We start from the raw sequence: 144,179 nt of genomic DNA, 5'->3' as shown, positions 1-144,179 counted from the left end.
ACATAAAGACAAACCACGATGTTGTTACAGGAAACGAAGAAGTATTCATGGATTAGCTCAACTTTCCATTCGCTGACTATCTCTTTATAAAGGTCCCATGTGTTGTTTTGTCCATTATTGGCAATGGATATCTTCTTTGGTCGAGAGTGCAAGGTTCATCCCAACCCGAGCGTAATAATTTGCGGAAACGAGATTTTATCTTTGTCAGTAGGTAAGCTTATTAGTATTTTCCATGGCCGCTCGTGTAAGATTGGTTTCTTACCCAAAGAAGATAACAGACGCAGATAACATAAATTGTGTATTGGTCTTAACCATATCAGGCCAGCAGTAACTAGTAGTTTTTGTTTGGTCTCAGATTTTCATGGTACATGTACATACAGATATCGCAATTCAACGCTTGAAATGGTAACTGTTAGTTCTATTAATATATTTTGATTGTCTTTGTAGTTTTTAGTCGGAACACCTCGGTCATTTTCCATCGAAAACATAACCACGATTGCCCCTATGAGAAACAGGCGGAGCGCGGTCAGCATCCTCGCTCACAAGTATAAGAAAACTGTTACATTTGTGGGGCAAGCTTACGGACAAACAACATTAATAGAAATCAACACTTGACTTTCAACCAACGGGTCGCAGGTTTGAAACCACGCACGATTAAAAGACGCATCGAATATCTATGTTTCTTTAAACAGGTTTCCTTCTTGAGTTAATATACCTTAGAAAATTTTTACCAATATAAAATATTTCCCTTAATATAACATAAATTAACACTGGCACCAACACAGATATGGATAGGCTGATGGCGTCTTAAAACATGCCCATACATACACATTTATAGTTGACCCATATAAAACATACATTTGAGCTAAATGTGTGACTAAATGTATTCTTCAAAATTAAACTGCATTTGAAAGGCAGTAAAAAACACCCGAGGGTTGTGAGTTTGATATAAAATTGGTTTACAATAACACATATTATAAATAAATACACTTTTTCAAGCAAACGTAATTCAAAATCATTTAAATAACGCTGTGCACTGTTGTTCTCTGATATGAATAGCAGTAGCATGCAACAAAAAACAGAACCACGTTAAAGACAATAATTTTAAACCATTATCAATTTAAATTCTGAAACCTAATCTCACAAATCTAGTGATCTGGCAGTTAAGTGACAGGTCCATTAAGACATTGCCGATGGGAGCGTCATCTGTTAGTTATCAAAGCGGGGCGTCGGTTCACCATGAAAGACCGTCTATATGTTTCGTAATATCAAAGCATGTTATAGTAACATTCTAGCAGACCGCTTATCGCCTGACCACCAAGATACCTCAGTGATAGAGCGTCCTTTCCAAGAGCCAAAGTTCCCCGTTCGGAACTGCTCTGCCATTTTTCAAAGCAAACAACCTCGGTTGTATATCGACGTTTTACAATCTCAGAAATCTTTATATGTACGCTGCAAGAAGATCGCGTAGTAATTTCAATTTAGCAGTTAAACTTAATGACTTTATTCCTACTGGGATCCTAACTGCTAAGGCAATTATACACACCACTGGCAATCATTTTAAACTTAAATATACAACAATTAATTAATCATATTATTCAAATGTTTACGAACTACTTCTACTGAGTAACCGGCTTACATCCGAGGTTGTTTTCGATGTAAAAAGGCCGAGGTGTTCGAAATGGAGGTTCCCGGGCCTAATCCCAGACACCTTGTCATACCAAAAAACAAATGTCTTTGAATTAAGATACTTGACCTTGGTAAACCAGCGGGCTGACGAGTCTCCGAATGATTTGAACGTTCATCATGTACTAGAGATTGGTTACTGTTTAAGTGTTATTGGGCAATTCCTGAATCAGTGTAGCTTTTTGAAAGGAATATTATAACCATGCACAGTATTACAGAGTATTGCAATGTTTGACTAAACCCGTGTTGTATTTTATATACATATTTGTTCACCCCTACAGATGTAGCGAAACGCCATGTGCGTGCTGTATTACTAGTGCTAGATTTATCGTAGGGTGTCAATTCATACGAACAACAGGAACTGAGTTCGTGAAAACATGCGTTCAGACTATAAGTATTGACCTCGAAGGTAGTAAGCCAGTTTGCTTTTAGCCACCAACTTACACTCTCATAACAAATAGCAACTTGAATAAAATAACATTATAAAAACTGATATTTATCAAACTAATAGTATATAATAAACACATAGAATAACTCCTCATACTACTTTCACTTCACTAGTAAGAATTTCCGTCTTTATCTATATGGCCAGCAATTGGTCAGCAATATTCTATTATTTCTATATCGTCAGAAATTTAGCATGACTGACGTTTTCGATAATAAGGTCTCAACGCATGGAAAGAAACTATCAAGTCTGTAAACAATGTGTATAGCGTTTTTCTCGTTGTGTTTACCCTTAAAAGATGATATGTCTTTTTTTTGGAAAAATCGGTCGCGGGAAATAAAATTCTTTAACCATTGAACAAAAAGAAATTAAAAGAGCGCGTTTCCGATACTCCTTTATTTTATTCGACTATTTTTTAAATGACCAATGGGATTCTAGTTTAAGTTTTTATGACCAATCAAAATCTTAATTTTATTTAGATCATTTCTGTAAAATTTTGCTGGAAATCAGGGTGAATTTAGACTTCTTACATCCGTGTAAAACAATTGGTTCAAATATCTTCCTTTGTTTGGCACTTGGACATAAGGCGTAAACAATTTTGCCACTAATCCGCCACTTCTAATATATGAAAGTGACTGGGAATTGTAGTCACTTCTATCTCATGTCACTTATATCTCACGCACATTAAGTCGTGATGGCATCACAGCGGGCAAGCCATAAATGGGCATAATGCATAACACATTTGTCCCCTGTCTACTCACTTTTTGACGCATTTTACGGCCGCCAATATGAAACGTCTGGTCCAGATCTTTAAACGTCAAAGATGGTTGATAGTTGTCCTTTATCCAAAATGTGTTTGTTCACACATTGCAAGATACCTACTGTACACTATTTGGTTTGTACTGCTATATTTAATACAATAGGACATTTCGCAAGGCAAATCTTGAATAAACAAGCATTTTCAGTGAAAAGATATCCCCCGCCAACGATGGCTTGTTTGTGCTTGATGGCTTGTTTGTGCTTGAAGGTTAAAAAAAATCTCAGAAAGAATAAGATAAGCACATTGGTTTATCCCTTTCTGAGCCAAATTATAAAAGTCGTACTCCGTTGTTGAGAACGTACTCAATAGTTGAGATAAAAATGTAGCCGTTGAAATTCACCGAAGAAGTTCATTGCAGGATGTTGGTTCATATAACATTCAAGTTTCATTAAATTCTAGCAGCTAGTTACTGAGAAACGGCTGCAAACAATGATTTTTTTAATAAATCAAGGGCAATAACTCTAAGGAAAATTGACCAACCCAAAAGAAAAATAGACAGGCATCATCACAGTATGTTGGTTCTTATTTATTCCAAGTGTCATGAAATTCTACCAGCTAGTTGCATAGAAAAGGCTGCAAACATGGATCTTTTAATAAATCAAGGGAAAATAACTCATATAGAAATTACACAATCCAAAATAAACAGGCATCATCACAGTATGTTGGTTCATATTTATTTCAAGTTTCAAGAATTTCTACCAACTAGTTACTGAGAAATGGCTGCAAATGAGAGTTTTTCAAAAAATCAAGGGCAATAACTCCAAGTACAATTGACCAATCCAAAAAAAATGAACAGGCATCATCCCAGTATAGTAATTCATATTTATTTTAATTTTGATGAAATTCTGCCAGCTAGTGACTGAGAAATGGCTGTGAATGTGCATTTTTCAAAAAATCAAGGGCAATAACTCCAAGGACAATTGACCAATCGAATATTATTTGAACGGGCATCATTCCAGTATAGTGGTTCATATTCATTTTAAGTTTCATGAAATTATACCGGCTAGTTATTGAGAAAACCCAGGTGACGGACGGACAGACGGACGGAAGGAAGGAAGGACGGACGGAAGGCAAGACGGACGGACGGACGGACGGACAACGCCATTTCAATATCCCCCTCCCTATTTCATAGGCGGGGGATAATAATGAGGGAGTTTCATTGGTGCCGAATGAGGACTTATGAAATTGCCTCGTGTATTCTTATCTATGTTAAAGACAAGATCCCTGTCATGGTTAACCTTCTAAGTTGAAGATTATGCCATTCTTAAACGTAATGTGACGAAAAGTATTCTCCCTAACTTCGTTAAAAGTCATGTAAACTAGATTGTGTAAGCTAATCATCCTGTGACACTTATGTTGTTTTAAATGTCATGTCCCACCATCTACATTACTTATTTCTTTCTTTTTAACTTCCTATCATCTTTCTACATTCTTTCTTCCTTCCCTTCTGTGAATAGAGACAGCATCATTGCTATGGGCGGATTTAACGGTTTATCCCGCATGAACACAGCCGAGCGATACAACTCACTTACAAACTCTTGGAATGCTCTCCCAGACATGTTCAGCCCTATGAACAACTTTACTATAGAGGTAAGATGATACCAAAATGTAAATAATCACGTGATCGCTCCGGGGTTCACTCACGGGTCATCAGGGATGTATAAAACCTAGTGACGTCATTTCCCGGAACACTCGAAAACCATACCTGGTGATTCGTGTGTAAACCCCGGACTTGTCACATGATCCAACACCTTGGAAACTATAATTACTAGACCCCTGCTTAAGTTGTCCACAGGCAGCCAATTTTATAAAACCGGTCTATTCTTTGGTTTGGTTTAAGTTAGTCGAAAGGTTTATTTATTGGTCAATATTTATCAAATAATGACTGATCTTATTTTTTGTTCGGTAAGTGTAGACAAATCATGTATTACTATGAATTAAGAAACTGCTTATTCAGCGGCACATTATTCCATATGTATAAATGAGTTTTTTTTGTTCTGCAGAAAATGTTGCTAGAATTTCATTACCATCTACCATTCATATATTTTCGTTCTGCAGGTCCTGGATGACATGATATTTGTAATAAGAGGTTTTAACGACATTACGACCATCTTCAACGTGGTGTGCTACGACGGAACAGTCGATGAATGGTAAACTTATACAAATTCATGTAATGTAATGACTGGTTAAGCGTTCACATATCAGTAAGGTCCATTGTGACAGGCATGTAGTTGAGCTTAAAGCTCACTTTAGGGTATGTTTGATGTTGAGCGCTCTCTGTTAAGCGATCGCACATGTCACAAGGGATAAAACATGTTTGCGTAGGCTCAAACATGCATTTAGCATAATGATGGACGTTTTGTTTTGTCCATTTTTACACCAAATGCAGTATTGAGCAATCGCAAACAAGTTTTATCCCAGTGGCATGTGCGTCTGGTTCAGCGTCTACAAACTGTTTTGACCCATTGTGCCAAATGCGACCTTTGTGATTTGCAGACGGACTGAACATCATCTCTACAAGGTCGATAACAATTTGCGCCCAGTACGAGCTTAGTGCTTTGAAAACAGATTTAACCGCAACGTGATAAAAGTGTTAGGTTGAACGCTTGCAAACAGGTTTAACCACTTGTGGCAAGTGTGTCTGGTTTCAGCGTTTGCAACTTTTTTTAAATTTGGACGAAGCATTTTGAAAACGGATTTAACCCCATTTCCAATCCCTTACTCAAGATAATACTAGTTTGTTGATGAGACATCAAACGATCCAAATCGGAATAATATGTTGTCGCTTCACCATTTACAGGCGTTAACCCGGCTATCTGTTGATGTTATGGAACTGTGTTTTCGCTTTCCGTTTGCGGACATGGCGTTTACCCTTACATTTGTTGCTGCTTTGGACTGTGTTATAGCTAAGCGTGCGTAAGCGTTTACCCGTACATCTTTTGCTGCTTTGGATGTGTTATAGCTAAGTGAGCGTAAGCGCTAACACTGACATCTGTCCATGTTTTAGCTTTGTTTTCGCTAACCGTTCCTTAGCGTTTACCCGGACATCTGTTGTGGTTTTTTACTCTGTTTTCACTAACCATTCCATAGCGTAAACACGGATATCTGTTGATGTTTTAGACTCTGTTCATGACGTTCCATGACGTTAGCAATCATCTGCTTATGTCTTTTAGTAGTTCCATGGCGTTAACACGGACATCCGCTGATGTCTTTGACAAGGTTTTCGCTAATGGCGCCATTGCGTTAACTCGGACATGTGTTGATGTTGTAGACCGTGTGGTTCCCTTGTGTTCGTCGTGATTACCGTCTGGTTGGCTTTTTCATACTTGAGGCATCATGAAAATCTTAAGTTAATTCATCCGGTTGTTTCATTATATTACCACTAAAGTAGTACAATTTTAAAGCAGTTTAATATCACTTAAATATTCCCCTAAAATACACAAATGACAAGACAATGCATCTAACTTTGACAAAAGTAAATGATTCTTTTAGTACATGTATTTCTGTTTCCAGGTACGACGCCAGTGATGTGAACCTGTACATAAATGCCCTTAGCGCATGCATGATCACAGGCCTGCCCAATGAGCACGAGTACATTAACTGTAACCAGGAGAGAGAAAGCGGGAGGCGGTCTCGTGCGCGGACATCACACGAGTAACTGGACGCAATAAATAAATAAATTAATTAATAAATAAATAAATAAATAAATAAAACAGATTTTAAAAAATAGATTCTAAATGAAAATCAGAGATATAAATAATCTTAAGGTGAAAATGAAATTTTCTTTTCTTTTGATTCTGTTTTTTTTTTAAATAAAGAAAAATACTCAAACAAGTGTCACAGTTTGTTTATGTTGGCATAAACGTTTGAGTGTATCTATATAAAAATAATGAAGGTGGTAATAAGAAATAAAACTGCCTTTAACTATGAATAATACTGTCACCTGTGGTTGTAATTGAAAAAAAAACCAATATATATTTTTTTGCAATAAAAACAAGTATGCACAACTTGGCTTGGAAGTTATAATTTCTTTGGCGCTTAATTAAATTCCCGCCTGCATCTATTGCTTTGCAAAATTGTGTTGTCTGTAGGTTGTATGTAGGTTGTATGTAGGTTGTATGCTAACAGTACCACGGCGATAACCCAAACATTTGTGGAACAATTTAATGATTTATTTACATTAATGGGAACTACATGTCTTGTCTTGTTTGATTGTTGTTGCGCGTTTTAAATTCATTTCATTAATTACCAACATGTTGTTTTTTTAATGGCATTTCTGGTAACTCGTGCTTCAACTTTAAAGATGATTTTGCAGAATATAATTACTAAACGCCTTTTTCATTGGAGCCTTGATTCTCCTGTAATTGTTTTTGCAGTATATATTCATTATAACATTGTATCGCACACATCTCATCCATAACTAGATACGTCTGCACATGATGTGTAAATCGGAAAGATATAGTGCCAAGTTTGGTAGCAATAATGATGGCATTTGAAACGTGGCGACGGTTTTTGCCAATACATTAACTCTAGCTCGTGTTCATATTATCGCGCATATATGGTAGTTAGGCTTCTCTAGTATTAACCACAGCCTTGGCCATGATAACGCCCATTCGGAACATTCCGGCCTTTTTCCAACAACCTTGGATGTATGTCGGTACATTAGTAGAAGTTATTTTTTTTAAAACTGAATAATAGTTTTAATTAATTGCAGTGTGTGTTCGTGTATTTTGTATTAATAAATTGAAAGTGATTGCCAGTGGATTGCCAGTGGAGTGTATTTTTGCATTAATAATTAAGATTCCCAAGGGTAAAAGGCATTACGTTTAACTGCTAAATTGTTATCCGAGGTGTTCCGAATGGTTGGTCTCAACTTACCCATTGAAAAGCTTGGTAAATGACGGAGAAAGGCGAGTAAAACTAATATAGTTCGTGAGAAGTTTGACAGAAAGGTACCGAAATCTTTTATAATTTAAAGCTGCACTCTAAGAGATTAGCCGTTTCGACAACTTTATTTTTTATTTTGTCTTGAAATGGGCCAATTTTTGCGTAAATGTCTGGGTTCTGTCAGAGTGCAGTTTAATCTCGTTGAATACTATCTAGCATCAATCAGGCGAATTATGTCCTTGTATACGAACTACCCGAAATGTACATTGGTGTATTTTTCTATGATACCTCGTGTGGTTACGGTAGTAAGACTCTAACGGGCATCATTTCAAACTATGATCAACTTGATAATTTCTATTATTTTCTGGATGCAAAAACCAACTTTGAAAACAGTATACCGTCAAATAACAATTCATTCAAACTTGAATTAACCTACCACCATTTTAGACTTTTTGATAAAAACGACTTTACCCGAGAGAAAGGAACTATCCTTTATTTCATTTATTTTTCAACATTTTGATAGCAGAATAAAAAGAAATATATTTGCTTTCAGAAATACATTGTACACACTATAAACTGGGAAACCATTACGCGCTGCCAAATGCTATATTATCAGGAAAGCTCGTATGGACATTATAGCCTTGGTTTGAAGAAATACTGTATTTGCCGAATTGGGGACCAGCTGGGCTAGTATTCAATATTGATCTTACCCTTATCCTTAGACATTCCTCAGTTATTCCATTCAACCAACTGGTCAGCTAAATATACAGTCCAATCAAAACTTAGTCTCTTATCTTTCGTTTAAGTTAAATATAAGTTGCTTATTGAATACGGCACCAGCTCGTGTCAATTTCCTTTAAAATTGAAGAGTGAACATTTTCATTACCCATGAAGCTACCTTAAAGCAAGAAGGTACCAAATTCTTCTACATGTGTATGTCACTTGGGTACTTCTGGCATTAATTAGCCTTTTTAAGAGACATAATGACTCACTGCTATGTAAAAGAATCGTTTCTACTCATTTTTCAAGAAAAATGCACACTTTAATCTACTTTTTTTGGTATAAAACTAACACCAAAAACTTACTTATTTCCAGCAAAAAAAACGCAAAACACACATTTTATAAACAAAATCCAGAAAAAATGCTTTTAAGTTGGTTTAAGCAAGTTTTGGTATAAAGCCCACTTTTAAATAGGGAAAAGTATATAGACACAACGCGGAACGCATATTGGCGTCTTCTGGTAAATGATTTCCCCATTGCCACTAAACAGGGTTTATGTTTAAACTTTTTGCTACTGAACATGTTTCTGTAGCTTTTTGCATATATATTAATCATATTGGAAGAGACTTCCTGGACGCCTCGGGAAGTTTATATCCGAGAAAACGACAAATTACAGAATTTACTTATTCGACCTCGTATTATTTGTAATCATGTATGAACTACACCGACATTTATTGCATTTGTATTTTTGGTTTTCTGGCGCAAGTTTTAAGATTTATACAATTAGGTTTTATTTCATAAAACTGTGAATAAATATTTGACATTATCTTGTTAAAGGCCAGTTTATCGGCAAACAGTGTAAACCTGTTTGTGTCCTATAATGCATATTTTGTCTGACTGAACACTGTCGTTTTAAGGCACATAACTGACTTTCTTCCGCAACGTTTTAATCTCACTGCCACCTCTTTGATGGAGATGCAGACATTAAAGACATCACAAGGACTAGCTATTTCCATTTAATTATACAAGCGCAATATTGATTTTTAAACTCATTTCAATTTCAACTCTAAAACACAAATGTTTCGTGCAAACCTGGCAAATTCATTTTCTCAAGAATCACATTTGCCCTCCTAATATGTCCCCTTGGTATTTTCCTGTGCGCGGCTGCCTTAAGGTTGCTATGGCTTATCGGAGTATTGTCTTGAGAGTCGTTATTAAACGCTTCGAGGGCTTCATCAACGTGTTTATGGTCAATCCCTAGCCCTTTCAACAGGCGGCACATTACTGACACCTTGTTATCTATTAAGTCTTCATACAGAACGGGAATGAAGTCCCCACCGTTGTTTTTAAATCTAATCATTACATCCATGCAAAGAGCCCATGATAATGTGTATATCTCTGTGCTGTTTAATTGGGATGGATTGAACTCCTGGTGATTCTCAACTAGCGCGGCACAAAAACTTTTGCGAAAATACGGGAACCATGCGCTGATTACATCATTGTCCATAATATACGTCGTCAACGTTCTAAAGAAATCCCTACACACTGCCCTGTGACATGATTCGACGTTTTTCAGTCCGTTACGGTAATTGAAAACAAACTTAGTTTTAGGAAAATACTTCCGTATTGCTTCAACGTGACAAACACCAATTGAACGGACTTTAACACCAACCCTAGAAATTCCTGGATTCAAAGTTCGACCTAGTAGTCTAATAGTTGCAACCAAGAGCTGTTCATATTGTTTTTGGTCTAAGACCCCAGACTTCCATAAAGTAGCCAGATTTGTCAATGAGTCCGGTTCAGCGTGCATCAATGTTCCTGGTACGTTTTCCAGCGCTTCCGCAACCAACGTCGAGCCGCATCGTCCGACGTTTGCTATGTAAATAAAGTCAATATCCGGATCACCGATGCTTTTAGCAAGACGATGTATGGACGCATTGGGCATAGCTATCAGTTTCTGTGCATGTTTATACTGTGCAAGGTATTGAAATGGACTTGTCTCCATGTTATAAATGTCAACCTTGCCATTCGTTTCCGTAAAGTAGGCGACGTCCTTCGTTATGCAGTACAGGGATACGTTTTCTTGCAAAACATACCTAGGATGAACGGTCCGTTCGTGAATGGTGAAGAAATCATTCGGTGATGCTTCGCCTAGAAGAAATTGCTTCTTTTTCATCACAATCGTCTCAACCTCACAACTGCTTTCAAATTGTGTTGAATCTGGTAGCACATTTTTCTTCGCTAGAAAATATTTCAGGTACAAAACGAAGAAGAGTATCAAATCTAATATATATCCAAACACGTCTTCCACACTATTATAACAACGGATAAAGAAGCTCATTTTTTGCTTTTGAAATATAATTAGTTCTAGCACTAATATTAATATGTTCACGTGTGCACTATCAACACCAATGCCCCGTAAGTCGTATGTACTACTTTAACTTCGCAAGATAACAACCTACATACGATTGTACATTTACACACTTATTATGATAAGGCAACCTAGACATCGGTTTTCTGTTTAGGGCGATGATATTACTTTTACTAAATATATTGCATTGTAATATAGTTATAAGTCATATTTGTCCTTCTTACAATGTTAAATACAACCAATGAGCAAGTTGGTCAATTTGTCAACATCACGTTGATAAACATTATATTGAGGTTAACTTAGCAAAGTACAATCTGGAAAAGGATTCAATAATGCGGTGTGTTGCACCTTCTAACCATATCATGGCACATGCGATCATATTTAAGTCGGAAGTACATTATTGATTTTACCCATGTTTAGCACTAATTATTGTTAGCATAATGGGTTAAATAAATATACGTTTGATCCCACAATATCCGTACCATAACAGATCCATCGGGAGCTCAATCATTTACATGTAGTAATCAAAGCAGCATGACGGTTCGCCATAAAACACCTATCGACTTTTGATGTAATGTCATTGTAAAATGCACTTTTTGTATGATGAAATAGTGTTTTAAGTGTGGCAAATGATTAGGAGTGTTGAAACTAAGATACAAAAGCTGGAACCCCTCAGCAAGTGTTGATATTTGGTCAAATATTGAATTGGAAGACGACTTCAATACTCCAATTGTATTTTGTAATGCAAATTCGTTATCATCGAGTAAAATAATTATATCATAAGGGTTTTCAGATGCAACACATGGAAAACTAATATTGGTCCAAAAACATGAGCAAGTCCCTTTAACAGCAACCTTGATTGTGATACCGCTAACCTTATATGCTGTATTGTCTTGTTTTTATGTCGTAGAATGAATACAAATAAAACTTACATTTGCGTCAGATTATCTGAAAGCCTCGGGAAGTATATATCCCAGACTACATAATGTAATTATTCGACCTTGTATAAAATCGGTTTAATTATTAGTAATGTCATTCATTTTATAATCACGTGACACGTCCGTTTGGCTGGTTATGAACAAGACCGATCTTTATTTCATTTGTAGCTTTTGTTTCATGATGGCATATTGTTAAGCTTTTTAACTAATTTTGTACAATATAGATAACGAATTTAAGCGCAGTTTAGCAGTTTATCGGCTAAGATTGAATAAGAGTACTCAATTAAATTTACAGACTTCAGTTATATATATTGAATGAATCATGAGTAAGGAACTCTTTCCTTACCAACTGTTGAATCTTTGATTGTACCAACGGTGACTGAAGCTCAGTTACAAGTAAAATAAATATACAATGAAACCTAAATTGAAAACCCATCCTTTGAGTACGTTTAACTTTACATATGTGACACTAAATGCCATCATAATCATTATTTATGTTTCTTTCTTAAAACTGTAATACTTATTTACTTTAACAAGCAAGTGGTGTACGATACCGAAAAAATGCAAACCCCCAGTTTATTCCGGTTGCCAAAACACATTTTTGATGCCCCAGAACACCTAGGCCACCATAATCGTTGCCTGAATTACATCATTAGCTCTTGTTATTTGTCTGTAACGCAGAGTTGCTTTATCCCCCAAGTCTTTGTGATTTTCTTGTTATTAAAGGACATTCTTGTGATTACGTTGTATAATCGATTTGATTCAACTTAATATGCGCTACTCCTATAATTAAAATCTTGCTGCACGCAAAAAGAATTTCTCTGAATCACTGCCACAAATTAAATTTCATACCATGCATTCAATATAATGCTGATTTAACGAAAAGTTGCAATTTTAATAAATCGCTTTACTTAATTAATAGAATGTAGACTCCAAGCCATCTAAAATAAAACCAGTATCAAGTTAGAGTAAAATATTGATTATAAAAAAACGCCCAAAAGTTGAAGCGTTGTCAAAAAAGAATGAAGCGTTTTTAACATGTAGATAGTATATGTTCCTTTTTTCAAATAAGATGGAATGGTCATTAATAGCTCACATGTGTAAAGGTTTTAATATTGCACTTTGATGGAAAATAATAAAACTGCTTTAAAAATGTGTATACTTGTGTTTTCAAATATTTGGCGGTGCATATTATATGTCACCATTTGAACAAAGCGTGGCAGAAAACTTAAGTTGAACGCCTCAAGATAGTTACGCGGTGACCCTATATTTTTCCAAATCGGGACACAATTCTTTATATCGTACGAAAATGGCGTCTATTTCCGATTCCGATGAATAATTGAAACATTTCCCAGATTGTTTTGGCGTCATGATCAATGTCAATAGGTTGTCGACGTGGTATGTACTTTAGGGGCTAATAGGTGATCCGGTATGGAATATACAGGGCAATGGAAGTCACATTCAGGCTTTGGCTTCGGTCTTCGATAGTGTTTCCTTTGCCCCGTATATCCCATCTCGGATCACCTACGTATCCCGTAACGTTTTGATGGGTTGCAAGATTATATTATCTGCGCTTACTGTAATGCAATGTTCCTCCGTAATCAGTGCTCATTTAAGGTAAGAATGTTATTGTGTCTGTGGGGAAGTAAGTTATTTCCTCCTTGACGTCTAACTATGCCATAAATAAATAAGTTGTAATATTCTATCGCTATAGTGCAATCTTTGTCGGCTTCAATTCTCTTTCATAATTATAAGTTTTTGTAAAGGATGACTTAATTGGACACAATATATGATAAGACTTGAAAGATGCACAAAAAGAACTCATTAATTTTAATAACTCATTTGACTTTATTGATACAAAGGAAATGATTTGTGTTCAGTTAAAACTATCAGACTTTGTTAATGGGATTTTCAATTAATAGCAACGTGGCTACACAGTCCTAATTGATTTGTGTTAAGTAACATATTAGCCTTTATATATAGATTAAGTTTATAGCTATGACACAAAAAAAAAACCGAGTTAAGAAAATGACAAAATATCGTTACTATTTTTATCTGTACACAAATCAGGTGCTTTTTCCTTTGATCTTTAAAGTCAAACGAGTTGAAAATGATAATGCCTTCAAATCAAAACGTTTCATTTGTACTTCTATCTATTGTAACCTCTTTATAACCTATAATATGCTTCTTTAACAATTCACTCAAGTGACATTGTATAAAATAAATGGTGACATATTACTGCCGTAATACAGTCAGACGTTTCATTTTATGGGCTTTTCACAGAGTAAATGTTGTTTGAAGGACCAAAACAATCTTATTATTTTTAAATCATTTATTCTATTTAGTTTTGAAGTTCATTATTTAGCAAGTATCATAAATATATCCGTTGCGACATGTGTAACTGTAACAAGGAGTTGAGCATTTTTTTCAAAAAAAGATTTTATCACATTTCCATTCAAAAAGCATTAACATTTTTCCGGGAATGTCTTTATACAAAATGAAAGAAATTTTATTAGTAATTGGGTTTTTGTTCCAAAATCTGATAAAATCAAATTTCGTATATTTTTAGCAACTCCTTACTAACCAAAAACATACCACAAAGATAGTATGATTAACTCCCTAAAATGACCGTTCCTCAAAACTAAATACAACTTTTGAAACGTTTAAATGTGTGGCCTTCCCGACCTACTTTTTGCACCAAGGAAGGGCCTGAACCACTCAATCTTCGCTTCATTATCTAACTGTTTGTGATGTGAACTAATGATAATGGTCATGCAATAAGTGAGTTTGAATTCAAAGATGTCTGGGTTTGTAGTGACGTTTGATACAAGAGCAGCAAGTTGAAAATATGTCCATATTTATAAATTGTGCGAGTCATGGAAAAATATAATTTAATTGTATTGACCGGAGGAAGATGTCGAAAAAGAACTACCGTATAAGTGTCATAGGTTGAATGATTGCCTTTTAAGGACTCGGTACCCACGCCGTTAAAGTTAAGAAATGTTTTGTTGTGTTTTTAACAAACCCTAGATGTTTTAACCTGTAGGCCACAAGGTCTTAAAAAGAAACTATGGATATTTTCAACTTTTAACATTACATTGATAACATCACGTGCAAATTACAAGCTTTCCACTGATTTATAAACATTGCGTGTCAATACGCGTGTCAAATCATCAATACGCTTTATTCTATTCTGCATATCGTATTTAAGAAATATGAGCACTTTTTCTCATATGATTCTTGTGTCATTTGTTAACCGGCACAATTCGAATGAAATGTGTTGACTAGTTTGAAATTGATGAACGGTTGTCTGGCGAGAACCTTTTTCCTGACCTTTGGTATTTATTTTTTGGTCTTAGTTTTTGCAAACCAATGACAGTGCGTTAAATATTGATGCACCGTCATTAAATATCAGCATGCAGCATGGTGAGCTCATTTCTCGGCACGATCAGACAGTACAGACCTAAGAATTGTCAAGTAATTGGTATAATTCTTTGGATGATATACGACCATAATGAGTCTGACATTTTATAGAATAAAACCTTTACGGTGAAAGTATATGAGCTGATGAGCCGGGGTTCTGTACCAAACCGATCTATATCAGGCGATATCACTATGTTATAAAATTTTAAATATTAAATTGTCAAAGTTTAACATGTTAACTCAAAAAATGCACACTTTTAGGACATTACAAACCCCACATTTCGGCAAAAAATGTAAGGCTGGTAGAAAAAATACGGTCCGTCGCGGAATCAAACGCCTTATTAGATACAAACACTTCATTTTAAAGTTGCAAGAAAACTGCAACAGAGCAAAATATATAAATGTCAAACATATTAAAGTTTAAAATGCACTGATAATATGTAATATAATGATTTACAAGAGTTGTACCTCCCTTCCCCAGCCATATATCATATTGCATAGTCTCCCTTTATATATGTGAATAAAAGGATGACAGACCATAACAATTTTTCTTTTAACAAAATAACCAAGATGCAACACAATTTCCAGAATGTTAGACATGATTACAGCAACTGATTGTCATGACAATACAAAAAAGAATGCAACAAAATTTCCAGAATGCTAAACATGATTAGAGGAACTGATTGTCATGACATTAAAAAAAATGAAACACAATTTCGAAATGTTAGACATGATAACAGCAACCGATTGTCATGATATTACAAAAAAGAATGCAACACACTTTCCAGAATGTTAGACATGATTACAGCAACTGATTACCATAACATTACAAAAAGGAATGCAACACAATTTCCAGAATGTAAGACATGATTACAGCAACTGATTACCATAACATTACAAAAAAGAATGCAACACAATTTCCAGAATGCTACACATGATTGCAGCAACTAATTATCATATCATTAAAACAAAGAATGCAGTCCAATTTCTAGAATGCTAGACCTGATTATAGCAACTGATTTCCATTATATGACAAAAAAAGAATGCTAGAAAAATTGTTGTGAAAAGAACTGACATAAAAAGCGTGTTAAGGTTAACAGTCATATCGTAATTCATCCGTAAGCACTTGCTGACTCATTCGTGCATGTATTAAAATTCAGCATTTAGAGAAAAAATACCTCCCCGCAAGTCGCTAAGTATGGATTTTTGTTTATTTGGAGGTGATAATTTGGTATCTTTTTAATGGGGAATTTGTGGCCAAGTAGCTATTAATTGGTCTCTCCGAACTCCTCGGCCATTTTTAATAAAAAAACACCTCGGATTTATATAGACGGTTTACCTTGTCAGAAATCTTCACATTTAACTACAAGTACATCGCGTAGTTTTTATTTAATTTAGCAATTTAACTTTATAATCTTAAAATGATAATCTTTTTCAAAATCAATATATACACATGTATATCAAACATAAATTTTGAGGGATAAACTTTAAACTACTTAATACATAATGCATTTATCGAAAATATTAATTACTGATAGCATGATTGTAAACATCTTTTTAATAGCTGAAAACGCAAAAATTAAATGATTGGTGAATGCTAAAGGATTAACTACGATCTACTATTATCTCATATGGTAGAAATACTACATCTTACTTTCAAATTAACCTCGGTATCCTTAACAAAAGGCATTGTTTTCGACTTTTATTCATCCGTTTTGGCACAAAAACAATTACATTAATCTTGGCAAATTCGTTTCTCCTCTATATGTAGACGGAGTGTGTTTACTGTTAAATTGTACTCCAAATAAAACACGCGCACATATTATCTTTTAAGTCAAAAAAGACATTTTACAAATTCAAATTTACAAAGTAGCATAAAGTCATGACATAGAACCAGAAAACTGGTCAACCGTATTAACACATGTAGAAGATAATGGAAGAATAAAAACAAAGCAAATTCAGCATGCCATTTTCAATCACTGTAAGAAAGTTCATAATAAGGAGTGATGTATAATAGCCGAATGGAATCATTGAACTGGAATTACAACAGTATTTTTGTATGAGATTTATAAAAAAGAACTGTTTTATTTTTCCATTAAGATGAAAATGTGCACATGTTCAGTAAAAATACCCTTTTATATAACCTTGATCCTAGATAGACATCCCTTATTTTTTTGATAAAGTATACATGTGCTTTGTTGTTTGTGGAATTTTATGACAGACAGACAGACAGAAATGTTTATTGCCGTAAACATGTTATGTAACAGTTTCTTGACAAAATATAGAAAATATAAACACACATATAAATATTCTTTTTGGTCACAACGATTCATGGCCTAAATACAAAGAAAAGAGAATACTATAAGTGAGTTAAATTAAAGAGCAAACAAAAATAATAAAAAATAACGTATCGAAAAAGGGAAACAAGATACATATTAAAATCAAACTGTGGAGTATATATTAAATACAGTAATAAAGTATTATGGGAGGCTATTCACAAATGTCATAATACTTGAAAGATCTAAACGGTGTTATTAATTAAGGAATTTCTTAACATAAATGCTTGATTTAAAAATTTACTTAAGCTACTTAGTATGCTTACGTTTTTTGATAACATTAGTTCGATAAACTTGTACATACTTGGGTTTCTAATATAATATTTTTTAATCAATTTTTTTCTGAGGTCATTATATACAGTACATATTATGATGAAATGATATTCATCTTCTAAATCATTAGAGTTACACACAGTACAATAACGCTGGGCTCTATCTGTTCTATTTCGGCCATAACGGCCGGTTTCTATATGCAGTTTATGAGATGACAATCTTAGCTTAGACAAAGACATTCTTAGTTTCTTTGGTAAATACTCTAGGTAAAGTTCAATTTCAAAATGTTCCTTAATTAGTTTATATGTGCATAAAGTACTACTATTGTTTATCCCTTCATACCATGATTGCTTAAACACATCGCGCACTCTATTTTTAAACATATTATGAACGTTTTTCAAATTAACTGAGTTTGGATTTAACCACACATATGAGAAACCATACATATTTAACAAAGATTTTACCTTATTGGCCCAATTGTTACGATAATCAAGGTTCCCTAACATGTCATTATATAATTCTTTTGTGATAATGTTGTCGATAGAAATAGTTTTACACTAAAATTTTATAATCCTAGCATATCTATTGACATATAGAGGGTATCTACCTTTTTCACCGTAAACGGCCATGTTGCATGAACTCGTTTTAACACCTAGAATGTATTTACAAAATTTAAGATGAATTCGCTCGATCTCTTTCGATTTTGAAAATCCCCATATCTCAGACCCATGATTCAACGTGGCCCCAACAAAGGCGTCAAACAATTGACAAAGGACGCTAGGCTTAAAATTGTAATGCTTTGTATTATTCATAAGTACATAAAGAGCCTTAATACCTTTCCCTGCTATGGATTCTTGGTTTAAAACAAAGGACCCGGTGTAGTTAAAAACTGTTCCAAGGTAATTAAAATCATCAACTGTTTCAAGATATTTATTGTCATATGTCCATTTTTCATTTTCACGTAGATTGCCCCTTTTCCGAAATACAATTATCTTTGTCTTTTCTATGTTAACTTCTAGTCCCCATTTCAAACAATAAACATGCAACAAATTTAAGCTATTTTATAATTCATCAACAGTATTGCCAAAAAATACAATATCGTCGGCAAATAACATTAGTAAAACAGTGATATCATCTAAGGTAAGTCCGCTTACAGGATTATCTTCTAAAAATAGCTCAAGATCATCGACGAAAAGTGCAAATAAAATCTGGGACATTATTTCCCCTTTATGCTGTGGTTCCATGCTTCCGGCTGGTGATTTTTTTGTTTGTTTTTGTGTTCTATGACTTTGGCGTTGACCCTGTGCCAGTAAACGGGGTTTATGTTTAAACTTTTGACTTCTGTGCATGTTTCTGTAACTATTCATATAAATATTCAATTGATATGTTAAACGAATTTTGTAACCAACAGAAAATCATAAAGTGTTTTCAGACTATTTCAGACAGATTTATTATATAATGCACAGAATCGTTAATTTCCTCGCTTGTATGATTATGTTTTGTATTCGCTTATACTTTATTGAAGTCTGAGTTCCATTAATCATCTGATCTTTATTCTTTACAGTGTTTAACTTATGGATGTTATTCAGCAGAATATAATACCACTCAAAAGCCGCTTGTATTTTTGTTTTAATATCTAAAATGAAAGCTGCAATAATGCAAGAAAGTACAGCTCGGCCTCTAGGTCGCAGTGTTCTGATGGCGGATTATAAAATCAATACGCATTTGCTGTCGTTTTCTATAGAAGGAATGAATATAGTCTCGCCTTGTTTCCTATTTTAAATCTTTCTTTCTACAAGAGAAATCTTGCAAAAAGGTCAGCTAAATGCCACCAGTTAATGGGTGATATATTTGAAACGGGAAAATTGCAAATGACAATTTTATTATCTAATTGCATATCGATTAGTAAAATGAAACTCGAGCAAATAAACAAACCCACAAAGATTGGGCCTCTTTCAAATTTATTCTCTAGTAATTTCTCCATGAAATCGAGTCCCAAAATGAATACGCTACATTACCTTTTTTGAAATATTGGTCTCCTATGTCTCCAATCCATTCATGTACACTCTATAATATTCTCTATTTTTCATATCATAAATGACGTCCCCATCATGAAATAACTTCATTACATTTATTTGTATAACTTTGTTGGAAATGACGCCATAAATGAATAGCGTTTTAAATTGTTTGAGTTATCCATCGACGTTTAAATAATTTAATATTCAGTGTCTCCATTCCTTTTATAATTTAAATACAAATACAGGTGTGTCTAGAAACTAACGACAACGTCTTTTTATTTGTGTTTCAGCAGTGAAACATGTGGCATTACTCAACAATTATTTTGATTTAGAGTTATGGTCCTTGCTATACATGCTGGTATTGTCTATTGCAACACATGTTCTGCATCTCGATTGAACATTATGAATATTGTGTATTGTTATTGTCTAGGTATACATTTTTGCACGACGACGCAGCGGTGGATGACAAAGACATAAAAAGCATTAAGCAACAGATTTACGGCTCTAGGCTTGTGTAAGCAGTATAATCTCACTAGCTGTTGTCCAGACATATGCACCAAACTTATACGGAAATAATTACTGAACTGGATGATAAGCCTGCAACACGCAGATTACAAAACGCATAAACAGTTTTTTTTAATCTTTAGTGGGCAATATAATTCTTTTTTTCAAATGAGAAGGCGATATTTCCTTAATTTTTCAATACATTTATTATGTTTTTAATTTCAATCAAGTTAAGCGTTAAGCGGTAAAGATAAACAGGGGCTGGACCAGTTTAGTTTTTTATTATAATGTAGACTACTAAAGCAGCTTTAAAAGTGTTTGAATTTACTTGCACAAAATAAATGGTTATGCGATTCCGGGTGTTTAAGCCCATATACATGTAAACCATCAATATTTAACCATTATTTTATGACAATATAATTGTCAAAGTTGGCAAGCTTAGCGTCATTTTGTATTGCCTCGATGTAGGGGCTTTTTGTTTCAGACTATGAATAGTTCATATGTCACTCTTTAAATTGTCATTGGCAACCAGTGTTCATTCCCCTTCATTTCCTGAAATGAGATGTTCACATGTTTAAATCGGATAATCGGTGTGTATACCTTGCTTTCACTGTTAGATGCAAAAGTTTCATGGTCATCATTTTGCGACATACATCTTCAGGCACCAATGATCTTTATTTGCTTTACTTTTGATGATGCACCAGAAAACCCTGGCTATCATAAACTTTGCCTGAATTACATCACTAGGTAGTTGTATTTGTCTGTAGCGAAGTGTTGCTTTTTCCCAATTCCTTGTGAATTTCTTGATAATAAAGGAATTTCTTGTAATCACGTTATCAAATCGATTTGAGTCTACTTAATATTCTCTACTCGTATAATTGAAATCCTGCTGCATGCAAAAAAGAGTTTGTCTGAAGCACTACCACAAATAAACTACCATTCCATGCATTCAATATAATATAATATAATCCTGATTTAACGAAAATTTGCAATATGAAATAAATCGCTTTCCTTCATTTAAAGAATGCAGACTCCAAGCCATGTAATCTAAAATAAAACCAGTATCTAGTTAGAGTAAAATATTGATTATAAAAAACGTCAACTAGTTGAAGCTTTTGACAAAAAAGAACTTACCCTTTTACATTTAGATAATTTCTGTTCATTTGTTTTCAACTAAGATGGAAGGCACAAAATCAAACACTCACACACTAAAAACAATGAACTACAACACGAACTCCACAAACAACACACGATATATAATATATATAATTTGGGTGTTTGATTGTTAGAAACCGCCTTGGAGCGGTCAATAAAATGCAAAAAATGGGGTTAAACTAGTTTGTGTGCACAACCTCACTATTCTCTCAACAATCCCGAATAAAGTAAAAACGTAAATGGCAAATCTTATCAAAGTATACATTGACTTGAAAACACTTCAGAATAAAATAAATAATAACAAACTGATAGATAAATCCCAAGTACTTCTATGATAAGGAATCCCAACTCTATCTGCAGACGAAGGAATACAATTCGGAGTACCTAATGCAAAAACTTTTCAAAGATATGATGCAGTAATTGTTCAACACATACTTTTCAGTTTAAGACGTGTTGCAAGATTATTTTATCTGCGCTTACTGTAATGCAATGTTCCTCCGTAATCAGTGCTCATTTAAGGTAAGAATGTTATGGTGTCTGTGGGGAAGTCAGTTATTTCCTCCTTGACGTCTAACTATTCCATAAATTAATTTTGTTGTGATATACCATCGCTAAAGTGCAATCTTTGTCGGCTTCAATTCTCTTTCATAATATTAAGTTCTGGTAAAGGATGCCTTAAATGGACACAACATAGGATAAGACTTGATATATGCACGAAATAAACTCATTAACTTTAATAACTCATTTGACTTTGTTGATACAAAGCATATGATTTGTGTTCAGATAAAACTATCAGGCTTTATTAATGGGATTTTCAATTAATAGCAACGTGGCTACACAGTCCTAATTGATTTGTGTTAAAATAACATATTAGCCTTTATATATAGATTTAATTTATATCTATGACACGAAAGTTTCCCAAGTTAAGAAAATGACAAAATATCGTTACTATTTGTTATCTGTTCGCGATTCAGGTGCTTTTTTCCTTTGATCATTAAAGTCAAATGAGTTTAAAATGATAATGCCTTCAAATTAAAACATTTCTTGTGTGCATCTATCTATTGTAACCTCTTTTGTTACCTATAATATGCCCCTTTAACAATTCACTCAAGTGACATTGTATAAAATAAATGGTGACATATTACTGCCGTGGTACAACCAGACGTTCCATTTTCAGGGCCTTTCACAGAGCAAATGTTGTTTGAAGGACCAAAACAATCTTATTATTTTTAAATCATTTATTCTATTTAGTTTTGAAGTTCATTATTTAGCAAGTATTATAAATATATCCGTTGCGACATTTGTAACTGTAACAACGAGTTGAGCATTTTTTTCAAAAAAAGATTTAATCACATTTCCATTCAAAAAGCATTAACATTTTTCCGGGAATGTCTTTATACAAAATGAAAGAATTTTTATTAGTAATTGGGTTTTTTGTTCCAAAATCTGATAAAATCAAAATTCGTATATTTTTAGTAACTCCTTACTAACCAAAAACATACCACAAAGATAGTATGATTAACTCCCTAAAAAGACCGTTCCTCAAAACTAAATACAACTTTTGAAACGTTTAAATTTGAGGCCTTCCCGACCCTCTTTTTGCACCAAGGAAGGACCTTTACCACTCAATCCTCGCTTTATTATCTAATTGTTTGTGATGTGAACTAATGATAATGGTTATGCAAAAAGTGAGTTTGAATTCAAAGATGTCTGGGTTTGCAGTGACGTTTGATACAAGAGCAGCAAGTTGAAAATAGGTCCATATTTATAAATTGTGCGAGTCATGGAAAAATATAATTTAATTGTATTGACCGGAGGAAGATGTCGAAAAAGAACTACCGTATAAGTGTGTAAGGTTTGAATGATTGCCTTTTAAGGACTCGTTACCCACGCCGGTAAAGTCAAGAAATGTTGTTTTTTTGTTGTTTTTTTAAAAACAAATGTTTTAAAATAACCTCTAGGCCACAAGGTCTTAGAAATTAATGCTATTTTCATCTTTTTACATTACATTGATAACATCACGTGCAAATTACAAGCGTTCTACTGATTTATAGACATGTGCGTGTGTTGCATCAATACGCTTTATTCTATTCTGCATATCGTATTTAAGAAATATGAGCACTTTTTCGAATAATATTGTTATCATCTCTCATATGATTCTTATGTCATTTGTTAACCGGCACAATTTGAATGAAATGTGTTGACTAGTTTGAAACTGATGAACGGTTTTCTGGCGAGCACCTTTTTCTTGACCTTTGGTATTTATTTTTTTGGTCTTAGTGAGTAGGCCTAACATTAAAAACATGGAATACATTGAATAAGGCCTTAGAAATATTTTTCATTTTTTAAATAATAGTCCATATTTAAGTTTGTGCAAACCAAGTCATGACAATGCGCTGAACATTGATGCACCATCATTAAATATCAGTATGGTACCAAAAAATGGTGTGGCCTACGTAAGGATTTTTATATGATGTAGATTTATTTTTGAAATCTACTTTAATCTAGTTGTGTATTTTCTCTGACACAAATATCACTTACTAGTAATATAATTCAATTATGCAATTCAATTTTAGATATAAACATTCACACTGTAGCATGACTTCACTTGGTATTCTTCATGCACCTAATGTGGAAAGAATTAATGAACTGGAAAATAATTCTGCAACACGCTGATGACAGAACGCATTAACTGTTTTTTTAAATCTTTAGTGGGCAGCATTATTTTTATTTCTCAAATGAGAAGGCGATATCTCTCGGTTTTCCACTACATTTATTTAAATAAATCAGCAGTCAGCCGTATTGGTTTTAATTATTTTAAGTAGGGATAAACACGGACTGGACCAGTTTAGTTTATTCATTATAATGTAGATCACTTAAAAGCATTAAGTGTTTGTAAGTACTTACACAAAATAAATGGTTATGCGATTATGCGTTTTTAAGTACATATACATGTAAACCGACAATATTTAACCATTATTTTATGACAAAATAAATGGCAAAGTTGGCAAGCTTAGCGTCACCTTGTATCGCCTCGCTTATATATCCATGAGAACTTCCTAGTTTACCGTTACAACATCGTTGTTTGTCTTCATGTAATGAGTTTCTAAATGTCATTCTAGCAATATTGCAAAACAAACATTTTAATCAACAAATATCAAGCCAACATCTTCAAGAGCTACGCAATCATAGTCTTTGAAAATAATAGTCTGTCTAGTGCCTACTTGGAAATGTTTGTGGATAATTAAATCTGTAAATGATTGATGAAATTTATAATTGAATTTCCAACCATCAATATTCGTTTTTCTGTTTTTACTGCAAACTTGACCTGGATATTCTTTACATATACAGATAACATTGATTTACAACTAATCGGAACAATAAGGTCGGGCACAAAAAGCCTTACGCGTGCGAAATAAGGACCACTCGGCAAACGGCGCCGCCGCACCCCCCCCCCCCCTTCCTAAAATCATTCAAGTTTATATTTTTTTATTCTAATAAGGCGAAAAAAGTAATAAAATGCGCCTTAAATGCTAAATTTCGAACAAGATATTGTTGACATTTTACGTGTGGGGGATATTATACCTATACCCCCACCCCCGCCAACACTTTATGCGAAATAAATTTTGGTTCTGTGGAAGGGGTGCAGGTCGAAAGGTTACGCCCCTAAATAAAAACCCCTCTAACGTCAAATACTGGAACCGCCCCTGATTATATACTTAAATACTGATCAATAATTAATTATTTAAAAAAATCAAAACACTTAATGGCAATGACGAATTGATAAATTGATAGATCGAAGGGAAAATGTGCATTGAGAAACAGAATTTGCGATGACATGGAACCCTAATTCTTGCCGCGAGTTGCATAAATAATGGCAGATAAACAAGATAAATTTAATGAGTTCAAAAAGGTTTCACTGCTAGGCGTACATTCACTTCGAATATAATAAAGCACCAAAAATGTAATACATTTGTTCAGAGATTTGTACTATTTTTCACATCCAGTTGCCCAAATTTACAAAGATTAACTGTGAAGGATGGGAAAAGTGCATTGAGCAGCATAGTGCATGAAATCAAAGAGTCTGGCTCTACAGCGTCGTAGCGTATAAGAATTTGCATTGAATTTCATCCTGAAGTTTTTTCGGTTTTTTTATTTGCTAACAAAATGTCCCACTTTTGCCAAGATGCCAAGAAGACTCTACTGTGTAGGGGTTCAAAAATTATATTATTTCTGTGTGCCTATGTCAGGTTTTATATGCCAATAGTTTTGTGTGCTACGTGATGAGGACGGTATGCCGAGTATTATACAACCGTCCCTATAAGCTCAACCGTATATATTAAAGCTTAGCTGAGCTTTAAATCATGACAATGAAAAAATCAGCCAAAGTTGCAGTATGCGTACTTGACTACATGATCCTAAAACTGTTCATTTTCCAGTACTTAAATAATGCACCTCAGAACGCCACAAATGCACCAGATAACACCATGGTTTTCAAAATTTTCCGAGGCGACTCCCCCCCCCCCAGCACCAGTATGAATCCACAAGAAAAGAGGGGTAGCTACGCCCCTGCAAGTAGTTGGCGGATCCGTGGTATAGTGGTAACACACTTGACTGTCAACCCAGGGGTCGCAGGTTCGATTCCCCGCCGCACCACTAAGAAACTAATCGTCGTCCGGTAAGGACGTTAAATTGAGGTCCCGTGTGATAGGAACAAAAATATAAAAATCTGCGATCTAAAATTTTGTCAGCTGTCTTATATGACTTACATGCATTTTCGCATAAATTGGCTCGTTCCAAGACAAAAAATAATAATAATAAACGTGTCAAAACGTTCAATCTGTGGCAGTGCAACTTTAAGCTTAGAGTCGTTAATTTGTTGGTTTTATGTTTTTATGTCTTTGTCATCCACAGCTGCGTTGTGTGCAAAAATGTAACTTGATCATAACAATAAAACATATTCATAATGTTCAATGGAGATGCGATACACTAGTTACCAGAAACAATACCAACATGGATAGCAAGGCCCATAACTCTGAATTCAATTCTTATTGAGTTAAGCACCATGTTTCACTTTAGAAACAGAAACAGACAAGCGTTAACGTTCTTGTAATGCACCAGTCAATTGTAACCACGCCCCCCACCCCCTGGAAAATGGGCCGTGTTTTTACTTTTCAGGTGGCCCCGCAGTGCCGGGTGACTGCGGTGGTTTTGTCTTCACGCCAAATTTAGCGGGAATTTGGCCTTATCTAGGGTCCCTTGGGTGCGCGGGCATTTGGCGGGGGGTTTACCAGCAGATTGTCCCCGCAGGGCGAAGACTTTGCCCGGGCTTGGCTGGACCGAAAGTCAAAGTCCCCGCTAATCCCCGGACCTGGGGGGGGGGGGGGGGGCGGGCGTGGTTACAGTTGACTGGTGCATAATAGTAATACAATGTAGTCTTGTAAAAGTTTTAAAAAGGAACGGTGATACGGTGTTACTTACAACGTGGAAATCGCAAAACCTAACTCCATTAACAGTTCCTGCTAGAAGTCAAAAAAGCATTTATAGCGAAGTGGTAATACGAAACTTGTCTAGTTTACCAGTTAATGATACTTATTAAGTGTAATTTGCAAACAATAACATTTAAATGTTATTCAGTCAAAAATAGTAAAAGGTAGAACTTCTGAGCACTTCCAAGCCTGTTTTGGTCTTATGATATTTATCTCACCTCAAATGTTTCGCGAATATAAACTAGATAGATCGATAATTATCGCGAAAAGTGAGTGGTTATAACACGAAACAATTCGCGAACGTTATCAGGTTATCTTGCGGCAGTAATATGCCACAGTACATTTTACTTTTCAAATTCGGATATAAAAAATATTTGAAATTATTGGATAAACATCAACCCCAGAAAAAGTATATTCAGTACAGTAATTTAAGGATCGGTATGTTTTATTTTAATTAATCAATTTGTTCAACATGATTTTCTTCTTTGGTCTCTGGCAAGTAGCATTCGAATATAGACTTATTATATAGCGAATGCTAACATTTCTCCACTACGCCGATGAAGCTGACAAGAACACTGTTTGACGATATTCCATTACGCCGATGAAGCTGACAAGGACAGTGAATCACGTTTTTGCGCTATGCCGATGAAGCTGACAAGGACACTAACTAATGTTTTTGCTGACAAGAACACTGACTGACGTTTTTGCATTAAACCGATGAAGCTGACAAGAGCACGGACTAACGTTTTTGCACTACGCCGATGAAACCCACAAGGACACCGACTAACGTTTTTGCACTACGCCGAGGAAGCTGACAAGGACACCGACTAACCTTTTTGCGCTACGCCTATGAAACCAACAAGGACACCGACTAACGTTTTTGCACTACACCGAGGAAGCTGACAAGGGCACCGACTAACCTTTTTGCGCTACGCCGATGAAACCCACAAGGACACCGACTAACCTTTTTGCACTACACCGAGGAAGCTGACAAGGACACCGACTAACGCTTTTGCGCTACGCCGAGGAAGCTGACAAGGACACCGACTAACCTTTTTACGCTACGCCTATGAAACCCACAAGGGCACCGACTAACGTTTTTGCACTACACCAAGGAAGCTGACAAGGGCACAACTAACCTTTTTGCGCTACGCCGATGAAACCCACAAGGACACCGACTAACGTTTTTGCACTACACCGAGGAAGCTGACAAGGGCACCGACTAACGTTTTTGCACTCCACCGAGGAAGCTGACAAGGACACCGACTAACGTTTTTGCACTACGCCGATGAAACCCACAAGGACACCGACTAACGTTTTTGCACTACGCCGAGGAAGCTGACAAGGACACCGACTAACCTTTTTGCGCTACGCCGATGAAACCCACAAGGACACCGACTAACGCTTTTGCACTGCGCCGAGGAAGCTGACAAGGACACCGACTAACGTTTTTGCACTACGCCGATGAAACCCACAAGGACACCGACTACCCTTTTTGCGCTACGCCGATGAAACCCACAAGGACACTGACTAACTTTTTTGCACTACACCGATGAAACCCACAAGGACACCGACTAACGTTTTTGCACTACGCCGATGAAACCCACAAGGACACCGACTAACGTTTTTGCACTACACCGATGAAACCCACAAGGACACCGACTAACGTTTTTGCACTACACCGATGAAACCCACAAGGACACCGACTAACGTTTTTGCACTACACCGATGAAACCCACAAGGACACCGACTAACGTTTTTGCACTACGCCGATGAAACCCACAAGGACACCGACTAACGTTTTTGCGCTACGCCGATGAAACCCACAAGGACACCGACTAACGTTTTTGCGCTACGCCGATGAAACCCACAAGGACACCGACTAACGTTTTTGCGCTACGCCGATGAAACCCACAAGGACACCGACTAACGTTTTTGCACTACGCCGATGAAACCCACAAGGACACCGACTAACGTTTTTGCACTACGCCGATGAAACCCACAAGGACACCGACTAACGTTTTTGCGCTACGCCGATGAAACCCACAAGGACACCGACTAACGTTTTTGCAATACGCCGATGAAACCCACAAGGACACCGACTAACGTTTTTGCACTACGCCGATGAAACCCACAAGGACACCGACTAACATTTTTGCGCTACGCCGATGAAACCCACAAGGACACCGACTAACGTTTTTGCACTACGCCGATGAAACCCACAAGGACACCGACTAACGCTTTTGCACTGCGCCGAGAAAGCCGACAAGGACACCGACTAACGTTTTTGCACTACGCCGATGAAACCCACAAGGACACCGACTAACCTTTTTGCGCTACGCCGATGAAACCCACAAGGACACCGACTAACGCTTTTGCACTGCACCGAGGAAGCTGACAAGGACACCGACTAACGCTTTTGCACTACACCGAGGAGGCTGACAGGGACACCGACTAACGCCTTTGCACGTCACCGAGGAAGCTGACAGGGACACCGACTAACGCTTTTGCACTGCACCGAGGAAGCTGACAAGGACACCGACTAACGCTTTTGCACAACACCGAGGAAGCTGACAAGGACACCGACTAACGCTTTTGCACTACACCGAGGAAGCTGACAAGGACACCGACTAACGCTTTTGCACTACACCGAGGAAGCTGAAGGAAGCTGACAAGGACACCGACTAACGCTTTTGCACTACACCGAGGAAGCTGACAAGGACACCGACTAACGCTTTTGCACTGCGCCGAGGAAGCTGACAAGGACACCGACTAACGCTTTTGCACTACACCGATGAAACCCACAAGGACACCGACTAACGTTTTTGCGCTACACCGAGGAAGCTGACAAGGACACCGACTAACGTTTTTGCGCTACGCCGAGGAAGCTGACAAGGACACCGACTAACGTTTTTGCACTACGCCGAGGAAACCCACAAGGACACCGACAAACGCTTTTGCACTGCACCGAGGAAGCTGACAAGGACACCGACTAACGCTTTTGCACAACACCGAGGAAGCTGACAAGGACACCGACTAACGCTTTTGCACTACACCGAGGAAGCTGACAAGGACACCGACTAACGCTTTTGCACTACACCGAGGAAGCTGAAGGAAGCTGACAAGGACACCGACTAACGCTTTTGCACTACACCGAGGAAGCTGACAAGGACACCGACTAACGCTTTTGCACTACACCGAGGAGGCTGACAAGGACACCGACTAACGTTTTTGCGCTACACCGAGGAGGCTGACAAGGACACCGACTAACGTTTTTGCGCTACACCGAGGAAGCTGACAAGGACACCGACTAACGCTTTTGCACTACACCGAGGAAGCTGACAAGGACACCGACTAACGCTTTTGCGCTACACCGAGGAGGCTGACAAGGACACCGACTAACGTTTTTGCGCTACACCGAGGAGGCTGACAAGGACACCGACTAACGTTTTTGCGCTACACCGAGGAAGCTGACAAGGACACCGACTAACGCTTTTGCACTACACCGAGGAAGCTGACAAGGACACCGACTAACGCTTTTGCGCTACACCGAGGAGGCTGACAAGGACACCGACTAACGTTTTTGCGCTACACCGAGGAAGCTGACAAGGACACCGACTAACGTTTTTGCGCTACGCCGAGGAAGCTGACAAGGACACCGACTAACGTTTTTGCACTACGCCGAGGAAGCTGACAAGGACACCGACTAACGCTTTTGCACTGCGCCGAGGAAGCTGATACACCGACTAACGTTTTTGCGCTACACCGAGGAAGCTGACAAGGACACCGACTAACGTTTTTGCGCTACGCCGAGGAAGCTGACAAGGACACCGACTAACGTTTTTGCACTACGCCGAGGAAGCTGACAAGGACACCGACTAACGCTTTTGCACTGCGCCGAGGAAGCTGACAAGGACACCGACTAACGCTTTTGCGCTACGCCGAGGAAGCTGAAAAGGACACCGACTAACGCTTTTGCGCTACGCCGAGGAAGCTGACGAGGACACCGACTAACGTTTTTGCGCTACGCCGAGGAAGCTGACAAGGACACCGACTAACGCTTTTGCACTACGCCGAGGAAGCTGACAAGGACACCGACTAACGCTTTTGCACTACACCGAGGAAGCTGACAAGGACACCGACTAACGCTTTTGCACTACACCGAGGAATCTGAAGGAAGCTGACAAGGACACCGACTAACGCTTTTGCACTACACCGAGGAAGCTGACAAGGACACCGACTAACGCTTTTGCACTACACCGAGGAAGCTGAAAAGGACACCGACTACACCGAGGAAGCTGACAAGGACACCGACTAACGTTTTTGCATTGCGCCGAGGAAGATAACAAGGACACCGACTAACGCTTTTGCACTACACCGAGGAAGCTGACAAGGACACCGACTAACGTTTTTGCACTACACCAAGGAAGCTGACAAGGACACTGACTAACGTTTTTGCACCACACCGAGGAAGCTGACAAGGACACTGACTAACGCTTTTGCACTACACCTAGGAAGCTGACAAGGACACCGACTAACGTTTTTGCACTACACCGAGGAAGCTCACAAGGACACCGACTAACCTTTTAGCGCTGTTATCTAAATTTGCCATTTTTCAAAACAAGTTGTAGGGCCAGGGCTACAGGGCCTATAATAAAATTATGTAGCTACGCCACTGAATTCTATCAGCAAAAGTAGAGTATATTATTAAAATGATAGGCTGTCTCAAAAATGGAGCTAACAGACACACTTACAACCCTAGTAGTGTCAGTGTGTCTCACAGCTGAATATTGGAGGCTCAGGTGATTTTAACTAAGTGGGTAACATGACACATGGCGTTGTAGACTGTATAAATTTATACCGTCTTTCATGGAATAATAACTTTTTTCTCTTTTTTCTTATTCGATAAAATACCGTTAGTACGTGTACTGTTATGGTAACATTTAGCTTCGCTATCGGTGGTTATAATGTATCATGGACATATGAAGGGTTTGCGGGACCATTTTGATAGGGCTGTTGTCCCATTACATTTTAATACTACTTGTGTAAACACACAAGCGGCTTTTGAGAAAGGCCCTACCGGTACCCCCCCCCCCCCCCAAAAAAAAAAGAAGAAAAAAAATCGTTCAAGTTTACATTTTATTTCAATACAGGAGACAAAAAAGTAATAAAATACGCCTAAAATGCACCATTTCGGTCTAGAAATTCTTAAAATTTTCTTGACGGAGTACCCCCCAAAACAGAAAATAATGCATATCAAAATATAATTAAATGGATTAATGTGCACTAATGTGCGGCAGAATAACGGAAATAAAATCGTATCTAACAGCATCAAAGGGACAAGACACCAGATGATTCAATTGATAGAATTATTTTTTATGTCAAAAACTTTAATACATTAAATTGACATCGTTGTGTAGACCGCATTGAGTCTTATTTACTGATGTATCACATCGCTTACGAAACATGCATCTTCAATGTTTTTGCGTTTTTCTCTAATTCGAAATTTACTAGGCTTGTCTACCACATAAATCCCAGTCAGTTTAAAAAAGTAGCGTCGGTATATTTATCTGTATTCATTAACACATATGATATAAACTTGGAAACCATTATGTTCCATTTTCAAATGGGGAAAGTCAGATGAGACAGCAACATGATTATTGCGTTTATTCGTTTAATCAAGTAAATTTATGTATTAGCAGCTCGCATTGAAAATTCTACGCCGTGTCTTGCCCCATTAAAGTTGCACTCTCACAGATTGAACGTTTTGACAACTTTTTTTAATTTTTGTCTTGGAACGAGCCAATTTTTGGGAAAATCCATGGAAACCAGTTATATATGACTGCTGACAAAACATCAAATCGTAGGTTTTTATCAAAAAGTCAAAAATAATGTTTAATGCATTTTTCTTTAACCGTTAGTAACGGTTTAAGCCATATAACATTAATTTTCGAACGGAAATATGAATATTTACGCAAAAATTTGCTCCTTCCTAAACAAAAAAATAAAAAAGTTGTAAAAATGAGAAATCTGTGAGAGTGCAGCTTTAAATATTTATGCCAACAGGGTAGGTGTTACCATTTTGAAATGATACGCAAGATTGGTCTCAATATCATGGCACCTAAACGCCAGCTCCACCATTTTTCGATGGTGCTAACAAAATGAGCTGTAAACACTTCCGTCATGCAGCTATGTGTTGTGTTTACTTCTACACTCGCGAGTATGATTTATAATTTATTTGATAACTTTATTTTACGGACATATTTTGAAAATCGGAGAATGTGGTGCCGATTTCGTTTCGGAATGATTCGAACTTCGGTGCCAGGAGCTTTTCTCCCATATTTTAAGATGTGCTAGCATTTCAAGTACACCCCATTGCTAACAAACAACGTAAGAACATCATGGCGCATAGCCGGAACACAACACAACTTATAAGCTCTTCTTAAAAAGGAATTATCCACATATTTTTAAAAGTGGTGGCGCTGTTGCTCTAGTGATGGCGCTGTCGAGTAAAAAAGTTAAAGGCCTCCTCACACATAAGCGAACACCCCCCGACGTCAACATGCGTGTACTGGCGCATAGGACTTGAGTTAATTTCGTTCCCATTAGTATATGCACGTTGTACATCGTTGATGGTGTTCGTATGAATGTGTTTGTGAGCTTCGGCTTCGGTTGCGATAAGTCTTGTTCGTCGGAAAATTTTGAACATGTTGAAAAACTTGTGGCGAATAAAAGTTTCGTCTATTATTCGTTAAAATTCGTTTCAATATGTTAACCATATGGAATGTCTTCGCATAGCGTTCGTCAACTGTCGTTGGAGTTCGCTCGTTGTCAGGTCGTCATCTGCTAATTTGTATATCAAGCGATCGAGGACGATCCCATGACGAGTCTTTGCGATAGTTTGCGAGTTGTACGAACTGTACCGAATAGTTACGCATTGTAGCTCACTAAATCCGAAATTTCATTACAAATTGAAGTGAATTGTAACGATTGGTTGACGTTCAGAAAACGAACGGCATACGCTTGCATACGAATCATTACGATGGGTCACTACGAATCAACGCGAATCATTACGCATCTACATTTCTTGAGTAGTTTTGAGTATTTCAACAGTTTTGTGTATTCCTGAATTTCATATATAAAAGAAGGAGGCTAAATATCAAAATTATTTGTTATTCCTTCGTCAAAAATGGAAGTTCTACAACGCCTGACCCTGCAGTATGTGGCTGCTATGGCCCACCAAGAAGTCTTCAAGCAACAACTTAACATCCACCAATTCATCAGAGGCCGATTTAGGGGGAGAAGAGGAGCCAGAGTACGTCGCATCTGGAGTAGACCATGGCTGCATCCCGAGAGACGGCGCCAATTTGGCATCTACGATCAGCTCATGGTTGAGCTCAGAAGAGAAGATCCTGGAACCTTCAAGAAATTCCTCTGCATGTCGACTGTAATGTATGATGAAATATTCGAGAGGGTCCGCCATCGCCTCTCGAAACAGCACACCTGGTACAGGGAGCCCTTGGATCCAGGCCTCAAGTTAACTGCCACTCTACGCCACCTGGTTTCTGGTGCCAAGTACTCAGACATGCAGTACTCCTGGAGGGTCGCTGAGAATACCCTCTCTAAAGTAGTTAGAGAAGTCTGGTATGCTATATGTGAGGTATATGTTGATAAGGTTATGACAGCCCCCTCCACACCTAAAGAATGGAAACAACTGGCTTATGGGTTCCTCAAGAAGTGGAACTTTCCAAATTGTGTTGTTGTCATTGATGGCAAACACGTAGCCATCAGAAAGCCTGCCAGCTCTGGTTCCTTATATTCTAATTATAAGGGTTTCTACAGCATTATCTTACTGGCCATTGTCGACTCAGACTACAAGTTGGTGTGGTGTGACGTCGGTGGTGAGTATAAGACCACACAAATTTTACTACATTTGTAATTAAATAAATTATATATTGATTATTAATTATATATTATAAATATTGCTATTTTCAATGTATACTGACACGTTCTTATCATTCTGTATTTTCAGGATATAGTTCAAGTGGATATGCCAGGATCTATAATGCATCAGAATTCCTGGAGATGGTGCAGGATGGTTCCATTGGATTTCCAGACCCACAGCCCTTCCCTAATGACACCGTCAACATGCCCTTTTTCTTGGTGGTGGTGGTGAGGGGGGATGCCTTAAGTCTCAGTGAACACATGCAGAAACCCTATGGACAGAGATCCCTTACCGGAGAAGAAATAATTCTAAACTACCGGTTATCCAGGGCTAGGAGGGTATCAGAAAACGCCTTTGGCATTTTGGCAGACCGATTCCAAGTAATTATCTTTTTTTTGCCAAACATACAGTCGAACTGCTTACACAACAAAAACCTTTATGTTTTGATCCATAAATAATTTGTTCGATAAGCATAAATTCGAACTAACCGAAGTTATCCAACCTATCGAAATTCGATTGGAATTTCATTTATAGACAATCTTTTTCACGTTAAATTTTTACGCATGGCAATATTTTTCTCCCACCCCAGATATGTAGATCCAATAATTTAACCATGCTAGATATTCTTATCTTGCCCACGGGCGAAGATAAAATGCCCGTATGGAACTCCTTTTACCACATTGTAATTACCTCCCTTGTTGAAGACTCGTCAGTAGCATCAAGGAAATCTTGTCTTATGGTAATATTTAGAACGCTAATTAATTATTTCTCGCTTCAAATGTCACCATTAAACAGTTTTCAGTCACCATTCAATAAATAATGCTTCATTCTCCTTAGAACTATTTAAAAAGACCGATTTGACTATTAACATTAACTGGATTACTGAGCGTATATCCATGACAACCACGTGCTATCGCATATCCATACGCAATTATTTTCACTAAGCAAAAAAGAGTTCCAGCAAAAAATACATTTTTACTTAATTTAACTGAGGTGGGAGAAAAAGCATCTGCCATAGCCGCTCGTATAAGATAGGTTTATCCCGACCCTCGCGCAGGGTGTTTTGCGGAAACTCGGTAAACCTCGTTTCCGCAAAACACCCTACGCTCGGGTCGGAATGAACCTATCTTACACTCTCGGCCATGGAAGATACTTATAGTCTTCGGTCATTTCAGATACTCATCTCAAAGATGAACCACAGTCCATCCACAGTGAGGCTGATTTTCAAGACATGCTGCATTCTCCACAACTTGATGAGGATGAGGTACCCCACTTTGCAGAATGAAGAGGACAGAAGAGGCGACCTGGTTCTTGGGGGAATGGAGGAGAGATCGCAACTTGGAGGATACCAGGACTGTCAATATCAGGGGCTATAACACAGCAAGCAAAAAAGTGAAAATTGTGAGAAATACTATGAAGCATTGGATCATCTTTTCAGCGGGAAATGTGCCATGGCAAGACAGGAGGGTGCCAAATTAGAGGTTAAAATTGAGTCTTTTCGAAAATATAATTGTGAACTCAAAGTCTAATTAAAAAAAAAATGTATCAAAATATTAATTTCAAACTATTGATAAAGAAAGGAAAATAAATATTTAACTTAAAAATGGTATGGAAGTCAATTGTAAATAACATCAAAACTTTGCAATATTAATTAAATTGGGCCATATCAAGGGGAAATGGGTCTTATGGTGTTGCAAAAGTGTAGACCCAGATCAGCCGCCGCGCCTTCGACAATTCCTAATAAAGTGATTGAGGACACTACGATAGTATACCCGAAGTATTGGGACAAGAGTACAAGAGAAGTAATTATACTAAGACAAGAAATTCTATACACAAAATTTCTTTGATGAAGAAGGACTTCAGATGTAATCAACTTACATACAATGATACAAAAGCAGCAAATACAGTGATCATATACATCACTGACAAAGTCTCTAGGTGCTTCACCGACTACGTGGTGTGATGGCCCGTGAACTGGATGAAGCATTCGGAGCAGACAACAGAACTGGAGCAGATAGGGGACGGGTGGTACCACAAAGACTACTATCCATGCTGTTTCCCCTTGACCCAGGACATCTGACAGGTTGACACGAGGACAACAGCGCCTGAGTAAGAGGGGAGGCCACGTTGGCCACATGTGTCACAGGGATATACTTGTGTACTTACAAAACTTCAAAAAAGTTGAAAATCAAACAGCAGTCAAACAGCAATACGACGTGGTGTCGAGTCGGACAAAGTTAGAAGGCAAATTGACCCCACCTGGTTTTGGCCAGTCGTGTACTGCGTCCGGTAACGGCCGGATACGGAAATACGCTTTCGAGAAGCTTCGGACGGCTTCGGAAGCATGCGCAAAGTTGCGTTTTGATTCGCATGTTTACGTTCGTAATCGCTAACGGTGAAACAAAATTTGTTCTCGCGATTCAACGCATTTTATCGAATAACATTATCCGTTCGTCACACTTCGTAAATCATTCGCAACAAATAGTTCCCCTATGTTTACCTTTCGTTATAGTTCAAATTGTGTAACAAGTTTTCAAACAGTTTCGGTCAAAATTTGACAGAATTGACACAATTACCCAATTCGCCAGGCTGCGTTTGATGGATTCGCCTATGTGTGAGGGGGCCTTAAAGGTGGCTATGTTTATCATACAATGTCATTTTCGTTATGCCCACCAGTTGCACCACGGCAATGTCGTCATCTCATTTTCTTGGAACCAGTGATAAGTGGTGGAGCTGGCGGTAAGTGGGCATGAAGATGTTGGAAGCGAGTGGGGTGCCCCGTCCTGTAGGAATGTTTTGAAGTAGCCAGAAATAACAAGTACAGTATTGGTATTTAAACAAAAATTAATATAATAATAACTGGCAAAGGACGCCTTAAACATGTATGCTCATGTCACAAGTGTTGTGAAGCATGCCTGCTTCCTGTTAACTCTTGCACTGGTACCGGAAAATATATTGACAGTACAAAGTGCTTTTTTTAAAGTCAATAGTTTTTTCCACATTTTTGGCATCGTAATTTTTAGTTTGGAAATGTAATATTATTTTTTATTTTAAAAAAAATGAGTTTGAAACTCCAGTGCAAGTGATCTCGTGTACAAAATGTACATTGTTAAATTGTCATTGCACTTGAAACCATTCCAGATGACAATGTGATGTCCTATGTAGGTTTTGAGCACAATTTATACCTTTAATTGCCTATACCATACCCTTGAAATTTTGTCAAAGCAATTCCAGACGCCAATATGACGTCTAATTCCAACGCAAGTATTATTCCAACGCAGGTATTGTTCCAACGCAGGTATTGTTCCAACGCAGGTATTGTTCCAACGCAGGTATTATTCCAACGCAGGTATTGTTCCAACGCAGGTATTATTCCAACGCAGGTATTGTTCCAACGCAGGTATTATTCCAACGCAGGTATTGTTCCAACGCAAATATTATTCCAACGCAGGTATTGTTCCAACGCAGGAATAAATAAATAAATAAATAAATAAATAAATAAATAAATAAATAAATAAATAAATAAATAAATAAATCAATCAATCAATCAATCAATCAATCAATCAATCAATCAATCAATCAATACATTTATTTATATGAATACATACCCTCCCCCTCCCCATTTTTTTTAATAAATAAATAACTAAAGAAATAAAATTCTGTGGCAAACTCGTTCTCAATAATTTATTTTATTTGGATTTGTTTGTTTTCGGATATTGCAATGCTTAGAATATATTCAATGTACGGGCTCCCGCTGGCGATCGCCATTGTCGCCATTTGCGACAAAATCGCAAAAAGGCGACAACTTTTTAAACTTGGCGAATTTATGGAGACAACGACTTTTTTATAAGTATTTTCTTAAAATGACGTAAGCAGTGCCCATGCGACCTGCATGATAATCGATTCTGTAACTGTCATAAATCAAGCTGGTGCGACAACAAATCCGATAATTAGGGCAAGCAGTCACGGCCCAGTCAACACCTCGCTAAATATTGCGGAATTTTATTGCTTTCACGGATTAACAATGACATCCTTTAACCAGTATGTCTCTTATAAGCAAACACTTTTAATATTTAGCTCAATAGCTTTGTTGTTGCGTAATTAACGTGTTAGTTTTAAAAATGCAAATCATAGAATTTTAGGTTGTCAGAAAGACATACATGTGATATATGCAAATTTTGTTATGACGTTTACGAGCTAAAAATATATTTGCTTTCGGTTTTGTCGCAATTTGTAATTGCTTTAATTAAATGTAGCATTTTAGGGGGTTTAAAAGTGTCAAAAAAGACTAACAGAAGTCATTGGGTATGCTTACAAATAAATAGAACTACATCCTATTTGATAAGGCTTCCAATAAGTTGGCTGGAGTAAAGAGTAGACACTATTTTATTAGGACAGTATGGCCTTAGTTTGACATATATATGTATGTATGTATTTTGAGTTTCCATTTATTTTAAATTTATCTCATAATTTCATAATTGTATTCTTTAATTTAATGACACTTTTGTATGCAGGCATTAGACTGAAATCAACGTATTGATGTACTGCATAGATGTCGCATTTTTGGCAATATTTTCATTTTTATTTTATTTATATACTTGTCCATATATTTTGTAACACTTTGCTAATATCTTGTGCTTCATGTACAACAATATTATATTATGTTCTGCACAACAATGTGCTAATCAAATGCAATTTAAGGCTCTTAAAATGCTTAAACCCCATGAGCTTCAGGGTGCTTTGCCCCCTCTGCACCCCCACAAGGGCGCTGCCCTGGACCCGTAACCCCCCGCGAAAAAGTGGCGACAACTTTTTAGAACCCAGGGGGAACCCTATACATAGATTTTTTATGTATATATGCATGTTACAAGAGAAAAGTAGCCTTTGAATCCATGGTAATGATAATAAAAACATGGTATTTCCTTTCCATCACGGTACGCTGAGGAAATGCACTACATACTCAAATACTGAAACAGACTTAATGAAGTCGGAAAAAATAAATTTTGAAAATACCACTGCTTCACTTGATAGGAATAATAAAATAAGTAAGTATGATACTTTATTCAATTCACAATTCATTACCCTTGCAACTCGTATCAACATAAACCTACCTGAATCTATTCAAGATCAAACAAGACAAACTTAGTACCAGCATTGATTTATTTGAGCAATTTAGTGTGAGAGAAAAATACAAATATCCTAAATAATCATTGTTTAATATTAAACAACAAAATTTTATAATAGTCATTTTTTCAAAGTAAAATAATATCCCTGTCCAACTGTAACAACAGTGTAAACCATTTGTGCTGAGTCAGGAGCAATTGTTTAATACGTATAATAATACATAATTAATTCATATAACCAAGAATGAGTGTGTGTAAAAGAGTATTTACTATTAACTACACCTGGTATATGTATTCAAAACAAATGGGCCAATTGTTCAGAATTTTGTTAACGTAAACAACGTTGTTAACGTCATTGTTGTTAACTTCCAAATCGTTACTGCGAGTTTAATGGGTTCATTTGTGATCTGCAGTATTTCTTACAGGATTTGGGACAACTGTTTAGCTGTGTACTTGCTTTATGTAAAACTATGAGCACATACTATAATTAAAGTTAGCAACGTAGCCGCCAACAACGTTTTCAACATTAACAAAGATCTGAACAATCAGCATGATGTCGAAAGATGCTAATGACACCAACAAATGAAATGAGAGCATTTTATCTCATAACAGCAGATAATGGCAAGCAAGTTGTTCCTATCTAATGAAATTTAACACAGAAACGTGTACAGCATTGTTAACATTCTCATGAGAACACATGACGAACCAAACTTCACAGAATATCCACAATGTTCAATAACTATTGAATTGAATCTCTGGCAAATACCAGGTACATGTACATAAACAATTTTACCAGGTACACATAAAATAATACCAGGTGCACATACATGTTCAATTTTACCAGATACACATACATGTTCAGTTTAACAATATACATGTACAATGTACCAGGTACTGACGTTTTTAAGTTTACCAGGTATATGTACATGTACCAATTTACCAGGTACATATACAAATTCATAATACAAATGAGATATAACAATATGAGGCATGGGGATCTCATGATTAACATTTTACTGTCAATAACATATCATGATCTGGATGATAATAAATATCGTTAACAACTTTGATAATGAATATCGTTAACAACATGTAACTACCAATGTTATCCAAGTAATGATGGGGTAATATCATTTCATGATCTGGGTGATAACAAATATCTTTAACAACATGTAACTGCCAATGTTACCCACGTAATGATGGGGTAATATCATCTCATGATCTGGGTGATAATAAATATCGTTAACAACATGTAACTGCAAATGTCATCCCTAATGATGGGGTTATATCACCTCATGATCACGGTGATAATAAATATCGTTAAAAACATGTTAATGTCATGCCAATGTCACCCATAATGATGGGGTAATATCATCTCATGATGTGGGCAATAATAAATATCGTTAACAACATGTTACTGCAAATGCTACCCGAATAATGATAATCATTACATTTCAACAGAAGTAACATCACAATAATTTATAGACAAATATTCCAAGAAAATATATTAATAACAAGCATTTTCTATGTACAAAATGCACCAACAGTCCATTAAAATAAAAGAAACATAACCTTAACATTGCAGTTCTTCAAAATATCAGACATCAACATACTTTTCAAAACCTGGGATAAGCTATTCCTCATAATGGATAGATGGACATGTATTTAACTAAATTTAACACTTGCTGCAAGTATTTAATTATCAATGCTTTTAAAAAATTAAAATAGTCTCTAATCAAACCATACACTACATATACAGGTGGACTGCGATAAGTATTTTTTTCGGTTTAATTTCTATACCAAAAAAACTCGCCGCCAAATTTTTTTTTTTGTTTTATTAGTCAGTATAACTTTTTGCCAAAGCCATTATAAAACGTATTTAGATGTATTACCGTTTAATTTAAGGTTCTTTGTAACACGGACAAGAATATCAGCCCACTCATTACGAATTCACACTGGAAGGTATGGAAGAAACGCAAGCCCTAGACATGAGAGATTGTGTTTAGTCTGTGGTTCTGGTGACATTGAGGATACTTTTCATTTTATATGTGTATGTCCGTGTTATAACGAACTTAGAATTAAGCATATACCTATAACATTTTATCGTCGTCCTTCCATGTATAAATTCATGAATTTGCTAAGTTCAAGAAATGATAACGTTCTTTTTAGATTATCTTTGTTCATCAAGAATGCTTTAAAAATCAGAATAACAACTATAAATACTGTGTTATGACGAATTTACTGAAAGACAAGCGTAGCTACCAATCTATTAGAGTGGGAGCTATAATGTTTTTTTCAGCAAATTATTATATATTTTTGATATAATTTTATATTCAGAAATTTAAACATTACTTAACTCTCCGTGACAAATGACTATGTGACTTAATGATATTTGGTATATAGGAATTTGAATGTATGACGATGTATGTATGTACAAGTCATTAATAAAATATTGTTCTGTTCTGTTCTGTTCAATATAAATCATAGTGTACAGTTTTAAATGGATAACTTCATGATCATATTCATCAAACACAAACTGTATCAAAGAACTTCTGAAAAAAAAATCAGGAACAAAATTTGCAAAAAAATGAGGTAATCCTAAATATATGGTAGGTAGATACACATTGGAATGCTACAAAGTTGAGTTAAACATAAAATATATAAGCTTCTCGCTTGCTTGATTGAGCTTGAATAGATCTTAAAGGGACTAGACACCAGATGGTCCCAAAATTGGCAAATACAATTTTTCCATAAAACAAGACTAGAATTGTCAATACAAGCTTGTATGAGGCCAATAATAAATAATATTACAAGACTTAAATAATATTTTGTCGCGGTCTTAGCTGAGTTGACTTGTTAAAAATAGTGAATAAAGGTTTCCCAGTTAATAGTGTGTATATTTAGCATGTAAAAGTCACATGATTATAAGTAGAAATACATATTAAATTAAGTGGGATTTATGTGGTTAACAAACCCAGTAAATTTTCGAATTGTAAAAAAAGCAAAAACTTCAGGAGAAACAATTATGTCGTAGGCAATGTGTTACAGTAATTAAGGTGCATTAATGTGTTGTACACAATGGTATCCAATTAATGTTGGGTTAATTGACAATTTTCTTTCTTTTTTTGCAGTTGTATCATCTGGTGTCTTGTCCCTTTGTACAAGATTCTGCTTCCAGTGTTAGCTTCGTTGTTCTATTCATGTTTAAACTAAACAATATTAAATAAAGAACTACAAACACTTTCGAATTAAAACTTGTTCATTTTTTTTTCTGCACGAAAAAGTCCTTGTGTTTATTTATTACTAATTAAAAGGTAAAGAATTAACAACAACAAAACCTTAAAATCAATGAAAATATATTTTAGTATACTTAAACAGACTGAAACAAATGTTACTTACATGTTTGTAAAATAATAAGATTTATGTCCAATTAAATATTGTAGAAAATGTTATTAGTTTCGATTAGACTTCGATGTATACCAGGTAAGCTGTCTTGGGGAAATTTTGGAAAGCATCTTAGATTTAATAAGGGATTTCTATTATCATATTTTTCGCCTGAAGGATTGTAAAATTATTGGCAAAATTACACTCACTAACTGAGGAAAGAATATAATATATTGAACATGGAACCTTGATAAAATAATAGTTGTTTATCCCCGAAGTTTCGTTGTGTACCATGGGTGAGTGGGCTTTGAAAATCTTTAAATTATGAATTATATTAATGAGGCAATTTCATTGGTTTCTTAAGTCAATTCTTAACTTTAGTCAATATCCTAATTTTTTCATAGTAAAATTAAAAGATAAGTATAAGTGTTTTTAAAATAAAAGTATTTATATTATAATTTAAAAATGAATCAGGTTTAAGCTGAGTTTAAAAAGTGAAATTATTTTTCTAAAACTCACTGTTTCAAATGGTGAGTTTTTCGAGATTAATAAGCCGCCATTATATTTCAATAAAGCACTGGAAAGCATGAAAAAATTTGAACCAATTTTCTTTTTTTTCTTGAGAAACAAAATTAACAATTGATTCTTAAATCAATTTTTGAAAACATGTATTAACAGTTATATCTTATAGTTATTATAACAGTTATATTATTAATACAATCCATATTAAACGATTATTCATGTACTTTAATAATAATCCTCTATTTCAAACCTTAATTTTATACTGAATGATGTCGACTCAAAATCGGTTAAATAAACCTTTATAACATTCTGAATTGTGAAAAAAAATCTGTTACAACTCGAAATTGGTTAAATAATTCTTTATAACATTCTGAATTGTGAAAAGAAGCTGTTACAAAATTGAACAGTCTTTATGTAATGTATGCACGATGTCTAGACACAGACTACATAAAAAATTACAATATAGCCTTTGGCTGGCTTTTTTTTTAAGCAGTATTGGTGACAGACTGTTTCAAAGTTGCAATACATTTTATCCAGACTGTTTACAAAAACCCATGAGAAAAGAAGAAATATGAACCAACATACAGTGTATAATTTTTGAAACCTAAGAGTTAAATGGGCCTTGTTACACACATTTGTGCAGCGTCTCATTAACATTTAGAAAGTGTTTTTTTTATCAAACAAGGTTAATGTTTTTGCACACCGACGTCAAAAGCGAGGCCATCATGGTTGATACTAAATCTAAAAATAATCAATTGAATTATTCTCTTTTTCTAAAAAACTACAATGACAAACAGGCTTTAGTCATCATATTTGCATGATCTTGTGTTTCTTCATCATCAAGAATAGTTCTTTGTTTCATTTATATTTGTTAATCAATTTTGGTTGGATCACATTTTTGAATAACACCATAATGAAGCTACTATTATGATATGATATATTAAAGGTAGGTAATAATTTTTTAGTATGATCATAATTATATAGCAATTTTATTTATTGGTTTCTTAAATAACATTGTGTCTACATAACAGAAGGCCTTCGTGAAAACTTTTAAAATATTCAAACTGAACATTTCATAACTTTAAAATGAAATTTTATCAGTAGCAATTTGTTGAATATTAATATCAATGGATTACCTTAAACCAACAAATTGTACATATGTTTCCATGTATCCAATGTTTTGGCATAAGAATTCTGAATCAATACAAAACCTTTTTGCAAAACCTTAACAATTTGACAGTGAAGCAGTCTCAAGCATCAAAAAAGTCTTGATGAATAATAGAAGTTGCCTTGTTCTTCTTCTTCAAAAAAAAAAGCATTATGACTATGAATCTAAAGTTTTTTATTAAGCTACAGACACACCAAAGCTGATATCAACATGGACCATCCCAGATTTACACGGAACATTTTCTGATCAAGAGATAGCGTGATCCTGGGTGGTCCGTGGTGGTCCTAGGTGTAATTAAGTTGATGGTCTGTAGACAATCTCATAACATCAGACGACCCCGATTACCCAACACGGCATCACAATGAATGAACACGAAGCCACACATATCACCCCAGTACCACCACAGCAGTGCCATGGACCATCCCTGATCAGCTACCGACTGTCCCAAATACAACAAGGAACTGATCCTGGATTGGCCAAATTTCAGTCTGAGAGGATTTGGGACAGTCCAGGAGGTCGGTGGGACTGGGGCTTTGCAGTAAAAAAAATAACCTAAACATTAATGATATTGCTGGTCTTTGAATGCCAACGAAAAAGCAATGTTCAGGCAATTTATAGTTGATGCAAACATGCTTGAAGTCCACACAGTGTGTCCATTAAAGTTAATGCTATATACATATAAAAATATGCATTTTATTATCTGAACTAAACAATACATAAGGAAATGCTGAGGCGACAAAGTTCAGTTTCTGAGATACAGTAAATGAAGAGACATTTTAAAAACATATAATAAAATAAAACAAAAATACATTCAGCCATTTAAGCAATGAAACAAATGGAGATGTACAATTAAATAGCACATCATCTACCTGTCATGTTTGAAAAACACTATGATGGAATATCCCATAACATACAAACATCAAAACATGAGCAGAAATAACTGTTATCGGAATTCAATCTGTTTGGATGTTTCCAGGATTCCTGCATGAACCATTGGGGACGAGGAAAACCAATCCATAGATAGAGAGTTTATACCATTTTACAAACTTTAATCTGTTACGGTGTTTCCAGGGTACCGGCATGAACCATCGGGGACGAGGAAACCTATCCATCAGTAGATAGTTAATGCGATATTACACAAGTTGCAACCTGATTAAAAATGTTTCTTTTCATGAAACTGTCAACACTTCAGGAAAGCTACAAATGTGACACAAATTTTGCACTGAATATGTAAAACAATAATTTCCTTTCGAGTTTTACTTAACAGTTAACCCAGTAACACGATCCAGCCAAAAAACTCGAGCCTCACGAATATCAAGCCAAGAGGGAATGCTTACATAGAGTAAAACAAAATCGGTCGGAAATCGAGCCAAGAGATATCGAGCCAACAGGTTTCCACTGTATAATTATATAAAATAATGCGCATTCTGTACCTCAATTGATAGTGGAAACCCATCATGGAATCCCATTATACATAGAGTTCTGGATCGTTACGATAATAACACTTTGCAATATAAATCCCTAGTATGTCAATCACCATGAGTATCAGGATCCCTGTATATAAATGTCCTGAACAATAAGAGGCATAAGACTTTCATCCATATGCATCATGGTGAGCATTTTCGAATGTTCCATGCTGATGCTGCGCAGGTCACTCAGTCTGATGAGGAGCTTGGCCAGGCATGTGCCCCCATGCATGCGTTTACGATTCACGTATTCTCGTAACGCATCAACGTATATTTTCTGTATCTGTTCGACCTGGTCTTTATTTGCAAGGCCATGGCGCTCTGGAAAATGAATAAAAATGGGTTAGATTTTTTTCCACTAATGATGAAGCTAAGTGTGTGTATACCATGTATTAAATTGCATCATAAATGCTACGTCAGAAGGCAAAATTTTGCTTCGAATGATGACTTAGGGCAGTCTATGCCGCTTAAATAGTCCCACCTTCGTTTTATAACCAGAGTTTGATAAGCCTGATTAAACTGCGCTACGTTTCATTTAGAATGGTAAAAAGCAAAAAATTGCATTTATAACCGAATTCATCACGTAATATATAAACACTGAAGCTATTTCATGTTTCAATGTTTATGTGTGTTCCACTGAGTGATTTCCATTCCACCCTCTTCTACGGCCATTTATACTACATTAGTCCTTTGAATCTTGTTTTCATGAAAATTTATGAGATTGCTCAGGGGAGAAAACTCTTCTTGCAATAAAATCGCCTTCAACATTTTTTTTCAATTTAGAAGATAAGCCATGAATCATGTAGAGGTTTTGATTCTAAATATAGAAAAGATACACACGATGTTTTTTTATTAGGCCAAATAAAAAAAATGTCTTGTTTCTGGTCACCCGACCGACCCTACTTTTTACCCCCCGACCGTTTTTTTTTTTATAGCGTAAAGACCGTTTTTTATAATTAGCGTAAAGTGAGCCGGGATTCCCGGTCCCGGCGCCGAAGAGTAAACCGCGCTATCCGACAGTAATATTATATTCGTGACGTGTTTTTTATACGGCCGTGTCAAAGATGGCTGGCCCTGCGCAGACGACGTCTGTTACGCATTTGATAGCCATAAAAATAGACAAATGTTCGCACTTCGACGGTTGTAGTGTCATTAAAGTTGCCCATTCGCAAACAACAATAAAAAGTCTTTTCATCGATTTACATGGCGAGCGAGAAAATGTCCGACTTGAAGCTAAATGTTCGGTAAGTTGTATGGTTGTTTAGATATCGTAAAAGGGCCATCGTAAAACAAATAATGCCTCGACCGAGAATGACAGTTATGGCACCGACATTTTCATAATTCAAAAGACTATCTATACACATATACAAGGTTTATTTGAATCGGACGAATTAAGGCAAAATAATGCCGACGAAGCGTGAATCATTATGCTGAGTGAATGGATTTAAATACTTCGTCTCTCTCAAATACCGAACGTCATATTAAAACGTTTCATTTTTGGACCTTCGTTTTTAATGTTTTAAAGGATTAAAATGAATTTTCTGTATGAAGAACCATTGACATTACACTTAGTTAGGTGCCCGATACTATAATTAAAGCAGATAGAAGAATGAAGGGGCGATCTCTTATCTGGGTTATTTGATCAGTTTGCTTTTAATAAATAAAGTAGGAACTGTGGTCATTTAGATAAAAAGAGCTCCAGATATAAAACATATTTTGTGTTTTCATGATAAATATTTTCTTTGTGTATCCATCAAATCCTATCTTGTAACACCCAGCTTTTTGAGGCAATACTAGTCCTGCTCACATAGAAGATAGGGTTTGCTGGATAAATATAAAAGAGATTTATGTGAAGCTCTGCATATATTATTTACAGCTAAAGGTTATCACAGACATAGTTTTATGCATTGCATAAATCACTGAATCTAATAAAATGATATTTTGTCTCTGTGATGTTTAAATACCCAGTATTACGGTTTCTTCCATCCATGTTTATATTTGTTTTCTGACAAAGAATGACAATTGTTTCTTGAGATTATTTCAAATTCTAGTCTTGGACTTGTTGCTTCTTGTCATGTAATAGTGCTGTTGTTGTTCTGTTAAACTAATAAATACATAAATATGGTTATAAACTTGTGTCCAGTTTCCTTTAAGCCATATTTGATGATGTTGTATTGGCAGACAATATTTCATCATTTTTCAAACGCTATACTATTTCATTCCAAAGGTTTGAATAAAAAAAAAAACAAAAAAAAAAAAAAAAAAAAACACCTACCTACCGACCCTGTTTTTTTTTAGGCATGTGACCAGAAACAAGACATTTTTTTTTTTTTTGGCCTTAGCTAAGATTCCCAAGAGGTCCCAAAAGCACCAATAAAAATGCATAATTAAATATTAATGATAACCAGACTTTCCAAGAAAAATGTCCCATGATACTAAATGTTTTATCAGCAATATCTGAAAAAGCCATGACATCAACTGAACTTTGAATAAAAGAAAACAACACTTAAGTAGGCTACAAATTTAGCAAATGAAATTGCAGAGGGCAATTATTTAGTACTAGGCTAAATCATTGCGAATTTCAACTTTCGCAGGTTTAAAGGTCTGCCTACTGTCACTCATCTGATACACATTCCATGTGTTACATTTCGCATTGACAATAAGTTATAGCCAAGGCCTAAAAAAAAAATACATTTGGTTCGGGTTACCCGACCCTACCTACGGAATAGGCGCCGACCCTACCGTTTTTATAGTCAGTTTGAAAAAAAAAATGAAAAACTAAAAAAAATAAAAAAAAAATAAAAAATATTTCGTTTTTTTTTTTAATTGCTTTTTAATATTAAGTTTAAACCTTAAATGCTTGTACAGAAGATAGCTTTAACACCATTCTCCAATGATGAAAATTATATTCTTATATAAAACCTAATAAAAAAAAAAAAAAAAAAAAAAAAAAAAAAAAAGCCTACCTACCCTACCTATTTTTTTTAAGGATGTAACCCTAACCAAACAATTTTTTTTTTAGGCCCAATGAGTTTGTATTCTAGGTCAGTAAGATGACCTTATAATAAGTAAAATCTTAATGATTAAGAAGGGCTTGTTTGCTTCCCTTACTCAGCCCATTCTTAATTATTCAGATTTTACTTCAAGTCATCCATTACATAATCACCTCGGTGCAAAAACCAAATATCTGCTTCTATTTCAATATGCAGTTATTGAGTTATTGCACTATGTAAGGTGCCAATTATTATGATATCTCTAGTTAAAAATTTACAATGTTAATTAAGTTGTGGTAGGCCAAAATTACATAATATAATGATTAAGGATCATTCCAAACATTAAAGATTAAAAAAACATGTTATTATTATATATAATTAATTTAGACCAATAAGAATTTAAATATAATTTTTTTTCAAGTTAACTGTTTCTTAGAACTGTGTGATAATAAACTTGGAGAAATTTGTCCATATAAGCAGCGGCTTCAGAGTCTTTGACTATTTTTTATTTACTCTACGTGTCCATATCCTACTTGTTGTTTTCCTACCCAAGAATGACAGATCCCAGCGCTAAGTATAAAAAGCGGAAAGATAACGAGCACCTAGCTGCTAGATGGTTCAAAATGGCGATGCTTTGTTGACAGAAGTCGATCTGAATTAGACTAATTACATGTATTTGTGTTTCATTAAACTCTTACGAGTAATAAAAGAAAGATATTGGCTTAAAATAATTAATGTTTAACTTTTGTATTTTTATTAAACAGTGAAGTGTTAAGAATTGTGGATTTACAGTACTGTTGAAGAATATATTTTACATTGGTATGAATCAGTTGACTTGTGGCATTTAGGGAACAAAATGGTTATCCAAATGTTAAAAAAAGTCCTAAATGGTAGTGATGTTCCGATGATCGATTATAATCGAAAATCGATTGGCTGGGCCTGAAATCGGCGACAATCGATAGTATTTAGTTATAATTGATTATCGAAAAAAAAATATAACAATTTGTAAGTGTTCAGATGTTATCTTTAACAATATGGCTGATGAAAGCCACAATGAGCAAGGAAATAAACTTTTTTTTATACAACAACACTTAATAACTTCAATCATAGACATAAGGTATATATGCATATAATAATTAAGATTTTAATACTGTACCTGAATAAAACTACAACTCAGGTACTATCTAGTATTTTAAAAACCGATTGTACTATCGATAATCGGTTACTTGAGTGGAACCGATCATCGATAGTAAAATTGCAACCGATTCCCAACACTACTAAATGGGTCATATTGTGGTTATTAGAGAAATGTGCTCTTCAATATGCAAAAGCAGGATTCAATGCCATTTAACACTCAATTTGTACCACCCCATAAACAGCTTCTTCAAAGACTCAGTTTTAACACTTCAAAGAGTTTTGTTTGTCATCATACTATTCATGGGAGTGTTGTTCAAAGCTATGACCTCATCAGTAGCTTAAGTTTCACAATGCAATATATAAAATTATACAGCAAATTGCAGACGGTGGCAGTCAATTTCCTTGAGTGAGATCAAACTACAGGCTGAAGATGTGGCACTTGTTTGAAATTCAATGCATGGATTTAGGGAGCTTTCAATGCTTCATCAGCTTGAAATAGCTAAATCAGCAGTATCAAGACTGATTCATACTTAGAAACCTACCAGAAACATAACAGTGAACAATAATATAGCCTACTGGGCAGTTGCCTAATTCCGGATTTGCCTGAATATTCGAAAATCGTTTAAAAATCGTTTCGGTGACCGTGATCAATATATAATGATCACAGTCTACGCAACTGACCTCCATAGCAGCAGAAACAACACAAAAGTGCAGCTATTCTTTTATATTGAGGTTCGACAGGGTTATCATTAAACACTAGACCTACTATACGATGTTTATGACTTATCGTCAATCACGAAATACAATGCCAATTACATATAAAGTAAATAAATTGACCAAGTCATTGTTTTGTGTTGTGCAGCATTTGATATGAAAATGAAGCAAAAATGAAGCAGATTTGTACTTTCAAAATTATGCAAATTCGGACAAATTAGTAGTTCGGATACGCCAAAAATACACATACAAATACTTCAGGAGTATAAAATTTATATACAGGTTAGACATTTAATACATGATGTTCATTTAAGTAGCATTTAAATATTTGTATTGACTTGATAATGTTTACTTTGTTCTTTGAAAAAATCCGAATATTTAGGCACTGAATGCAGGTTTTTGGACGTCGTTTATGTCCTTATTTCTTACTGAATATTATATTATAATTAATTGTTTTTACTTTTATTCTTTTTCCATTTGTGTTGATATAGTACCCAACATTTTTCTATTAAAATTTTATGCACTTATGTTCAGTAATTAAGACAATATTTTAAGAAAAAATTCAAAATTGATCCGGAATTAGGCAACTGCCCAGTATAAGTTAGCCAATGGTTAGCGCCATCGTTTTTAACCATACTCGAGCGCAAACATCATGCCAATGAGAGTGACTAAGTACAAGTTAATATGACTTTCTTTACAATCACTGTAAAATATATAAAGTTTAAATTAAATAAAGCCTATAAAAACTCTATACAAAGTTAAGTCGGCTGATTTTATTTAGACACAAACCTGAGAAAATGCAGATGGCTGTGAAGAGGGCGTATTCCGTATTGTCTGTTTGACTATCTGCTAGGGCATGACAAAACTGAAACACAAGTTTCCAGTATGCCTCGCTGCCCCCTGCCGCCATCATGTTTTCCACGGAGCATGGCGTTCCATTGGCCAGAACGATTGTCCTAGATGCAAGGTCGTAACATCGCGCAGCACGGATTGCCATTACCTCACTGCACGCTGACTGTAATAAATAAAGCAAAAATGTGATTAAGGGGGCTCAAAAGTCCAGTAATTGAAACAAACTCAGCTGTTTACAATGCTCGGCACAATATGTTTCCATAACAGTCTCAAGTTGCAGTTCTGAATTAAGATCCCAAACTGCAAATCTTTATTTTCATTGTCATTTTCTTTCTAGCAGACTATTGATGGCCGACTGTTCTTAATTACATTACTGTCTGAAAGGTTGTAAATGGAATAGAATAAGAATGATTATATTATGATTATTATAATTACTTTTCTGATCCTAAGTCTAGATGAACTTGAGGCCTTGGTTATCATGGGCCTGGGCTTCTCTTTGCCCTAATAAGCTAACCCGACTGACCCTATTTTTTCTCCTGACCCTAGACTCTATTTTGCTGTAGTGTGGTTTTTTTTTGTAGTTTCCTAAAAAATGTACATTTAATTGAGTGAACATGTTAAAATATGACCTCTTTAAATAATCTTAGGATATACCCTTATAAAGGTCAGTTCGAAAAAAAAGTTATAACATATACTTACCTAACCTATTTTGGGAGGAAATGTTAGTGGAAATAAGGACTTTTTTTGCCTAACTTGCATTCTTAGTACTACTGAAGATAAGCATAGTTAAACTTACCTCCCTTTATAAATCATATTGCCTACTCTCCCTTTATATATCGGAATGTGCGATTGACACTTGTCCTTCAACAAAATATCTAAGCTGCAAGCAATATACTCCTAACATCTAGACATATTTACAGCAACTGGTTGCCATGGTTTAACAAAAAAGAATGCTGGAAAAATGGTCAAGAATAGAGAAAAGTACAGCCATAACAAAATGTGATATACATTGTATATATAGTTAGGCCTAAAAAAAATTGTTTGGTTAGGGTAACATCCTTTTCAAAAATAGGTAGGGTAGGTAGCCTTTTTTTTTTTTGATTAGGTTTATATAAGAATGTTATTTTATATCATAGCGAAATGGTGTTAAAGTTATCTTCTTTATAAGCATTTAAGGTTTTAAACTATATATTGAAAAGCAATTAAAAAAAAAAAAAAAAAAAAAAAAATATTTTTTTTACCTGAACCAAATGTGTTTTTTTTAGGCCCTAGTCATATCATGTTTCATTTCTCTGTTTTAATAAAAGTACATTTACCATATTTCAATCTACGGGTAAAATATTACATAAACATCAGAAGAGGGTGATAGCATATAATGTTAACCAGAGAAGATTAATTTCAACCAAGGTGTCAGCCATAGGATCTGATATTAATTTTATTATACGGAACAAATATTGTTTACACATGTTACCTTTGTGAAATGCCTAGTGTCAAGTTACCATATTTTAGAAGTGCCTTGTTGTAGGCGCTTTAGTAACTATTTTTAGACTGCATGGGTGGGTAGTATAATAACCCGAGAAATGCACTTCAGAAACATGGTCTACACTCTATTCACTTCCTAACGCAGTGAATATAAAAATTATCACACAAGACATTACGGAATAGTTATTGATGACTGTAGGTTATTTTATAAAGGCTGAAAGTCACAAGGTATAATGAAAAAAAATATATCTCCCAGCATGCCTTAAAGTGGCTATACACCATATGGTCCCAAAAATTGGCATATACATTATTTCCACAAGACAAACCTTAGGATTGTCAATAGGCGCTAGAATGAGGCCGCTAATACATCAATTAACATGATAAAAGGAATATTTTGTCGCTGTCTAAGCTGAATTAACCCGTTCAAAATTGGCGCATAATGGTTTCCCAGTTTATAGTGTGTATAAAAAATTTAGCATTTAAAAGTCACAGTAATATGGTGATTACTACAGAATCATATTCCGATGCTATCTTTAACTGATTTAAGATTTAGGTGGTTTCCAATATAAGACAGACCCAGCAAAATTCAAATTGGAAAAATATGCAAATACTACCAAAGATACATGTGTCGTAAGCGATGTGATACATCATAAGTAAGATTCAATGCACTGTACTCAATGATATGAATTTTATATATGTTTGTGACAATTTTCATTTTTCTTGCAATTGCATCATCCCAGTGTCTAGACCCTTGACAGTTAGGTAATAGTTAACCTATAATAGGTTAACTATAACCTCGTTTCACTTAAGGCAAATGATATATATGAGAGGAATTAGAAAATCAAGTACACAATGCGGATTTGGCCCTATAGAGTACACGGCACCCATTCTTTGATTAATTGATAACAGCAAAACACTGTTGCCTATTGTCGACCTCCAGACTTTAGCGACAATGAATCAACTATACCCGATTATCAGCCAGTCACTAAGTTCTTAGAGCCAAGTAAAAAACAAGCAAGAACTTAGTCAGATGATCGATATTTTTTTGTTCATCAGATTTCCTTATGCTGTAAAATTTGCTATATTCCTACCTAATCAAACGAAAACTGATCTTAAAACCCTCAAGGAATATGCAAATTATATAAAATTGACAAATAAATTCTTTGGCATTTTATCTTGAATCCTGTGGCGTCTATTAGACCAATGATTATATTCTAGCAAATAAAGTAACTGTATGGCTATGGGATAACAATACTGTATATGTGTTAAGGCCACAACAAATTGATCATTTGTTCTACGGATTTTGCCCAAAAAAAGTAGGAGCGAGCGAGCGAAAAAAAAAAAAAAAACACTTTTTTTTTTAATTTAAGGCAAATCAGAGGCGAGCGCAAGGCGAAAAATAAAAAAAAATTAAAAAGTATATTTGTTACCAAATTTATCATACAATTATGTCAAGAAATGCTTTTTAATTGCAAACATATGTTCAGTTATTAATGAAAAGGTTTTGATTGTATCACAGTGACATGCAAATCTCTCTCGATATTTAACAAATGGCAATAAGGTCCAGTGCTTTACTATTAACTTCAATTTAAACGTGGATTATTGTAAAGACAACATTCCTCATAGTAACATACAATTATTCGAAGACCAAAAAGAAAACTATTGTATTCATTCCGTAACTTACTATTACAAAAAAAACATTTTAGACTTGTAAGAGTTATTCATGATTTGAGCATTTCTAAATATTGGGTCAGGTCTAAATTTGAACCTCTTGAAGCACATGATTAAATTGGTGTCAACTACTAGTGACTTTGACATTTCAGAAGATTGAAAATGTAAATAACACAGAGAACATATCTAAAAAAGACACTGTGGATTAAATTGCGGGACAACATAAATGAAGCAGTATCAAACAAATCTGCAAATGTGGCACCAGTCATTATATTAGAGCAGGTGGTGGAATAAAGATATTTCCCTTTAAAGAACCCGCCTTTACCCCGAACCTATGGTTTATAGGTCCGTGCCTTGAAAAAGAATATCATGTCGGCCTCCATAGCTTCAATGCCCATAAGAGGGTGAGAGTGGTCTAGTGGTATAGGTGTCCGCCTCTCACCTAAGAGGTTGTGGGTTCGATCCCCACCAGGGGTACTTTCTCATAGCTTCTCAAAAAAATGACACAGTACTGGTTTCTGCCCAGGAAACGGACTCTAGAGTGATTCTATACGCTATCAGCTTTCGTCACAATCGAGCTAAAAAAAATAGTATAAACCAATGCCCATAAGAAACAGGCCACTTTAATTACAGGCCATTTTATACAAATGGATCAAAGAAAACAAGTGGATAAAAACGAAGAATTGAGAAAATTAAAACAGTCATTTTACTTATAAAAGGTTTTATTTTCTGATTTTACTGATGTTTTTTTATACTGTCCATGTGTATGTAATGCACTAGTCAATTGTAACCACGCCCCAAGGTCCGGGGAATAGCGGGGACTTTGATTTTCAGTCCAGCCAACCCCGGGTATATCCACTGCATTCACCCAGCACTGTGGGGCCACCTGGAAGGTAAAAACTTGGCCCATTTCCCCGACTATCCCTGGTATACCCCAGGACCGGGGGGTGGGGGGGGGGGGGTGGGGGGTGGGGGGTGGAAGGGGGCGTGGATTGACTGGTTCATAAATTCAATGTACAGGCTGTTTCTAAAACATTTACAAGTCCTACTATTTTTATCTGTTTATAACGATTATGATTATATGAAAACTGAGAAATGCATTTTAGAAAATTTAAAAAATAACTCACCAAAACATGTTCAATTGTGTTAAGTCGTGTGTCCGTGTATTTTAATATAAGTTTTGCACTCAAAATCCGATTTAGTTATTATTTAACACAAAATTTTGAGTACAAAACAATGAATTACTTAAAACACACATAGATAATTATTGACTTCGACGCTGTGAAACTGTTGTTGTTTACTGAAGACTGTAATCCATTGACTTTGACACTGATTTTCATTTAAAACGTGTATTTTACATTACGAAAACTGAAAGTAACCCGAAAATTAACGGTTGGTGGAATTACCGAAAATCCGAAAATCCCCGTAAATACCGAAATCCCCTTCCATTCTCTGAGGTATATAGCGTTTTCTTTAATAAGCCTGGGAGGGTGGGGGTGGGGGTCGTGGTGACTAAAACCTGGGACCCCCTTTCATTTTCAAAAGTTCGTACAAAAGAAGAGTATACGAGGAGGTTCTTACGCCGTTCCTTCAAAACTGCATTGTGTTTTAGTGGGTTGTATGCTGTATATCTTGGTGGTTGGAGAGGGGTGGGGGAGTCGGAGTAGTTGGGGTGGGGCAGGGAGTGATTAAACCCCGGGAACCCCATTCATATATCTAAGTACATACACAAGAGTATGCAGTATGGTTTAAAACTGTATTGTGTTTAAGTGGGTTGTATGTCGTGGTTGAGGTTGGTTGGAGAGTGGTGGGGGAGTCGGAGGAGGGGGTGGTGGCTACGAAGAAGTCTCAAATACTACTTTCACATATCTCATTTCAAATTGTAGAGGTAAGGGAGGGTAGGGTCGTACCTTACCGTATACAAAAAAGTATGCGAGGGTGTGTACGCCGATATTTAATACTTCATTTTGGTCGTCCTGTATGCCAAAGTTGATGGCGGGTGGAGGGGTGTGTGGAAGTCGGACGAGGGGGATGGCTAAATCCCGGGAAGTCCTTTTAATTTCATATATGTTAATGTTTTAACGACTAGTTCAATATCACATTTTATTGTGTTTGATTGCTATAATTTCTAAATACAATTCATATGATACCCAATACGAGTATCGAACGGTCATTCACATGAAGCCAGAAAACATTATAGTCAAATCACAATGAATAAGGTTGTATCAATAGTAGAAATATTACCTTTGAATCACTTGTACATAAGAAAAAGAATATCTAACAATTGTGTGCCTAATTTATACAATTGTTCTTATGTGTATCATAACGATTTGTATGTGTCTCAACTGTTATGTGGAATCGCTTGGTATGTTTCATTGCACAATATCGCGAAGAAAGAAATGCAAATTGTACAATTTCACATAAATACCATCACTGTACCTAAATAAGAATCATCAACATATTTTAACATTTGTCATGACAATGATAGGAAAGTGTATTTAATGAATAAAGGCTTAATATAAGATTTAATATCATAAAGCATACTATTTAAATTCATACATGAAATATTCGTCTCAATATCGATATGGACATGTCATTGTGAGATATTGGTCCATGTCTGATACCTATCAGTAATGACACCCCGCTGTGACAGATTCTTATCGTGCGGTCAGTACTTGGAACCATGCTGTCACTGATGACTATAATACGATGTGTATTGAACCCCAATGGCGGTCAGGTTCAAAACGGGATGCTCCTGTGAACCAGAAATTAAATCTTGTATTTACACAAAGGAGTATTTGAAGATCAACTTTAAATATTGACTTATAATTATAATAGTTTTGTTCATCCTCACCTGATGTGAATATTTTTTTGAATGTATTTATGATTCTATTTCATATTATGTATAACCTATGTCATACCATGTGTTTGTTTATTTATTATTCATTTGTGGTTAAGAAGATGATGTACGTTGTACAAGTCTTAATAAAATATATGTTCTGTTCTATTTACACGAAGGTAACAAGTAAGAGTACGCGGTGTATGAGAGAAACATCTGAAGTCGGAATATTTATTTCTTAATGCAATGCAGTTCAAGAGTACATTGTACGTCAGTGTTTCTATTTATATATATATATATATATGTATGTTTTATCAATTATATTCGTATTGTTCTTGGTATAATAATAGTACAATATAGATTTAGTGAATACATTTTAGGAAAAGCGTTGTAAGCATTTGCTTTTAAAGAAAGCGAATATGGATTTTAAAATTGGCTAATTAAAGTCGGAACACCTTGAGAACGTGATATGTTAAATTTCACGTGTTTGGTAAAAAGGTGTGAAATCGCAGTACCTAATGAAAGCGCTTGTTGATATATCAAAGTTAGAACCGTGTAATGAGTGTTTGTAGCAGAATTAACACCTTGGCATGGCTTGAGCACAATCGCCAGATTGTCAGTATATATAAAGGTGTGTTCAAATATATTGCATGTATGTTGTGTTCACTCTTGTTATTAAAAATGAAGAAAGTTGCAATTTTCGGGGACAGTCACGTCTGGCCACTAGGCGCATTCTGCAATGAGGACCTCAATGTGCGTTGTTTTTTCATGTTTACTCACTATGTACAGTAAAACCTAACTTCCTATTTAGTTAGCTTACATCGGCGATTTATACGTGTTCGTTTCTAGTTGTCATATAACGACATGCCAATATACTCGTACTAAAAAGTTTTAGGATGGTCAATCTGTGAGAGTGTAGCTGTTTACAAAAAGTCTAGGGTCACGGACACTACGGACCATGGACATTACGGACCAGACAGTACGGACCAGATTTAGGGACACTACGGACCAGATTTAGGGACATTACGGACCATCTTCAGAAACTTACGGACCATGATTTATAATGTTTTTAAACATTTTTTTTAATTTATTCACTCATTGTTCTTAAATTTGTTATTACAAACTTGAATGTGAGTGCTCAGTATGACAATTATCTTTAATGTAACTGAAAAATCCCCAGAAATTGCCAGTTTTAAACATCAGTTTGCAAGAATTGCAACACACGTTTTCACACGTTGTGAACGTTGGCAACATCTACGCTGTGGTACAGGTATAACAGTTTTCTTACAAGATTGGATGATGAACTTGGTAAACATATAACTAACATAGATTTCAAATTTCGACAAATTTCAGTTCCAGGAATGATTAAAACTGATTAACCAATAGCTTGTGTTTAAAACATCATTTTAACATAGTTGTTATAAATACATAGGTCTTATACACCTTTTGGAATTTCACAAGATTTTATATTGAACCATTGATGTATTCGAATTTCACGGGATTTTTCACAGTTATATGGAAGATATAACGTCATGCGGAGCACTCATATTCAAGTATTTATTAACAAATTAAAAACTAATGAGTGAATAATTAAAAAAAATCTATGTTTAAATCATGGTCCGTAAGTTTCTGAAGATGGTCCGTAGTGTCCCTAAATCTGGTCCGTAATGTCTGGTCCGTAATGTCCGTGGTCCGTAGTGTCCGTAATTCCTGTCACGATTTAATGACTCAATCTAATTAAGCGTACTAAATATTAGGTCTGAATGTACAATGATATATTATGTATTCATATGTGATGTTTAAGCACTTTGCACACTGTGAAATGTTACAGTCATAAATTGTGTAGTAATTCTATAATTGAAAGGCCGCATATATATTCTGTTTTGTATATATTATGTTTTACTTCAATTAAATATATACGGATGACAATTATTAAAACAATGTTGCAATGAGGTGATAATTGAAAAGAATATTACAAAGGCAACGACTGTGAAGCCATTTACAATATTAAATGTACTATATTTTAGGTGCCCATGGAGGTGCGTTTCTTTGGTGCGGGCGGGATGAAAGCTTCCAAACCCAAACCAGGACTTTTGAAACAGGTGAAGATGTACGGGGCGGACTTGGTGGTAGTGAGTTTGGGCGGCAATGATATCACAACTGCATCCGTAACGAAGGACATAGTGGCGGCCGTACTTGACATTGCCCAGGACTTCCTTGACAGTGGTGTATCTACCATCCTGGTGTTGGAGATTGGGGAGCGTGGAGCATTCCGGGACGGGTTGGGGTACAGGTCTTTTGCAAGCCAGCGCGCACGAATTAACCAGTTGCTGGGGAAGAGAGAGCTCGTTGAAGTTTTGCGGCTTTCCCACATACGTTTTCCAGCCGAGTTCATGCGGGATAAAGTACATTTAAATGAGAAGGGACTGAAAAAGTTGTTTTATAGAATTAGGTCGGCAGTGTGCCGGTACATGTAATTGTGCTCGTTTCATTCGTCAATAATGTTAATTTGTATCTGTTCATGTGTTCAGCATAATAAACATTGCAGGAAAATTACCAAACGAAAATTTCCCATTATATGGAGTAACATCAAATTCATGCATAGGCGCATTCAATTGTTTGTTGTGGATTTACTGTGCCCCATTGTCCGGAACAAAAAAAGACATTGTCATTTTAGATGTTATGTGTTTTATTGTATGTCTTTTTGTTCATATAATGTGTTTTTGAATTATGTAACATTTTGTATCATTTTTGCTCGTGCCCTGCTATGTCTACTCTGGAAAACATGTCATACCTTTTGAAGTGCTTGCGCGTGAGTTTGTTGCTGCAGAGACCCGCCGTGAATCCCATTGTAGGGAAACTTCAGTCGCACTGAGGTGGCATATCTCTCAGCGCAACTCACGTCGCAAGTGCAACTACTCCTTTTTCCAAATTGCGTTAACCTTTTGTCGTCGTCGAAAACCATGCGCCAATAATAAGCAATAATAGCGGCTAGCTGATGTCAACATGCACTTTTATGTCAAACGATATACATGGTACATTCAATTTTGGGGTGTACCATTTATGTCAGAGCTAGACAATCAGTGAAACCCATTTAAGCGTGAGTTTGTTGCTGCAGAGACCCGCCGTGAATCCCATTGTAGGGAAACTTCAGTCGCACTGAGGTGGCATATCTCTCAGCGCAACTCGCGTCGCAAGTGCAACTACTCCTTTTTCCAAATTGCGTTACCCTTTTGTCGTCGTCGAAAACCATGCGCCAATAATAAGCAATAATAGCGGCTAGCTGATGTCAACATGCACTTTTATGTCAAACGATATACATGGTAAATTCAATTTTGGGGTGTACCATTTATGTCAGAGCTAGACAATCAGTGAGACCCTTTTAAGCGCGTGAGTTTGTTGCTGCAGAGACCCGCCGTGAATCCCATTGTAGGGAAACTTCAGTCTCACTGAGGTGGCATATCTCTCAGCGCAACTCACGTCGCAAATGCAATTACTCCTTTTGTAAACGCCAGCAATAAATACGGTTAGCTGATGTCGACTACATTTACTGGGATGGATTATTCCATAATCATCGCTTTATGATAAAATATTTCTCTATATCGCATCAACAACAAATAAATAAAAATAGTTCAGGAAAAGTTCATGAAGAGTTCGAACTTGCTCGACAACATGACATGTTACAGGCATATTTTCCTCGCGTTTTGCTTTCGAGTCTTTGAGGTACGCATGAAGTAACAACTGTACTTAAAAAATGAAAAAAGGGTGCTTATGTTTTCAGTTTATGTCCCCCTTTAGGGAAAGCTGAGACATATGCATTGACGTGACATTCAACAGTACTGCCAACAATGTCACACCATTATACCTATCTTTCTAGCCATGGGTTCTTTGTATGCTTTGATTGATAATTGACAGTCATTATACAACTGTTTTGTCAACTCAGTTTTACATCTTGTACATATGTTTTATTTCTTTTGTTTTATACACTGAATGTTCAGGCTATCATATGTGTATTTAACTTCTATTATTATACATGCTTTACATTTGCCACAACCCTTGCGCGTTAGTGCTACATTGCTGCTGAAGAGAGCCATTACATAGCTCTCTTACGTGGACTTAAAACATTGCATTTCTGTATGATTACTAACCCATTTAAATGCTGGTGTGCCTTTATGTGAATAGTTCTAAAAGGGGATATTAAGGTTTATAGAAAAATGTTTGTGAGCTAGATAGGTCTATATAACAAACAAGGTACAGTTCACGAGTACTGTCATAGTGGCAAGACGGTTGTTAATTACCTTTAATTCGAACATATCACTTTACGGTCATTCCCGTGAATGTTTCGGCAACCTAACTGTTTTCGCAGAATAGGATGATTATTTCAAAATAAGTATCGATTTCTTTCGGGATTAATTGATGAATATTTTTAACATTGCATAAGCAGTCCGTCTTAAAATAATACGAAATGAAAGTCCATAAGGGAGGGAGGTTATTTTCAATTAGACCAATTTCTTTATGATTTTTTGAAGATGCTGTTGCATTTCAATGTTCTATGAAGCTGTAGTACGTAACAAATTAGGAATGTGTTGAAACTTCTTCAACTAAATGAGGGTAGGTTTTGGGTGGGGGTGGGGGATGGGCCATGACGAGAGCGCCTCCTCGTGGTGTGGCCTGGATATGGCACGGTGAATGAACAATCTGTTTTTCATCTAAATCAGAAAAAAACAAGAGATGTTTGTCAAACATTATGCCCCCTGAGCGCCAAGTTGCCAGAAATATTTGGACAATTGAATGAAATATGCATGGACTGAAATGACAGCTGATTTGTCATTGGATGCATATGAGGCAGGTCATCTACTGGTCATACCTAATCTTCATGTCAAGTTTGATGACCATAGGTCCGGGAATTGTTGAGTTATCACTCGGACAAGCTTTGGTCTTCCAACAGACCGACCGACATGTGCAAAGCAATTATATAACCCCTCTGCTTCGAAGGGGGGCATAATTAAACTAGATGTTCACTGAAAACTGATACTTCAACTCATGCATTTAGTGACATATAAATTTCTACTGTCTACTATATAAGAAAATAAAATATGGACAATCAGAAAACCTTTTTTCAGCTTACAGTCACACTGACCTTGACCTTTGACCCACTGACCTCAAAATCAATAGGGTTCATCTGCTGGTCATGACCAATAAGCCTACCTAGTATGAGGTCCCTGGGTCAAAGCGTTCTCAAGTTATTGATCGGAAACCGTTTTTCATGTTAAGGTCACACTGACCTTGACCTTTGACCCACTGACCTCAAAATCAATAGGGTTCATCTGCTGGTCATGACCAATACACATACCAAGTATGAGGTTCCTGGGTCAAAGCGTTCTCAAGTTATTGATCGGAAACCGTTTTTCATGTAAAGGTCACACTGACCTTGACCTTTGACCCACTGACCTCAAAATCAATAGGGTTCATCTGCTGGTGATGACCAATACACATACCAAGTATGAGGTCCCTCGGTCAAAGCGTTCTCAAGTTATTGATCGGAAACCATTTGGTATTCCTACCGACCGACCGACAGACCGACCGACCGACCGACCGACATGTGCAAAACAATATACCCCACTTTTTTCAAAAGGGGGCATAAAAATATATAATACAAATCTTTGGTCCAATTCAAGTCCACATTCATCCTGCCATAACTGAACGCTCTCATATGGTCGAAAATTAGCAATATCACTTAGCTTAAGATCATCCTCTTTCATATAATATACCACTTCGGGACATATGGCATTATAATAACCGCCTACTCAGCCCCCGAAGGTGAACAGACCTCGGCTTACGCCTCGGTCCATATACACCTTCGATGGGTAAATGGCCTGTCCTTATTATGTCATTTGGCCCTCAGTGGTGTATTATATTAAATTTCTTTAATATCGTAAACACTGACGTGCAACGTACTCTTGAACTGCATTACACTAAGAAATAAATATTCAGACTTCCGATGTTTCTTTCATACACCGCGTACTCTTACTTGTTACCTCCGTGTAAATACAAGATTTAATTTCTGGTTCACAGGAGCATTCCGTTTTGAACCAGAACGCCATTGATTGGGGTTCAATACACATCGTATTATAGTCATCAGTGACAGCATGGTTCCAGGTACTGACCGCACGATAAGAATCTGTCACAGCGGGGTGTTATTACTGATAGGTAACAGACATGGACCAATATCTCACAATGACATGTCCATATCGATATTGAGACGAGTATTGCATGTAAGTATTTAAACGGTATGCTTTACGATATAAAATATTAGATTATGCCTTTATTCATTAATAACACTTTCCTATCATGACCAATGTTAATATGATGTTGATGATTCGTATTTAGGTGCAGTGATGGTATTTAAGTGAAATTGTACAATTTGCATTTCTTTCTTCGCGAGATTGTGCAATGAAACATACCAAGCGATTCCACATAACAGTTGAGACACATACAATTCGTTATGATACACATAAGGACAATTGTATAATCAACTCCCGCTTGATACCAGTTATTCACCTTTCTCGACACACAACTTGTTCACAATACACAATTAATTATTATTTATCGATTAACTTATACAGCACCATTTCTATATACACGTTCAAAGGCGCTTTCAACAATATAAACTGGCAACTAATTACAAGCAATATCAATACAAAAGCTATTAAACAATCAATGTACGACATATTAAAAATCAGAAAATCAATAAAAAAAATATAATGTGATATCAATTGAATTACTAGTTTGAAGTTAAAACATTAAATATCAATATCTACGATAACAAAATAACTCCAGCCCATGTAAAGTACACAACTTCTGTGTATCTTTATTACCGTCTGCTGTCTTATCAGATCACACATTTAAGTGTCTTGCTGTGCGGTGTCATCCAATACAGTACAATTTTCATAAACGAAACTGAATGAATAAATCTTGTTATCATACTTCGTTGGTTTTGATTACGTTTAAGTCACCCCAACACCCCTCCACCGACTCCCCTCCCCTCTCTACAACCAACTATGGCATACAAGCGATGACACTAATAATAAGTAATTACTCCCGGCGTACAAACCACCTCGCACACTCGATGTAAAATGAAAGGGGGTCCCGGGTTTTAGTCACCAAGACCCCCACCCCCACCCTCCCCAGGCTTCCCCACCCATCTCCAACCTCCAACAATTACGGCATACAACATTCGAACACAATAAAGTAGTAAATCCGGGCGTATTAAAGAAAACGCTATATACCTCAGAGAATGGAAGGGATTTTCGGTATTTACGGGGATTTTCGGATTTTCGGTAATTCCACCGACCCGAAAATTAATACCGGAAATAAATAACAACGGTGCGTCCTGTAAAATATTCCCGACAAAAAAGACTGTCAACAAATATCGGCTGTTTTGCGGTTACCCGGACCTGATTTTGTCCCGACACGAGGAAATTTTGCTCGCGAAGAATGTAAAGCATGGAAATACCTTCAAAAAAGGCGAAGTTGACGTTGAGGGATTAAATTCTTAGTAAAATAACTTCAGAAAATAGAGGAAATTCAGAAGTAAACAATAAAAATAATATGCGCGGCCAAATAGTAAGTGCGGGCGCAAAAAAAAAGTTTTTTTATTTTTTTTTCGTTTTTCGAATTTTAGGTGCGGCAAATCCGACGAACAAATGATCAATTTGTTGTGGCCTAAAGCTTAACAAATAAGAACTGGCCCCAATTTCTCGAAACATCTGAAGTTACCTTATGACAGGATTAAGCTAAGCTCACTATTTTTAGTTTTATTATAATTTGTGAAATATTTACATTCTCTAAGATTTTTCGACTTTATAAGGAAATAAACATTATGATAAGTAGGATAAACAATAGTTACGATAAACGATACATAGTTACGATAACTAATCTTTATTCAGTAACATCAAGATTAAGTAAAATATTTGGCTTGCCATGACATAAGCTTCTTCAGCTTATCATGCTTAAAGCTGCACTCTCACAGATTGAACGTTTTGACACCTTTTTCATTTTTTGTCTTGGAACGAGCCATTTTTTGCAAAAATCCATGGAAACCAGTTATATAAATTGATGTTTTATGCATTTTTCTTCAACCGTTAGTAACGGTTTAAGCAATAAAACATTAATTTTCGAACAGAAATATGAAAATCTGCCATCTGTCATTTTTTGTCAGCAATCTTTTATCATTTGATTGCAGTTATTTACGCAAAAATTTGCTCTTTCCACGACAAAAAATAAAAAAGTTGTAAAAATGGTAAATCTGTGAGGGTGCAGCTTTAAGAACTTCCTAGTAATTGAGGCCTCTTTTAAATAAAGTCCTTTACAATTACTGTTAATTAAACTCATGATTTTGACAGTGATCCTATTTAAGCCGAATAAAGTAATAAAGTAACTTATGTACAGGATAACACTTATTGTTTCTGTATACTCAGTGTAAAGCTGCACTCTCACAGATTTATCGTTTTGACAACTTATTTAGTTTTGTCTTTGAATGAGGCAATTTTTGCGTAAATGTTTCGAAACCAGTGATATAAGACTGCTTACAAAAGATAAGAAATTCATGATTTATGGATAAAAGTGTTGCTTATAATTGAAGAAAAATAAAATATTCGGCTTTAAACTAAACAACTGAGATCTGTTCCATAATGCAAGTTATGTTTAACATGACTGAATTGGAGGCATTGATGCCAAAATCTGCCGATTCTGAGACAAAACAAATTACAAAGTGTTCAAATGGACAATCAGTGTGCAGCTTTAATAAATTATATTGAACTTAATGTTGAACATTGCACAGGTTTTATAAATAAGAATACGCTTTGTATAGACTTAATCTGATACATTAAATTAGATTTCTCAACTAAAGAAAATTATAGAAATGTTTTTAGACTTATTATCACAAACAGTTTCCGTAAGGTTTCAGCTTATATGGTTAATGATGTACGGTAATTATAATATTAATCCCCCATCCTCTGATAATCGCCCACCCATCAGTTTTTGGCTTGAAAATGACCGTTATGGGGGCAAAATCGTGAAAAAACATTGCTTCCTTTAAACGCCCCCAACCTTGTTTTTCGAAAAATAATGTACCTTTCAAACAACCAGTTTCCTGATTTCCTGCTATATATACGATCTTACTTCACTTTTTTTGTCTTTACGTCCTATATAAATATATTTTAATGTTGTCCGATTTTCATCTCAGATAAAAGCAATTGTCCCTGATAATTTAACACCCATCCCCTATGAACGCCCATGTGATTAATAGTATAAATACGGTATTTGTTTTTTTCTTCTACAATTAATTAAATACTTGGTTCCATTGCTTATTTGATTTTTCTCATTTTTCAGTATTGCACTTATATGTAATTGATCAAAGAAAAAATCTATACATAAACCAGTCAATGTAACTCTCTAGGCCATTAAAATGATTAATATTTAAATAAAAGTTGCAACAGTAAAAGGCCTACAGCTGGGCCACTAGGTCGCAATGTTCTGATGAAAGATTATAAAATCAATATGCATCAGCTGTCTTTTCCTATATATTCTGCCTCATTTTTCTTTTATAAATCTTCTTTTCTTTGCAGAGAAATCTTGCAAAGAGCTCAGGTCAGGGCTGTCAAATTAGTGATATTTGAAACTGGCATTTTTTTGTATTGCGATTTTATTACCTAATTTACCGATCGATGTATTGACCTGTACAATGAAACGCAACTCACTCATTTAGTGTTGTCACTACAATGTCATCCAATCAGGGGTGCTAGATTTTAAAAGTGTTTAAGTACTTTCTTATTTGTGAAGAATCATTAACCAGTCAAGGGTGTTAGATTCTAAAATGTTTACTTTCTTATTTGTGAAGAATCGTTAACTACCGGTAAGTGCTGAAGACGACTCATCATGATCAAGTAAATAAATATAAGTGCCCATGCACAAATAGCCACGTCTACTGCATTTGCAAGGCGCAATTACAGTGTAAACTGATTTAAATGTTTATATATTTACAGTTCACTATGGATACTACAATTCATTATGATGTATCTACAGGTTGTCATGGATTAAACTACAAGGACCTAAAATCGGCTTAATAAAATTTTAAGTCAGAATTTTTGTATCATGCAATAATTCTTTTGAATTGACCTAATCACCTTATTAGTTCTTTATCAGATATTAGAGGTCCTAAATATTATGTTGACAAAATTCTGACCAAGTTTCATGAAAATGAGACAAACACTGTTAACTTAATGAACACAAACTTTCCTTGACCTGACCTAATGACCTAGTTTTTTTCCCCTGAGGTGATACATATTCACACTTGACCTAAATATCATGTTTCGTGGAGACTGGATATTAACACTGTTGAATTAAGTCATTAAAGGATTAAGAAACCAGATTAATTAAACTTGTTCCCTTAAATTAATAAAAAAAAAAATTCCATGGCATGTTTTTACCAATTTTAAAGATCTTGTTAAAATAATTCCGTTATAATATAATGACCACACATTAAATATCAATGTACATTAAAGCATTAAACTGTCTATTAATTGCCCTAAACTAAGCTCTAGAATGGCATTTTTATTACTTATTCAATAATATGCCTAAGGCCACTGCAAATTGATATATTGTTTTGTTTCACTTCTATAAACTAAATAAGACCGCCATGGAATGAATGCATACACATGTTTGTTTGTTGTTGCTTTTTCAGTCAAAAACAGGGGGCATAACTCCACAATTATTAAAGACAGAGTTATGGCCCTTACTGCACAAATTGTGCGTATTGTCTCTGGAAACATGTGTACTTATTATATTTTGAAAATATTGTTCAGTTATTGTCAAGGTTTAAAGGGGCTAGACACATGATAGATGATACAATTGCAAGAAAACAAAGAAATTGTCAATTACTCACATTAAATTGACATCATTATGTACAATATGTTGAATCTTACTAATGTATCACATCGCTAGCGACACATCCATCTTTCAAAGTTTTTGCGCATTTTTCAAATTTTTAACTTTTTAGGGTTGTCTTAACCAATAAATCCCAGTAAATTTAAAAATAACTTCGGCATATTTATCTGTACTCAGCTATAATTTAAACTGGGAAACCGTTTTGCGCTATTTTAAATGGGGAAGCACAGGTAAGACTGTGAGCAACATGATTTTTGCGTTGATTATTTCAACCATGTTAAGTGACTTATCTTCAGCCTCCTAAACTACATGTAGCTCACATTGACATTTCTAGGCTTGTTTTGAGGAAATACTTTAATTACCAATTTTTGAACTATCGGGTGCGTAACCCCTGTAAGTTTCTGCATCTTGATGGAGCTGCTGATGACAACAACAGCAAGGTCATTCAGGCTATAAGTTAAAAAACTTATTTTTATTTCAAATCAGTCAAACAAAGACGGGATTGGTATGGTCTAAGTGAGAATAATTTTATAGATAAAAATTGTAGTGCCAAGATGGTTTTTAACCACTACATCAATCAAGTTTTGCAAGTGATCTGACACTATTATCAGTTAATATAATTTATACACAAGTATGCAACTTCATTGTGTAGACATAATAACTCACACTGTAGCATGACAAAACTTGATTACATGACTGCATTCACTTTCGGAAATAATTGATGAATATTCTAAAAACTCATTCTACAAATGCAGATGACACAACGCATTAACAATGTCTAATGATATAATAAGTGTTAATCTATATGCAAATGTGTAATACGATGCATGAAATCACTGCAATATCGAGAATGCACATGTTTCCCTTTTACATTGGACTCAAATCAACCATTGGAAGATCAATCAATTGAGCTTATGATGCATAGCAATTTTGAAGTTTAATTTCCGGCAAGCAAGATAGCTTATAACGGACACAAAAACTCTGGTTTAAAGCTGCACTCTCGCAGATATACAGTTTTGCTTTTTTTTAGTTTTTGTCTCAGAATCAGCTGATTTATGTATCAATCTTATAAACTCACAATAGAACAGATCTCAATCCTTTGGGAAACTGCCGAAATTCCATTTAATCGTAAAGCATTATTAACACTTTTAGCCATTAAACATCAATTTTCGAACGTAAAAATGGAAAACTGCGATGTGATCCTCAATAAGCAGTCTTGTATAACATAGTTTTCAAAACATTTATGCAAAAATTGGCTCATTCCAAGACAAAAAATAAAAAAGTTGTCAAAACGGTCAATCTGTGAGAGTGCAGCTTTAAGGAATGTTACATGAGAATGCCAATATATATGAAACAGTCATTTTATAGAATCAAGTTTGAAAGGTCAAAATGGATGCCTACTAATTGGGTCTGTAAGCCATTGACAATTTGAAATCTCAATCGGTGAAATGTCAGTCGTCTTTTGATGTTTGATGTTATTTTTTATAGTTTGGACAAATGGATGGATGTTAAAAGTATCTATACACAATTGCATGTGGCATAAATTCATGTTATGATTGGCGACATCAGCAGTTTGTCATATGACAAACAGACTGCTTTCAACAGTAACTTTAATGGATATCTACCACATATTTGGTCAGACAATTATGCCTCAGTCAGATTTCCCGACCGGTGGCCGTAGATCGGTGGTAATCGGTGGTAATCGGTGGTGTGAGCGATGCCCCAACATTGGTCCTCATCAGTCAAGTAATCCTCAACACATCTGTCACAGCAACAGGCATCGTACTGAGGCCGTGCATACCCCCGCCGATGATCCTTCGGCGAGTGACTCCAGAGGGAAACATTTTTTGACCAGCGTGGCACCGATTACCGGCCAGACATCGACCGAACATCGGACAGTCTTCACCGATCATCCTACAATACTCGGCTGATGATCGTACTGTGAATCGGATTATTGGCCAGCCATCTTACAGACATTGTAGGATGCCCGGGTGATGGTCGGCCGATGTAACTTGAACTCCCGTGGCCGATGGCGATTCTTTCGGACAATTAGTATAAAATGACCACCCTACCTAGCATGGTCAATCAACCACAATGGCTTTGGCATCAAGACATCTGAGATTGGCCATGCTGCAGCAACAACTCGCACAAGCCCGGCTTCAACATGACGTTGTCTTGGCGGCGTTATTAGAAGAAGCAGAACATGAGTGACAAAGAGCCCCAAGATGAAGAAGAAGGTGGTGGGTCCGACACTGGTTCTTGGCCGGCAACCACGCCATTTTTATCAAAAAACACATCTGTTGCCCATTGTATACCCCATCGCTGGATAATGTGACTGATACATTAACAGATATTGATTGATCAATGTAGCGGATTTGCAGCTGCCAAGGTTTCATCTGTCTATTGGTGATCTTGACTCTAATGGTTATCTTGACTCTAATGGTGATCTTGACTCTAATGGTTATCTTGACTCTAATGGTGATCTTGACTCTAATGGTTATCTTGACTCTAATGGTGATCTTGACTCTAATGGTGATCTTGACTCTAATGGTTATCTTGACTCTAATGGTGATCTTGACTCTAATGGTTATCTTGACTCTAATGGTTATCTTGACTCTAATGGTTATCTTGACAGTTTTGTTGGGGTATTTGGGTTATGTGTGAAGGACAAACAAGGTTTAAGCAGCCCTGGCGTGTATATTTTAACATATGTTAAGACAAACCTTAAGCAAAGTTATTTGATCCTCCTTGCTGATTCGTGAGAACCCTGGTAGATTTTTCGCAAACTCGACAATGAGATGGGTGATGATGACGGTCATCTTGGCAAGCTGCGACAACAATGCATCACCTTGTATCGCCTCGCTGTTGATGCATTCAATGTTAACATCCTGGAAAAAAAATAACAGGTGTATTAAAAACAAAATCTTATCTATGCAGCTAAATGTATTAAACTTAAATATTTAAATGTAAATAATAACCAGGGCAAGATCTGGGTCTTAAGGGAATTGTGAGTTTTGGTTGCTCATTTTCTAATGTGGCAACTTATAATAGCGGCTGAGATCTTTGATAACATTGATCCCTGTTTGAAGGAAAGATCTTTGGTCCTGAAATATTTGATGCACAATAATCACTATATTTTGTTTCAGAAATGTTAATAGCAAACACTTTAAATAGTTGATGTGTGTCTCTTTAGGCATCAAGAGTTATGCCCCCTCCATTCATTTCCTGAAATATTTATATTTTCACATCACATCTTCACCCAAGAAAATATTTGTGTTTTTGAATTATGCTTACCTACATTAACAGCCAATGAAATTTCAGATAGGCTTAATCATTAAGGATTTCTACTTTTTGCGGATGTTTAAAGGTCCTCCCACTGCCGCTCATCCTATACACAATCCCTACGTCAGATTTTTCATTGACATTGTCTCAGCCAATGAGATTGTATTCTTAGTCAAATAGATGACCTGAATTAAAACCTGGATGATAAAGAAGGGCTTGTTCGCTAAACTCACTTCACTATCAATAAGATTTTAATTCATGTTATGAATCACAGTTTTCACTGTTAGTAGCACCAGTTCCATGATCATAATTTTGGCAGCCAATTCATAAATTACAGGGTTAGTAGGTGACCCAATATAGGATATGAGGGGCAAAGAAAATAATATGGTTTCCTGCGCCCCATGTATGTCATATCAGGTCACCTTAGTCTAACCTAATGCACCAGTCAATTGCAACCACAATCCCCCCAGGTCCAGTGAATAGCAGGGACTTTGACTTTCGGTCCAGCCATGCCCAGTTTAAATCTCCACCAAATGCCCCCCGCACCCCAGGGACCCTAGGTAAGGCCCATTCCCCGCTACCTGAAAGGTAAAAACATGGCCCATCATTTCCTCAGCTATCCCTGCTATACCCCTGGCCCTGAGGGGGGTGGGGGTGGGGGATGGGATGGATGATTACATTGACAACCTGTTAACATTGATCTTGACACCAACACTATATCTGGGAAATGTTTCATGTATTTTTTGAAATTTGAAAATCGATGCTTATATTTCGATACGATATATAGAAAAATGATCCAATATGAATATGGATACATATGGCCGGTCACAGTGTCACCAGTCCTGGACAAATGGCATTCGTCATTCACGTTGGAGGCTTTATGTACTGCTTTATTCCCAGAACTTATTGTAGTATCCAACTAGTCATTTATTTACCCATTGACAAATAAGGTGACCATAAATAAATTGTTTGATTTTCTTCCCTGCCTGCCCCCTCTTTTTTACCCTGCCCCTTACATTTGATTGACACAAATAAAACAAGAGGCCCAAAAGGGCCTATGCTCTACTGGCATGGCTTTTGTGGTCATATCAATCCAGAGCATGTATGTATGGGTAAAAGGCAACAGACATATAGTTTATGTTTTGTGTTTGGGTTACCTAAAAACGTAGCACGTTCAACATCTGAGCCCAGAAAGTATTGTAAGCAGATTAGTTGCATGAACTATTTTAACATGTGCCAAGTAAAAGTCATCTGACAAAAAAAAATGCTTTCAAAACTGTACTCATAGTAAAAAATTCTGTAGTTTTAAAAGTTAAACTAGAACTCCGCGAGTCGGATGTGTCGCCTGACGAATTATTTACTGTCGACATTATAGCTGTTAGATTGACATTTTATTCATTTATAGACAATGATGTTGCCATTTAACTTTCAATTGTAGGTGGCATTTGAACCCTCAATCAGATATACCTACGGAATAAGTTTCAGGTTGAAACCTCCTATAGTTTACGAGATATGCCACGGACAAAACCTAAGCAAGAAAACCGGACAAAACTTTAAGCATGAAAAATAACAAAGGGCAATAACTTTAAAAATATGGAAGCAAGAGTAACAGTTCTTGTGCACTGCACTTGCCCTCAATTAGATCTATCTACATATGAAGTTTCAAGTTGATACCACTAATAGTTTAGGAAATATACCCCGGACAAGGGAAAATGGGACGCGGACGCCGCCGCCGACAAAAGTAACCCCTATATGTCGTCTTTTCAGGCGACACAAAAAAGTTGGTCAAAGTCAAGGGCATCCAAGGACAACATTGATCAATTTGAACAAACATTCACAATCAATTGTGCTGAGATGGATGCACGAACACACAAAAATATTTTCAAACCTTTCCAGATTTATGTTTACCAAACCTGTGAACCCTGGGTGTGGCCAGTAATGACACCAGGTGCATAACTTAAACATTCACAACCAATTTTGTTGAATGCACAAACTACAGAACTTAAAGCTAAAAAATGGCCTTTGGGCTTTCAACAAGAACAAGGCAGAGTAATTCACAAAATCTATATCTAGATACTGTACAAGTTTCATCGAGATACAATCAAAACTGAAGACTGTATCGTGTTCACAACCAATTGTTTACACAATAGCATTTTTTTATACTATCAAGGGCCATAATCTAGGCATGCATGGGCGGATCTGGCTGGTTTTCGAAAGGAACCCAGCTCTAATGGATATCTAGATACTGTACAAGTTTCATCAAGATACAATCAAAACTGAAGACTGTATCGTGTTCACAAGCAATTGTTTACAGACGCACGAACGCACGACCGCACGGATGCACATACTACGTACACATTACCATCGCATAAGCTCTTCTGGCCTTTGGCCAGTAGAGCTAAAAATTGATCTTGGGTATGTATTAAAGGCTTATTGATCTGGTACTGTCTGGGAAAGACGTTTATTCATACCAGCCGGTGTCAATGAAAACATTCACATGTAAAAACAGAACAATTGTTATGAATGTTTTAATGGTTCGTCTGATATGTGGTATATGGTCCCTAATGCAATAAGAAAGAGCATGAACACACATACATTTAACAGTGAAACAGTCATCTAAAAAAAAAAAAAAAAAAAAAAAAAAAAAAAAAAATGTTACCCCCGCCCCCAATAGGTAATGCTTGGGTGAAACTCTAGCAATCAATTTATATTGACCAAAAATAATTTTGGACTAAGCAACTCATGCCTGAGGCCTTAAACAAATCAGTCTCTGGATGGACAATTTAAGCTAAGGCCAAATAAATATAAAAATATATTTGGTAAGGGTTTAAAACATTCTTTCCAAAAACAGTTAATGATACGGTGTGTTTTTTATTTTACTTTTTTATAAGACTTTATATATAAATCTAATTTTCATCGTTTTAAGAATGGTTTATAAAGCTTTAAAGGATTTAAACTACATATTAAAACACACAATAATTGGGGTTTTTTTCGAACTGACTATAAAAATGTAGGGCCGGCGCCTACTTCTTAGGTAAGGTCGAGACCCAAACCAAATATTGTTGTTTTTAAGGCCTATAAACCATAAGAACATACTAATTTCTTGCAAAAAGATTGCAGTTTGTCTTATAGTACATTGTAATTAAAGTCTTAAATGCTGTTCTAGCAATATTGCATGACAAACACTTATAATAACCAACATAATAAATCAAGTGCTGCAAAATCACGGTCCTTAAAAAAATAACAGACTTTTTAATTAAAGTGTTGAGGGGTAACTATGATTGATGAAATTCTTAACCATAAATTCTCGTTTTCTCTTTTTTATGACTGCTAACCTTACCTGGATTTTCTTCATCATAATTTCCTGACATCATATAATAAGATGCTATTTCATAAACATTTATATGATTATAAATAAATAACATTGATTTACAGCTTAGAGGAAAAATAATGATGTGTTGAAAAAGCGTGAAACGTCTAAACAATTAACATTGACAACTCCACTCAAACCTATAATAATGACTCTTCATTTATAGAAATACAATATGAAAGATAAATTTTATTAAATATTAATTAATGATTCATTATTACAAAAACACATCCTACCGAGTTTTGTTTATTTACTTCAATGTTTCACATGAACTGGAGAAAAATCTTTTTCATCTATACTTCTAAATGTAAATTTATGGTATATTACAATAAATACTAGGGATGCAAACAAATACATATTTCAATATTCGATCAAACGTTTGAAATTTGAATGTCAAAATTGGTATTCAAATATTCAATGTTTTTGTTGAATAAATAAAATAATAAACCTTTTGGCTACAACTGTATTTTTGTGTATGATTTACTTTGTTGTCTTTAATATTTTTTCAACAATTAGCCTGTCATGCCCAGGGGTGTACCTAGAAATATTTAGCACGTACTCGCCAGTGAACCAGTTTGTAGGGGGTTACGGGGCCTTTTTATGTGCTTTGAAAACACTAATATTTTACACAAATCACATAAGATTCAAATAAAGATGAAATATTTTGCACTTTTTCATCCATTACTTCTTGTACTGAACTGTAACATTTGCTTTACATGTTACTATTATGGGTAACCCATGTGCCTTACCCGGGTACATAAAATTTTGCAACGTTAAAACGTTGTTTTTTTATTATTTTTCCAGAAGAACGCGAGTATTTGTGTAACGCTAGGTACACCCCTGATGCCACTGAGAGGTGGACTTGATGACAAAACTATACACACGTCAATTTGGACATATCATTGGGAATTATAAACAGTCCCCGAAATTTTACAGTGACTGGCTTTTTTAAGACAAGTATCAACGAACAATTATTTTTATTACTGTCCATTTAAATGACCATGCCAATGTAAGGGTTTAAGGAATCGACCTTCACATCAATGTGTTGTCTAGACTGCCAATTCCACTGTACACAGAATATCGCTCAAATTGCCTTGGGGATATGACTGACATAATTTATTATGTGCTTAATGTGCTATAAACTGTTTCCCATGTGTTGATATAACCTTGGTGCTTTGAAATGTCACTGTATAGTATATATACAGCATTTAAGGATATATTTCCTATCATGTTGTACAATTGATGAGACAAAATCCACGTTTGTTTACGTTTTCCAGGGTTATATTTGATAAAGGTCAATCCCAGAGCGAGGCTGCAAGTCTCACAGAAGCATAACATCATTTAATTGTAAAATTACGAACTTTGCCGATCTACAAAAAGAAACGCAGTGAAATTGAAATAATTTGATTTTGGTATTTGTTTGTTCAAATGTATTGCTTTTGATTGGGATATATCCTGAAAATAGAGAATTTTTCAAGGCTAATTGCGGAAATATAATGGTCTGTCACAGGTACCGGCTACAACAAAGGAGGATAAAATGGCCAGTACTATTACTATAGCTAAAGATAATAGTTTACTACAACTTCTAAAAGATTAAGTTTGGTAATTGAATATTCAAATATTTGATCGAAAGATTTAGCGAACATTAAAATATCTTTTTTACCATTCATCCTAATAAATATAAATCTTGTCATTAAACACTGCGTCAAACAGGTGCACAAGTTATTCTGCGTTAGTCACTTTACTACATAAATATTAACATATTCACAGTGCGTAATTACATTATAGTTGTGGCATACTTACCATGAACTCACACTTACAATTCACCCACTTTATTCATATTAACATATTCATAGTACATAAATAAATTACATTATAGACGTAGCATACCTGTATTAATATACATATACTTAGAACATCTTGAAAGGTCGTTAAATGGGATATGGCCAAGGTTTGAATGTTTGCAAGACCATAGGCTGTAACATAACCTTGACATTGTGTTGTAAATATCAGACATGCTTATGAAAACCTCACATTAACTGAGATTGAAAATCATAGACTACTCAGACCAAAGACTATGACATCACCTTGACATGGTGTGTTATCAATAAGACATGCTAATATGAAACCTCACATTAACTGAGTTTGAAAATCATTCACTACTCAGACCGAAGACTATGACATCACCATGACATGGTGTGTTATCAATAAGACATGCTAATGAAAACCTCACATTAACTGAGTTTGAAAATCATTCACTGCCCAGCTGGAAGGTTGTAACATCACCTTGACATTATAATGTTCTATAAATAAGACATGCTATTAAATGAAAACCTCACATTAACTGAGTTTGAAAATCATTAACTGCCAAGATGGAAGACTTAGACATCACCTTGACATTATAATGTTCTATACTTCAGACATGCTAATGAAAACCTCACATTAACTGAATTTGAAAATCATTAACAGTGATGAGTTTTTCTGGCTCAAAAATTTATTGCAGTGAAATGATTTTACCTAGATGAAATGATCTTTTCCAATCACCTTGTTCCCAGGCAGAATAAGACTGAAGCATTAAGACAGATAATGACATTTTTTTTAAATTGATAGATAGGATGGAAAAAGTTGTACAGTTTTGACACATATGTTGCACATAGAATAGCAGAAAAATAGAGTAATGAAATAAAACAATACTAGTTTCCCACTGGGAATGTTCTCATTTCTGTATTATTATGCACAAAAAAACTTGCACAATATTTCTTCCGGGATTTTTTATTTATTATTTTCACATGAAGTAGCACAGATTTGTGAACATGCCAAAGAAACTGATGATTTACTGCTTAGTAGTTCAAACAATAATGTGCAAATTTATGTCAAGTTTGAATGTACCATGATTCTTAACCCAGGGATCAAGTTTGAATGTACCATGATTCTTAACCCAGGGATCAAGTTTGAATGTACCATGATTCTTAACCCAGGGATCAAGTTTGAATGTACCATGATTCTTCACCCTAAGTCGATTTATGTCCCTCAAAACTGAGAATTCAAAATAGGAGTGATTTAACTGATGAGGACAGTCCTGAAGCTTGGAATATTATAACCAGTGAAGGGGTCGCAGGCTTGTGTTAATTTTGACCACTGCATTAACATCTGTGTACAATCTAGTAAGGAGTTCTGCCAATCAGGGAGAATCACTTGACAATTACTTAAAGGTGGATTTATGCTTCATGCTACACAAAGGAGTAATGCAACTTGTAAGAAAATTATATATGTACCAATTTGTGAACATCTTGAAAGGTCTTAAATTGGGATTTGGCCAAGGTTAAAAAATTTGCCAGACCAAAGACTGTGACATGACCTTGACATGATGAGTTAACAATCAAACATGCTTAGATGAAAACCTCACATTAACTGAGTTTAATAAATCATTCTCTGCCCAGACCGAAGACTATGACATCACCTTGACATTGTGTTCTATATAATTATCAGACATGCTAATGAAAACCTCACATTAAGTGAGTTTGAAAGTCATTCACTGTGAAGAGTTGTTCTGGCTCAAAAACTACCGCAGTGAAATGATTTTTACCTACATCAAACAATCTTTACCAATCTTCTTGTTCCCAGGCAGAATAAGACTGAAGCAAGACAGATAATGTTGAATTTATAAATTGATAGATAGGATGGAAAATATCTTACAAATTTCACACATTTAGTTGCAGATAAACAAGAGAATTCAAATGAAACAATACTTGTATCCCACTGGGTATGTTCTCATTCCAATATCATTATGCACCAAAAATACTTTTTTTTTATTATTTTCACATAGAGTGGCACAAATTTGTGAACGTGCCAAAGAAACTGATTATTTACAGCTAAACAGTTTGAACAATAATGTGCAATTGTCAAGTTTGAATGTATATAGATTCTTTACCCAGTAATCTTTTAAGTCTATATATTTCCCTTAAAACTGAGAATTCAAAGTGTGATTGTTTTAACTGATGAGGATGGTCTATACATAAGCTTGGAATATTTTTACAACTGCTGGGCTTGCAGGCTTTGTGTTAATTTTGACCACTGCATTAAAATATCTTTGTACAATCAAGAACGCAATGTAGCTAGGAGTTCTGCCAATCAGGGGGAATAACTTGACTATAGGTAAAAGGTAGATTTACATCATGCATGCTACACAAATGTGTATAGACACTGGTAAGACAATTAGGATATGGCCAGGATTTAACTTTTTGCCAGACCCAAGACTTTGACATAATAACCTTGACATGGTGTTCTATAAATCAGACATGCTAATGAAAACCTCACATTGACAGAGTTTGAAAATCATTCAATGCTCAGACCAAAGGCTATGACATCACCTTGACATCAGAGATGCTAATGAAACCTCACATTAACTGAGTTTGAAAAGCATTCACTGCCCAGCTGGAAGACTGTGACATCACCTTGACATTGTGTTGTATACATCAGACATGCTAGTGAAAACCTCACATTAACTAAGTTTGAAAGTCAGTAACTGTGAAGAGTTGTTCTGGCTCAAAATCTACAGCAGTGAAATGATTTTTACCTAGATCATACAATCTTTACCAATCACCTTGTTCCCAGGCAGAATAAGACTGAAGCAAAACAGATAATGTCAAATTTTAAAATTGATCTATAAGATGGAAAAATGTCCTACAGTCTTGACACCAGTTGCACATAGAATTGCAGATAAAAAAAAGAGAAATGAAATGAAACAATACTTGTTTCCCACTGGGTATGTTCTCATTCCAATATAATGATGCACCAAAAAAACTTGTACAACATTTCTATAGAGTTTTTTGGGTTTTTTTTCATATGAAGTGGCACAAATTTGTGAACATGCCAAAGAAACTGATGACTTACTGTGAAGTTGTAAGAACAATATTGTGCAAATGTCAAATTTGAATGTACGAAGATTCTTTACTCAGTATTTTTCCAAAGGGTACATAATAATTTCCCTCAATAACAGAAATTCAAAATTCGAGTGTTTAACTGATAAGGTTGTTCCAACAGTTCTAACAAGCTCCACCAAAGAGATTTAAGCTGGCCTGACCCTGCCCCCCCCCAACAAAAAATAAAAAGGTTTGGTAAGGGTTACAACAGGTAGGGATGGTAGGCTTTCTATTTTCATATAAGAAATTTTAGAATAAAGAATTAAGTTAAATAATTTCCTGTATAAAGCATATTAAAACATACACTAAAAAACGACAATAAAAAAAGAGCATTTTTTTTTCACCAACTGTTAAAATGGTAGGGTCGGACCTTATTCATAGGAAGGGGTTGAGTAACTTGAACCAAAGCTTCTTTTTTTAAGGCCTGAGCTTTAAATACTGAAAAACAAGAACACTGCAAGTTGTTACAAGCGCTTGTCTTTTTTTCACTCTCTCAAAGGTCACAGCTAATAAATGATTAAAGCAAGAGTTATGTGCCCCCCAACACATACAAATAGTGTTTGTTGTACTAAAACACGTAGTCTCATATTAAAAAGTATCTTAAAAAAGGTTTTTTAATTTTATCTAGTTTTCCAGGCTGTGGCATTACCTAAACTCTTTTTTCAAAAACAAAAGGACAACAACAACAACAGACAATCTTATAATCCCAATCAGGGACAGGTGCTAGTTCTAAAACAGTACTTACGTTGACTGATTTTATCACTTTTTCGTCCGCAAACTCGTATTTATCTTGGAGGTACACAAGCTTTTCCACTAACTTTTTTGTATCTTCACACACCCTTTCCAAGGGTTCTGGGTCAATTATAGAGTGTGGTTTAGCACTTGTTATTTTATTTTTCATACAAGAATCCTTAGAATCTTTAGAATCTTTAGAATCGTCAATATCCGATTTATCACACATTGAGTTAGGTGTCGCGGGACCACTACTACTTTCCGATTTTTTCGACTTAGTCGTTTTCTGTTTCCTCCTAACATCACGTGCTTTGCACTGTTCTTCAGACAATAAACCTGAAACAGACAATATCAACATTAGAACAAAGTTTCATGTCATCAGTTTGTGTTTCTTGCAATATCTGTTTCAAGTTTCAGTTGAATATCTATATAAATGTTCAATGTTTTTAAGTTGCGAACAATGTTAGTTTTTACACAATGCCGACACTGATGAAAACAACAAGGACACAAAGCTTCAAATTTGAAAAAAAAGAAGAGCTAATGAAATGGATTGAAAATTATTTATCAAATTCAAAGGATGACAATTATTTATCAAATTCTTATAATTGGATAGAAAAAAGGGCAATAACTCCATAGTTACAGGAACAATTTCACTGAATAAGGAATTTGACCTTGCCATTGATTTTAATAATGCATCTATTCATTCTTCACAAGTGGCTCAAATTAAATTAAACATGAATTAGGCAACAGTTAAATACTCTTTGAGAAGTACATTTTCCACACGTAACTGTCATACAGTCTCATAGCAACTCTGATGTAGTTATCCACACATGGTACCCTCATTTGAGGGCCAAGTGAAGACTCTTGTACCGCTGCCTTCGTTTCCTAAAGTTACAACCGTCTTCCACTTTTAAAGCCCACAAATACGTACAGAATACTATGGAACTTGCTTGTAACAACATCAAGCCCAAGGACATATATATTTAGCTATGAGACTTGGTTTTGACTAAGAAAAAGAATGTGTTTCATTTTAATGAATCATGTTGTTCAACATAGTTTTCTTCATACCGCTTTTCTTCATGGCTTAAATTACAAGTATCAAATCTGGTTGCTCCTTTAAACAATATAGTCAAACACACTCAAAGGCTTGTCTTGTTCATTATATAGCCACACAAGGGGCATAACTTGACAATGACTTGAAAACCAGAGTTGCGGGCCTTGCTCACAAACTAGCAACATGTATATCAAGTTTAATCTGAATATATTATCGCCAATTTAGTGTTTTTGTATGACTTGATGGCACTGAAAAAGACACCAAAACATGATCCTGTGTATTTTCTGACCAATTTGCGGTTGAATTAAACTTTAAACCCCATTCTCCATGCTAAAACATGTACTCTGCACAAATGTAAAAATAAAATTCCCAATTTAATGTTTAAATAAAAATTGAAATCTTACATAACCCCATTTTGATCTTTTTATGTCTATTTTTTCAGGCATGTTGGTTCATTTCTGAATTGTAATGCCCAATTTTGGCTTATATGTCACATATGGCCCAACCTGATAAGCCCCATCCCCTCTACCATAACACTGCCAATCACAATCTTCATAACTTAACTTTTTTCTTTGCAAAACAGCCCAGCAAAAATCAAGCTATAACTATTAACAATATATAGGCCAATATATATGTTAATGAATTGTTTTAGACGACCGAAAGCAGATACTTAATTACCATTATGCAAGCCTTACCGCAATTATTCAAATCAGTTTATGTGTAATTTCATATATTAAAGGGACTTGCTCATGTTTTTGTAAAACACATTTTTTTGTATGACAGATCATGCAATTAATTATGGCAAATCATTAGGAGTGTTAAAAGTATTTTAGATACTGCTGGCTGCAGGAACCCTTCACCAAATGTTAAATATTGTCTTTGAAGTCCAAATATTGAATTGTATTAGTAAGAATGAGTATTTGTGGGCGAGAGGTTTTATTGTCAATCATTTTTAAACAGGGTTGTTTTCAACCCTGTTCAGTGTAGCTACAAACTGGACACTCACAACATAAAATGCCTATTAATAGTAATAATTGTCGTCTGCCTCTTTACCACCAAAAATATAGTTTGAGAAAGTGCAGACTATATAAATTGCAAGCTATGTTTCCAATAACCGAGCTAGCGTTGACAAAGCAAGAAGCAATCATAACGCAATAACTATTTTAATCATTTAATTTGTTGAACTTAGATAAAAGATAATATTAAAGTAGTATCCCTGCGCCCAAAAATGAATGAACATCGAAACGTAAACAAAGAATTACTATCCACTCAAAGCGCATCATTCTATCACATGACACAATGATCCCATTCCCCGCGCATGCCATTTTGACAGGCACGTTAGACAAGTTAGCTGACGATATAGAAATAGAAGAGGGTTGCTGACCATATAGCAAAAGAAGGGAAAAAAGTTTTAAAATTAAAGATTTTTAAGACTTTTTTGTTTAATTTATTTTATATACTTTTTATACTCACTCACAGTACATAGAGACGAATGTTTGTGTATTTTTTCTTTTGAAAATGGCATTTCATTGAAATGAATTGAGTTATATTTTTTTGCTGGTTTGGTGTAAATATGAGAAAATATCACGTATTTAATAACTTATTAGGTGTTTCATTTACAATTATTTGAAAGCAATTATTTTAATTTTGACCATTTTCATTAAGAAACTATTTCTCTTTAATCTGTTGTATTTTTAAAGTTGTTTTGTGAATAACAAGGCAAACCTCTTGCTAATGAGTAAAGTTTGATTAGTATATATTTCATTTTCTTGGTTGGGAATAGCACAAGCACTCGCCCTTTTTATATTTTCATTTTCTATTTTAAAACCCCACACATTTACGGGGAGGAAGGCTTCGTGGTGTTTGTTTCTATGCTGTTTCAATAGTTCACTAGCCGTTGCATATTATCTATTTATTGTTTCTCCCAGGTGAGAATCCATTTTTTATGTAAATAATGTATATATCATTTTAAAATTTAACAATGGCCCTGAAAAGGATCGTTTTCAATTTAATAATTAGTATAGTCTTTGTTTATGCCAACATCTAATTACCAACTGGAAATGGTTTAAGTGTATCTTTTAAATTCACCCGGGATGATCAACCAATTTCTATTTTATTTCTCTGGTTAATAAATCCTTGGCAAGCCTAACTTATATTGAAACACCACAGGACTGGATGGAGTCTTATGCCGGGATTGGTTACATTCTCCATCCTGGTTTGCCTGGTTACACAACGACATTAACTTTATGGTCAATAAAATATTAATTTGTAATTTACCATCATGCTTCAATAAACCTGGGGCGGCACCTGTGGTTGTTTTACACGGGGAAACTTAGATTCACTGTGCTACATATAAACACCTTATTAATACATACATGATCGTGAATTATAATGGTGAAACCCGTATAAAACCCTGTTCATGCAGCGCTATCAGCGCTTTGATTTTATTCATTGACTGTGAGTGTGGGTTCACACCCCATTAAAACTTTTGTTATATTTTAAAGTGTATTTTATTTGTACTTTTTTCTGCGTTTCTGGTATCAAAGTGTTAAATAGTCATAATATAAGTGTAGATGCACTACCACGAAAAACATATTTGGTTTCAAAACATGAGGCAGTTTCTTTAACAACTGTGCAAAATCAGTGAACCCAACGGGAAGCAATTGTTTCTGCATAAATCTTTCCTATACTGCATTTAAATGGATAATAGGAATGATTGTGATAATAAAGAAATTAATGAAACTATTTGAAATAATTATATGTTAACATTAGAATATCTTTATGATTGACTGTTCAGAGTAAAAAATGTAATCATTCATCAAAAAGACAGTCGAAAGTTGAATTTATGTATGTTGCCTGTTCAGGGGACTTGAATATTAATGTTAATGATTAAAAAAACATCTTGATCTTAAAAAGTGATAGGCTGTCTCAGAAATGGAACAAACAGACACACTTACAACCCTAGTAGTGAAAGTTTGTCTCACAATGGGGAAAGAAATAAACAAAGAGATGTAATAAAAAAACATGTTTTAGTCACCTTGATGCAAGAACCCAACATCTGCTTCTATTTATATATTTATATATGTACTTATTGAGTTCTTGCTCTAAGGTGGCTGTCTATTTTGTAACCTTGTAAAGTATTTTGTAGACGAAGAGCGATCATGACATAATTATTTAAGGTACACCACTATACACTGTACATGTGTTCCTGTCAGAATGATCGAGCATGAAGTACTGAATGGATCACCTGCACAGTACACCATGATGCAGCCAATGTATGGAAACAAAAACAAATCTAGTACCTAGATTGTTGTTTATGACAACAGAGAATGTGTGAGCAATTTGAATTGTAAGTGAGTGAGCTATCAATATGTATAGACCTTTCAGTAATTTAATTGCTTTGTCAAATTAATTTTTAAAGGGACTAGACACCAGATGGTCTTAAAATCAGCAAATACTGTATATCCTCAACACATAAGCCTAGGATTCACAGTTCATACAAGCTTAAAGTATATAAAACCGATAATACATCACGCATGATTATAAGAATATTTTTTCACTGTCTCAGCCAAGGTTACTCGTTTGAAAATAGCGCATAAGGGTTTCCCAGTAAATAGTGTGAATAATTAGCATTTGAAAGTCATGTGATTTTTACAGAATACATGATAAAGCAAAGTTATTTTTAAATTTGCTGGTATTTACTTGGTAGACAAACCCAGTAAATTTCGAATTGGAACAATATGTAAACATGGGGATCGAAAGATACAATTTTTTTTAAAAAGCAGAACCCAATTACATAACATGCCCTAGTAACTTTAGTCCCCTTATTTAAGGTATTTTTTGATGGCAGGAGACCTCAATATAAGTTTGTTATCATTTGAAAGGGCAAATACTGTGCATAAAATCACTTACATTCCTCTTTCATGCCGACCTCTCGACAACGTCGTAGTCGGCAAGCTTGGCACTTTCGTCGCATCCACATGTCCATCTCGCAATTTCCGCCATATTTACAGTGATACGCTGCTGACCGTGTTATACTACGACGGAAGAATCCTGAAACATTGATAAGGCCTTTTTTATTTGATTCTATGTTTTACGAACAGCGCCCCTCAAAAAAACTCATTTTTGAAATAAAAATAAAATTGTGATTTCTGTTTTTTTTATTTCCGCCGATGAAACTTTATCGCGGCAAATCATTAAAAGCAGAGGACATCGCAATAGCTGTAAAAATATTGGTGTAAACATTTCTGAAAAACATTCATCTGATTTGCAGGCTGGTGCTAAAAACCTGGTATCCTGTACCTAGTATCCCCCGGTATCCGGTATCTCTTTCTGACACCGAATTATGTTGATATCAGGGTTAATATCAGATGATAAATCCAAGTAACCACGGTCTGTTATTAATTGCTTTTTGACAACCAATGCATACTTTCAATAACACGGTATCAACATAATCCGGTATCATAAACTGTGATAACGCCTTTTCTCGATATCGATACCTGGTACCGGGTTTAAGCTCACCCGGATAATCCTTTGCGGCAGGGTGACCTCCGGTTTATTTCCGGATTATAACAAAGTATAATAACAGAGATAAATATGGTTCCAGGTTTGTTATTATTTATTTATTTTTATTAGATTTGTCATTTAAATGAGTTTATATTACATTATTGTGATATAATTTCAATGTCATGAGCTATAAATCGCTTGACTGTTTACCTGGACAGTTTAGTTCTGGTGGGTGGGGTAGATGGTTCAGAAAAGACTGCGGTTACTATTGTTATTGGAGTATTATTAATAACAAAAAATATCATCTATTCTAAAACATTTGTTTTGAAAATTAACACAAATAATACATTAAGATGTTTTACTATCTGACAGAGATAATCTATAATGAGTAATCTGTATGTACATTACCAGGTACAGTATAACTATGTAATAGTCTTATGAATGAACATAATTATATAAATCATTATCAATATAAATTATGATATTTATACTGCTCTGTGTGTTTTATTACTATTAATAAGAATTTTACTTAGAAAGAGTAATTATGTTATGCTGTCACCTTTGTATAGTGTTCTCAGCTTCTGAATGATTTGTCACTAGTTAGTTATGTTTAAACATTATGATGGCCACCGGACTAGTCACATACACCCAGGCCTGGAATTAAATCGGGGTCCAGATTGTCTTAAAACCCATCCATAAATAAGTCTGAAAGTAACTTATTTTTTTTATAAAAAATATACTTTTAATGTTCCATTCCTTTCTTTACAGATATGATTCAAATATGCTGATGTTATCTACTGAGATCATTACTTTCAATGAAGAACATCACTACAATTGGTTGGGCTGCTAGATTGGTAGCAACATGATGTAAGCTAGTGCCTGTTGAAACTCTATTGTTGGTTGGGAATCTATTGCTTACTGGACTGCTATATTGGATGGACCATATGTGTTGGTTGAACAACAGTTACCATAAATGGTTGGACCGGAAGTGTTGGTTGGACCACCAGTGATGTTTGGACTGCTGTTGGGCAGAATGTGTGATGGACAACTAGTATTATTTGAATCACTGTTGGATAGACAGCTTTTGTTTTATCAGACAGCTATAATCAGTTGATTTACAAGTTCCTGGATCGCTAGTTCCTGGCAGATAAATATTCCCTGTATAGAAGGAAACAAAAAAGCTGTTTTGCTAACTGTAACAATGACATGGTTGGTGAATTGGTTTCAGACAATTTGCAGCCAAGACAACACAGTGAAGTGATAGCTGATTCCTTAAACTCTAAATAGCAAATAAATTTACCGAAAATAGTTGATTTTTTTATGTCACTTGTCTCTAATAACATGCATTTACAAAGTATAAAGAGTGATTAATGAAAATATGAAGTGAACTTGTCAGATAAAGCAAAAACAAATGTGCTCACACTTACATATTGACTTGACATTGAAATAGAAAATCATAGAGAATACATCATAGCTTTTGCTTTTCTGTGTGTTTTTTTTTCCCGACCAAAAAATAAAATTCCACAAATGTAATTTTATTTTTATTTTTATTTCCTCCTCCCCTGACACTTCACAACTCTGGCCGTTCGTAAAACATATAATTAAAAAAAAAAAGGCCTAAAGGATGAATAAAAAGAGACAGAGAATTAACTTTAAGTTGTATGTATAAAAAGAGACAGCCACCAATTTCTCGAACCATCTATAACAGAATTAAGCTAAGCTCACAATTTTTGGTTTTCAATAAATTGTGTAATGTTAACTTCTTTAAGAGATTTTATACCTTGGATAGAATTTATCTTCATGATAATCAGAATAAATCAGTTTTCATTTATCAAAATTCAATATAAAAATGTAATTTGGCTTTTTGAAATAAGCTACGTAAGCCTGTTAAGCTTAAGAAGTTTCGAGAAATTGGGGCCGGAGGACTAACTTAAACAGATGTATAAAAAAACACAGGATTCTGCCTAAATCTTTCCATTATTTTAGACCATTTCAACCAATTTTCTTTTCATTTAAAAACATAACATGAATCCCTACATGTCAAAACTTCACATCAAAATTAATGCTCCCTTTCTTATACTTAAATTTCTAAATTAAGTCTCGGATCAAGGCCATTACGTAGTTGAAAGAAAATAACATAACAGGCATGACAGAAAATACATAAGAAACAAAGAAATTTGTTGTTAGAACAAGAGCTGTCACAGTATGTGACGAATGCCCCCGAATGTGACATTGACCTACGAACAAGGTCAGTACATGAAAAGTTGATCTTGCCTTTACGTGTCAAATACATATGGCAAGTTATTTTAAATTGCCTCTGAAAATAAAAAAATACCACCCATACTTGACAACCTACACTGTAATGTCCTTATATTCAGAATTCCTTTGTGAATAAACACTTAGTGTATCTTTCACCTTAGAGGTAGGGACATGGGTCTTGCACACGACACGTCGTCTTCATATGTGGAACACATGTAGCAAGTTATTTTAAAATCTGTCCATACAAGAGAAAGTTACAGCCCGGACACGACAACCTATACCCTATGTCCTTGTATGCAGCACTCCATTGTATGTCCTTGTATGCAGCACTCCATTGTGAATAAACACTAAGTGTGACCTTGACCTTTGAGGTAGGGACACGGGTCTTGCACGCAACACGTCGTCTTGGTATGTGGAACACATGTGGCAAGTTATTTTAAAATCTGTCCATACAAGGGAAAGTTACAGCCCGGACACGACAACCTATACTCTATGTCCTTATATGCAGCACTCCATTGTGAATAAACACTAAGTGTGACCTTGACCTTTGAGGTAGGGACACGGGTCTTGCACGCAACACGTCGTCTTGATATGTGGAACACATGTGGCAAGTTATTTTAAAATCTGTCCATACAAGAGAAAGTTGCAGCCCGGACACGACAACCTATACTCTATGTCCTTATATGCAGCACTCCATTGTTAATAAACACTAAGTGTGACCTTGACCTTTGAGGTAGGGACACGGGTTTTGTACGCGACACGTCGTCTTGGTATGTGGAACACATTTGGCAAGTTATTTTAAAATCTGTCCATACAAGGGAAAGTTACAGCCCGGACACGACAACCTATACTCTATGTCCTTATATGCAGCACACCATTGTGAATAAACACTAAGTGTGACCTTGACCTTTGAGGTAGGGACACGGGTCTTGCAGGCGACACGTCGTCTTGGTATGTGCAACACATGTGGCAAGTTATTATAAAATCTGTCCATACAAGAGAAAGTTACAGCCCGGACATGACAACCTATACTCTATGTCCTTATATGCAGCACTCCATTGTGAATAAACACTAAGTGTGACCTTGACCTTTGAGGTAGGGACACGGGTCTTGCACGCGACACGTCGTCTAGGTATGTGGAACACATGTGGCAAGTTATTTTAAAATCTGTCCATACAAGGGAAAATTACAGCCCGGACACAACAACCTATACTCTATGTCCTTATATGCAACACTCCATTGTGAATAAACACTAAGTGTGACCTTGACCTTTGAGGTAGGGACCAGGGTCTTGCACGCGACACGTCGTCTTGGTTTGTGGAACACATGTGGCAAGTTATTTTAAAATCTGTCCATACAAGAGAAAGTTACAGCCCGGACACGACAACCTATACTCTATGTCCTTATATGCAGCACTCCAATGTGAATAAACACTAAGTGTGACCTTGACCTTTGAGGTAGGGATACGAGTCTTGCACGCCACACGTCGTCTTGGTATGTGGAACACATGTGGCAAGTTATTTTAAAATCTGTCAATACAAGGGAAAGTTACAGAGACGGACGGACGGACGGATGGACGGACGGTGCGATTTTAATATGCCCACCTTCGGGGGCATAAAAAGTAATACAGCTTAAAAAAAAAATTAGGAGGTGTCCTATTTATTGCACAATTTAGGCCTGCGGCAGAAAATATTACATGCATCAGTCTGATCATGAAACAAAATATGATACTCATTGCAGAAAGAAGCATACCTGAAGCCATTTTGAACTTAATGCATGTAGACTTGAGTGAGTGGCGACATGTGAAGGTCTTTCACACTTTTGTTCTCAATAAATTAGTCGGAAGTGGGAGGAGTGTCCCATCCCTGATAAACTTTTTGAAGAACACACTAAAGAAAGAACCTTTTTCAAGCATTCTGTAGATTCTGAACGCCAACATTCAGTGAAATTACGATAAACATTTTAACCAGCCTCCCTTAGCCTTCGATTGTTACTCCTTATTTTGAGATTTTAGTACTTGCCATTTTGGGCACCAGAAATGGTTTTTCACACCCTGGACTACTGGCCTATGCCTATGTACGCTCCTGTCAGTGAAAACAGACATGCATGTTTGTAGCACTAGCAAATTCAGATGGGGACGCCCCAAGTGAAAGCCCCATCAAATATTTCACATCAAAATGGTAGGAAAATCATGCATAAATTGCAACAACAGATTGTCTGCAGTGACTGTTTTGAGGTGGATTCTACAACAGTTTCAGTCAATTATCATTACCAAAATTTTCATTATAATTGCTACTTAAGCACTAGCAGACGACGCCACGTTGTTTACATTGACACTGGGTAAAGATTTTTATGTGGTAGCATATTATATACAAACACCAGTTCTGGTGGCTAACATTAGGTCAGACACAACTAATACACGAACCAATGTTTTACCAATTTATTCATAAAACCATAGGATTTATATTTTCGTTAATTTTGTTTCAATTGAAATGCACAAGAAATTACATAATCAGCGTGAGACCGTGATTTCATTGCCAAAATCGTAGGACTCATGGCGAAACCGTAAGACTTGACAAGTATGTGTATTATCTATGAGGATCTTCATCATATTAATATTCAAACATCAAATCATTTGTGAACTTAATATAAAAGCTGCACCTGCATGTTCCCATAACTACTGCTTGCAAATGTGCAAAGCACTTCATTAGTATTTGATGCATTGAATGATGGCAGACTTTAATTCCGCTCAAATTCAAATTGCAAGTCAAGCGCAACATACGGCCTAAAAAAAATACATTTGGTTCGGGTTACCTGACCCTACCTACGCAATAGTCACCGACCCTACCGTTTTTATAGTCAGTTTGAAAAAACAAGAGGCCCAAAAGGGCCTATGCTTTACTGGCATGGCTTTTGCGGTCATATCAATCCAGAGCATGTATGTATGGGTAAAAGGCAACAGACATATACTTTATGTTTTGTGTTTGGCTTACCTGAAAACGTAGCACGTTCAACATCTGAGCCCAGAAAGTTGTGTAAGCAGATTAGTTCCATGAACTATTTTAATATGTGCCAAGTAAAAGTCATCTGACAAAAAAAAATGCTTTCAAAACTGTACTCATAATAAAAATTTCTGTAGTTTTAAAAGTTAAAAAAAGTTGGTCAAAAGGTCAAGTCAAGGGCATCCTAGGACAACATTGATCAATTTGAACAAACATTCACAATCAATTGTGCTGAGATGGATGCACGAACACACAAAAAGATTTTCAAACCTTTCCAGATTTATGTTTACCAAACCTGTGAACCCTGGGTGTGGCCAGTAATGACACCAGGTGCATAACTTAAACATTCACAACCAATTTTGTTAAGATGAATGCGCAAACTACAGACCTTAAAGCTAAAAAATGGCCTTTGGGCTTTCAACAAGAACAAGGCAGAGTAATTCACAAAATCAGCTGCAGAAGCAAAAAGCAAATTGCCTCTCAAAATCCTATACTTGCAAATTGTCTCCCTTAACTCTAGACTTGAATTTACATGTACATGTAAACTTGGCTAAAAATAGAATTCGCTCATGCAGACCTGGCTAAAAATAGAGAGCATTTCTTTAAAACTTTCATGGCCCATAATCTAGGCATTCATGGGCGGATCTGGCTGGTTTTCGAAAGGAACCAAGCTCTAATGGATATCTAGATACTGTACAAGTTTCATCGAGATACAATAAAAACTGAAGACTGTATCGTGTTCACAAGCAATTGTTTACAGACGCACGAACGCACGATCGCACGGACGCACGGATGCACATACTACGTAACCCTACCTACCCTCATAACCTATTTTTGAAATGGGTGTAACAACCAAACCTTTTTTTTTAGGCCCTAATAAAAACTGTTAATCAAAGTCATACATCAAAGGAATCAGACTGCAGACATGGGCAAATTGGCTTATACTTTCATGGTTCACCATGAACAAACTTCTAAAGATGGGGCTAATACACCCAGAAAGTATCCAAATATGTATAGTTTGGCCAAAAAAAATACATTTGGTTTAGGTTACCTGACTCTACCCATGAAATAGGCACTGACCCTACTGTTTTTATAGCCAGTAGGTAAAAAATAAAAAATATTTTAATTGTATGTTTTTATATGTGGTTTAAAACCTTTAAAGATTTTTACAGAAGATAACTTGAAAACCATTCTCCAATGATGATATTATGATCATTCTTTTTGCATTATATTTTGTTGCAAAATATTAAATAATAATGTTTTAAGTACAATATAAAAAATAAACATTTAAACTTAAAATTGACCTATCATATTTAGTATAGAAATGATTGTTTATTTAATTGACTCAGATAACTTATAATATCATTACTTGATATTATAAACATTATATATTATATTTTGTATTTTTGTCATCATATTTGCAACTTGCATAACTTCAGTAATTTCTTAAGCCAACACTAAATTCTTACTTTTGACTGTTGTCACTACATTTTAGCATCTTTTTTGTTCTATGGTTTTGCTAATCATAAGAATTAGGCTTAAACACCTATGCAAGCCAGACAAGTTGTGATAAGCATATATTAGATCAAAGAAACAAAGATTATCTAAAGGAAACTCTTAATTCTAAGTTGAGTAAAACTCTTTAAGATGACAATGTCAGTTGTTGGCATCTCAGCCTCAAATTTAGTATTTAAACCCATGACTTCCCGGTCCAGGTTGTCATTTAACCTTGGACAATAAATATCGGAAGTCTGATTTGGGTACTTGTCATCTTATTCACAGGTATGTGGTTTTACTCTGTTATTAGATTGTTATTATATTTTTGACTTAAAAGCTTGGAATTCAATTAAAAGTTCTTTAAATAGGCTAAAATAAGTTATGTATATTGTTGTTACAATTATGTTGCAAATACACACTGTTGACTTTATAATTCACTTATACTTTATATTAGTCATACAAGTTGTTTCTCTATTTTAATACATTCATATTTATTGGTACCTTTCACATTGCTAAGCGTTGTTATTATCAATATTCCCCAAATATTGTTAATATTCTTAATTGTCACATATTCATGTATTTACATCATTATGCTGATTTACTTTAATATTTTGTTTATTATAATTGGTCATTTAACCTTGGACAATAAATATCGGAAGTCTGATTTGGGTACCTGTCATCTTATTCACAGGGACGACCCCCTCTAGCAATCTTCGCTGTGCCGTCTTCGGGTAGTTAGTCCGACACCGAAACTAGCGTCATAAAAATGACAATAACATTCTTATATAAAGCCTAATAAAAAATAAAAAATGCTGCATTATATAAAGCCAGATTTATTATTTGACGATCCAATTTTGCAAACCTAGGATTTGAGCTAGTGACCTAGTATTTTTAACCAAAAAGACCCATAATTATATTTATCGGAGATATTGTTCATACAAATAACCTGATCAACAGAAACTATTCCATTTGTGTGAGGAAAAATGAACATTTTATAAATACATCAGCTTTTCCATTAAGATCTGTCCCAGAGACCTAGTTTTTGACCCTAGATGACACACTTCATCATCTAAGATTTCATTTTTTTTTATGACATCCGGAAAATATTTGACCTAGTGACCCATATTCACAAATGTTTAAGACAACATGTAGACAAATATTCTGACCAAGTTTCATAAAGATTTGACAAAAATTAATGAATTTTTATGACCATGGAATTCTTTCTCCTAAGATTTGACCTAATGTGACCTAAATTTTGACTGGGGACATATTAAAGAACTTTCAAGATATCATGCAGCCAATATTTTGACCAAGTTTCATAAAGATTTGACAAAAAATGCTGAATTTATGACGTGGAAAGATTTTCCTAAGATTTGACCTAGTGACCTAGAATTTGACCCGGGATGACCGATATAAAAAATAAGCAAGATATTATGCAGACAAATATTCTGACCAAGTTTCATGAAGATATGGAAAAAAAAAATGACATGGAAATATTTTTTCTCAGATTTGACCTAGTGACCTAGATTTTGACACGGGTTGACCCATATTAAATTTTGACCATGTTTCATCAAGATTTGATAAAAATCGTTGAATTTATTACCGTGAAATATTTCTTCTAAAAATTTGACCCAGTGACCTTGTTTTTGACCCGAGCTGACCCATTCATTTATAGTCAAGATAACATGCCGACAAATAGTCTGACCAAGTTTGATAACCATTGGATAAAAATTCTTGATTTTATAACATAAAATGAAAACTTTAATGCAGAATTGTTAATGCCTGCCCCCCAGACTGCCCGTCTGCCCAACCGCCCGTCCGCCTGTTTTTCGCCATTCTATAACGTGTAATTTTTCGATGAAAAATCCTGCTAATAAAAAAAGCTTACCTACCCCACCTGTTTTTGAAAAAAATGTAACCCTAATATACCAAAAATATTTTGGCCTAAATTGCATTCGTTGAACATTAACCGACAAAAAAATTGTAGCTTTAAATTATTCTACCAAGAACGGCACAGTTACAAGTGAACCTCTTTAAAGAGCTGAAAACCTACTGTTTGAGACCAAATTTTGGGTGGTACAAATTGACCGTGATGTAATTAATTGATCGACGATGAGTGCACATTATTTATTGCAAACATGAGCATAAAACCTTCACCTTTCGTAATCTATATCAGCTAAACAAGATCTTTCTCCATTTTCGACCCAGCATCATCTAATAAACATTAAGAACACATTAATGATTGCATGTTTTACTCAGAGAATTAATAATGATGGTATCGTAAAGACATTAAATCCTAATTAAATTAATTAAAGGGATCAAATCATTTTATTTTACATGGTAACTTGCAATGTAGTGCATTGAAATAGGAAAATAGGTACTAGTGATGCAAACGAATATTCGAATATTCGATCAATTGTTTGGTATTCGAATGTCAAAATCGGTATTCAAATATTTCATGTGTTGTTGTTGAATAAATTTAATAATAAATCTTTTGCCTACAAATCAATTGTTGTGTTCAAGTTTGTCTTCTTTTTACAACAATTGGCCTATACTGCCAGAGGTGAGAATTTGATGACAATACACTAAACATGTGTGATATGTCATTTAGGGAGATATCGTCAGGTACTTTAAAAAGCCCCCCTTATTTTACAATAACTGGCTATAAGACAAGTGCCACAAATTTTTTAAATATTTTCGGTAAATTTAAATGCCTTTGCCAATTACGGTATAAACTAGTTCCTGAGTTGGTTTGGTTTTTCCATTGTTTTATTTAGAAGAGGTCAATACCAGAACAAGACTGCTCCATACAAGGGAAAGTAACAGCTCTGACACGACAACCTATACTCTATGTCCTTATATGCAGCACTCCATTGTGAATAAACACTAAGTGTGACCTTGACCTTTGAGGTAGGGACACGGGTCTTGCACACGACACGTCGTCTTGGTATGTGGAACACATATGGCAAGTTATTTTAAAATCTGTCCATACAAGGGAAAGGTACAGCTCGGACACGACAACCTATACTCTATGTCCTTATATGCAGCACTCCATTGTGAATAAACACTATGTGTGACCTTGACCTTTGAGGCAGGGACACGGGTCTTGCACGCGACACGTCGTCTTGGTATGTGGAACACATGTGGCAAGTTATTTTAAAATCTGTCCATACAAGAGAAAGTTACAGCCCGGACACGACAACCTATACTCTATGTCCTTACATGCAGCACTCCATTGTGAATAAACACTAAGTGTGACCTTGACCTTTGAGGTAGGGACACGAGTCTTGCACGCCACACGTCGTCTTGGTATGTGGAACACATGTGGCAAGTTATTTTAAAATCTGTCCATACAAGAGAAAGTTACAGAGCCGGACGGACGGACGGACGGTGCAATTTTAATATGCCCACCTTCGGGGGCATAAAAAGACTATTACAGATGTTAAATAAGGCTTGAGATTTTTAGTTTTTAAAAGCAAACCAGTTTTTAGACTATCTGCGCATGCACGTAGGTAGTTTTAAGACTGCAAACTCCAAAAAACTACTTCTTTTCATGTCGTTTTAACCCATATTTTTGTCTCAATGCGCTCTATGTTTAGCAGAATGACATCGAAGCTATAAAAATAGATTAGTTGTATTGCGTTCCGAGTATGAGTTCATGCTTGTTTGACTATTTCTGCGGTGTATTTCTGTATCCCAGCGTTTTAGTTTTAGCAGAATATAACTATTTTTAGATAGCTATATCTATCAGATTAATGTGGGTCAAAATAATGGAGGCTTGGTAGGAAGGTAACATAATGCTTTTCACTCTTGAGTTTAGCCCAAGATGTTCCAGAAATTATTACCAACCGCAAGTTATTTGTAATGGTGTATTTATTATATTACTTTTATGACATAAGAAACAATAATGATTGTCTGAATGTCAAAATAGTTGTATCTCAGGTTTCGTGTTGCTAATGCTTTAAATACTATGATTTCCCTGCTATACAATAACAAAATACTATTCATTCGATGAGTTTTAGGCGTTTATATTTCTAATAAAATGTTTTCATTTTTTGCATAAAAGCTTTGTTCCGGTGTATTCTTGGCATAGTTTTAGACATTAGGCTTTCAATTTATTTTAGCACACATGCCGGCCCTGATACGACAGTGAGTTATGCATATGTTTGTAAAGGAAAGAAGTTCGGATTAAACCTGTAAAACATCCAAAGAGTGCAAAGTAGTACTTAGGATCACAAATTAGTGTTTCTTTTGCACGAAACTTCAACTCAACATAGTCAATATGTGCGTGAAATTTGAAGTCAATACCTCAAAAACATATGGAATTATGGAAGGAAGTAGACTTGTCTTGATGTTCCTGGACCAACAGAGGGATGGAAAAAAGTGATTTCTATATAGCCTCCACAACCAAGTGATGCAAATATTAATGCCTTAGGCCCACCCCCCAAAATGTTTTTTTGCCACCGAAGACTATGATATAACCTTGACATGGTGTTGTAAAAATCAGACATGCTAATGAAAACCTTGCATAAATTGAGTTTGAAAATCATAAGCTGCACAGACTGAAGGCTGTAACATAACCTTGACATGGTGTTCTATAAATCAGACATGTTAAGGCAAAAAAAATGGTATTGTTAGGGTTACTGAATCTCTTCAAAACCAGGTAGCCATGGTACATAGGCTTTTTATTTTTATTAAACTTATTTTTTTATTAAACTTAAATTTAAGTAAGAACATAATTGTCATCATTGGAGAATATTTTACACCTCAACTTCCATTCCTTAAATGAACTGCCTTTCGGCAATTGCGTTTATCAAGCGAAGAACGCAACATCTTTGGATATGGATCGCAATTCATTGCATAACAATATACATGAACACTACTGATCTTGTTATTGTTTGTATTGTGTGTGCTGGTCCCGTAACATATATATCAACATTTTAGAAAGTGTAAATTTATTATATTTTAAATGTATTGTTGCCAAAAAGTTTTCAATTTTACATTTAAAAGTGATTTCAAGTGGTTGATCTTTTCCCGCATTATTGTGACATCATTTGAAAAAATGTTTCCGGTTACAGCTAGTTGGGTCGTTCTATTTACATGAATGGGTAAGAAAGGATTACTGAGAGGTTTTCTTAACTGAAATGATTTATTTTTGTAACAATTCTTGAATGAAATAAGGAACTATTGGTGTAAATATCAGTAATGAATTGCGGGGTTGATGTCATTATCGGGGATATGAATGCAATTGGGCTGGTCAAAGTATGCGTGGAGTCCTTAGAACTCTTCCGACCAGCCCAATTGCGTTCATACCCCAATAATGAAATCAACCCTGCAATTCATTCCTTAAATGGTGTTAAAGTAATCTTCCGCATAAAGATTGTAAGGTTTTAAACTTCATATTAAAACACACATTTGTTTAAAAAAAAAAAAATACCAACTGACTTAATAAAAATGGTAGGGTCAGTGCCATTTTCGTAGGTAGGGTCAGGTAACCCAAACCAATTGTAAATTTAAATAGACCTTATATACTTTATAATTCTGACTAAAACAATACACTAGCATACCTTTACATCCCTCACAGCTTAGAGCATTATAATGGTATCCTGATGCACGATCGCCACAAATCCTACATAACTCTTCCTCAATACTCTTCCCCACGACTCCACCCCCTTTCCGCTTCTTCCCGTCACCCAGGCCGCCCGTACTAGACGATATCGCCCGGTCACCCATCCCCGCCCCCATGTGTATATCGTAATGCATGTCTCCACCTGCCATGTGTATATCAGAGTCCATCGGAAGCATCGGACCACTTGGGCTTCCGAGAACCATGCTGTCTACGTACAAGTGGTTGCCATGATAACCGGTCACTAGGCCACCATGGTGACCCTCACTCTGGGGTAAAACTGCAAATAGAAAATGTTTATTTTATTTTATTTTTTTCAAATCTTACAAAAATAAAGCATTTACATCAATTATCACTAATATATAAATCTCAGAAGTTTCATTTCCTAAAATTACTCTCGTTAAAACAATAATCCACAATGCAACAGGGAAAATGGGAGAATAATCGTCCTCATAGCTGCACATATGGTGTGACATTGATTTCGCAACTATCAAATAAAGTGTGTGCAATTCTTGGAAATCAAATTAATCCGTCTTCGGTAGAAGATTAATCAGGGACTAAATAAATTATCTCCAAGGAGTGTGCAGACACAGACTTTACAATACAGACGTATAAAGACATACATCTGTGTTAAAGCGTGAGAGGTGCCAAAGAGATGGTTCGTATATACAGGCAACACAGTTTGAAAATAAAAATGTACTGGCAGAATCCCATTTGAAAGCATCTTTAAAAAGGAAGCTTTTATTTTCATACAATTTATAAAATGGCCTTTTTGAAATTGATATTGGATATATTTTTAAAAAATTAAATTTGCAAGATACAAATTTTCCTATAACTTTCAATAAGGGTTAGCAGGTCTTGATTATTATGTTCCTTGTATCTATTATGTACAAAAAAAAAAATCATGAAGAATAGTATATATCACATATATTTTCAATATACCTTTATTTCGATAATCCAGCCATTTATTACAAAGCATGCCTTGTGAGAGTGCCATATTAATTTATCATAGATGTTTTCCCATAAAATATTTATAATAAATAATCTTAACATAGCCAACTTGATTTATCTCCGTATAAAATTTCTTTCATGTTTTAAAAGCCAGACATATTGAGTACGTAGCATCAATCTCTTACATTGCGAAATTATTCATAAAACTGTTTTAACTACATGCAAACTAATATGTAATGCTTGAACCTATATTCAACTTTTCTAAGCTGCTCAATATTCTAGTTTAAAGTGTTCCTAAAGCGCTGCTACATGTAACAAAGGCGACTGAACTATCAGCATTTAATTTGTGCTTTTATATGAACTATTTCATCAAGTGATAGTAAGAATGAAAATAAACTCTAATTTATTACAAAATATACCACTCAATTACTTATTACTCAAGTCCTCACCAGAAATAAGTTTTAGACGTATGTGGAAAAATCAAAACAGTCTTTTTTCGGAGCATCAGATTTCAAAATCCAAAACTAAGATAGTGTATCCACATGGAACAGAACGAATGGTGAAACTGGTAATGAGAAAACTTCAATAAAACCACAAAACCTTATTTATAAGCTTCATGCACATTATATATCTCTCCAGAAGAAAATACGTATTGAAAATCAATAGCCATCAAGACAACGTGACACTTCTGGTTACCCTGACTTTAACTTAACTTCAACATCCGCTTGACAGCACAACTAATTAAAAATGTAGGGGAAAATAGTTCTCTTTTTTAATTATTCTTTCATTACATTCTGTTAATGTCGCCAGATAAAAGCACATTTTCATGATTTCTGTTTTTCGTTTTTTTTTATAAAATATAAAATCCAACATATTTAGCACAAGTGTCACAATTTTATTACAGCTCCTAATCACGAAATGGTGACTGTATGTATGTCTGGCAATTAGTTTTGATGGCGTTCATATTACCAAAATCAGGCAAGTTGGTTTTCCCAGATAACTTGGCAAAGTTGAAGATCACATTTTCAATGCAACAATTTTTTTCGTTTCAACAAAAAGTAACAATGTAATGTTGTAGTAACATGTTTCAAAATTGCCCCCACCCACAAGCCCCTCAAAGCCCAAACCCCCTTACCACATTTAAACCATTTATTCATTAGTTACTTGGGATTATCTGCAGCAGACTAGAATGATTTGTTTACATCATAAATGTCCTTCAAATAAACATATTTTTATTTCAAAACAACAATTTAATATGTATTTTCTCTAGGAACAATACGGTGTACAGTATATCATTTGAAATACCTTGAATAGTTTTTGACACCACGCCAACATCATTGTGTCAAGGCTATCGTGACAAAACCTTGATCAACTTCTCCTATTTATAAAGCAGACACCCTAAATACTAGAAATAATTAAATAAATTGCCATATCAAATGGTATGAATGTTTTTAAAGGAGCATTAAAAAAAGTAATTAATTACGCTCAACATGCACCTGATTTCAAACCAGAAATAACATTTTCTTGAGGGAGTACCCAGAAACACCCCTGAAATCACTTTATACCAACTAAATTTTGGTTCAGTTGTAGGGGCACAAGTCAAAAGGTTACAGCCCTAAGTTACGCCCCCGTAACATCTAATCCTGGATCCGCCCCTGAATATCTTATTTTAGCTAGATTGTCATGTAATTTGAGACGTTATAGAATCACGCTTTATTTCAGTTTCCTGAGAAAAAAAAAAAAAACGAGTTCTGGTCGCTATTTTGAGTGCCCAGTAGGAGCACTTGTTAAACTATTTTACTTCATACAAACTTTTCTCATGATGAAAGAAATTGAAAATTGAAAGAAAAAAGCCCCCACCAATATCAGTAAACAGATGCTTCCGTCAACAACTGTGCATCAAAATGCACATTGGAATGTGGGCTTCAAAGGCACACAATATATTATAAAGTTGATGCCAAAAATAATAGTTTAATGCATTTTCATGTTTAAATTATTTGTTATGTTCAACTTATTTGTTGAAAATCAAAATAAAGGGTATGATTAAATAGGTAAAGATAAAATAATATTACCTTTTAAATTTTGTTTTTTAATAAATAGCTATGTAGCAATACATTCTCCAGTTAAAAAAAAGCGCCAAGATAGCTTATATTTTTTTATTTGTACCTAAATCATACGCCTTTTGTTTGCGTTGATCATACAGTCAAAGGAGTTAACATGATATTAATGTGTTAAAAAACAAAAACAAAACAACAACATTTTTTGCATCAACCAAATGCTGTGGGCCTTTTATGATGGAATGTGACTGCATGAGTATAGCCCAAGAGTATCAATATTGTTACATTGTTGGGATAAAACGATGATTGAGTATTGTCCAAAGTCGATTACTTGTGTCCGAGGTCGGCGATAATCAATTTCATTATTCCATAATCGATTATCGCTAATGTACGGCAAAGGGGAGTAACTGTGTTGTGTATTTACTGATTTTCTTTAAAACGGGAAACGGTACGGACTTGCTCCGTTTCGATTATATAATCGATGATTGATCGAAATGGCTCGTCCGATTATTTTCGATGATCGATTATGACTTTGGTCCGAATTTCAATCCTTATTGTTGGGCATATAGTGCAAAGACATAACATGGAACACTAGTTAGAGCTACCATGGTTCCATGTATTTCACTGACACAAAGGACCCTTCTGCTACGTTTACACTATGTTCCCGGTGGCCATGGCAGCCCCGTTTCAGACAACCGTGGAGAAAACGGGATAAAAGTGAGACAGCGCGGGGAACGGGATATGCAAACGTGACAGACCGTTATTGCGTGCATGCCGGGCCAGAATTTGAAACTGTCAAAAAAAATGCCACGGCAGCCACGGTGTGGATGAGAAACGTAGTAGGTCGTAGTAAAATGGGGTAAACGCAATGACACGTGACAGTACGTGACAGTAGGTAATAGGCCGTTACACAACTTATAAATCGTCCGTAGGGGGGGCGGGAATCATATTTTATCCCCGGTATCTTAAGTTCCTTTCTAGTTTTGTCACGTTGTGCTTCGTTTTGTCACTGTTTTCACGGCAAGCTAGGGTAGACGATAGCCGTTTCGTTACGTTTCATTTGCGGTGAAAACACAAAATCTTCTTCATTTTGGGAATTCATGTTTACTTGTCGAAGTATGCTGATACAGTGATTGCTGTTGCCTGGGGGATTTTCTTTATACCGTGGACACAAATGTAATCCAAAGCTCTGCGGTGTTCGCTTGCGATGCATAGGAGGCCTTGACAAAACGTGGAAAACGTATCAGACCTGGATGAAGACTTGAACTACGTGAGGGATCCTATCAGAACGTATCGGACCGGGACGCAAATTACATGCATCCCTGGTAGACCGCGCCGGGACCTTAGTGCGCCTTGGATGAACCACTTTTTCGCCCCTACGGCTTGTCACGGTTATCTTAATAAAACGTGAGGAAACTTAGCACAACCTAACACAACTTGTTTATGGAGACAAAAATTGCCAAAATCCCACGGCGCAATACGTTTCGGGCAAACAGGGCTGCCGTGGCCACCAGGAACATAGTGTAAATTATGATCGATCATTGGCACAACACTACCCCAAACCTCTCATAGGGATAGTAGAAAATCTGGAAAATTATGTACAATTATTAAGACTCAGTAACACAGTACCCCTGATTAATATACCTCCCTAAAGAGGGCGAGTTATTTTAGTGTCCAGGTTGGGGATCGTACTTGTGACCCCTGAAATGACGGTCTAATGTCTAGCCATAGGCTACAGACCAGTCACGCCCAAATGAATGGTCATACCAATCTGCCAGTTAAATATACAAGGTTAGAAATCATGTGACATCAAAGGGGTTCTCACATTGGTCACCACTGATGTAAACAAACAATTATAATTGACCGTTCATTTGGAAATAACTTTTTTGACAGAAAAATGCAAATATTTCTTAGTTTATAAAAGAGCTATGCTATTTTCTGCTTCTACATGTGTGATACATTTTGATTTGCTTGTATTCAAATGATGCAATCCTTGGCCAAATTTTCAACTTGACAGAATTTTGTATAGCGATGCAATGCTGAAATTTTGCCTAAGGATTGCATCATTAAAATACAAGCAAATCTAAAAAAATTCACATGTGTAGAAGCAGAAAATAGCATAGCATAGTTGTTTAAATATTAGGTTAAAAAAAAAATTATATCTTTTCTGTCAAAAAAATTATGCAGAAATTAACGTCCCTTACTTGTTTTATAATATTGAAATCGGTTTGTGACTCGTGGTGACCAGTGTATGAACCCCTTTTTTTGTAACAGTTGCTGCACGGCACACCTTGCCCTTTCGCAATTAATATTGTGAGAATACTTGACACCAGAAACAAATCTATACACGACGCACGTAACACATGTTATTTAAGCCGCCTCCTTCTATTTTTTTCCATTTTCAAATTGGTAGAAGATTTTGTTATTAAGATGCTAACAGTGAATATGCTACTTTAAATTTTTGTATTTGTTTCTAAAAAATTTATTTATGCTTAATTAATATTGTTATGCTCAAATATCCGATAATTGAATTTCAACTGTTATAATTGTTATTTTTAACAGCTCAATAGCAATTAATTGATGGTTCCTTAATATAAAATGCAGAGGACATTTAGATAAAGAATAGTGCTGATCAGATTGGCGCAGAAAGGCATTAAGAAAATGCTGGTAACATAAACAAAGAAGCTTACACTTGGATAAAGCAGATACTATGTTCTGCGTATTGGTCTCATTAGTCAGTAATTTATACATGTAATTTTAATATTATTTAGAATACAACCTACATTTTCAGCCAATGATATACGCAATCAGTGAGTACTTAAGGCTAAATCATTAAGAATTTAAATTTCACAGGTGTTTAAAGGTCGGCCTACTGCAACTCATCTGATACACACTTGCATCAGATTTTGCGTTTGCAATGTGTTAGCCAATAAGGGGCTTGTCGCTACGCTCACATCCTTCAAATGTTACTTCCAGTCATCCAACTGTTACTAAAAGACCTCTACATAGATACACATGCAAAGCCATGTTGTATCCTAGTGCTATTAAAGTCCCTATAATCAATGTTGGTGTCTGTGCTGCACTGTGGGTGAGAGTTATAGCAGGGTCACATGTTGAAGGTTATGTCCTACAATATATTTGATATTCTGCCATTGAAGTCTCTATCAATATCTGTGTCTGTGTTGCACATTTATAGCAGGGTCAGAGGTTAGAAGGTCATGTCCCACAATGTATTGGATATTCTGTTTTTGAGGTCTCTATCAATATCTGTGTCTGTGTTGCACATTTATAGCAGGGTCAGAGTTAAAAAGTCATGTCCCACAATGTATTGGATAGTCTGTTTTTGAAGTCTCTATCAATATCTGTGTCTGTGTTGCACATTTATAGCAGGGTCAGAGTTAAAAAGTCATGTCCCACAATGTATTGGATAGTCTGTTTTTGAAGTCTCTATCAATATCTGTGTCTGTGTTGCACATTTATAGCAGGGTCAGAGTTACAAAGTCATGTCCTACAATATTATAGATAGTCTGCCTTTGAAGTCTCTATCAATATCTGTGTAAGTGATGCACATTTATAGCAGTATTAAAAGGCATAATACACCACAATTCGAAAGTGCCTTCTCATTGTTACATGCCTCATTTCCTTTAATTTACACCATGAATCAAAGCATGGTTTTACAATCTAAGACCAATGGCTACCATTTGGTTTTGAAGCCGAATGGTTTAATGTGATTTCAAAAACAGACTGATTAACATGATGAATCTACTTGATCTTCTTTTTATTGTTCACATTTTTACCGCAATGCTTGTCCTGTACACCAGATATTGTCATTTTACCGAATACAACTTCAACCAATTTAATTTTTCTTAGGCGAAACACAACTTTTTATCTGTTGTTTAATGTTTAGCACACAAGTGGAGCTTTCTCCCCATATATGTTGTTAGCGGTCGAGAAGCACTAGAAATCAGTGTTATTTCGCATGCAAATTGGTCAATTGTCTACAGAATATATATAGGGAATATATTTAGTAGTCTGTGGTAAGTAATGCCTACAATATATTGGATTGTCTGCCTTTGAAGTCTTTATCAATATCTGTGTCTGTGGTTCACATTTATAGCAGGACTGTTACTGTGACAGTTAGTCTGAAATAATGATCAATATGGGGCTCTAAAAATCTTATCCCTAACGTGAAGGATTTGCCATAGAATTTTTTTTTTTTTTAAATCTGTCCACATACAATTATTTGGGCTAAGTCACAGTAAGTAATGTCTACAATATATTGGATATATCCAATGTTGCTTGTTCTTAGCTTGGTGAACTGTATATTCAGGACATAATATGATCATTGATGATCATTGATGATTTCCCATCATCTGAAGGACAAATTGAGGTAATATTTATTATACGTCTAGAAAAATGATGATAAAAAGGACATAAAAAAGGAGTATGTATACAGTCTATCTATTTTCTATCCTTAAGACATGTGTGTCATTTTGTCTATATATACCATAAAAAAAATGAATCTCTTCAATTATCGTGCATGCCCTAATAAAATGCCTTATAAGTGATAAGAGGGGGTCTTTTTGTGGGTCTTTTTTTCTGATTCTGTGATATGAACAATGAATACCTTAACCTAAAACTCCAAAATATGTGATAAATTTGGATTCCTATATTGGCCATTTTAGGGCACAAGCTGGTCATGACATCATGAATATAAATTGATAAGTAGAAGTGCACTTGAAGTGCACTAACAGTCAAGTTTTAAGACTCTTAACAGTAAGACTCCAACGTCTACAATTTTTTGTAAACGTGTACACATGATATAAAAAAAAGCGATGCCATTTATTTAACATCTTAGTAAATAAAGTTATTATCAAAATTGACTGTTAACCTGTACGTATATTTCATACCGTATTTTCTCGACTATAAGGCGATTCGCTTATAAGACGGCCCCCTAACTTTGCCCATGTAATCTGGTGCTTTTTGTTTCGACTCGCTTATAAGACGGGGTCAATTTTTAAGCAAATCTAAAATGCTAAAATTCTTCCTAATGTGTAAAAATGTTCAAGCTCAACGGAGAATTATCGACTTTCGCGGTAACTGTTTTTGTTTTACTCAAAGAAAATGGCGGTCAACTGTGAGCTCTCTTTTTGGAGGTAGGTTAAAAATGAGTACATGGTTACGCGTTTAAGTTTGCAGGTCGTTACTTATCGGAATTGTAATAATTTATCAATAACAACATTTGTTTGTTTTAGTTTATTTTTTTATTGAAGACACCAATGAAGTTCTTCGGCAAAATAAATGGCTTCAATAACATAACTGCGAAAAGCCGAGGCATGAATAGGTGTTTGTTTAGCAATAATGCTTTAGGCAATATTGTCCCTTGATTGGCGACGAACATAAAGGATTCATATTCGCATTGTCATTTTTTTGCTTAATCAAATTGACAGTTAGGTACCTACATCATATTAAGATTCCAATTTATTGATTTGATATATCTGTCAAACTAATTATACTGACACGCGCCATGAGAAAAAAATGCAGATATAACGGTACACTGTGTGACGTCAGAGCACGCGCGGTGAAGAGATTTCGTGTTGTTGTTTACTTAATTGCCCCATACAGACGATATACTGGATAGACGAATACCCTATGTAAAATTTTACTGATTTTGACTTGAATCTTTTTTTAATATTTTATCGACTCACTTATAAGACAGGTCCCCTACTTTTGGGGTAAAAATCGGGACCCAATTTCCCGGTCTTATAGTCGAGAAAATACGGTAAATCTTTGCATAAATTAATCATTTTTATGATTTCCCAATTGTTCATTCATATTTATTTGATTTCGTATAGACACATTTTGCTCCGTATACACACATTTTGCTCAAGGGGATTAACAATATGAAAAAAAATATTTAGAGAAATTTGTGTTTACTATCTAACCTTAAAAACAATTAAGGCAAATTATCGCAAATTATCGTAAATCAGCATGTTATGAGATAGAATTATTTGTGACTGTTTATATTAACAGATAATATGGTTTCTTCTTTAAGAGATTTGTGGGCGTGCTACAAATGCTTCGTCATCGTCCCTGTATTTTCCCCTCGAATACGACAATTCCATTCAACAGAAGTTGCATTTATCCCTCTAAGGACTGACAATTCCATTCCACAGAAGTTAATTGCATTTATCCCTCTAACGACCAACAATTCCATTCCACAGAAGTTGCATTTAACCCTTGAGCAAACATCGATCTTGTTCAAATTTAGAGAAATGTTGCCCTACTTCAGACTGTTTGCCTGAAGAATCCACCAATCGCTAACTGCACACGACACAGAAAATACTGTGGATATTTTCCCGTTCTTCTCACTCATGTGACTGTTTCGGTTAAATGGCCTGCAATTTTGTTAACGTTTACAGCCAAAAAACGATGCGAGGCCTTACACACATAAAAACATCAGAGCCTTAATTAACAGAACTGTATCTAAGGGCATTTTGCCTTTAAAAGTCTGTCAGACCTCGACTGAAGCTGGTTATAAATGGCGAGATCTGGCATATACACTGATACAGTTGGTCCTTATAATTGGTAATAAAATTTGGAAGGAATCAGAGATTTGGATTTAAAATAACTCATTCAATGTTGGGTATTTGGTAAGAACAGCAGTGTCAACAGGGTTCTCAATAGGTTTCGGTTGAACCGTCTCAAAAATTAAACTAACCAACCAGCGACTACTTATAACCAACCAGCGACTACTTATAACCAACCAGCGACTACTTATAACCAACCAGCGACTACTTATAACCAACCAGCGACTGCTTATAACCAACCAGCGACTACTTATAATAGTTAAAATTTTTGCCTATCTTTAAACCTAATTCATGGCTCACATTGATATATATCTAATTCAGACTACTTCCATATGTGGCATATCAATTCTGAATGATGAAATTTTAAAAAGCAAATTTATGAAGCATTACAGAGTGAGGCTTTTGTAATATAATCAAATGTTGAATACCGGTAACCATTGAACAAAATTGCACCAAATCCGACAACACTTACGTAGCTTACATAAACTCCTAAACGGAATCTGACTACATAATAAAATAGTTACTTTCAACTTGATTCGATTTCAGTTTTAGAAAATAAATTTACAGGCATTTTTAACATTATGCACAGTTTCAACCTTTCTTTCAAGTATTTTTTTTTCAAATTAAACTGCGTCACTGTGTCCAGTGCACTTTTGTGTTGCCAAACAATATTGGCCATGAAATATTGCTTTTTAAAATGAGGCTCAAATGGACACAATCTCTTAGGCGAGAGACTTAAAATGAACACTTGGGGCGGTATTTATAAAACTTGTTAAGTAGGACATCTTCTAACTTAAGTCACTTTTTTAATTTTAGTAACTTTTTAGCCATCTGAAATATAAAAACTTCCAAAATTCATTATTTTATTGACCTTATAAATACTTTATTGTTAAAAACATTAAAACATAAATTTCTTTTAGATTGACTATGAAATTTTTAACAAATCAACATAAGTTAGGAAACGACTTAAGATGCTTTATGAATATGTAATTAAGGCCCCAGATGGTCTCATATTTGGCAGTACAGTATTTCCTCAAAATAAGCATAGAATTATCAATATCTGTTGAATGAGGCTTATAATACATGATTTTACATGATTAAAAGAATTTTTTGTTGCTGTCTCAGCGGAGTGTACGCATTTAAAATAGAGCATAATGGTCTTGGAAATTTTTGACTATTGTGAAACTGAAATGGTGCGTTCTCATGAATTATATTATTTGTATATCTTTCCCCACTACCTTCATGAATACATTAACAAGTTCACATGTAACCCCCCCCCCAACATATATATTTTCCCCACTACCTACATAAATACATTAACAAGTTCACATGTACCCCCCCCCCCAACATACATGTATATATTTCCCCCACTACCTACATAAATACATTAACAAGTTCACATGTTACCCCCCCCCCAACATACATGTATATATTTCCCCCACTACCTACATAAATACATTAACAAGTTCACATGTAACCCCCCCCCCCCAAACATACATGTATATATTTCCCCCACTACCTACATAAATACATTAACAAGTTCACATGTAACCCCCCCCCCCCCCCAAACATATATATTTTCCCCACTACCTACATAAATACATTAACAAGTTCACATGTTACCCCCCCCAAACATACATGTATATATTTTCCCCACAACCTACATAAATACATTAACAAGTTCACATGTAACCCCCCCCAAACATACATGTATATATTTCCCCCACTACCTACATAAATACATTAACAAGTTCACATGTAACCCCCCCCCCCAACATACATGTATATATTTCCCCCACTACCTACATAAATACATTAACAAGTTCACATGTAACCCCCCCCCCCCCAACATACATGTATATATTTTCCCCACTACCTACATAAATACATTAACAAGTTCACATGTAACCCCCCCCCCCCAAACATACATGTATATATTTTCCCCACTACCTACATAAATACATTAACAAGTCCACATGTAACCCCCCCCAAACATACATGTATATATTTCCCCCACTACCTACATAAATACATTAACAAGTTCACATGTAACCCCCCCCCCCCCCCCCCAAACATATATATTTTCCCCACTACCTACATAAATACATTAACAAGTTCACATGTAACCCCCCCCCCCCAACATACATGTATATATTTCCCCCACTACCTACATAAATACATTAACAAGTTCACATGTAACCCCCCCCCCAACATACATGTATATATTTCCCCCACTACCTACATAAATACATTAACAAGTTCACATGTAACCCCCCCCCCCCCCAAACATACATGTATATATTTCCCCCACTACCTACATAAATACATTAACAAGTCCACATGTAACCCCCCCCAAACACACATGTATATATTTTCCCCACTACCTACATAAATACATTAACAAGTTCACATGTAACCCCCCCCCCAAACATACATGTATATATTTTCCCACTACCTACATAAATACATTAACAAGTTCACATGAAACCCCCCCCAAACATACATGTATATATTTCCCCCACTACCTACATAAATACATTAACAAGTTCACATGTAACCCCCCCCCCCCAAACATACATGTATATATTTTCCCCACTACCTACATAAATACATTAACAAGTTCACATGTAACCCCCCCCCCCCCAAACATACATGTATATATTTCCCCCACTACCTACATATATACATTAACAAGTTCACATGTAACCCCCCCCCCAAAAAAACTTATATATTTTCCCCACTACCTACATAGATACATAATCACGTTCACATCAACAGCCCCAGCCCACCCCACTCCACCACTGCACCCCTCCCTCACCACCCCCATCCCACCTACACCTACCCCTAATCCCCTAGTGAATTATCTGACATAGTTTATGATAACCAAAATTGACAAATGAATATCTCAAAATAGCTTAACGTAACAGAATGTAAACAATAGTACGAAACCTTACCTGTTTATTTATATATGCTCACTGTCAAATATGCACACACTTTCCTGATTAATGACTTTAACAATGCCATTTAAATCCAAATAATTAGCTTTTCTGAGCATTGAACAACTTTGTAGGTATTGTAATTTAGAACACAACCAAATGCACCTCAGAGATATTTATTTTATGCATGAAAAAACACTCATAACTATAAGTATAACGACACTATATACTTTGCAGACACAGAGATCGAAAATGTGGTTCACCGTGTGAATATTAGGATGCTTAACATATCCGAAAGCTTGGAGAATCAATGAATATTTATGGAGAAACAGAAGTTGCACTCTTTGCTTTAAGATAAAATGGCGGCTAAGTTTTCAATGGTCACTGTGTTTTTACCAAGGCTGACCATTCATTGTGAAAATTGACTGCCTTAGATAGGTCACAGCTAGGTCAAAAGGTCACCAGTAGTTTCATGGCTCTAAAAATACATTAATATTATGTATATGGCTCAAGGAGAAATATATGAAACGTGTAAATAATGATATTAAACTGAAATAAAAAACAATAGATATACAGAAAAAAAAACTAACTACCAATAAATTTAAAATATGAAAGAGTTAAGTAAACATGGTATCGAACTACTGTGTGCATATATGATAAATCCATTATGTAAGGGAAATAACTACAAACTGAATGACAAAGTTGCATAGCGTATACTTGTATTTGTTAGCTCCCTTGATCAACATCAGGGCCAGTTTTAATATTCTAACTTAAGTCATTTTCCTAACTTATGAATCTGTATTTTTATATGATATAGTAAGGTAAATATTTTAATTAATTTTTCAAAAATACATACTTTTATGTGTATAAAAACACTTATACTGTCCTATTCATTTGACTATAAAACATTAGAAAATCAACTTAATTTAAGAAATGACTTATTTTGTGACTTTAACATTTATGAATACTACCCCAGGGCCAGCATTCATAAAACATTTTAAGTCATTTCTTTACTAATAAGAAATTTCCAGAAGTTTCTCACTTATCATATGAAATAATGGCTTCATCTCTAAATATCTTAAATACCTTATTGTCATTGATTTGGTAAAAAAACATACTTTTATGTCAAAATTACTAATACTTTTGTTTAAATTGACTGCAGAAAATTTAGGAATTTGACTAAAGTTAAGAAACAAGTTGTTTATGTTTTATGAATACCCGCCCAGCAGATCATGAATTTCAATGATTTACAAAGTCCTTACACCAAAATCTAGGCCATGACCGAAACACACTTTCTTTCCAAGATAAATTTTCAGATTTGAAAATTGATTTTAACCTACTACTTACAATATTGACATCAAAGGTATAGGCCATCCATCATGAGGATGCAAAGATGTGTTAGTGCATTAAGGTATGCCATCCATCATGAAGATGCATTTAAGGTAAGCCATACATCATTAGGATGCATTTAAGGTAAGCCATCCATCATGAGGATGCATTTAAGGTAAGCCATCCATCATGAGGATGCATTTAAGGTAAGCCATCCATCATGAGGATGCATTTAAGGTAAGCCATACATCATTAGGATGCATTTAAGGTAAGCCATCCATCATTTGGATGCATTTAAGGTAAGCCATCCATCATGAGGATGCATTTAAGGTAAGCCATCCATCATTAGGATGCATTTAAGGTAAGCCATCCATCATGAGGATACAAAGATGTGTTAGTGCATTAAGGTATGCCATCCATCATGAAGATGCTTTTAAGGTAAGCCATACATCATTAGGATGCATTTAAGGCAAGCCATCCATCATGAGGATGCATTTAAGGTAAGCCATCCATCATGAGGATGCATTTAAGGTAAGCCATCCATCATGAGGATGCATTTAAGGTAAGCCATACATCATTAGGATGCATTTAAGGTAAGCCATCCATCATGAGGATGCATTTAAGGTAAGCCATCCATCATGAGGATGCATTTAAGGTAAGCCATCCATCATTAGGATGCATTTAAGGTAAGCCATCCATCATTAGGATGCATTTAAGGTAAGCCATCCATCATGAGGATGCATTTAAGGTAAGCCATCCATCATTAGGATGCATTTAAGGTAAGCCATCCATCATTAGGATGCATTTAAGGTAAGCCATACATCATTAGGATGCATTTAAGGTAAGCCATACATCATTAGGATGCATTTAAGGTAAGCCATCCATCATGAGGATGCATTTAAGGTAAGCCATCCATCATTAGGATGCATTTAAGGTAAGCCATCCATCATTAGGATGCATTTAAGGTAAGCCATACATCATTAGGATGCATTTAAGGTAAGCCATCCATCATTAGGATGCATTTAAGGTAAGCCATCCATCATGAGGATGCATTTAAGGTAAGCCATCCATCATTAGGATGCATTTAAGGTAAGCCATACATCATGAGGATGCATTTAAGGTAAGCCATACATCATTAGGATGCATTTAAGGTAAGCCATCCATCATTAGGATGCATTTAAGGTAAGCCATCCATCATTAGGATGCATTTAAGGTAAGCCATCCATCATTAGGATGCATTTAAGGTAAGCCATCCATCATTAGGATGCATTTAAGGTAAGCCATCCATCATTAGGATGCATTTAAGGTAAGCCATCCATCATGAGGATGCATTTAAGGTAAGCCATACATCATGAGGATGCATTTAAGGTAAGCCATACATCATGAGGATGCATTTAAGGTAAGCCATACATCATTAGGATGCATTTAAGGTAAGCCATCCATCATGAGGATGCATTTAAGGTAAGCCATCCATCATGAGGATGCATTTAAGGTAAGCCATACATCATTAGGATGCATTTAAGGTAAGCCATACATCATTAGGATGCATTTAAGGTAAGCCATACATCATTAGGATGCATTTAAGGTAAGCCATACATCATTAGGATGCATTTAAGGTAAGCCATACATCATTAGGATGCATTTAAGGTAAGCCATCCATCATTAGGATGCATTTAAGGATGCCATACATCATTAGGATGCATTTAAGGTATGCCATCCATCATGAGGATGCATTTAAGGTAAGCCATCCATCATGAGGATGCATTTAAGGTAAGCCATCCATCATTAGGATGCATTTAAGGTAAGCCATCCATCATGAGGATGCATTTAAGGTATGCCATACATCATTAGGATGCATTTAAGGTATGCCATCCATCATGAGGATGCATTTAAGGTAAGCCATCCATCATGAGGATGCATTTAAGGTAAGCCATCCATCATGAGGATGCATTTAAGGTAAGCCATACATCATTAGGATGCATTTAAGGTAAGCCATACATCATTAGGATGCATTTAAGGTAAGCCATCCATCATTAGGATGCATTTAAGGTAAGCCATCCATCATGAGGATGCATTTAAGGTATGCCATACATCATTAGGATGCATTTAAGGTATGCCATCCATCATGAGGATGCATTTAAGGTAGGCCATCCATCATGAGGATGCATTTAAGGTAAGCCATACATCATTAGGATGCATTTAAGGTAAGCCATACATCATTAGGATGCATTTAAGGTAAGCCATACATCATTAGGATGCATTTTAGGTAAGCCATCCATCATGAGGATGCATTTAAGGTAAGCCATCCATCATTAGGATGCATTTAAGGTAAGCCATCAATAGCATCATGAGGATGCATTTAAGGTAAGCCATACATCATTAGGATGCATTTAAGGTAAGCCATCCATCATTAGGATGCATTTAAGGTAAGCCATCCATCATGAGGATGCATTTAAGGTATGCCATACATCATTAGGATGCATTAAAGGTAAGCCATACATCATTAGGATGCATTTAAGGTAAGCCATACATCATTAGGATGCATTTAAGGTAAGCCATCCATCATTAGGATGCATTTAAGGTAAGCCATACATCATTAGGATGCATTTAAGGTAAGCCATACATCATTAGGATGCATTTAAGGTAAGCCATCCATCATGAGGATGCATTTAAGGTAAGCCATACATCATTAGGATGCATTTAAGGTAAGCCATCCATCATGAGGATGCATTTAAGGTAAGCCATCCATCATAAGGATGCATTTAAGGTAAGCCATACATCATTAGGATGCATTTAAGGTAAGCCATACATCATTAGGATGCATTTAAGGTAAGCCATACATCATGAGGATGCATTTAAGGTAAGCCATCCATCATGAGGATGCATTTAAGGTAAGCCATCAATAGCATCATGAGGATGCATTTAAGGTAAGCCATACATCATTAGGATGCATTTAAGGTAAGCCATACATCATTAGGATGCATTTAAGGTAAGCCATCCATCATTAGGATGCATTTAAGGTAAGCCATCTGTCATGAAGATGCATTTAAGGTAAGCCATCCATCATTAGGATGCATTTAAGGTAAGCCATCCATCATGAGGATGCATTTAAGGTAAGCCATCCATCATGAGGATGCATTTAAGGTAAGCCATACATCATTAGGATGCATTTAAGGTAAGCCATCCATCATTAGGATGCATTTAAGGTAAGCCATACATCATTAGGATGCATTTAAGGTAAGCCATCCATCATTAGGATGCATTTAAGGTAAGCCATCCATCATTAGGATGCATTTAAGGTAAGCCATACATCATTAGGATGCATTTAAGGTAAGCCATCAATAGCATCATGAGGATGCATTTAAGGTAATAAGCCACCAATGGCATCATGAGGATGCATTTAAGGTAAGCCATCCATAATTAGAATGCAAAGATGTGTTAGTGCATTAAATTTTAAGGTAAGACTTCCATCATGAGGAAGCAAAGATTTGTTTGTGCAATATATATATTAACATCAAGATAATTTCTATGTGTAAAGTAATTGATTAACCGCTGTATTATTTTTGCATAGATGACCTTTTTTTAATAATTTACATAGGTGAAAGTTAAAAATTATGAAAAATCTGAAAATATCGCTTGGGGCTAGGGGTTCCCGGTGGGTCCAGAGCAAAGCCTGAGAAGTGGTTCAGGGAATTAAGGATTTCAAAGGGTTGGCAATGCCTTTCTTGAGAATAAATTGACTTTGAAATAAGAATTAATCCTGCCTTATTTTGTTCTAAAGTATGACTAAATGATATTTTGTACCCTAGTTTTAAACAATTCATTGAAAGATAAACACATTAATATCATTTATTAATGTCTTGTTCTCAGACAACTATTCCCAGCGGCTCAATTTGAAGTGTCAAGAATAGTGTCAGACATATTTCAGAACAATTCTCAAGAAATAAAAGCCATTGGTTGACAAAATCAAGCAAGCCAATTAAAATGATCATTTTAGAAGAATGATGACAACGTATACAGTTCATAACCTTATGATTGCAAGGGTTTCCGAGCAAATTAAGTCAGTGTGGCTAGAATTAAACAATTGGCAATCTCTGTAAACAAAATAAAAAGTGCACATGCTGAAACAAGCACATGCAAGATCAGTGAATTGCTTGTAGATTTATAAAAATGAAATAATTCTTTTTGTTGACCTGTGAGAAATTATTTATCTAAATTTGGAGGAGGGGTTGGGTCATAATCCCCCCCCCCCGTCCCCCACCCCCTCACCTCACCTGCCCAGGTCAGTATAATTCTCAACAGATTTACATATTTTGGAAAAAATGACCCTTCAAGACCAGGAGAAAGCAGAAATTTTGGCATACGTCAAATGAACGCCTTCACCAATGCTTCATTGATGCTACTATTATAATATATGATATATTAAAGGGAAGTATTATGACAAAACTTTATTATAATTATATAGCAATTATTAAAAATCCCTTTATACAAAATGTTAAAATCTTTAAATTTTGTAACTTAAGATGAAATTTTATTAGTAGCAAATTTTTGTAATAATGAGGGCCTCAACAATGAATTAGTTCGAAATACACACAAAGGGCATATTAAATCTGTAAGGTTTAGCTGACTCCGTGATGATCTATTGACCAAGGTCAGTCCCTTTGTGAAGATAATAAGGAAGTGACCCCAATGACCCTGAGAAGACCTTGAAAAGGGCTGTTAATATTTCATTCAAAGGCTGCTCTGACTTTATTCTCTCAGATTAAGATTTGAAGTAGATCGAGTCATGGTAGCTTTTGAATGTTAATATCATTATTATCTTAACTTGGAGCGCTGTATCAAACAAAATAGTTTAAATGTACATGTATGGCTGTCCTGAGTTAGTGCAGTGGTTTGCGCACTCGATTCTCACCAAGGCAACCCAGGTTCAATTCCCAGCTTGGTAGCATATGAGTTTGGTTAGTTGTCACCAAGCCGGACAAATTAAGTGGGTTTGCTGGGTTCTCCGGTTTCCCCCCACACAACACAAGACCACACTCTCGCATTAAATCATGGCAACGAGAGTGATTAATATAATCCTGTAATAACTTGTTTCACAATCATTGTAAAACAAATATGTTTAAATTAAAATAGTATAGATCTTAACAAATTCAAATTGAAAACCAAGCTTTTGATAAACAACTTGTTCCAATCAGCCGTGAGTGAAACAATCTAATAGATAGTAACAATTTTATTCTGGAACACTTTTTTTAGTTAATGTAATAAAAAGATAGTGCATGTTTAAAATTCAAGATGTGAATTACAAGGCATTTTAAAAAATAGAGGTTTGGAAGAATCTTAAATCCAATTCTTTTACCGATATTGATTTTTGACGAAGTAATTTGACTGCAGGCAAACATGCTACAGACAAAAACTAAAACATTCCTCAGGAATGAGAATCTTCTCCGGATTAGTGGATTTCTGGGATTTTTTGGTCTCTAAAATATAATTACATACAAGATATATTTAAATGCAATCAGATGCTTCAAACCCAGGGGCTTAAAGAAACCTTTACCCCATGTTACACCCCCACAAAGGCGTGGGCCACCCTGGACCCACCAAGGTGCCCATCTCGCCAACCTTAACCCCTGGTGTAAAGTGCAGGGCTTTCAGCCATTATCACCATGATTCTTAGTTTAGGTGTTTAATTATGTTCAACTTTCAAGATTCCTTTAAAGCAGGCTGCTAGTATCCACAATTCCTATATGTGTCCGTGTAAATTAAACTTGAATGAGTTAAATACTGTTCATTTCCAAAAAAAATAAATAATTTTAAGCTTTTTTAAAGATTGCACATTTGAATCTGTAAATGTGGAAAACATTTACAATTATTGAAATCGAGTGACTTTTCAATAATAATATTTTTTTTATAATATTTTATCTCGATCATATATTTCCCTATTGTTTTAGAGGATACCTTGAATATGGTTTCTATTTCAATATTTGGATTTGGACGAGGGATCCGGCAAGTGGACAATATGCACATGGAATACCGTGGGGCTTGCAGTAAGGGGCAATAATAATGTCATATGGACAGTTTTTACATAAAATCACCTGATTGGCTGCCTAATATAAACTAATGTATTATTTACCTGAAATTTGACCTGCTATCCTTATGTTGATGCTTGTCGTCCCCTCCGTTTAAGACAGAGCAGAACTTTTAATAAGACAAAATTACATTGCCAGATTCACCATATTATCCATTATTATTAATTCCGCATTATTAATTAAAATGTCACAACTGCAGAAATATGCACCGAGATGAAAACATCAGATTTGATAGACTCAATTATATCCTTTGCAAGGAGGCAATCTATAATTTCACCATCTTTAACAGAAAGCCCTACTGAGCGGCTTACCCTAACAAGGCGGAAAGCTTTCTTATTGAGTCTGGCAGACGAGAAATGTCGACATGAACTTATCCTTTCTTTGTTAATAACATCTGTACCAGCGATGTCAGATTTCATTGACAAACAAGGGATTATATCACTAAAAATAATTGAAGCATATTTCCAGGGTTTCATCTGAAAAATGCAATAAGAAGTTTTTCTAAATTAAATTACATTTCAGAATAAAACATAAATGGTGGGACATCATATATGTGTCACCATGATGTTATGAAGCATTTCTGTATGCCATAAGTATTTCTCAATTGAATATTTTTTCAACAATGGCGGAATCACAAATAGTTTAGCAAAAACCTTTGCAAAAAGTAAACCAATCTACATTATAATAAAACCTACATTTCAGCCAATGAAATTGCAGATAGGCAATTATTAAGTGCTAGACTTAATCATAATGAATTCCTGGAAGTAGAAAGGTCCAACTAATGACACTTATCCGATACACAATCCCTGCGTCAGATTTTGTGTTGACATTGTGTTAGCCAATGAGGTTGTATTCTAAGTCAATTAGTTACATACATGCCATATTTTCTGGAGACCATTCAGGGGGATTTGTTCAAAAGGCTGAAAATTCAGGGGGATTTTGGTTGTATTCAGGGGGATTTTTTTAGCCGGTCTAAGTTGGCGAAATTTTAAAGTATTTTTAGACGCAAGTATGAAGAAATGTATTCACATATAGTTTGCTTTGAAAACCTCTTAACTTTTTCATTATACAGAATTATTTTATGTCATGATTTATCATATTTTTATGATACACTGTCATGGCATACTGTAATGCACTTGCAGAACAAAATATGTCATTGGAAAAATATGTTTTCGAGACAATTAAATTAAATTTACCTTCCTCCAAAGTCTTTTAAAAAATTGTGCTTAATTCTATCAGCTTTGATGACTTTCAGACAATAAGAGAATAGAATAAATATTATTAATTTCTTCCTTCCAAAAGAGTAATATTTCTTTGCCTTTAATAATTACTACAAATTAATTGATCACTTGTTGTAAAAGTTTCCTTTTGGAGAGTTTCACTCACATACTGTGGTTTCACTTTGTCATTATTGCCTGATGTAAAATTTAAAAAAAAAAAAAAAAAAATTTAAATTCTGGGGGATTTTTATCTTCCACCGGGAGACCGGGGGATTGATCGAAATTCCGGGGGATTTTTTCCCCCGGCGGGGGATATGGCATGTATGTAGTTAACCTATAGCAATATCTTCGATATGCTCACTCTGCCCATTCTTACCACTAGGAAATTTCTTCAGGTCATCAAACTTTTATATAATCTGTTTGCTTAACTCAGCAAGACTTACTTTTGCCCATTACTGGATCAAGATACATGTCCATATGTTGCCCATGCATTTTGTAGACTGGTGCTTCCGTTTCCTACAAACATGGACTGGTGACTGGTTGTGACACATAGCGGCACTGGGCACTCTGATTCTTCACCGAACACTGGACTAGCAGCTCACCTGGAAACATGATAGGCCAAAGTTTAAAACAAACTCTTTGCTGTAATTTATGACAAACTTTGGCTGCAGCTTAAAACAAACTATTTGCCATAGGTAAAAACAAACTCTTAGCTATTGTTAAACTCTTGGTTATAATAAGTGAAGAACAAACTCTTGTAGCTTTAATTAAACATAAAAACTCAAAAGAATGCATTTGACATGATGCATGAAGATACACGCAGTAGGAACATATTTGGAACGTATGAGACGCAGTGATTGCCTGGCAATGAGTTAAATGAGTTAAACATGAAAATGTATTATTAAGGATGAGTAATAAACTTAAGTAAAGCATTTTTTAAGAATTTGACTGTGTCCTCGCTGGGATCGTTGAAATTGCAAGTGTGTCTGATGGGGGTATTTAAAGTACAAAATGGCCTATGGTTAAGAATAAACTCTTAACTTAGGTAAGAACTAGTTTTTGACTTTAGTTAACAACAAGCTATTGGCTTTAGTTGAGGACAAACTCTTGACTTTGAACAATTCATGCTATAATGAGCTTAAAAGAAACATTTTCCATATAAGTTTTTAGTTTATACTACCATTTTTGTCCAAAAAGATGTGCAGGGCCTGTGTCTAAATTACCCCCCTGCACACTAAATTGTGAACAAGAAATTAGTTTTTATTTTAGTTGTGTGTAACCTTACATAGTATAAAAGGGAAGTGGGTATTTTTAAAAGACTTAGGCATATGTGCTGGAAAAAATATAGCAAACTGACCAAAAGGCGCACAATATAGGTTGATGCAAAAAACATCTGTTTTTAAATAATAATAATACATTTTCATGTTTAACTCATTTAACTTAAATGATTTAAACCAAAAGGTGCATATGAATAAGGTATGATTTGTCCTTCAAGAACCACATGCCTTTAAAGGTGTGCATATGTGTCTTATTCAGAGTGAGCATTTAGTCTGATTCTTGGACTTGAACAATTCTTATCCTGACTTAAAATATGCACTATTACTCCCAAATAAGATTTAACTTATTTAATATAATTGTTTTAATATATCAAAATGGATGAACAAATGTCGAAAAAATGGTGCTTCTGAAGGATACCAAGTTGAATTTGAAAGAAATGTGCAGAAAACACAATATTGCTCCCTTATAAGACGATAGATGATCGCAGTAAATCTTTTAGCATTCGCCAATCATTTAATATTTTTTGTGTTTTCAGCTTTTAAATACAATTGGTTATAATATTGTTATCAGTAAATAATTTTTTTCCATAAATGCATTATTAACCCTTTACTTCATGTAAACCTAAGCCATTTCAGGCTGCCAGTGTATGGCTTATCAGTTCATATCAGTACCCCTACTTCGTAGGAGATTATTGATATTATTGGAATTTTAACCCTCATGTATTACAAACCTAATTTCTTAGTATTTCTTTTGGTTTAATCAATAAGTCATCAATGTAAAGTTTATAGAGAATTAAATTTCCAATCCAGTCATATAAATTTTATTTTGTTATCTAAATTATTTACGCATGATATTCATAAATAAACAGAAAAATATGTCAAATTTGATGAAAATTAATTTTTATTACACTTTTATTTATCAAAGATAACACAAAATATTATATAAACAACATATTTTTATAATTCATTTAATGCAGCCTGAATTGAAACAAAGATGGACAGAATTAAAAAATAATTCACAACAAAGAAGCACGGTATATTTATATATATGAAACAGAAGAAAAAAAAAGTTGATCAACAGTCACAGTACGTAAAACTTTCGGTTATTAAACAATACAATGAACAAATAAAGTTATTATTCAACTACTAAATGAGGCCTGCATGTTGTTGTTTTCTAAATTTATATCGTTTATTGCATGTCCAGGTATTGTCATTTGGGTTTGATTTTAAAAATCCTTATTTCTCGTATCCTTGTGTGCGTGACGCCGAGGTCCGAATTCGCCATCTTGACGTCGTACTCAAACTAATTTTAATCGAAGCCAGAATGTTCCAATTCGTCAGACAAACACTGAAATATAAATGATATTATTCAGGAATGTTGTTTTAAACTGAAGTTAACAAGGGCAGAAATTAGCTCTACATTGCATTCTTGTGTATTCGAAAACACGTGTTTCAACAGCTGATCGATGTTAAATTGGGTCACGTCAAAGTTAAACAATAGGGATAGTCATTATTTTATAACACATTTGTACTTACTTTCAATTTGTAGAAGCAGATGCGCATTTTTATGACCGGATTAGCGAAACAGAAGTGACACATATGTCCCATATAATGATTTATGGCCTTTGTTTATACAAGCCAGATGATTTTTTGTTTATCCAACATGGCCGACATTTTGACACGTTTTCGAACCATGACCTGTGACGTCAGGTGCGTGATCAATAAAATATAGTTGTATTATTGGTAGTTAATTATAACTTGCAGTATTGTGTAAATTTCCACGAGGAAAACGAGAAAGGAATGCCCACAAACCTGCGCAGTCAACGTTTTACGCATCTTTGATACCAGTGACCTTATTTCGCGATTTTCCGAAATTCTTTAAATAGTAACATAGTGTTTTTTTTTAGTGCATTGTATTTATCGATGTTTATACTTCATGAATATGAATTTATAGCGAATAAACAAGCATCAGGTATGAAAATAAATGCCCCTACATTACGAATACGTAGGATTACGTATCTATGAAGCTATGGATAAAACGTTAAGATCCGTATCTATGAAGCTATGGATAGATAAGTAAAATTGCGTATCTATGAAGTAAAGGGTTAAGTAAGGTGTTGAACATTTGTCACTCAAAATTTATGTTTGTTATACATGTGTATGTTTTGATTTTGAATAATAGTGTCACTTTAAATACAGCTTAATTCTGGTGTCGGTTATTAGAGGTTTTATAAAAAGAACAAACTTTTCCCATGCAGGAATGTAGCTATAAAATAACCTGGAAATTCTGTGGAGGCATTTAATTTTTCTATGCAATCATTAGACCAACCACTCTTCAAATTCCGTCATATTCGACTTGCAATGAGAATGACAATATAAAGTTAATTGAAAACTTTTTTTTTATTTTAAGTTTATGAACTGTTCTCATTCATGAAAACCTAAGTCCAATTTATACTGTAAATCAATCATGTTTTACTTAAAAAATCCAGAACACTCAAAATGGAATGGTTCCTGGACACACAAGTTTTACAAATAAGTCCTCCAGTATTTTATTTTGAAACAGTATCCTTTTAACAAGGCATTACTTCCATAGTGGTTTAAACTAAAGTATTCTAATTGAATATTCACAGTAACCATAACTCTGTCAATGAGTAAACCTTTTTAGCCAGGGGCATTTAGTATGGCAAGCTAAGTTCACTTTTTATATCGGTTTTGCAAATTAGTAAACTTAAATCCCTAAATAACTCGTTCAAACTGGAGCTCAATCATATAATAATTATTTAAAAATGTTATCGAAAATGTTCCTTTTTTACTGACTGTTTAAAAAGAAACTCTTTCGAAAATTTAATTGTTTTAGGCTTGGAAATTTAATACAAACTTAAGATCAAATGAGAAACTGTCAGTTAGTGTTTAATTGTTCTTAAAAGCATGTACAATAACTCAATTTTAACGTTGCAATACCATTGCCTCAGAGTGAGGCCAATCTTAAGCCCAAGTTAAATTATCCTAAGGGAACAAGAATTTGGTGTTTGAATTTTTGTGTGGGCCAATGACAATCAAAGATTTTTTTTAATTTTCTGTTCAATAATTTAATTAAATTTTTTATTGTTAGATCGATTCTGACGAATGCACAAACACCAAATGATTTTAAGTAAGAGTCCATTTTGATGATCAATAGACACTTCAACCGAGGTACGCCCGCTTTATTTTCTGTAGGTCGCCAACTTTTAGTTTTAACTCTAACGAACATATTATATACTCTTATGATTTTTAAAAATAATATCATAACTTTATGGAAATCTGCAGTGTTGTACATGGCCTTGCCATGATCAATATTTGGCCAATCCCCAGTTAGTGTAATAACACAAGCATGGCCATTGACCGGTCAAACCCTGGTCAAACTGATAAACGTCTGCCAGAAATACCTTCAGGTACAGGTAGCTTAATTGGCTCCAACTCAAAGACAGGTGACTGTAATTGGCCATCATGATGTGGTTAAATTCATAAAAAAAGGTTATCAAGTATGATAATATTTTTCCATGGTTATTCACAGCCAACAAAGTATTATTTATTGGCAATAAATTTGGGTAAATTATAAAAAAAAAAACATATCAAGTCTTACAATACTTTTTCCATGGATGTTGAGTTTGCTATCAATTCAACTAATAACCTTGTCTTGTCAAACATTACTTTTTCCATGGATATTTAGGTTGTTAACAAACTGTAAGGTAATAAAGTCTTTTAATACTTTTTTCATGGATATTTTGAGTGGCTATGAGATTGGATAAGTTCATAAACAAAGATTTCAAGTTGTTCATCTAGCTATTAAATCAACACACTAATGATGGTGCACTTTTAAATGTCTCCATAGAATATGAGTCTCATGCTTATGAAACAGTCACAGTAATCAAAACTCTACACACATACATTAAGTTTATATATGGCGAGGGGGTGTGAGGAAATGGGGTGGGGGGTTAGTTTACTATGTAGGAGGAACTAGTGAAACTTTGGAACGCCCCTTTCCCAAAGCTAGACAACATGGTATTAATGGGGTTATGAGCTTTCCTTCTCCTAAATTAAAATGATGCTTTCTGGTGTATTATCAAGTTCACTTGGACAATTTCAGGGGTGGGGGTGAGAGGGGGGAAGATGCCAAATCCGCTAGTGCAATTAACCCATTGACTAATAAATGATCCATCAGCCATAATTAGGAGTAGGATTTGTTATTGGTCCCGGGGTTTTAAGTGAGAATCGTAAGGGAAGACCAGTATTTAAGTGAGAATTGTAAGGGACGACCAGGATATCTGTTAATCAACCTCAAAACATGTTCTTTCACAAAACATAATAATTAATTATTCATTATATTCCTCACATAATTATTACAATAAATTACCAAATTGCACATTATACCTATTAAGCTTCTATTTTACCTTTTTCACTTGGAGACTATTAACCTTGAAAAGATTTATATAAATTCATCCATACTTGTTGACCTAACCTTGGTCAAAAGATATATTGTAGACAGATAGAATGGCTCTCATACATTTTAATGCTATTTTATTTTAACTGTGAAATAAACTGAAAGTTGATATAAATCATTCCCAAACCTGTTTGCTCAGGACCAGAAAACACAATTGATACTGTTGAACTCCTTTAAGAGGCCAAGAAAATGTGCATCTAGTGGATCTCAAAACCACAACCTCATGGTGCTAATAACCAAAACCTCATGGTCTCAACCAATAACCTCATAGAATCATCCATCCTCATGGGGCTCACCCACCTCATGGGGCTTAATCCACAACCTCATGGGGCTCAACCTAAAACCTCATGGGGCTCAACCCATAACCTCATGGGGCTCAACCCACAACCTCATTGGGCTTAACCCACAACCTCATGGTGCTTTACCCAAACCCTCATGGTCTCATCCCACAACCTCATGGGGCTTAACCCCAAACCTCATAGTCTCAACCCAAAACCTCATGGGGCTCAACCCACTACCTCATGGGGCTCAACCCACAACCTCATGGAGCTCAACCCACAACCTCATGGTGCTTAACCCAAAAGTTCATGGTCTCAACCCACAACCTCATGGGGCTTAACCCAAAACCTCATGGGACTTAACCCAAAACCTCATGGGGCTCAACCCACAACCTCATGGTTTCAACCAAAAACCTCTTGCGGCTTAACCCAAAACCTCTTGTAGCTTAACCCACAACCTCATGGGGCTCATCCCATAACCTCATGGGCTCAACCCACAACCTCATGGTGCTTATAACCCACAACCTCATGTTGCTTAACCCAAAACCTCATGGTGCTTATAACCCACAACCTCATGTTGCTTAACCCAAAACTTCATGGTGCTTATAACCCACAACCTCATGGTGCTTATAACCCACAACCTCATGGGCTCAACCCACAACCTCATGGTGCTTATAACCCACAACCTCATGTTGCTTAACCCAAAACCTCATGGTCTCAACCCACAACCTCATGGGGCTAAACCCAAAACCTCATAGTCTCAACCCCAAAACCTCATGGGGCTAAAACCACTACCTCATTGGGCTCAACCCACAACCTAATGAAGCTTAACCCAAAAGTTCATGGTCTCAACCCACAACCCCATGGGGCTTAACCCAAAACCTCATGGGACTTAACCCAAAACCTCATGGGGCTCAACCCACAACCTCATGGGACTCAACCCACAACCTTATGACTCAACCCAAAACCTCTTGGGCTTAACCCAAAACCTCATGCAGCCTAAACCCACAACCTCATGGGGCTCAACCCACAACCTCATGGGGCTCAACCCACAACCTCATGGGGCTTATCCCACTACCTCATAGGTCTTTACCCAAAACCTCATGCAGCGTAACCAACAACCTCATGCGGCTTAACCCACAACCTCATGGGGCTCAACCCACAACCTCATGGGGCTTAATCCACTACCTCATGGGGCTCAATCCACAACCTCATGGGGCTCAACCCACAACCTCATGGGGCTCAACCCACAACCTCATGGGGCTCAACCCACCTCATGGGCTCAACCCACTACCTCATGGGGCTCAACCCACAACCTCATGGAGCTCAACCCACAACCTCATGGTGCTTAACCCAAAAGTTCATGGTCTCAACCCACAACCTCATGGGGCTTAACCCAAAACCTCATGGGACTTAACCCAAAACCTCATGGGGCTCAACCCACAACCTCATGGTTTCAACCAAAAACCTCTTGCGGCTTAACCCAAAACCTCTTGTAGCTTAACCCACAACCTCATGGGGCTCATCCCATAACCTCATGGGCTCAACCCACAACCTCATGGTGCTTATAACCCACAACCTCATGTTGCTTAACCCAAAACCTCATGGTGCTTATAACCCACAACCTCATGTTGCTTAACCCAAAACTTCATGGTGCTTATAACCCACAACCTCATGGTGCTTATAACCCACAACCTCATGGGCTCAACCCACAACCTCATGGTGCTTATAACCCACAACCTCATGTTGCTTAACCCAAAACCTCATGGTCTCAACCCACAACCTCATGGGGCTAAACCCAAAACCTCATAGTCTCAACCCCAAAACCTCATGGGGCTAAAACCACTACCTCATTGGGCTCAACCCACAACCTAATGAAGCTTAACCCAAAAGTTCATGGTCTCAACCCACAACCCCATGGGGCTTAACCCAAAACCTCATGGGACTTAACCCAAAACCTCATGGGGCTCAACCCACAACCTCATGGGACTCAACCCACAACCTTATGACTCAACCCAAAACCTCTTGGGCTTAACCCAAAACCTCATGCAGCCTAAACCCACAACCTCATGGGGCTCAACCCACAACCTCATGGGGCTCAACCCACAACCTCATGGGGCTTATCCCACTACCTCATAGGTCTTTACCCAAAACCTCATGCAGCGTAACCAACAACCTCATGCGGCTTAACCCACAACCTCATGGGGCTCAACCCACAACCTCATGGGGCTTAATCCACTACCTCATGGGGCTCAATCCACAACCTCATGGGGCTCAACCCACAACCTCATGGGGCTCAACCCACAACCTCATGGGGCTCAACCCACCTCATGGGCTTAACCCACAACCTCATTGGGCTCAATCCACAACCTCATGGGGTTCAACCCACAACCTCATGGGGCTCAACCCACCTCATGGTCTCAACCCACAACCTCATGGGGCTCAACCCACAACCTCATGGGGCTCAACCCACAACCTCATGGGGCTTAACCCACCTCATGGGCTTAACCCACAACCTCATTGGGCTCAACCCACAACCTCATGGGGCTCAACCCACAACCTCATACGGCTTAACCCACAACCTCATGGGGCTCAATCCACAACCTCATGGGGCTCAACCCACAACCTCATGGGTCTCAACCCACAACCTCATGGTCTCAACCCACAACCTCATGGGGCTCAATCCACAACCTCATGGGGCTCAATCCACAATGTCATGGGGCTCAACCCACCTCATGGGCTTAACCCACAACCTCATTGGGCTCAATCCACAACCTCATGGGGCTCAACCCACAACCTCATACGGCTTAACCCACAACCTCATGGGGCTCAACCCACAACCTCATACGGCTTAACCCACAACCTCATGGGGCTCAACCCAAAATCTCATAGGGCCCAACCCACAACCTCACGGGACTCAACTCAGAAACTCATGGGCAGAGTAAATGAGAGGATTTAATTATTTCTGAAGAAACATAAACTAAATCAATTCCATCTAAAAGCTAAGGAATACATAAAAAAAAATCTCAATTATGAACTCCTTTCTATAATGATCTCGAGATGTTTTATAATAGAAAGCCATTGTGCATTTTATTTAGACTAAAGCATATTCTTCAGAACAATGCACACAAAGGCAAGATAAAGTATTTTTCAGAAGCAATCAACATTTTTTTTTTGTATACTGTATATGTCATTTTCCTCCTAAATATCAAACTGATAGACAAAAAACCAGGTTTTTTTGTTTTCATCTTTCTTATTGGTCAAGCCTTTGACATAAAAAGGACTGGCAAAGTTAATCATTTTTTTCTGAGACACATGTTAGATAGAGTGAAATGCAATTTTAATTGTAAACATGTGTATCCAGTTTTATGTTAATACTTTTCATGGTTATTAAGTAATGACCAACATTCAAGTTACTACTGTTAACCCACTTGCATTTTTGATGGTATATGTGCCTGTCTGGGTCAGAAATATTTGACAGTGTATTGAATGAATGGGATTTAAAGATATAATAAAAACAAATTAATAACTCAATCAGACACTGGCGGATATTTTTGTCAGAAGCTTTCTAAATCAGATTAAATCATAGAATCTGTAAAAAGATCCCATTATCATAAACACTAAGGCCATGGATGGTACTACTATAATTCTAAGGGTTTAAATCTGCATTGAATCACATAACAAGTCCTAACCTTGAAACCTAACCATTTGCCAATTTTTGCCAGCCAGGAAATAATAATGAAGTCATTCATGCTTGAGTTACATTCGGAACTCCTCGGCCATTTTTTCAAAAACAACCTCGGATGTATGCCGGTATATCTGTTGAAGTAGTCCGTATTTTTTTAATAAAAGCATTAATTAATTGTAGTGTTTAAGAGTTGTATTCATTGCTCTCAGTTTAAATTGATTGCCAGTGAAGTGTATTATTGCAAACATAATTACGATTCCCAAGAGTTAATTCATAAATTTTAACTACTTAATAAGATTACTACGCGATCTATTTGCAGCGGACTTAAACGTACCACTTTTTAAGTATGTAAACCGTCCATATACATCCGAGGTTGTTTTTGAAAAAATGGCCGAGGAGCTCCGAATGGCTTGAGTTACAGTCTGGTCTGCAGCCAGTCTAGAGTTTAATCTGGCCAGGTGAGGTGGGGTTATCTCAGGTCAGCTAAGTGTCAAACTGCTGGTGTAGACAGCTCCTGACAGGACCTCATGAGCACAAGGCCAATGCACCAGGCAGTATGTGTGTATGTGTGTGTGTACATGGCAGGTTAATAAATGTTTAATACCTTGGCATAAATATGTTCTCCTGCATCAGTGCAAAAGTGGTCTGCACTGTGAAAAACTCATTCTTCAAAAATTTATATGAATTTCCACCAATAGATTCTCATGTGGTTAAAATGAAGTACATTATTAAGGCTTAAGTTATGAGAAAGCGTCCATTCTAAAACAACTACTGAGTTAATTAAAGGTCAGAATAACACAGGAATAGTCTATAAAGGGATTTGCTAATGTTTTTTGTTTGTTGAAATATGGCAAATCATTACAAGTGTTTAAATGTAGATAAAACCATATGTTGGAACCCTTCAGCAAATTGCTCAAATATCATCTTTAAGGACCACCATTTCCATTTACATTAAAAATGGCAATGAGCAATTCGTTGAAGCATGATTGATTGACATTATCATGTGATGTTATAAGTGTATTTTTAAAAGCCAAATGGTGGCCTTGTGGTAAAGGCATCGGTTTTCTCTTTATTTTCTTGACTTAAGAGGACTGTGTGTTTGCAACCCACTAAAACCAAAATACTTTCTTATATTTGTACTATCATTGTACTTTTTTCTGTACATTATAAGTGTTAAATAATGATAAAATGACTGTTTTCAGAAACATTACCGGGAAAAATCATTTTTGGTCCGAAAACATGAGGGAGTCCCTTTAACTGAGAAATAGGAGTCTAATCACAATACACATACATGTGATAATTTCTTGGGTCGATTCCGGGACACCCATCGTAATGTCAACGTACACTAGGGGGGTCCGGGGGCATGCCCCCCCGGAATTTTTTTTAAATGGGGAACGTCTGTGGTGCATTCTATAGCATATCTGGGGCTATTTTAGTCGTTTTTAACGTCGGGAAAATGTACCTATTCTGACTGCCAAGACGTATTTTTTACTTGACATGGTTGTTTTTTTTTCTGCATTTTCTTGAAAAAATAAAACCACCAGATATTTTCCCAGGCTTTAAATGAAGTGCTAACCAGGAGGATATGCAGTCTACTTTCGGTTTCATCAAAACAGGAAATAAACAACTATACGGGCACCTGTTTTCCCGCGCTTTTGAGAACATGCGTTACAAAGTATTTATTTTTTCATCACATTTAAAACGTTTGCAATTTATGACACACAATATTGTTCAGACGATAAAGAAGATTTTCCAGTCGATGAGCTTTTTTCCGTTTGGAGATGCATATAATTTTGATAGAGACGTGTCAACAATCGGCTGTATAAAGCGATCACGTGACTTACCATGGTCACGTGATTAAAGCACTCTATATAACCACCTGTAAACCCCATATCGTCAGTTTTATTTCGGCGTAAAAATACACACGATAGTTCGGAAAAAAGGTCAAAACACTAAAATTCCTTATGGACGCATAAGTTGTTAAAAGTATAACGACGTATCGACTTTGAAATTTGAAAGGAATATGGGATGTTTTCCGTGTTTTAATTTTTTTTTTTTTTACTCATTTTGTCACTTTCTTTGAACTTACCTTCATGCTCGTTTGTTGGTGAAATGTGTGAAAAATATCAATTCATCAATTAAAAGCTATCATTCATATGACCAAACAAATCTATATGAAAACAATGAATTTGTATACAAGAACCTTCCCCCACTCGTTAAACACAACAATAGGCCGATAGATCAATTATCGGGTGATTGACGATGACCTCGACGACACACGTACCAATTAACGGATTAGTGTCAACATGTCCTGTGTTTTACGACCAGTGTCCCGGACAGGCAAAATAGCTGACTTACATTGGTAAAATTAAGATAATCGATTCCGATTCCGAGATTATTTTTTTTTTTTCGTTTTTTTTTATGACTTTCCGGGACAAACATGCACCCTCCGTGACTCCGTGACAGAGATACGATTTCCGGGACAATCCCTGACGTCCAGGACGTTATCACATGTATGCAATACATGTAATAGGAAAAAAAATAATGCATAGCATCAAGTTGGTGCAATAAAATAAGAAGAAAAACATGCATTCAGATAACCAAAAAAAAGTTATTATTTACTTCAACGATAACATGTTAGGTAACATACTTGTATGTTCGAAGGACATAATGGATGATAATATAGAACGAGTATAAAAAAGACATTATGACAGAATAATCTTGAATTCATTCTCAAATGACATTTTCAAAACAAACTTTATAAAGCTTAATGTTAATTTTTCAAAACTCCCTTTTTTGCTGCTCGCCAAGGGAGATTACTGCATAGGAAGTTTAGAAACATATTTGATATTGTAATAGTACCGTGTAACCTTCATCTATTCGGGAGAAATTGATATTTAAAATCAAAATTTTCAAAAAGTAATAATCAGGGCTGTTATAATTTAAGACTTCATTATCAATTAAAGTGTAGATTTTTATAAAACACACTCATCTTCACATTTTATCATGCATTGTGGAAAATATCGAAAGCATATTGTTCTGCAATTTATGAACTAAGTGGGAACAATATCTTGGACAATATCAAATAAAGTTGGGGCCAAGAAGAATGCTGGCTAAATAACTATTATTAAAATGCAGCTCACAGATTTCTCACAGCTTTTTCAACTGTTCAGAGGACAGTTTTACTTCAATTTTCAAACAAGATTTTGACCTTAAAATAAGCTCAACAAATGACCACATTCCAAGCCTTAACCTTACCTACAAGAAACTTGTGAATATTTGGACATTAGCCTTCCGGCTGGTCAATGACTCCAAGAACCATTGGTCATTGACTGACCACAACAATAACCACAGTCATGCTAGACTCTTCAAATTCAATGCATTGACCGTTATGTAATATCACAAATAAACAAAAAAATGGGGGGAGGGGGGAGGGTTGTTATAGGGTCAGCAAGCTCAAACATCACAAAAATAGTCAGCTGGTCACTCACAATCAACAAAATTGACATTTATTTTCCATTAAAGCGACAGTCCGCAAATCGGGCAAATTAGCCATGAAAAAAAAAAAAAAATTCATCTATGTGTTGATAAGCATTCCTGACTGACGAATCCAAAAAATTTTTGGTTCAAATCGACCTAGAAATGAGTTTTTCGTGTCATTTTCAATATCTCTTCTTAACTATCGGCCCCCGAGAGTTAACGGTTATATAAATAGAAAAAACAGTGGGATTCCAAAGTTCTTGCGCATGCGCAGGGCGATACTATTTCCCGGTCTCTCCTCGTAAAATCCGGTCTCATCCGGTCTCATAATTCCCGGTTCATAACTTATGGCCCCAGGCAACGGATTGTGTTGCTGATGTTTATAACACGATTTTGACAATCTTATTTGTTTTTATATGTAACAAAATGGTATAAAATATATAAACATTATGTCTTAATTTATGCAATTTTTTATAGGTATACACTATTTATGCAATTCGTGTTAAAGGTGTAGAGAAAGATGCGATGCAGTACAAATGCTCATGTTTTTTGCATAAAAGATTGAGGACGGCTAGAGTATGAAGTAACTTAGAATTGCACCTTTTAAATTATGTTATGTTATGTTATTGTTCTTCCTTTTATGTTTACCCCCCCCCCCCCCCCCCCGACATAAAAATTTTTAAGCATAAATGATTACAATTGAAAAATTCCATGTTTGCATATCCGACTCATATCTGATTTACATGTAGTCAAGCATTGTTATTTTTTGTATTACTATTATCAATAGTATACTTATAACTGAATTTAATATGAAAAAAACACACACTCAATGTGTTTGTTATTCATGACATTAATTTCAGTACATGTGCATATTTCATGTTTTTATCTTTGCCTAAATTTATTTTATGGTTTATTGATATAAAATTTGAAATAAATAGTGACATAATTATCATCAAATATCTAATGTTTTAATCAACTGTAATCTTTTGTAATCCTATTACCCCCCGCGGTCATTAACACCTTTTTGATCACGCCCGATAGCTACTATAAAACAGAGACCGGGACCGGATGAGACCGGGACCGGGAAATAGTATCGCCCCCAAGAGTAGTCGGAAAAACCGTAGACCTACTTTCTCTTTTGCCGTCTAAAAATAGCAACTTTCGGCAATTTTCAATTTGTTAAATCTAAGTTATTAAAGCGATTTTTTAAAAAATAATTGCGGTTCAGTCGGTCTGAAACAATGTGGAACTTATTAAAAACTTTTGAAATACGGTTACTTTTGCGGACTGTCGCTTTAATGACAACTTCATATTGTAAGAACACTTTTATTACATTTGTTCATAGGGCAAATATAATACTGTTCACATTTTGTGGAGTATGTTTATACTAACAAAATATCATGAGGTAAACTATTGATGAACAAGTGGATCTAATCAGGTATATGCAATGTTGAATAAAAGGCCCTAATCTGTCCTATCCACTTCCTGAAGACCTGCCTGCCCCATCAACATAATAAAGACTTGCCTACCCTATCAACAAAATGAAGATTTGACTCCCCTATCAACATAATATATAGACTTGCCTCCACTAACTACATAATGTACACTTGCCTCCCCTATCCACATAAAGTAGACTCGCCTGCTGTTTCCACATAATGTAGAATTGCCATACATATCCACATAATGTAGACTAGCCTCCCCTATCAATAAAATGTAGACTTGCCAGCCTATCCACATAATGTAGACTTGCCAGCCCTATCCACATGATGTAGACTTGCCTGCCCACATAATGTAGACTTGCCTGCCCACATAATGTAGACTTGCCTGCCCACATAATGTAGACTTGCCTCCCCTATCCACATAATGTAGACTTGCCTCCCCTATCCACATAATGTAGACTTGCCTCCCCTATCCACATAATGTAAAATTGCCTACGCTGTCCACATAATGTAGACTAGCCAGTACTATCAACATAATATAGACTAGCCAGTACTATCAACATAATATAGACTAGCCTGTCCTATCCACATTATATAAACTAGCCTGTCCTATCCACATTATATAAACTAGCCTGCCCCATCTACATGTTATAGACTAGCCAGTACTATCTACATAATATAGATTAGCCAGTACTATCTATATAATATAAACTAGCCTGCCCTATCTACATTATATAAACTAGCCTGCCTTATCTACATTATATAAACTAGCCTGCCCTATCTGCATTATATAGACCTGCCTGCCCTATCTACATTATATAAACTAGCCTGCCCTATCTACATTATATAAACTAGCCTGCCCTATCTACATAATATAGACCAGCCTGCCCTATCTACATAATATAGACCAGCCTGCCCTATCTACATTATATAAACTAGCCTGCCATATCTACATTATATAAAATAGCCTGCGCTATCTACATTATATAAACTAGCCTGCCCTATCTACATTATATAAACTAGCCTGCCCTATCTACATAATATAGACCAGCCTGCCCTATCTACATAATATAGACCAGCCTGTCCTATCTACATTATATAAACTAGCCTGCCCTATCTTCATTATATAGACTAGCCTGCCCTATCTACATTATATAGACTAACCAGTACTATCTACATTATATAGACTAGCCAGTAATATCTACATTATATAAACTAGCCTGCCCTATCTACATTATATAAACTAGCCTGCCCTATCTACATAATATAGACCAGCCTGTCCTATCTACATAATATAGACCAGCCTGCCCTATCTACATAATATAGACCAGCCTGCCCTATCTACATTATATAGACCAGCCTTCCCTATCTACATTATATAGACCAGCCTGCCCTATCTACATAATATAGACTAGCCTGCCCTATCTACATAATATAGACCAGCCTGCCCTATCTACATTATATAGACCAGCCTTCCATATCTACATTATATAGACCAGCCTTCCCTATCTACATTATATAGACCAGCCTGCCCTATCTACATAATATAAACTAGTCTGCCCTATCTACATAATATAGACCAGCCTGCCCTATCTACATTATATAGACCAGCCTTCCATATCTACATTATATAGACTAGCCAGTACAATCCACATAATATAGACTAGCTTGTATACCTATCTACATTATATAGACTAGCCTGCACTATCCACATAATATAGACTAGCCTGTATACCTATCTACATAATACAGACTTGCCTGTCCTATCTACATTAAATAGACTAGCCTGCACTATCCACATAATGTAGACTAGCCTGTATACCTATCTACATAATATAGACTTGCCTACACTATCCATATAATGGAATAAACAGTATGTCATCCTCATTATATTTATGGTAACCAGCATCATTAATTTGATTGTGTATAGCCAATGACATCAATAGTCTTTAAATGTCTGAGAACCAGTGATATAAGACTGTTGACAAAGAATCAGATCTCAGTTTTTCATATTAACGTTTGAAAACTATTACCCGAAAACTCATTTTTCTTTAACGTTAATAAGGCTTTCAGCCACAAAACTTAAATTTTCGAACGTAAACATTAAAAACTGCGATCTGACATCTTGTCTTATATCACTACTTTCCAGATATTTACCAAAAAATTGGTTATTTCCAAGACAAAATATTAAAAAGGTTGTAAAAACGGTAAATCTGTGAGAGTGCAGCTTTAAGAGTGAAGCATGCATTTGAAAAACAATATTCCCAGGGGAAAAATATTATTTATACCATACACAAACAAAATATATTGCATTTTTTAAATAGAAATTCAGAGTACATGACAGTTTCTTTGAACTTTAAAGGGGCACCTTTTGGTTACATAACATCTTGACAGATTTGACAGCAAATTTATTTATTTAAATTTTAATGCAATATAATGCTTAACTCATTTGAATTAAATGATTAAAAAAAAAAAAAAAAAAAAATATTATTTGTAACAGATAAAGCAAATATAAACAGTGTTTTGGCGCTTTTTCACTGAAGACTTTGTGGCCTTGTAGCTATTAAATAAAACCCCCAATCATTGCTTTTTTGTTTTGATCATTAAATTCAAATGAGTAAAACATATTAATGTATTTAAGGAACTAGACACCAGGTGGTCCAAAATTAAGTAAAGCCTAAAATTGTCAATACGAGCTAGTATGTGGACGATAATACATCATTTTACATGATTTAAAGTGACACTCTTATTCAAAATCGATACATACACATGTATAACAAACATTACTTTTGAGTGATAAGCCTTCAACTTCTTACTAAATAATGCATTTATGAATAATATTAATTACTGATAACAAGTTTATAGCCGTGTATTTAATAGCTGAAAACGCAAGAATATTAAATGATTGGTGAATGCTAAAAGATTTACTGCGATCTACTATTGTCTCATAAGGTAGAGATACCGTGTTTTCTGCACCGTTCTTTCAGATTAAACGCAGTATCCTTCATAAGAACCCTTGTTTTCGACATCAATTAATCCTTTTTGGTAAATTAAAACAATTGTAGTAAATATGGTAAATCTTATTTGGGAGTTATAGTGCATCTTTAAAGAATATAAACATAACAATTTTGTAGGCAATATTATCCCATGTCTCAGCTTGTTTCCTCGTTTAAAAAAAGGCAGATTTTTTTTCTGAAACCTTGCAAGTCAAACACTAACCTGTCTTTAAGCCCTATAAAGCCAACTTGCTGTCATTTTCAGCAGTGTTAATCTCTTTAAAAAAAAATCCTTCAATAGATTTCATAACCAATGTAAATCTGCCAAGCTCTGTGTCTACATTAAATGTTTCGCAACAGTTTTCGCTTCCTTGCACAGTGCATCCATTTGGGAAGCCATGAAGTGTGTTGTAATTAGTACAAATACATATTCCAATCCTATTTTTAAACAGGGATTTACGTGGTAGACAAACCCAGTAAATTTCAAACTGGAAGACTTCACAAAAACTGTGAGAAATGAATGTGTTGTAAGCGAAATGATACATCAGTAAGTAAGATACAACGTGTTGTACACAAGAAAATCAATTTATGCAAGTTTTCTTGCAATTGTATTGACATTGTACCATCACCGGGTGTCAAGTCCCTTTAAAATAAAAAGACTGTTTGCATCTGACAAGAGTAAACTTATATTATGCCCCTTTAATGTTCACAGTTGTCAAGTTCAAATAACAGAAATAATGAGATATCAAATTAGCTTATTTCTCTTAAGAAAATGCTGAAGTGAAAGTTTATCTGAAACACAGTCTTTCCACTTTCTAAATAAAAGAAATTTAAGTAGCTAATCATAGAACAAAGATACCTTAAAAGTAAGAAGAATATCTTGATCAATATTTACTGACCAGTTTAAAAGTTGACTGAGCGGTCACTCCGGTCAAACGGTCAGATATTTGTGGTACATAGCACAGCAATAATGCGTCACTATTATTTACATTGGCTTTCATGCATTTGAAGGGCAAGATTAACATATTAGCATAAGAATTTACCAACCACTAAAGTGCTATTGGACAAGATTTTACTTGCAAGTTTTGTGTATTTTTTAAAAACTGAAAGACAAACATATATAATTTAAGGGGCCCTCACATCAAAATGCAGAAGCTGCATTTTTTCCAGGTTTCACAATGTTTTTATCTCACTAAAATTATAGAGGTGAGCCTCATCTGAGTTAACAATATGCCAAATTAATACTCCAATGAGAGAAATTGAACAAAATGTTGAAAAATGATTGGACATCTCACAGAGTAACAAAATTGCCAAACTTAAAGAAATGGTAACTCAGAATTTCTTTCTGCCTTTAGTACACAAACCATGTGTGATCCTATTACCCAAAAGAATACATAAAATGATGCTACTGAAAAATTTGGACTTTTATAGCTTCTGTGTTATGACATGAGACCATCGAATTATATACTGTATTGTATATAAAGACGCTTTTATGAATCACATTTGCGCCCGTTTCCAGACTTGCACAAAGCCCCTGAACTAGTCAAGGGCTCAAATTAAGATGGCATAGTTCAATATGTAAATAATAAGTCATAAGTTTTGAGGATATCAGTGGGATTTAAACCAACAACCTACATGGTGAGGTTCGGCCATCTACACCATTTGCTCACTTTATTCTTTAAATACAATTGTTAATAAATGTAAATGTTACATACACTGAATAACTACAATGATTTAAATAGACAATGAAAACTATAGTATTTCTGCCTGATAATTTAAAATACTAGTACCAATTTTACACAGCTATTTGTACAAACACTAAAACCACCTCTCATCTCTACTCACCAATAAAATCTCTGGAAAATGCTCTGAAGAAAAAAACGTGAAACCTTCGAACGATTTAAGAGATCCCCAGGATTTTGTATACAAAAATGGCTAGATGGTTTAGAAAAAAAGCACAATCCATTTCAAAGAGAAGAAGCCAATAAATAACCAACTATACTTCACTGCAAGCCTACATCAGATTGCCTAGAACAGTATGACATTTCTCCCTTCAAGCTGACTGTGTCACACTGCCATTTGAAAAACTTGATAATCAATATCTTATGGAAAAAGATGCTGCTGATGTTGGCTAATCTTTATATGTCTATTGCCTTAACACCTATAGCGTAAATAAATTAATACAATCTGGCCATGCCATTATAACGTAACATTTCGAAGCATCAATAAAGCCAAAAATACTTTTGAGTATCAATAAAAGCCAAGACGTTAGCATACACAGGAGGTAGGCAAAAAAAATACAAGAAAAATCAGGGAGAAAACTTTATATGGCAGTGAAAATAATGTCACAATTCGGCATTCACCAAATTTGTTTAAGCGGATTTTAGTAAATCGAGAAAATGGCAAAGGTATTTAAATAGTATGGCACATGTACATAAATGATAAAAAAAATATCGAAATTACAATAGCACATAACTAGTTAATTGCAATACTGTCTTTTAGAATCAATAAACAACAATTTCATTCTGTCCTTTCGATGTTGATGTCGAGTGGTATAACTGGACGAACAACTCTATTATTGCAACAGTTTGGTATAGTTCATTTGCCTTGAGGCAGACACTTTTTCCCACCTTCACACATTGACAGTGCTCTACAGTCTGCATGTCTATCTTTTTTAAGAATCATAAAACTACCATACAATTTACAATTTTGAATATTGAAATATTTAACTACGTTATTTGTTTTCATACAAATATGGTACAGTATTTCTTCAAAACAATCCTAAAATTATGAATGAGAAATAGTATGAGGCCGATAAAATATCATTTTACATGATTAAAATAATATTTGTAGCTGTCTCAGCTGAGTTTACCCATTAAAAAAACAACACATAACTGTTTACCAGTTTAAAGTGTGTTTATTTTGAATGTGAAAGTCACATGACTAGTACAGATACATCTATATCGACCCTATCTTTAAATTTCCTAGGATTAAGATGGTAGACAAACCCAGTTAATTCCGAATTGGCATAATACGCAAAAACATTTGTCATAAGCCATGTGATACATTGGTAAGTATAAGATTCAATGCGTTGTACACAACAATTTTATTATTTTTGTAAGTTTGACAATTTTTTTTTTCTTGCAATGATATCTGAGAAATTCTGGGGGATTTTCCCCCCGCCGGGGGATATGGCATGTATGAATTATCATCTGGTGTCTAGTCCCTTTAAAATATACATTTATCAAGATGTTTACCAGTCAAGTTTGAATATATTGAATGGTTTCCAAGTATGAAATGGTCCTTAATAAATAGTTTGTTTGGCTTTCCCCAACAGACCTGCAAAAATACTCATGACCCAACAGTTTTTGAGCCAACTAAGTGGTCATATTTTTTCAATTCTACAATACAGAATTTAAGGGACTAGCCACCAGATGGTCCAATTATCGTCAAATACATAATTTTCACAAAACAAGCCTAGAATTGTCAATTTGAGCTAGTATGAGGCCAATAATACATATTTACATATATCAACTGACTCAACCAGTTAAAAAAATATTTTTTTACAAGTTGACAATTCTTCAGTTCAGAATTAAGGGCTTACAAAGAATGTTTGGATTAAGATATTTTTGTGAATTGGTCCATAAACACCAACCAACTATTTATTTACAAAATGTGAGAAAATACAATTTAGATGGTACATCAATAAAATTTGACTTTATATGCAAGATTTTATTCTGAATGCAGCATGTCACCAGGTTGCAATTCCTTGGCATCCAGGCTGTTTCCTTCAGCTGTTACAGTTCATTGTATGTGTGCAATCAAACTTGCAACTTTTACTCACCTGATAACAACATGTTTTTGATCAAGTTAAAGCTAAATGGGCCAGTTACTGTTTATATCTACCGCTCCACCTTATTAAAATCAATAACAGCTGACTGCTGATTTACTGAAAATAAATGTATTGGCAAACCTGAGAGATTATAAGTATCTTCCATGGCCGAGAGTGTAAGATTGGTTCATTTAGACCCGAGCGTAGGGTGTTTTGCGGAAAGGAGGTTTACTGAGTTTCAGCTAAACACCCTGCGCGAGGGTCGGGATGAACCTATCTTACACGAGCAGCTATGGTAGATGCTTTTTCTCCCATCTCAGTTAAACAAAATTAAGTAAAAATGTATTTTTTTGCTGGAACTCTTTTGTCCTTAGTGAAAATAATTGCGTACGGATATGCGATAATTCGTGGTTGTCATGGATATTCGCGCAGTGATTCAGAGTATGTAAATGGTCTGATCAGTCTTTAAATAGTTCTAAGAAGAGTGAAGCATTATTTCTTGAAAGGTGCATGAAAACTGTTTTCTGGTGACATTTGAAGCGAGAAATAATTAACTAGCGTTCTAAATATTGCCACAAGACAAGGTTTCCATGATGCGCTACAGAGGACAGTCTTCAACAAGGGAGGTAATTACACTGTGGTGACCAGTAAAAGAAGTTCCATCCGTGCATTTTATCTTCGCCCGTGGGCAAGATAAGAATTTCTAGCATGGTTAAATGAATGGATCTACTTATCTGAGGTGGGAGAAACGCAGCCTTCTCATTGGACAAAAGAAAATATTGACCACAAATAATGATAAAAGATTCAACTTTAAACGACAGTGAGTATAACACATAAGGGAACAGTGAGACGGAGCATTAAGAGGCCAATCAATGATCAATAAAATTGACAATAATATGGAATGAATAAAATTGACAATATTTTTGGGGCCAACAAAATTAATGCTCAACCATTATACTAAATGTGTTAATCATTTGTACTCAGACAACCATTTTAAAGTTAGTAGGCACTAATAATATAATAGTTGTCAATAAATATTTGCAATCTTTGTTTTCGTTCCAAATTATTGATCAAGTCTTCAATTTTGCCCATTCACCATGGCTCCAAAAGCAATCCCATGGGAGTCCTCCTTAAATTTTTCCTGCATACCAAGTTTGGTTACAATAATTGTCAACCCTTACTAAAGTTATTCAGCACTAAACGGTAATCTTTTTTATTAACTGTGACCTTGACCTTGACACTATGGGCCCCAAACGTAATCCCATGAAAGGTATCCATAAGCTCTTCCTTTATACCAAGTTTAGTCACAATATGTCCATCCTAACTATAGTAATTCAGTACCAACTATTTTTTTATTTTTTTTGGTAACAGTGACTTTGACCCTAAAGGCCTCAAACACACTCCCATGAAAGGTCTCCATCAAGTTTGGTGACTCAGTACTTTTAAACTGTCTTTCTATTTCTAGTAAAAGTGACCTTGACCTTGACCATGACTTTCAGGCCCCAAACACAATTCCATGAAAGGTCTCCATGAACACTTCCTATATACCAAGTGTGGTCACATATGTCAACCCTAACTATAGCTCTTTAGTACCAACCTTTTTTCTTTTTTTAGAAACAGTGAGCTTGAACCTAGGGGCCCCAAATGCAGTACCCATGGAAGGTCCCCATAAACTCTTCCTTCATGTATATACAAAGTTTGGTCAGTATCTGTCAAACCTAGCTAAAATTATTCTATTTCACAGGTTAGTTTGACACCTCCCTTCTTAGTGTTAATATGATGTTAATATAATGTAACTTCATTGTATAAGATGGTCATCAATTATTGTGTGAAGTATTATTAAGTCAATTAAATGAATGGAATAAAAGTTATTAGTAGAAATCTCATCTTGCCCTTAAACTTGAACCTGACATAGTATGCTCTAAAACTTAAAATCTACTTCCTAATTCTATCAGGGGCCAATAAAATGCAAACTTGCCATA

The 144,179-nt window shown here is 35.5% G+C and overlaps 2 protein-coding genes across 5 annotated transcripts; one reads left to right on the top strand and one right to left on the bottom strand.

Annotated features, from left to right (window-relative positions):
• Nucleotides 1-35,150: 35,150 nt before the first annotated feature.
• LOC128228616 (uncharacterized) lies at nt 35,151-36,386 on the top strand. The gene is made up of 2 exons (XM_052940029.1): nt 35,151-35,390; nt 36,186-36,386. Exons 1-2 carry the CDS (start codon nt 35,151-35,153, stop codon nt 36,384-36,386), a joined length of 441 nt encoding a protein of 146 aa, XP_052795989.1.
• Nucleotides 36,387-40,152: 3,766 nt separating this feature from the next.
• On the bottom strand, nt 40,153-112,351 carry LOC128233846 (ecdysone receptor-like). Of its 4 annotated transcripts, none has more exons than XM_052947714.1 (7): nt 112,111-112,351; nt 99,500-99,838; nt 86,581-86,721; nt 81,628-81,950; nt 72,032-72,196; nt 52,307-52,532; nt 40,153-46,994 (listed from the first exon to the last, which is right to left on the bottom strand). In XM_052947714.1, exons 2-7 carry the CDS (start codon nt 99,762-99,764, stop codon nt 46,753-46,755), a joined length of 1,362 nt encoding a protein of 453 aa, XP_052803674.1. In that variant the 5' UTR covers nt 99,765-99,838; nt 112,111-112,351; the 3' UTR covers nt 40,153-46,752. The 4 variants fall into 4 exon arrangements, with proteins under 4 accessions (XP_052803674.1, XP_052803692.1, XP_052803684.1 ...); XM_052947732.1 differs by lacking the exon at nt 112,111-112,351 and adding an exon at nt 101,110-101,125; XM_052947724.1 differs by lacking the exon at nt 112,111-112,351 and adding an exon at nt 100,959-101,032.
• Between the last annotated feature and the right edge of the window lie 31,828 nt (nt 112,352-144,179).

This window comes from Mya arenaria, chromosome 1 (assembly GCF_026914265.1).
Source record: "Mya arenaria isolate MELC-2E11 chromosome 1, ASM2691426v1".
NCBI classification, from domain to species: domain Eukaryota; kingdom Metazoa; phylum Mollusca; class Bivalvia; order Myida; family Myidae; genus Mya; species Mya arenaria.
Note: the sequence above shows the minus strand (reverse complement) of the source record. Positions and strands in the feature narration are given on the sequence as shown.

Bases quoted from the DNA above. Each gene is read 5' to 3' on its own strand.
- LOC128228616 (XM_052940029.1), top strand. From the start codon at position 35,151: ATGGTGCAGGATGGTTCCATTGGATTTCCAGACCCACAGCCCTTCCCT. The intron at 35,391-36,185 runs GTAATTATCTTT...CGGTCATTTCAG, and splicing joins TTTTGGCAGACCGATTCCAA to ATACTCATCTCAAAGATGAA.
- LOC128233846 (XM_052947705.1), bottom strand. From the start codon at position 100,555: ATGGCACTCTCACAAGGCATGCTTTGTAATAAATGGCTGGATTATCGA. The intron at 81,951-86,580 runs GTAAGTGATTTT...TGTCTGTTTCAG, and splicing joins GGTCGGCATGAAAGAGGAAT to GTTTATTGTCTGAAGAACAG. The intron at 46,995-52,306 runs GTTTGTGTCTAA...TTCATTTTCCAG, and splicing joins AGCCATCTGCATTTTCTCAG to AGCGCCATGGCCTTGCAAAT.